This window comes from Amphiura filiformis, chromosome 15 (genome assembly GCF_039555335.1).
Source record: "Amphiura filiformis chromosome 15, Afil_fr2py, whole genome shotgun sequence".
NCBI lineage: Eukaryota > Metazoa > Echinodermata > Ophiuroidea > Amphilepidida > Amphiuridae > Amphiura > Amphiura filiformis.
In genome coordinates, this window is record NC_092642.1 from 2,515,256 (window position 1) to 2,632,010 (window position 116,755).

Genomic DNA, 116,755 nt, shown 5'->3' on the forward strand with positions numbered 1-116,755 from the left:
GTTCAAAGATTTATATATGTGCATGTTTGTTTGCATGTTGGTTTGTGTTGTGTGGGTTTGGGGTAGGTGTGTGTGGGGGTGTGGGGGTAGCTGTGGGGTGTGTATAGGGTTCGGGGTTGGGGTGTTTCACGTGTCTTGATATGTCACTCGGCTGAACTATATAAGTTCTATTAACAACATTTGTTTGGTAAGTTACCATTCATGTAATATTTTGAATATTTATATGTGCGGGTGAGATCAACCGCTGTTTGTCAGGAAAATAGTCTGAAAATGTAAAAAAAAGTTACTTTTCCACATGTAGCAGCGTGTGTAACAATATTAAGGGGTAGGGGAAATATAAACCATCATAACTCAACTTTAACTCATGATAATGAATTCATTTTGGAATGAAAATGTAGCTAATTGATTGTTCAAACGTTTTAGTATTATTTTAAAGCAAAGCAAACATTAATTGTCAGGTAGATAGACTTAAAATGTAAGAAAAGGTTAATTTTCCATGTATAACCATGTCAAATATGGTATTATTAAGGGTTAGGGGAAATAAAAACCGCCATAACTCAACCTTTACTCATAATAATGAATTCATTTTGGTATCAACATGTAGCTAATTTATTGTTCTAACTTTCCAGTATTATTTTTAACAGAAAAACCACCAGATAGACATAAAATGTGAGAAAATGTTAATTTTCCAATGTGTAATAGCGTAAAATATGACAATATTAAGGGGTAGGGGACGTACAGACCAATATAACTCGACGTTCATTTATTATAATTTATTCATTTTGGCATCAATATATAGCTATTTGGTTGTTGTAATCTTTTGAAGCAAAATAACCATTAGTTCTTTGTTGGATAGACATAAAATGTTAAACAATATAAATTTTTCATGTGTAGCAGCGTAAAATATGACAATATTAAGGTGTAGGGGACATTCAAATCACCAAAACTCAAGTTTTATTGATGAAAATTAATTCATTTTGGTAACAATAAGTAGCTAATTGATAGTTCTAACTTTCTAGTAATATTTTAAAAGCAATTAAACCGTTAGTTGTCAGGTAGATAGACATAAAATGTACGAAAATTTTGATATTCCATTTCTAACAGCGTAATATATGACAATATTAAGGGGTGTAGGGAACATACAGATCACCAAAACTCAAGTTTTACTGATGAAAATGAATTCATTTAGGGATTCAATCATGTTTCACCTTTGTTCATCACCGATTAACAACGATGCGTCCGCGTCGTCTGCGTGGTTTACTTCGCGAGGGCAGCTTTAGCTGGTATTATTTAAAAAGCAATTAAACCATTAGTTGTCAGGTAGATATACATAAAATACGAGAAAAATGTTATTATTCCCTGTCTAACAGCGTAAAATATGACAATATTAAGGGGTGTAGGGAACCTACAAATCTCCAAAACTCAAGTTTTAATGATGAAAATGAATTAATTTTGGTATCAGTATGTAGCTAATTGATAGTTCTAACTTTCTGGTATTATTTTAAAAGCAATTAAACCATTAGTTGTCAGGTAATAGATAGACATAAAATGTACGAAAATGTTAATATTCATTAACATCGTAAAATGTGACAATATTAAGGGTGTAGGGACATACAAATCACCCCTGATCGGGAGTCGCTTGTCTTGAATTAATTATTTCTGGCTTGCCATCCCCCTTACCCTCCCACAAGGCTCATAATTATGCACAGCCCCTAAGCAATGTCAACTCTCACGCATCACGCCAAGGTAAAATCATACGGATCGTCCAAAGAATAAAGTGAAAAAAATCTGAATATTAACATGTGGCATTGGACGGCGCGGTATCCGGTATTGCAATAGCAATTTTGTTTTAAAAAGTAGTTTAAGGGGGAGAAAAGATACATTTGGTTAAAAGGTTATAGGCCCACAACCACCTACTTAAACAATTTTTAGTCGGCCGAGAAGTTGACAGCCCTGCGCGCATGCAGACTTGGGTCACCATGATTGTGCCTAATAATAATTAATAAAGCGCTGCGAATCGATCACCCGACTACCGCGATACCGCTCTTTTTTTAGAAAGGACATTTAGGATCGTCAAATTGAATAATATATCTAGGTTAGTCCTTCAATCTTTTTAAAGCTAGGCCTACATCATATTACCTGGTTCCCCGGACTGGTTCTGTCATTATTCTCTTTCTTTAATTTAACCATCATCATTGATCATACGCGTCAAGTTAGCCTACAGGTGCGCCGGCCGGCGGTAGCTGCCGACAAGAAAGTCACGACGCGTCGGGCGGGCCACCGCATTCCGCTGTGCGCTCCCACAAAATATGACCGCCTCGGACCCCGATCGGATGGTACGAAAATTTTTGCCAATAAACTGTTTTGAAAGGATCGGTCCTTGTCAATATATCTGAGAATACTGCACACGTATTTTTATTATGCGTTTAAGTTATCAAAACCGCATCATACCGATCAACCATGCTTCCAAAGAGAATGACCGAGAATAGGTATAGAAAAACTATACGGTGACCGAGAATAGGAGTTTAGTGACCGAGAATAGGCATTGTCGTCAACTTTGACCTTTTGACCTTGTACTTCCAATACAAGTTCAATGGAAGATCTCATGCAGGGTATGTTAAACCGGATGTTATGGGGAATACACGTTCCCATATAGCTAACTTTTATAATTATTTACACAAGAAATAGAGCGGGTTGTTTCTTAAGTGACCGAGAATAGGCGTATTTTCCCTATTTCTCCATTTATGATCCTGCCCAAAAGTGTCTCCTTTTGACATGACACGTCACAAATAATCAAATTAAATTACTCAGGGACATCACACACAAAAGAAAGCCAAATTTAAGAATGTTGATTTTGTACCAATAAAATCATACCATATCACATCACGTCACATCATATATCATATCAAGGTAAAAACTAACAAAAAACAGTAAATATACAAATCATAACCCTTATATAGTAAGAGTTGAGTAGAAAATGGGATAAATGCATAGTTATACACATTATGATCATGTTATAATATCATATTTACAAAAATGTCATAAAAAGACAGCTGCTTGTAGTGAATAAAAACTTCATTGTAAAGGAAGTACAGTGTCGATTTAAAGATCAAATCCATCCTCAAGTAATGACACATGAGTATTAATGTTTCAAATAACATATGTTAATAAAAAAAATTTTTTCGATGTTTCTGTGTATGCCAATGAAGTAGAACCAAAGAGTACTAACTCAAACACCATGTTTGTGTGTCGCTCACAGAGGCCAAAATAGTGTACTCCAGTTATTTGGGGAACATGTGTGGCCAAGTGGATAAGGCACCCGACTCATAATCCATAGGTTGCGAGTTCGAGCCCAGCTTGTGTCAACGTGTTGTGTCCTTTGGAAGGCACTTTATCCTCATTGCCTACGTAGGGTGGGGTTGGGTTGGATGTTTGTATAGTTGTTTGTTTCAATGTTGCAATATTGGCGCTGATTAAGCTACAGCCTGCAAATTGCATTGTTCTGTTTAGGTGTGATTAATGTAAATTCTAGCAATTTGACCTGCGGGTCACCATTAGAGTTTGAAATAAACCTTAATAAATTTCCTAAATTTAATTTATAATTTATTTTGCTATGCCCCCGCAAACTCCGATTTAAAGTGTGTGGTCATTTGCGTTATATGTGTAACATGTTGTGAAAAAAACACACACTAAGCGCTATATGCGCAAACATTTGTAACATTCAATCTTCAAGACACCTAACATTGTGGCCAGGTGGTGGTCGCATTGCATTCTCTAAATTCAGTAAATTTTCATCGTTAACCGTGTAATTGAATGGGATTATTTTGAAATTTTAAAACGCTTGAAATATCACAAACAAATAGGCCTATGTTGATAAATAATATAAATACAAGCTAAAACCGTTGGGGTTCGATAATGAACCCCACAAAACTAACCGACTATATTGGAAAATGCCATACGGCCGGGCGGTTCACAAGTTGCCGGCTCGAACATGTCATCCGCCGCCTGATTGTGGCTTTAGCTGATAAATGCGGGTACATTTTATGCCCTCTCACACCCATGAGTGACAAACCAATGTGGGAGATTTACCATAGTGTTACACACAGGGCAATTTTGAGTTGGTACTCTTTGGGTATAACCTCTATGTTAGATTTACCATAGCGTTACACACAGGGCAATTTTGAGTTGGTACTCTTTGGGTATAACCTCTATGTTAGATTTACCATAGCGTTACACACAGGGCAATTTTGAGTTGGTACTCTTTGGGTATAACCTCTATGTTAGATTTACCATAGCATTACACACAGGGCAATTTTGAGTTGGTACTCTTTGGGTCTAATCTCTATGGTGGATTTACCATAGTGTTACTCACAGGGCAATTTTGAGTCGGTACTCTTTGAGTATAAATTCTTTGGTGTATGACTAAGTAATTGATATTGCACAAAATAAGCAAATTAATTTAATAAAACAAAATATGTAATATTTGTCTGCAATATTTCTACTTGAATTATGCCTAAATTGTATGTATTTGTAAACTGTATAAGTGGAAATTTTGTGGAACATTGGTTTTCATGCTTAACACAGCTTCCCTGAAAATAAAAACGTACAAATGTGTTCTTTTATATGTATATATGTAAGCAAACTCAAAAAAATTGTCCAACCGACACAACAGCAAAATGCACTGACATGGAACACCTTTCTGGACCAAAATTCACATCCCAACAGATTTCTTTTGTTGGGTTCCAATTATTCGCCTGTGAATGTGGTCCCGGAAGCAGTTCCGTGTCAGTGCATTTTACTGTTGTGTCAGTTGGACAACTGCTTGGTTACTGACATGTGTTTGGAGTAGAGTATTGAAGTTATCCTGCGTGTAATTTTTGTTCATGTACAGGCGAATAACTGGAACCCAACAAAAGAAATCTGTTGGGATGTGAATTTTGGTCCAGGAACGTGTTCCATGTCAGTGCATTTTGCTGTTGTGTCAGTTGGACAGCTGCTTGGTTACTGACATGTGTTTAGAGTAGAGTATTGAAGTAATCCTGTGTGCAATTTTTGTTCATTTTTATGGAGAGGATTTTAAGATATGACCTTGTCAAAAATTATAAGTTTCTTTTTGAGGCCAGTTTAGTTCAAATTTGGCAAAACACAAAAAATTACACATTATGAAAATTACCACTTTTCCAGTAATAAAGCTTATTTTTAGAAACAAGGGGTCCATTTCACTAAACTTTATGAAGTTTCGTAAGTCATAAGTTCCATTTCACTAAACTTACGAATGGTACCCTTCGTGTAGGGATTTACTCAGGGACACTTACGTCTAGTATAGGGCATTCGTAACTTTACAAACGGTTACTTGAATTACGAAGTTTAGTGAAATGGACCCCTGTACACTGAATATCTGAAAAGACTCAAACATTCATACATGGTCCTGCCTATACATACAGTAAGCCAAAGAATTAAGATACCAGTTATGTTCACCCACGTATATCCTAACAAAGACAAATATATCAAAATTAAAACAAGCAGCCAATACCTGTACTCCTCGGCTCTTATTTAATACCTTATTTGTTGAAATTAATAGAGAATTAAAGAAACAGTGATCTAAAACCTAAGGAAGAAACAAAATCAAAAGTTGCACATTTGTGCTCTAATTCAATGAAAGCACAATGCCAGTTTTAACGTGTTAATCAATGGAAGCATGGCGCTAGTTCTCTTGTTCGTGAACGCTTTGTGTACAAATCAATAGGGCATGCAATGGAGAAAACTACAACTTTTAAATTTGTATCTTCCTTGGGTTTTTGGATCGTTGTGTTTTTATTTCTCGAACGATTTCTACGAATGAGGTCTTAAATACATACCATCCTCCTTCAAATGTCATTAAAATGTGACAAACTAATGTTAAGTATTCATTATTTCCATCATCCGTGCTGTGCGGCGAGTGTACGCAAGCGTAAACACAGAAGTGATAAACAATCATGCCGATTAGCTGACTGGTCTTGACAACAAGGTGGATGATCCCTTGGTCATCAGCATGTTGAAGGTGAGGAGACCTCACCACTTCTATGCAATCGCCGATTACCAGCGCTTACCGGACCCAAGAAGTAATAAAAAATTTACTGTACAGCCAAGTTAAAAATTGGGAATTCAGACAATAAAGAATATAAGGATATGAACGGTAAATCAGCTACATTGTACAACTCAACAACAACTTTGGTGACATCACCCACATTTTGTTTGATACATATGTCATATTTACATAAAAGAAGAAACCAAAAGATGGATGAAGTCCTATAAACATAATTTTGTTTGTAGGACTTTTGTTAATCTTTTGGTTTGTTCCCTAAGCAGCACCACAATATAAATAACATTGCACTACAAACTGTACATTGTCTTACATTAGTATTTTAAAGCCATCATGTACAATCTTTTTTAAATAAATTTGGTTAATATTTTTACAAATCTGATATTTTGGCATATTTTTAATGTTTATACATGTACCAAGTTACACTTAATTTAATTGGATTCAGCCAAATTTGATGAGCTTGGAGAGAAAAAAGAATGTTAAATTATTAACTGAATTCAGATCATAAATCCTCCATAATAGTGCTCCATGTTAAACAACCACAATAGTAAATGGGTTTTCTTTCATTTTACCCCATTATTTTGGAAATAAACTTCCTGACCAGTTTTACTAATTATTTCATCCTTTTTGATAATTAAAGCATAATAAAATTTAAATTTGGCAGAAATTATATCTTATGGCTTTAAGGGGGTACTACACCCCTGGCCAATTTTGTGTCTATTTTTGCATTTTTCTCAAAAATTTTAGCACATTGGTGACAAGTAAGATATGTATATTATAGGGGCAATGACTACAACTACTGCACTGAAAATTTTATTTCAGCACAGACAACAGTTGTGGAGTTACAGTCAAAAATGAGGAAAACCAATATTTGATCAATAAATCAATAACTACTTGCCTTGAGTTGCTGAATTTTCAGTGCAGTAATTGTAGTCTTTGCCCGTATAATTTACATATCTTACCTGTCACCAATGCACTATAATTTTTGAGAAAAATGCAAAAATAGGCACAAAATTGGCCAGGGGTGTAGTACCCCTTAACTATTCCAATATTGTCACATGCACATCACAAGCAGCATAAGTTACAAAACACAAGGTAATACATAAGGATGGACATTACATGTGTGAGTATTAGAGGCTGGCCACCAAGTGGTACCATTTTGTCACGGCAACTACATCACAAGTGAAAATATCCTTTAAAATGTTTTAAAAGTAGGAAATTACATTTCTCTACTATCATCTTTTACTAAAAATAGAACATGCATATAATTATATTTAAGTCATAAATACTGTTCTTAATTTCTTGATAAAAAGTAACAATAAAAGTAAGTTACAAATGGTGAGAGGGCAATGTCGGGAACCCAGGTCACGCTATTGTTTGACGTAGGCTACATCAGTTTTAACGTATGTGTGTTCGTCAATACAGCTTTAGTCGACTCGACCTTCGCAACACAGTATGTGGAGTGACTGGAATCACACTGACGGCGGAGCAGAATACTAGCTGGTCAGACAGTTTAATTCTATCAAGCATATCATACCTGAACAATCACCGTCATTTGGTCAATTTACTACAGAATATATTGTATGCTCAAAATATAATTTAAAAATTGTAAACCTGTGAACTTATATATTTGTGTACTAAAGTATAACGACACGTGAATAACATCATGTATGAAACAAAATGGCCGCCTATTGTCTAGACCTAGGCTACATCTTCCGGTTTCGTCACATGATTTCAGTCACCTATTCCGACTATTCAATTATCCCTGGTGTATTTAAGTAAGAACTGTGCTACTGAGGAAACACCCCCACAGATCGATGATGTTCTATGAACAAAGTTTCGCTTTACATTTTTTTCATTTTACATTGATCAGACATCATCAATCTTTTGGGTTGTTCCCTAACTATCTTTGAATATAAAAGGCAAATACAAACATTTAATGTACTGTTCTCAAAGTTTTGATCAAAATGGTATGGAATTACAAAAGTACCTTGTTTGGAAAATTTCATATAAAAAGTAAGTCGCACGTGGTGATAGAATTCACATTATCTTAAATATAAGAAATCCTGAGGTCATTTAAGACATTGTTTAATTTAGACTGCATGTAGCGAAAACATGGCATCATGGAGGCTGTCCACATGATCCACCTCTATATAAAATTAGATCTCAATCTGAAGAAAGTCACTACTGTCTGCCTATCTCTGATCTACAAATCACTCATCAAATCATGGACTCGATTAGGCTCATCCTGTGAGTCATGTGACTCACTTTACCACTTTACTTTGCGATGAAGAAGTCCCATGAGGGAGGCAATAGTTTGTTGAGCGAATCACATCAAATTTACTCTCACCATACATATGGTTATGTCACTTCTGAATCCTGATGAAATACTGGAGCACCATATCACTATTATACCACTCTTGGCCAGTCCAAATCACTGAAAATTCAAAATGCATATTATTGAAAAGAGGCTTTTTCTTTTTAGCACCTGTTAATAACCACCACCATGCATTGTGACCATTAATAAATGAAAGCCCCTTGATAACGCCACTATAATACACTTGTTAGATCAAGGCCAAAACAACATTTAAAATACATATTTTTTCAATGATTATTTGAATACATACGTAATAGGTAAAATTAAGTACTACTAACACAATGAATGTACACATACAATTGCATACACATTGTGTAAAAAAGTAAATATCAGAAACATTTGGCAAAAACATTATGTTATGCGATTGCTTAAAGACAATGTGCTTCTTTCGTATTGCATATTTGGGGCCATGTGTTTCCTACGTTTGCCCTAAAATTTTGGGGAAAATTGAACATTAATTGTTATCAAAATGATAGCACCTCTGAAGGCAAAATACAAATTGGCAGGAAATAATGTATTGCATATCCCGTCTTACATTATTATCCATTTGTATTTATTACTCAATTGCAAATAAATAGCTTGTACTGGCAGATCTATTCCAAAATGATTAAGTAAGTTATTAATAAAGCCATTAAATGATACATAGCATGAAGTACAAGTCACTGAATATAATAACACTATTATTGGCAGAAATTAATGTATTGCATATCCCGTTTTACATTAATATCCATTTGTAGCACAGTTATTACCGTACTCAATTGCAAATAAATAGCATGGCAGATCTGTTCCAAAATGAATAAGTTATTAATAATGCCGTTGAATGATACATAGCATGAAGTAAAAGTTATTTATAATAACAATAATAAGTTAGTTGTTTCTACAGCTTACATATATACACAAATGACACTCAGATATATATAAATGGTTGTAAGAATCATTTACAGTGATCAAAATATAGATATTACATGTAGAAATTATTATAAATAGGCACTGAACTACAACACAGTATTTTACATGTACACTGTTAATTAGAGGTTAATATATGCAGCATATTTTACAATGGATAAGTTTGTTTTAGTTTTACCAATGAAAATATTATTTGTTTAAATGATTACAATGAGAGTAATTTTACCAACCAAAATCAAGATAATCGTACAAACAGCTCAATACTTTATTTCACCAAGAGTTTGGAAGTGACGTATGTATGTATTTTGCTGGTCGCAATAAATCCCTCAATAACATAATCACACAGAACATATTATTATGAAATCGGTAAATCAGGATTCAGGTTTTGGTAAATTCATGTTACTCATGCATTATTTTTTAATTCGAGAACAAGGAGCTACAAGCGATCAATGCTTTACCTATAGAGGGTAGCATATCAATTTTTTAACGGTTATCTACGTAGACTGTACTGTGATGCACCGTTAGCTAACCCTGTATGCCGCCATCTTTTGATTATTTATTATGCTGTTATCATCTGATCTCCATTAAAAATTTGAATCGTTGCCCTCTATTATGTAAACCATTGATCCCTTATTCTCGAAATAAAAAATAATGCATGCGTAACATGAACTTACCAAAAGCCGAATCCGGATTTGGCCTTCAGCAAAATTCATAACGATATGTACACATGAACCACATTCAAGTATTGACATCACTACCAACCACAGAATTAGAGAAGGAGAACCGGGACTCCCTATACCGGCATGTACAATCGCGCCGTCAGCTATGGGGAGAAAATTGGGGTATTTGGGTCCTTGCCGACGGTGCGCGGAGAAGAACGAAAACAATTCTGCGTTTCATCTGAAGCGTCTTGGTACTCGCGTGCAGGTCGCATCAAGTGCGCCCATAATCCATGTCGCGTTTGCATGACTACGAATGCCTCTAGCGCATTCCGAGGGAAACCGAATACCCCCAACTTTTGCTCCATGCCTGTATCAAGATGGCGGTCGAGTCCTGGTTCTCTGGTTTTAATTCTGTGCTACCAACTCAAAGTGAAACAAAGACTACATGTATGATTACTGGTCCTCAATTCATTTTTCTGAAAATATTCAGTGAACCATATTTGAATAATTATTGTTTTCAGAGACTTCTTGTATTAAGAAAACGTCTGCAGTTACTTTAAGCATGAAAATGTGACGCATCGTGGCAAGTCCCGGTAAAAGTCGCAATGTCCAATTTTCAGATATTGCTGAAAATGTGTTGATAGGGTCAAATCCTGGCCTTAGAGTTAGGGATTCAATCATGTTTCACCGTTGTTCATCACCGATTAACAACGATGCGACTGCATCGTCTGAGTGGTTGCCGGACGCGAGTTGTTAATCGGTGATGAGCAACGGTGAAACATGGTTGAATCCCTTTCAACAACGAAACAAGCTAAAGATGTCTAATTCACATGATTCTTTCATTCGGAATGTCCGTTTGTCATTGCCACTCAACCTTACAAGAAGATCGCGGTATTTCTCTGTCGATATCAGCAATAAAACTGAAGAATAAAGCGGTAATATTTAGCTGCTACCGCCAACATAAGAGAGTTTATGTTCATGTGTTTACACATATGTTCCAGGTATGACGAATTTTACGCGCTTATGCGTAACGCGTACGCGTAACCGTGCGTTCGCGTATATGCTACTGGACTGTGGATTCATCACGGATTAACAATGCTTGGCTCCTGTACAAAGGTATAGGAAGAGTTGTTGAATTGTTGTTATACTACAATTCCTGGATATTCTAATACTGTAGAATTCTATCTACAGGCATATATGTCAAAAGAGATCGAAGGCAGATACCCTCCACAAAAACATTACAATAGATTGGACTTACAATTATATATGTTTGTACAGCCTCCTGTATCAGTAATGTATTCTCTCAAGTTTTTGAAGGTGTCTGCCTTTTGTATCCTTCGTCAAAAGAAAACATCCTTTAGAGGCATATGTTTGTAGATACAATTCTACAGTATGTGCTCAGACACAAAATATTTTGAGGGCATATTAACATTGCTCAACTTTAAGATAGAAATCCCTTCTATTCCGAAGTCCAAGTGGATGATTTTGCACCAAATTAAAGAAGAGACCATGGTCTTTTCACGACTTTTGTCTGATCTTGCTATGATGAATCCCATACTGTGCTCACGCAAAATGTATTTTGTGTTTTCATCACAGGCCAATTTTCTTCTCAATTTAGATACTGGCACAGCTTTCAGAGACTGAATTCATGCAAAACATAACCAATACCAGATTAAAGATAAAATTAGGAAAGTCTTTCCTGAAAAATACTTGACTGTATTCTGCCTTACAACATACATACATTTTTTTCAAATCAGTAAAGCCCATCACCAAGGACCACAAATATTGTAGCACAACTTACAGTAATAATGCCCAGAGAAGGTATCTTACCAATCCCAGAATCCTTTGCAACATGATGCATCACCTCATTATAGCAAAGGACACTCTTATTACTTTGTACAAGTTCCCTTTGTTTTCATATTGAGAATACATTACTTAAACATGGCTCAATAGTCATGAAATAAACATATGTTGCAAGATCTGGATCCGGGGTACTCAAGTTTGGTTTTGGTAGGGACGTGCCGCTGAGATTTTGGAAGTAGACCCATAAATATACCAATTTTTCAAGAAATTTGGACCCATTGATATACCAAAAGTCAAAATTTTCGGCCGAATTTACCCAAAATTGTCTTAGTTTTTACAAATTTTCCCAAAATTTTGGGAAAATTTTGAACATTTTGGCTAGATTAAGGAAAAATTGGGCTGTTTTCCGAAAAAATTGAGAAAATTTTGAAAAAAGGACCCATTCATATACCAAAATAGGCTTTGAAAAAGGGGTCATTGATATACCAGAAGGCTGAAAATGCTACCCATGTTTATGTGCACGTCCCCTCGTATGGTCATTTGTACTGAGTACCCCCGGGATCTGGATGCGCTCTGTTCATTGACCAACGTTTTGTCTGTCGACCCATGTTGCACTAGATAGCAAATCAGTACAGGAAATTAAAATGGAAGAAATGCATTATGGGAAGTGTAAGATATCTCTGAATAATACCATCATGATAATTGGCTTCCCCATATGGGTTAGCACAGCCATTAATATTGGTGGGTATAATACCATCATGATAATTATAATTGAAGACCGAATTAAAAAGACTAGTTTGCGTATGATGTCCTGTCAACTAGACCAAAAATGCTGTACTGCGTAGGTCAGCGACCAATCACACCGCACCTTTGCCCTGATGTCAGACGCAAACTAGTCTTTTTTAATTCGGTCTTCAATTATAGCTTCCCCATATAGGTTAGTATGCACAGCCATTAATATTGGTGGGTATAATACCATCATCATAATTGGCTTCCCCATATGGGTTAGCACAGCCGTTAATATTGGTGGGTATAATACCATCATGATAATTAGCTTCCCCATACAGGTTAGTGCAGCCGTTAATTGGTGGGTATGTTACATGCATATTTGGCTATTACCCTCATGTATGCCTTCACAGATTTAGCCTAGTATCAAGAAAGGGAGTATACAGCTTATGAAATAAAACTGTATGAAGCTAATGAATTGAAATGATTAGTTTCATGTTACATTTTTTTCCGTGAAATATGAGGTCACGATTTCATTATTCATTATTTAGTAAAATTTCATTATTGTCAAAACTTTTATTTAACTATATTGTTGATGAAAGACCATCTCAAAATGGGTATTAATGCTTAGATCATCATTACAGACATTCTGCAACAAATTGAGAAAAAATTTAAATTTATTTTTATTAAAATGAAAAGAAATTTGCCATTTTTAAAATAGGCCAATTTGTGAAGGCTTACATGAAAGATAGACTTCATAGTATGTACAAAAATATATACTTTGTACATGGAAAGCATATTAAAGTTCCTTGCCCTCCTATTGCACCTGTACATTATTGTGTACCCCTGGTGAACTCTGGGTATACATCATATCCCATGTCAAGTCTTCTTTTTATCTTCATAAAATGCCCATCTACACAAAAGCCATATTATATCCATCTACGTAACAATATAATATCTAATAAGTATTATATTGTTACTTAGATGGATACAATATAGAATGCAGAAATTGTTTTAAAAATATCTATATGGCAGCTATTGCATATAGGACTTTCTGTCCCTAAAATGATCACTCAATTTAGTATAATTGCAATCAGACAATGCTCTTTTTTTCAACTCATAAGGTCATCTTTCAGTATTTTATTCAATTTGGTGAGCTAGTTGCTTTGAGGTATATCTCATTCATAAGGCCCAAAGTAGTTTTTATTGGCATGTCTGTTGCTAAAAATAATATAAGTTCCATAGATATAGCAAACATGTCAAATAACAATTAACATAAGTCCAAACATGAAATTTTTGGATTTAGAACAGTTATACAGATAGCTCCAATATAGTGCAATATTTTACGAGTTGAATTTGAACACAGAAGGAAGTTACAGCTACCAAATAATGCCCAGCACACCTCAGTGTTATCCCCATGCAGCTTGCAACAGAAAAGGCTACAGAAATTGAATCCCAGAACAGTGGTTAATTATAATGGACTTGAAATTTGCAAAGACTTGTCAATGATGCAGCTCACTGCAGCAGTTTTCCCTATATACCATATGCACTATTCCAGTGGGTTGCGTAATGTCATCATCACTCAAGAGCAGGGTTTTCTTTAAGCATTTTGTTATGTTGAAGGGGTGTAATCAATATTTTTGTACCCTTTCAATTGGAAACTTTTCCTCTCAAGTGGTATAACACAATGCTTTTTATTTTGGAAGACTTTTTTAACAATGTGTGTATCAATTTCACTGAATTGTTTACAAAATTTTCGCCTAGGGCACTCAAGAATCTTTTAAAAATTGTTAGGGGTAGAGACCAAATATTTCTTCTAGAATTTTTATTTTTCATTAGTAACTATTTAGCCCTATACTCCCTCTATCAATTTGTCTTTTTTGTGATTTTCAAATGATTCAATGCTTACATGAAGACAGACATATAATTAAACAGAAAATTAAAAAGACCAGTTTGCGTATGACGTCCTGTCAACCAGACCAAAAATGCTGTACTGTGCAGTTCAGCAACCAATCACGTCGCGCCTTTGCCCTGACGTCAGACGCAAACTAGTCATTTTACTTCAGTCTTCAATTATAGAACCCATCAACCCCAGCTGGAAATATCAGGTATTTCTATATCAAATCATAGAATATTTGAACATATACATTTTCCGGATTTTGTACACATTGGACTTTGCGCTTTGGATTTAAAGAGGTACGCAAAGAGCGTGAACGCGCATATATACATGCTATTTGTGTGTTAAATAAAACTCTGACCATGAGCTTGAAGACAGTGCATGAATTGTCACATTACAATGCAGACATTGGTGGTACAAATACACTCTAAGAATGTTGCATTATGGGATATAGGGGGAACGAGATCTATAAACTTCTTGTACAAGTCTTGAACATTAACCACTGTATAAAGAAGAAATATTTTCATGGTTTGATATGATCTATACTGAGTTCACCTGGTGGATGTCTGCTGATAATCTGACCTGGTCCATGAGTCACAGCACATGAGATACATTAATTTGACCACATAGAGTACACCACATAACCATGCTGAGCCAAGCCGCACCCAGAAAGGTGGCCATGTTCTGTTCAGAGATTCCAGCGTGGCTTCTTCTGGTCTGAAATCAACAAAATGGATGAATAGAATCAGAGAAGATGATAAAAGAGGAGGTCGCTCGCTGCCCACATCAAATAAATAATGTGTGCATCCGCCTATTGATGGAAATAATGATCTAATCCGATTGATCAACTAATACGATAAGTGGCTTTGCGAGTCACGACTGTCTAGCTCTAAACGGCGCATGCCCGGATATCAATTTGTTACGTCAGTTGACCGCGAAATATAATTTCTGTATTGTTTGGCATGACAGGCTGCTAAGGTTGACCCGAGATCCCTGTGAAATAGACCCTCATTTTGGATCCAAATAGCATTTTTGGACACGTTTGGACATAAAACGGGAGTATATGGAGAAACTGACACGAGTTTGAATTACTGATTACACTAGTTTTAAGTTTCCGTAAACTGCCGCAAATATTCAAATACTTATCATTTAAATTTCTTTTCCTTTGACCTTATATTAATTTTACTGGAAAATTAATTATGCTTGAATTTCCATAACTTAACAAAACTTTCGATTTTTTTAATGGGAGTCGCGATATATATCATGCTTTTTCACTCGTTTAAAAATCATGGTCACCCTGGTTAGTATTATTTTTCTTTAAAGAAATAAAGCATGATTTGACTGCGAAATTGGGAATTTAATGATGTACTTCCGTGTGTGGAATATTTTCTCCACTAAGAGAACTACCGAATCAGTCGAGCGTGTGTCGGATGAACAGATTACCACAAAGGAAGTTTCAAGTGGTATTTTAAGTACCCCAAACAAAGAAAAGTGAATGGAGGTTAACTGTGGGTAATCGGATTATATGTTCGAGCGATCTCCTCTTTTCTCATCTTCTCTGATAGAATGAGTCAATGAATGTGTGGAAATGTAAATGTGATTAACCCCCTGGACACTACTGGTCATCTAACAGCATTTCTGATTGGTTGATAACTCGAAATGCTCATTTCAACTGCCAATTATCACTAGGTTTTTAACTATTTACGGTCAAACTTGCATTTGCAGATGATCTTATTAATACCCTCCTTGATTGGTTCAAAATTTGACACAATTTTCATTTTGGCCAATCGGCAGGTAGTTCTCATGGGGTTAAGGAACAATCTTTCTCTCAAAACACTGTTGGATGAATCACAATGCCTGTTGGTCTGCTTGTATCAAATGATTCTCACAAAAGGCCCCGAAGGGCGTTCTCCCTGGTTGAAGGTATACGGGGATGTGCCACGGTTTTGGGGTACCTTTTCAGCAATTTTGGTATATCAATGGGTGGGTTTTCAGTGGAGACCAATGCGCCTAATTGGGCGCATTTGGGCAAAAGTGCCCAATTAGGGCAAATTTTGGTGCTTTTTGGGTGCTTTTTGGGTGTTTTTTGTGGAAAATTGGTATACTGATGGGTGGCAAAATCAGCAAAAAGTAGGTATAGAGAAAGTCAGCATCCAAAAGTCTGTGTGGCACATCCCCATAATTTTTTTTTCTTCAAGAACCCCCCCCACCCCGGGCAAAAGGCATTTGCCAGAATCACTTGATAATGCAGACTTTTAAATCTAAAAAACATAGATTTACATGAGAGTCTAGAGCCTAAACCTATCCTTAAAGTGGTGAAGTCTTCCTTACTTACCTATACCAGTTAGTGAGTGTCATCATGATGTAGAATGAAGCTAGCACAAATGTGAGATGAAAGAGTGAATAGTTATACACCGTCCCGTTTATCTCATTCCTGATAAGGCCCCAGCCTCGTCTTCGTACTTCAATATCCTCTACAGCAAGAAAACGATTGTGATCATTGTAAGTCTAAGGAAATCAATCCTGAATTATAGAGACATTTCTCAATGATTTGGGCTTAAATATTTTTTTTTTCAAATTTTGCTCTGGTGAAACCTTCACACATTTGCAACATTTTTTGAAAAGAAAATCATTTCTACATGTATCATTTCTTTCATTAAGAAACCCCCACATTCCACTGTGATCATAATTATACCTTTTTATTGTAGGATTTGCACCCGTATCATTTAGACTGTTTAAGTTTCAGGATAGGCTAACAGCTCAAGCTATATCACATACCTTAAAAACTCAATAGTTAGCACATGTGCTTAGGCACCAGAATCAAATTTGTTCGATCTTTTGTTCGACCGTCGATGCTGCTTCGATGCTTGTTATTAATGAACTAACAACAATGCTAAATTTATATTGGTCAATATCAATGCATACTATATATATTCATATTTTGTCACAATTAAAATAGTCAACTAATTGATTACATAATTACTAAGGATCGACCAAGCATCGATGGTCGATCGAAAGATCGAACTAATTTGTTTCTATTGCCTTACTATCGAGTGCTTTTGAAAATATGAAATTGTACCAAAGTCTGGGGCTTTACCAAATGAGCTATTGGGGTTGAGATACAAATTTGCAGGTCTACTTGTTCGTATATAAATATGTGTATCAATGATTTGCTCAAAACCCTTTACACTTTTGTGGATGGGGCACTTCATGTTTGCATGTTTTTAAAGCACCTGACAGTAAGCACATATGCTAACTATCGAGTTTATACGAGGTATCACTATACTATGAAAAAAGAAAGAACAGTTTACCAACCCAAGGGTTGGTAAACAGGATGCATAGCAACATTACCTACTCCACTTATATTATCAAGTGCAAACAGGAAGAAGGAAGGGCTGATATCATCTGGATCATAATAATTGTCACTTGTTATTTTCTACCAAAATATGATACGTGTGTTTGCTGCTTTCGTTTGATTTTATGGCTAAATAAGGATATCAAGCAAGTCATCATCTCCACAGAATCTGTGAACATTCCTGTGAATAATACTACCCTTTTACCACATTATTCATAATTAAACATCATCTTCTATATGCTTGACTGATTTTAGATGTTGCAGGTAATGCTGGATATTCCAATATGACCTTTAACATTTGGGTTGTGATTCATATCATATAGATGAATGAGTGACTCAAATCATAGACCCCACAGACATACCAAATGTGACCACATCAAGATATTGATATACATCAGGACATTGTCTAAATATCAAAACATATACATATATATGTGGCGTGTCATGTCAAAAGGAGACATACACTTTTGGGCAGGTTATCAATTTTGAGTTTTTTACATATCTTAAATATAGAGATATTTTGCTCCACAACGCCGTTTTCCCCAATGAAATTGAACATTCCTAAGCTAAGATATTGAGTTCGTAAGTTATGGTATTATAAAATTGGAAATTGAGACATCAGCCTTTAAAAATATTATTGACAATGTTGAGAGTAGGAATTACCTTGAAAAATGTCTCAAAAATACAAGATGCCAGTTATATTTCGGTCTGAAACTATCAGACAATATTTCAAACATTAATAACATCACAAATTCGCAACAAACTGTGAAAATTGTGAAAAAATCATCCCGAGCAGATTTTTGGCTATATCTCCATTTACGACCCTGCCCAAAAGTGTCTCCTTTTGACATGACACGTCACATATTTTGAAATGTTTGCACTGCTAACAAAGGTGTTTTATTTTGGTCTGAATGTGATCATTACAATGTGACATATTAAAAATTGGCTCAATATTATGTACATTTATTGATGGTCATTTAATAATAATAAGCATGAGAATTTATTATAATATCTGCCTCTAATTGGAGGGAACATTTTGGCGATAATGTTCTAATTTAACTTGATAAGGTCACATATTCATTCATCACTGAATCAATCAATCATCCATTTGTAATTCATACATTAATTCATTTCAATTCCATAACAGATACGGTGTAAGTGGTAATTTTTAAGAGGGTTTTATTTTTGTGAATTTCACAAATGGAGTTTCAACAAATATGTAATGTGTAGTAATGCAGAGGACTTACTCCCTATTCCAGAAAAATACAGCACTAATTGTTTTGAATTTTAAAAAAATATTATCTTGTTTTGCTAAATGAAATATAGCTAAATCCCAATTAATTAGTTTTAACTGGCAATAAAAGTCCAATTTAAATATTTGCATAATTTGAAGGAAAATTAACCAAAAACATGCTTTAGTCACAAATTATAAGACTGAAAGATTAGGATTTAGCTATGTTTCATTTGGCAAAACAGGATAATATTTTTTCAATCGAAAAAGAAACAGTGATGTATTTTTCTGGAATGGGGAGTAATCTTGGAGTGTAAGGGCACGATTGGGCAATTGCAAAAATAACAAAATCCTCTCTCACTCCAAACCATTAAAATTATTGTATGTGATTACCCATTTATAGAAGTCTTTTTGGCTCTCTTCTGATGTGATAATTTTACACTATTTTACAAAGAGCTTTCACACTGGCTGACCGATTGTGTAAAAAGAACTAGGTCATGTTGGCATCACGCAATACTACACAGATTGATCGACGAATGAGGTGCTGATGTAATGATGACAAGATTCAATTAGCCAATCAGAACCTGATTTCACTATTTATGTAAACTGTGCCAAATCGGGCAGTGTGAAAGGTCTTTGCAAATAGGAGTACTGATGAGCATTTTATCTATAGAAGTCTTATGATGGAATATAAAAGGTATCAATACCTTGGCTTTCTTCATCTTTAGATGCACAGCACCAAAATCCTGATTCCTGTAACAATAATGATGACAGTCTTATTAATTTACAAATACACAGTAGGTAGAGATTGTAATTTAACAACACATAAAGCAATTAACTGATTCTGATAGAGCAATCAATCTAAATGTCAAATTTATTACGTGTTACATGCTTGTGTGACCGCAAAAACATAGCATATGCACGTACAAAAGCTGCCATCAGCATTATTCCAGTGAGCCATTTGCCATTTTATATTAATTACTTATAAGGCAACAATAATAATTTTTAAAAACAGTTCTATGCAGGCCCAAGGACAGCAATTTACTGCTTGGGGATTTTTTTTTCATATGTAAACTTGTCTTCAAAAATCAAATGATTTTAACTGGAAAACTGTGAGTACTGATACATTTTTGGCACATTTTGTACAGATTTTGGTGATTTTAAAGGTCATCCGTGAAAAAAAAAAAAAAAAAAAAAACCAGGCCCTAAATTTACTTGAAAGGTCCGCCCTCCCATCTTTCAATGACTAACTTGTCACCAGCAACCAAATGAAAGGTTCAGATGTAAATTGCAAATATCCAATTGCTACCTTGTGCATTTATTGTTTGTATATTGTTATTTTATGTAAAGAGATATATTTGTAATAGCTAATTGTGGAGCACACCAACTGACCAAGTATAGTAAATATTGCATTTTTTTAAAAGCTGACACCCATTAAAACCAGGGATATGTACAAAAATGTATAATAACACTATCAATAACACTATTAATAAACATAAACACTCAGCAGCACATGGAAGGCATATTGCATTCAGCATCTAAACTCTTCAAATACAGTTTGCATTTGAGTGATTTGTACCACAAGAAGATTGAATTTTCTCTGTGGCAGCTATTAATTTCTAATTATGCCAAATAGTGTTTCACCCTAATTGGTATATTACTTCACTTCAGAGCATATAATATTTGCTATTTTATACTTCTCTTGTTACCACAGATCAGTACATAGTTTGCCTACTGAATATAATGTCATACAGTGTGTTTTAATTAGTATGGGGCAGCATTGATTTAATTCATTCAATTTATGCAGGACTGAATTCAAATCACAGCCCTGAGAAAACATTATGTACAATCGTTGAAACCATTTTTTATTCTATTCCAATTCCAATGCATCCAAATAGCATTTAATTAATTAGTTAATTTATTTCAATTTACTGCTTTTGGGGCATAAGGACACCCAAATAAGAATACTAATTTTAAGGGCTTGCATGAACAAGCTGGGATGGATAAGGACAGCAAGTGGTAAACACCCTACTCTTTCCGACACTGACTGTGATAGATATGTATGGGTATGACTCTATATACACAGGACCAACAGCTTTATATTCCCTCTGCAAACCAGAGTACTCTCATTGTTCGTTTTCCCAATTCTATTAATTAACCTTTGGATAGTAGAAATTAATCTACAGATGTTTTTAAAAAAATTAAGACTCTCTCAGTAAATAACCCAACAAATGAATCTGGGACCCCGTGCACCTCATGCGTACTCTAACCACCATGCTATGCTCTCCCATTGAGTTATGCCAGTTGAAATCCATATGCCCCCCACTGGATAAGACACAGCATTAATCTTCCACACAGGGAGTGTGTATTTCAAATGGAGTTACCTGAATGGGCGATTCCATTTGACATCTACACTCCCTGTGTACGGTCATGCTTTCTACAGGGAGTGTATGGATTTCAACTGGACTACCCCATTAACCTTTGAAATTGAGCTACAGCAGCTGGTGTGAAAGATTTATCAATCTGAAACTTACAGAATCATTTAAACCATGTTGCCGAAATCTCTTGTATGTTTTACAATTGCATTGATGATAAATTGTTGTCATGAATCGAGCATACTAATGAACCCTTGGTAACTATGAACCGCCCCTTTGCATTATAACAACTATAGAAGATGCCGTTTTTTTGGGTATAAAGCCATTTTTATGATGATTGCCAAAGGCACTTCACATATTAAAAGGAATGATTTATAGTAATTTGGTATCCTCAGTAAGCAATAATCACAAAAATACATACAAACCTCATCACAAGATGTATAGATACACAACCCTATAGTGTGTCTCGTCTCAAGGTGAGAGTAATGCAATGTGAGTATTTACAAATGGCAGTTTTGAATCCTGCATGCTAATAACCTACTCCTGCAGAGTGTATACATATGTATATATAGACAGTTTGTCCACATGCTAGTGATGCAATATGAACTTATAGCATTCTCAACTTGAGACAAGACACAGCAGAGGCAGAAGCCATAATGATATGTTATAATAAATATCTGAATAGCAAATTAACAATGACATCACTAGATTATATTCTCTACTAACATGCATTCATAGCAATATGATACATTGAAGCCCGGCGATCCCGACTTTTAGACCACCCGAGCTATATAAGGTACAAATTACAAATTTATCATATTAAGCTTTCGCAACAAGGTTAAACATGTTTTCAACTGTACAAACATACATTTTATTCCATCGAACAAGCTTTATTTTGTTCCAAAATTCATGTTTTTATAGCTATTTTTGACGTAAAAGAGCTGGTAACAAAACCGTGATGCCAGCTTCAAGTTTTCACAGAGCATAAGCGCTTGATGTACGCCGTTTTGACGGTAATTTACGCTAGCGTATCATGCATTTTCAAGCGCGTTTGACATCATTTTACTGTGTGATGCAATTCTGCATTTATTCAAGATGGCGAATTTCTCGAAAAACATGATATATTTTACCCCGTAATTTCCCTCATTACTCAAAGCCCTGCCCCCTTTCACAATATTTTAGCTTCTTGGATATCATCGGAAACATGGATTAGTAATATTAGGTAGGTCATTGCTTATTCAAAATAGGTAAAAAATCGTTTTTAGCTTGTTGGATATTTTTGCTTAATAGTTTAAAGCTTGACTCTTAGATGAAACTTTTAGTTTAAGATTGTTAGAATATTAAACCTTGATGAAATGGTAATATTTGAGCCCTATATATAGCGAGGGTGGTCTAAAAGTCAGGATCGCCAATAAACTTAAAACAAAATCTAACTCTACATCACTATAACTCACATAAATTTCATTGCTTGAACCAGTGCTCATAAATGCTTTAAAGGTGCCAAGGCTGTTTGAAAATAATTAGGAACAGAACAGAAAATAAAACAAAACAAAAGAAAACAAATGATATAACTAAACTGCATTGATGCATAACCAGCTAACCTTTGTTCAGTGATAAATAGGCAAAAATATTTGGCTTTTGTGAATGTTCCGATCAATAGTCTCAACAAATTAATTAAAGTGTGCATCATTCACACAATACACATTTGGCATAGCACTGCACCAAACAACCTGTATGCCATTTCACCAGGGGCGTAGCAAGAGCCTCGGAGGCCCATGGACAAGAAACAGAGCATGGCCCTTTTAGCAGGGCCGGATTTACCATTGGGACAGAGGGCCCCCAAAATTGCCCTGTGCATGTTCCTTTTAGCTCGACAACACCATGTTTTGGACCAAAATTATGGTAAAATTGCATATTGCGCGCTTCGTGCATATCATACTAGCCCTTTACATAGCAAAATTCACCTTCATTTTTGGCTAAAATTGTCTGAAATTGAAAATTTATTTCGCGCGCAAATGTCCAAGTAAAATCTGAACCAAATTATGCTTGTCTCCCTTTAATTTGCCATGCTTCTGCCACCACCGTTGATCTTATAGTAGGCCCCACATGCCTTCCTCACAATGAGTTTGGGGCCTCCAAATTTTGGCCTGGCCCAGGTAAGTTCGGCCCTGCCTTTTAGCATCTGTTTAATCAGCGCTTATTTCATTTTCTCTTTTGCTTAAGTCCCTGAACCCTCGGGGCCTATGGACTTCGTCCACCATGTCCCCCCGCTTGCTACGCCCCTGCATTTCACATCCAAATCACAATGATACAAGTTTTGCCAATTATGCACTGAACAATGTGTAGCACTAATGTTGCAAAGGTGCCACAGCTGTTTTGAAAATAATGGAAAAGAAAACAACTGGTAGAAATGCAAAATCATAGAAAATCATAAACTTAGGCACTGGACATTAACACAATTAACAAGATATGTCATGCAATCAATGAGTGTCCTATATATTGCCCCCTCCGCTTGATCACATATATAGGCAAAAAGAAACCTGTAATAAAAATATTGAATTAAAAAGTATACAACAAAATATAAGCCTATTACTCATAGAGGTACTATAGACATGGCTATATGGCTGCGGGCCGGAGTCACATGGAAGGTGTGTTTAAAGTCCTGTTGGTTATGACCCAGTTACAAAACTATGTGTCAAATTCAAAATCATCACTATAGCATGATATGATCCTGTCATCATCTGTGATGTGAACATTTTCATCAGTAGGCCAGATATAGCCAGATCATCTTGTAAAGTGCATTGAATTCCTATGTGAAAACAACTCATGACATGGAAGCAGAGTATAGAAATAATCCTTGTTATATAAGGTATGTATCATATGACATTTTGTAATTAGCAAGCTTGAGACCACAAAATGCTTTATTTTATGTTGAATTGTGCTTTTAACAAACATTTAGCAAAAATATATAGCAGGTTACACACTAATAGATGTACCATATGACATTTTGCAATTAGTGAGCTCATATGGGAGACCACATATGTTACAACGATGATCCATACTAATGTGTGGCTACCACTTCCACAACATAGGTGTAGATCCTGGGGGATGGGGATAAATCAACTCAATATTTTTCATAGGGGAATGGCCAATACACCCAATCATCCCCTCCCCCCCCCCACATTGACACCTGTATGTGGGTTTCTGACCAAATTAACCCCATATTTGGCCATTTTAACCTAAAGAGTGTCAATTTTTGAGTGCTTCGCACACATTTATTCAATTTATGCACCATTCATCAGTTTAGCTTCAATAGAGCAAGCACACATTTTTACCATCAACTTATTATGTCGCTCAAAAGGTGCTTGATTCACTATACTTCAAGAATTGTTTTCCAACCCATCCCCCCATATCCTACCCCCAAGTCAAAAAGAAATCAACTGTTCCACACTATTTGGAGAGCTATAATCAGGAAGTTGGCACCAGGCTGGGGTCTGTTTCTCAAAGAATTACTTGTGATCAATTATGACCCTATGTGAAACATACATATGCCCCAACGACAAAAAAATCCTTCACATGTGACTGTGGCTTAATTTTGCGTATGTGCCACATACAAACATGGGCTTTTCAGCTATCATTTAGGGCATTCCAATGAGAAAGCAAAATGGTTGACCTCTATATATATATAAATAAACAAATAACATGCATGACAATGAAACATAACTAAACAACGAGCTTGATATGATGATTGCAGCTGCAGGTCTTACTCTTGTTGAAGTGTCTTCTGATCTGGCTCGACTCATCTCCTTACGTCGTGCCCGGGATTGCATTCCTATCCAACCGCTATGATTAAGTTGCATGGAAGTAATGAGATGAACTTTTACGATGCAATATTATGCAAACACTAAATGGTTAGATGAAATAAGGCGAACTATTTTCCCGACGTACTGGCTATGGGCCTATCACCCTGAACCTGGAGGAGGGTGAGGGGTAATAGGCTTGTAGCCAGTACCAAACACAAGCCCCTAAGTAAATTGCTCACTAATCTGTAATTGCCCCCTTATGGTGAGATTAAGCAGCTTGTGTAATCTTTGGCACATTAATGTAATAAATTAATGTTCTAAAGCTAATTGTCAGTGGCGGTGCCACGGGGGGCATGAGGGGGCAAATGCCCCCAGTCAGAACTCTTGCCCCTCTGATTCCCTCCAGTAAAAACCCATAATTACGAAAATTTCACCTTTTTGCAGTAACTTTGCGCAATTGTTGATTTTACCCTCCCTGAAATTCACTTTGCCCCCTCAATGCCCCCCGGGAAAAAAATTCCAGGCGCCGCCACTGCTAATTGTTGCTTTGTGTGTCAAAAGGGACTGCTTGCCGTTTCCTTCTTCATTATGTATTATATAATTAGCCGCTGAGACACAATGAGAGAGTTATCCTGGGGGCTTAAGTTGAGATTGCCCGAGTGCCGACTGTGAACTCAGGTAGTGCAGTGGTAAGTCTCTGGACCGGTACCCAGCAACCGGGGTTCAATCCCTGCTGAGTTCTCTCTCAATAGTTTGCTCGAGCCCATTTAAATTAATGTGTAATACAAAAATGTAAACTATAATGTTACATTCATGGGATCTAAGAACCTCTTATTATAATATATGTCAGTCACAAAAAATGTTGGAGTTTGGCCTTTTTTTTCTTCTTCTAAAAATTGATTGAATATTTTGTTCCCAGTTAGGTAAACCTAACGGTTCAAGATTGACCTATGTTTCATCTGACATTTTAAGAAATTGCTGTCATCTTCTGACATAGAGAGTGGTTACCAAACTGTAACTTAATGCACTTTTTCATAAATAATAACTTACCATGCATAGAGAACCATAGCTAACAGAAGTAATGCTGCAATAATAGCATTAATTAATTCTCCATTGCCCCCTTCCATAAAGGAACTACTAAAGCTGATAGGTCCACAGATAGCTTTTGTCATGTTGGTTTGCTGGCTCATGGTCTGGTTAGCTAGTGGAACTGCATACATGTAGATAAAAAAATAATTATAACCACCTTTCATGATTCCAAGTGTGCTTTGCCAAATCCACAAACTTCTGTGGCCCCCAAATCACACACAAAACCATAGCACACTATTCACAATTTTTGTAGGCTGGTCAACTGACATGTTTAGAATGTCCTTGTTTTGACCCCATTATGTGACAAGTTCAAATGAAAGGAAATGAAACTTAGTACCTTTATTTTCACAAAACAGCACATTTTGTGAAAATGATAGGATCTGATAATTTGTCATTAGTTCTACACACAACTGAAACTAGCAGATAGGTTTGGGCCATTTTATGTGAATACTGTGTGGTTGCAAGCTCATTCCGATGTTATATAAGACTAGGCCACCTGTAGCTGTGAGAGCACTGGCAGCATGATAATGATACTGTTTGACTAATTTTACATTTATAAGCCCAATTGGGCCTACTTTAACATTTTACCCCATGTGACTTTTAACCTCTGGTGACCTCAGTTTGATCGGGTGACCTCGGTTTGATTTTTTTCAAGCTCCTGTGATATGGAGAATTACTTTCACCAAATTTGGGCAAAGTTTAAAATTTAGCACCTTGATAACCTCTAATCTCAGATGACCTCGATTCTCCTCATACGAAAGATTCCACCCACCAAGTTTAAGTCCAATCGAGCAAGATGACCTAGACCTTGGTTGACCTCGATTTGATTTTATTGTCAGAAATAAAGAAACTAGTTTGTGTGATGATCCTGTCATTCAAACTCCCCACAGCCTGCGATTGGTTTAATAGTAGCTCGCAAAAGGAAGCTTGATTCATCTGATGCCTTCATCAGAGCAAAGGAATCGCGGATGATGTCGGCAATTTAACAAGGCAAAAAGCATTGATGACATGGTGCCTTCAGCAAAGGAAGTTCCAAGACCTTTAACTTTTGAGATGGTTTGTATGTTTGAAGGTGAAAAACTAACCATAGGGCAAACTGTTTTCTACTGTGTTGACATTCATTAATTTCAGTCATCATGACAAATGGTAATCAAACCATTTCTGAGTTTGATTGACAGGTGATGTTAGGTGCGACTTTTATTATAAAAAGCTTCTACTTAAAATTCTATTTTCCCTCATATAAACTTACCAAATATGTCTGGTTCTACAAGCAAAGCTGCCCATGTAAGATACATAATATATGCAGATACTATAGAGGCCTGTAGAATACCACCTCGATTCTCTGGCACTGACAGGGAAAATGAGAAATAAAAATAGTCGTAGGTTAAATTATCTAGATAAAAATTTTTAAGCATGAGAATTGTGTGTAAAATAATAACATGTTCTCACATCTAGTGCATGAGATAATAGCCTAATGAATTAGAGGGGCAATGTATGTCATCACAATCACTATGCTAAGACATCAGAAATAGCTCACCTATATCAAAATATTTCTGCCTAGCCTTCATTGTGCTATTTACACAAAAATAAATTTTCCTATCCAGTTTGAATGCTCAAACTTGCATATCTCGATCACCATCTAAAGCTTTCAGCCTCAGACACTACTTCCAAATAAAAAAAAAAAGAAGTTATTCTGATTTTTCAAACAACAATGTGATAATAACCATGCCTACACTACCAGATCCTATTGTAGCTGCTGCACAGGTACACTGTGTCGCTAATGTCGACAAGGTACTTGGCTGGTACTGTGCAGAACCAGCGGAGTACCAGTATAGTACCAGTGTAGTACCAGTGCAGTACCACTGCTGGTGAGTCCTATGAAGAAGCAGCATTGGTATTGTGTGCAAAAAGTGTGAAGGTACAGTACCAGTCAGGTACCTTGGTAATGGTGTAAGGCAGCCATAATAAGAATTATATGATCCTAAATAATAATAATAATAATAATACTTTATTTACTACATAACACTACTTCATGAAATCTTTCTTTAAAAAGTTGAAATTTCTATAATATAAATACAATCCCAGTTAACTACCCAAAGGATTTTAATTACATTGTTTTTAAATGAAGTCATCCTCAGATAAAAATACTTATTTGGAAACAAATCAGTTCTGCAATTTTCTGGAATCAAAGTCCACCAGCTAAAAAATATCAAATAAATTTAATTTTGTAGTTGACAACATTTTAAACCTGTTATGAGAATATATCTTACCTTTTTGAAAACATGTCACGAATGTGAAGAATGTAATAATTACACATAAAAAGAAGCTAGCTCCTATGAAATAAATATTACGTAAACAATCCAAGGAAGCACCAAAGAGTCTTGCACATATCCATGTTAAACCACCGGCAACAAAATAGAAGAACAGAGTGAAAAATATCAATGCTGTTGAGAAAAAATGAAGCAAAATGAATTCCAATTAGTTAATAATTCTTGCATTTCATTGATATGTTTTCAGTGTAAAGGTCCCATATATAGCTCTTTAAACTTGCACTAACAGTGATACCCACTTTGGAGTCAAAATGGGCTATTCCAGAAAATAGACGCATGTAACAGTGCAGAATGTTGATACCTTTTGTAGGGTATTCTTGTTTGTTTTTTGCTATTTAAGAAATAGAAACACATCGTAATATTCCAGATAAACGGTCGAGTCATTCAGATCGATTTTATTAGGACAAAAGAATATTTGTTTATGAATAGGGAAGACGACTATAAAACCCAGGTGTGGGATAAATCTTTCTCTCACTCTCTCACTCAAACTCATGGGGCCAACACACATTCAGTTATCATTTGTATTTTGATGTTGTGAAGGAAGAATAAATAAATTCATCACCAAACCAATTCCAGTTGTTACCAGAACTTTTATTTAAACCAGTGGCCTACCACATCATTTTATTTATATTACGAAATCAACCTCGTTACAATGGTGGCAGCGGTGCAGAGCTCGAGATAGCGCCATGATAAGACTGTACCGTAGACAGCCATGTTTACAATGGTAGCAGCGGTGTAGAACTTGACAGCGCCAGAGAATTATCAATGGTTTGATACCCTGTGCTTTACAATTCATCGCAGTTTCCACAGGGACAACGAGGCATGGCATATTCACTCTGTATTCGACAATTTATACCAAACTAGGCGAATTTGCAGCTTCATACAGAGGCGGCGGATGTGATGTCAGATGTGATGTGATGTTTTCAGATGGCTTTGTGACTGTGATGTCAGATGAACGGAAATTTCGTGTTTTATATTCACTCGCTGAGCTGAACTGAGCGGAATTGACGGACAACTGAAGAAAGAAGATTGGTGTGAAAGCTGAACCAAGAAAAGTTTACGGAAAGCAGAAAAGGTTTTTATAATATGTAAACAAAAAATTATTTCTTCATTCAAAAATTCACTGAAGCTTCGGATATCGCAGAAATATCTTGTGAATTTTAATAATTCATATAGCGTGAAATAGAACATTTGCGAGGAAAATCACGCCATCAACATTTTGATATACACAGCGTCACGAGTATCATTTACAGAACATTTATGGAAAAATAAAAATCACACATTCGCAGTTCGGTCGTCGCGGATTTTCAAACAAAATGTTAATAAATGTGCCAAAAATCTTATGAAATGTAACCCATATTCTGATATGCATTGAAGTTTATGAAGATAACTCTGATATTTGTAATATTTATGGTATTTGTGAATTATTATGCAATGTTTTTATACAGGTGCAAGATGTTTACGATATATGCATTGATATTTAAAAAGAGTATATTGTCATTTATTATGTGCATTGAAGTTTAAAGTACATGTGTGAATATTGGTACATGACATTTTTGTGATGTGAATATGATACGCATTTGATATGTTTTGTGATATTTTATGAGACATCAAAATAATTACTGTCATGAGTGCAGACATATAAAATATTTTTGTATAACAGGTAGAATTCAATGTGATACATCCTTGATGTCAAGACATTTTTAAGGGCTCTATCGGATTTAATGTGATATACCGTTGGTATAGCACATTTTTGAAAATTGTTATTGTGAATTTATGTGATACATCGTTGATGTGGCACATTTTGAAAATTGTCATATTTTTATGTGATACATTGTTGATGTGACATGTTTTTAAACAAATGTCATATTTAAGGTGATAAATGGTAGATGTGACACATTTGTGAGAGATTTGTTGTATTTGTGTTTCATATGATGCATCGTTGATGTGATATGTTTAATAATTGTTTGCATGTGAATTTATGTGATACATCTCTGATGTAACACATTTTGATATTGTTAAATGATTGATTGAGTGCAGTTGTAATGATTATTGCAAAGTTAGTTTAAAACTGACACGGTTATTGACAAGATGAATTTTGTGTTGAATCAGTGTTGATATTGCATTGTATACATGTAATAATTTGATCATTTTGATGAAGTGTATAGAAGTCTATGAAAAATTACTCCGATATTTGTGATATGCCATGATATTTTGTAAAATAGATTCATTGTTTTAAAGTTCATTGTTAATGATACAAGTACATTGATATTTATTTAAAATACATGCATTGATAAGACGAGTATATTTTATCATTAGATATTTATTGTGAGTGAAGTTGGAAGTTTTGCTCATTTTTAAAGTACATTGAGGTTTTGAAAAATTGCTCTGATATTTGTGACGTGTTATGATATTTTGTTAAATGGATGCAGTGTTTTTAAGGTACACAAGTTTTGTTACATGTACATTGTTATTTATTGGAAATACATACATCGATAAGAAGAGTATTATTTTGTCATTTATCCGAAAATGTTACTTAATTTGATGAGTGGTTTTGATATAGTATTTTACTCATTTTGGTGAGTGGTTTTGTATGCAAGGTGTAGAGTTGAAGTTCTATGGCATTATTTTCGTGGTTCACTGAAAAATGTTTTTGCTGATATAGGTTCTATATTATGAATAGACTTTGTATTTGTATACCTTGATACAATAAAATTATGTTTTAGGCTTTCAAATAAATCATGTTGTAGAAGTTAAGTTGTATCCATGAGAATCAAATGTTTTAAAAATAAGTTTATGTATAAGAATAACTCAAGCTTATAGTCAAGCATAACTCAAGCGTATAGGGAAAACAAAACAAAAATATAGATGTTTTATTGTTCAATATTAATTATTTCATGTCTTTGACATAAAATGTATGCAGTAAATATAAAGAAATTATTTCATGTCTTTAACATGAAATGTAATAAAAATTATTCATGTCTCATTGACATAAAATGTTGTGTGCAAAAAAAAAATATATTAATGAATTTAATTATTGCAATTAATGAATTTAATTATTGCAATTTTCAAATGCAATTCAATATTAATAATGAACAATAAATTTTAAAACTAGGGATGTATGTATAATATGTGTTATAAAGTGCAATATAATTTATATGTAAATGTAACTGTGATATTGACTAACAAAAATATATGTAAAACAAAGGTTTAAAAGGAATTTAAAATGAACATTAATGTTTAAATGAAGTTGCATTAATATTTCGATATGCTAAAATTTCAATATTTTTTATATTTATTGATTTATCAAATTTTTCAATTTATTATTCAATCAATTTTCAATATTGAATTTGTCAATTTCTGATATTTCACATTTGTTTATAAAAACAAGATCACATTCAAATTGTGATTATTTTATGGACCGGTATAATTGTTGTACATGATCAGTGCGATTTTAAAGATTTCAAAAAGTTTTTGACTTTTATGCTTAGTATTTTATTGTCGATGTATTCAATTTATTAACATTGACAATATTGAAATCAAATTTATTTAATATTGCAATATTTTGAAATTATTATGTAATTGAAAGAAGTATTGGTATAGTACAACTCATTGTACGTTGGTACAAATCATTGTAACAAAGAAACAAATTTGAAAACTGTTTTAGATTGAAGATTGTTAGAATTGAAAATTGCTTTGTATAAGATTTAAACCTTATTATAAAAATGAATGTATTATTGTAACTAACTTTATTTTAATTGTATTTTAAATGTATTAAGTAGGAAAACAAAACTTTTCACTTAATGAAATTAAATCATTCAACAAAAATATAATTTTTAAAATATTTTACAGCATAATGCTTGTTACATACAACCCAATGTTATGCGAATGATGAGGGCATCATCTTGGAGGAAGGGGAGTTATGTAACAGTGCAGAATGTTGATACCTTTTGTAGGGTATTCTTGTTTGTTTTTTGCTATTTAAGAAATAGAAACACATCGTAATATTCCAGATAAACGGTCGAGTCATTCAGATCGATTTTATTAGGACAAAAGAATATTTGTTTATGAATAGGGAAGACGACTATAAAACCCAGGTGTGGGATAAATCTTTCTCTCACTCTCTCACTCAAACTCATGGGGCCAACACACATTCAGTTATCATTTGTATTTTGATGTTGTGAAGGAAGAATAAATAAATTCATCACCAAACCAATTCCAGTTGTTACCAGAACTTTTATTTAAACCAGTGGCCTACCGCAGCATCTTTATTTATATACACACCAAACAAACCTCGTTACACGCACACCCCCTATAGAGGAGTTCGGATATCTGGACTTTTTGTCCAGTCGTGACTGTTAGAAATCCAGACATTTAAAGAAGCAGAAAAATAGTTTAAAATCAGGAATCCTCAATATCAGAGCTCATTTTCAACATTTCCGTGATTTTCCTTCATTTGATTGGATTTCCAAGCTTTTTCCAGTAACATTGGCAACTGGAAATCCAGTCGTTTTCAGAAAGCAAACTTGGAAATCCGGACATTTCTTTGATTGAAAATTTACTCCTCTATAGGGGGTGTGCACCTATTTTCTGGAATAGCCCAATGTGAGGAATGTCTTAAAAGTGAAGGATACGTCATATATACTCTCATTACGTGATATATGAAAAACACAGGCAAAAGGAAGAAAACGGCAGTTGCATGTAAACTAAACCATGTGTATCGATGATTTGCTCAAAACCCTTTACACTTTTGTGGATGGGGCTCTTCATGTTTGCATGTTTTAAAAGCACTCGATAGTAAGAATATGCTAACTATCGAGTTTTTACGGTATTTTGATTCAACTTGATATGAATTTTTGCACATGTATAAACATCACTCCATCCTATTCCAATATAGATAGCCAGGGGCCGTTTAGGGTGCTTGATGGCATATTTTATCCCCCTTGGGGTTGAAGGTGTCTGGGAGTGTGGGGGGAGGGTGTATTTGATCATTACTTACCAATATACCAACATTTATTGTCACTCCGTGCTCTAGCAGACCTATATACAGATAGATATTAGGAAAAATGATTAATGACAGTCAGACAGGTATGCAAAGATTATTAACAATTGAATACCTGAGTGGAAGAAGGGCCCAACTCCATCAAAACTGTTTTTGAGATATTAAGAAAAAACTTAATATTTGGACAAGTTTTATAGACAGAATGCTTACATCTTCAGGGGACCTTTAATACATGAACATACAATATTACATACATTCGAAATTATATATGATGTTTCCATAGCAACGGTACAGGTCTTAGTACAAGCTGGAGTTGGGCCCTTTTTCCACTAATATACTGCAAGTGCCAGTTCCGTAAGCAGATGTGTTATAAATAGCTACAGAAATTTGATAATTATTCATTAATTGCACAAGTAGACGCATGTAATATGTTAGCAAGAAAGTTTATTGTAGTGAAAAGCATATTTCTATGGATGAACAAAATTCCTCTTTAACCCAATATTTGTGGAAGAAGGGCCCAACTCCATGGAGTTGGGCCTTTTTTCCATGAAAACCATGATTAAGTGTACGTGGAAGACTATTTAGAGAGTGGATTTTGGCTCATCTTTCACACACAAGGAAGAACAGTCTGCTGGAAATAAAATCCTGAGTCTTAACTCATTTTTGTAAAATAATTGGGAGTTGGGCCCTTCTTCCACTCAGGTATTCAATTGAATGAAGTGACAAACACCTCTGTTCCAGTCCCTCAGCCATGGTAACGTGTCTACTTCCATGTTATATAGGACACAGCATGGAATTGTGCATATGCCTAAATTGACACTCTCTGTTTATTCAATCAAACTTATGACTACTGTAGATAGCCAGTCCTAATAAACATCTCAAAAAAAGTAACTAATCCCTCTTAAATAATGGCCATTATTCAAAAATTGGCTATTGTATTACAAATCTGTAAAATGCGTTGGAAGTAGAATTTATTTCTGCGCATTTTGACACCTCATTTGATACGATAGCCCAGAAAACATTAAAACACCGGTCAATTTAATGTAGTGAGGTCCATATTTGAAAGTTGCACTTACATACAAATTTTTACAATACAAAAACACTCAGATATCTTTACACAGATTTCCTTCCATTACATTGAATACAAAATCAATACAATTTACTGCAACTTTCAAATCTTGGGTTACATTGATTTAAATGTACGCTGTGACATCAATATTTAGTCAATTGTTGCAAAATGTGCAGAAATAAATTCTGCTTCCAACACATTTTACAGATTTGTAATACAATCACCCGTTTTTGAATGATGGTCATTATTTAAGGGGGTTGGTTACTTTTTTTAGATGTTTATAAGGTTCGTTAGACCAATGAACTGTATCTCTTTTCCATGTAGGTGGTGTTCAGAAATCAACACAATGGTCAGGAAAGTGTACACATTATAACTATCTCTCTATTCTATAAACAGTTAATTGAAACAACCCAAACAATGTACTAAAACCAGTACAGAAACCAAGTGTTTGTCGGTATGCATTATATTATGCACAAATGAATCCTTGATATGGCTCAACAAGTAATATGCATTCATTAATCTATAAACGTATTAAAAGGGCATTTCGTGATCCACAGCATTATCCCCCCACTTTTCTCAGAAAATGTTGAGATTTTTATATCACTGGAAACCTCTGGCACACAATGTTTATATACAATAAATTTCTTGCAGATTAATTCACTTAGCAAAGATAATTTATCGTGAAATTTGAATTTGAAATTACAACGCATTGTCCTAATCGTGCATAACTCGCAAACGCAAAATCGGAATCGACTGAAATTTTTGGAAGAAGCTTTTTTCGTAGATATCTACTGAAAAATGTCATAAAAACAGGATGCTACATGTAGGATCACAAAATACTCCTTTAAGCTATTATTGTAATCACTTAGGAAGAAGATCTAATTAGGGTCAATACATGTATATATGGTATCAAAAGCTCACCTTCATTCCAAAAAGGAATATAATTAAGTAAAAGAATACTTTCAATACTAATAGTAGTAAAAATAACACAGGGCAGCCATTGGGATTTTGAGTCTTAACTCTTTGCCATATTTCAAAGTAGAAATATATCTTACCATTTTGAATTCCATGATGATGCAAAGTCTATTAGTAGCCACAGCTGCATAAATATAAAAAGAGCCGCTCCTGTGAATCCAATGTAGAGGGCGATATTCAATACGATAGGTTTCGCTGGAATGAACCACATTCCTATTACTAAGCCAATGAGAATGAGCACTTTGAATAACCAGATACTGAAAAATAAAATCAATTGATCAATTTATCATATATCAAATAAGCTTACATAGGGAAACATTAAACTTGTGTTACATGTGATATCAGTTTTTAATCACACATCATTTAAATCAATATTGTAACATTTGCTGAGGATGCCCTCAATATTGTTTAAAATTGTTTTTTACCTGATTGTAATGTACTTTAGTAAACTACCATAGCCTGCAAAAGTCAAGACTTTAGGTGCTCTAGAATATGCCATTTAATTATTATGATCAAATTAAGTATCAGAGGAACGTGTACGCGCGATGTTCAGAAAACTGTACGTACATGACATGCAGGAAAGTCATAGGACATCAAAAGTCATGCTTGACAGATCAGATTGGCAGTAATTCACAATTAGCAATTTTCTTTGTATTGCATCATATGTTTGGGCCAAAATTAAACAGGGACATATCTGACAGCCAAAACTAACATTTTGTGGAAAAAATACAATTTCTATTTCTATGAAAATGTTATAATACGAGTCTTCACGCCATACAAAACTGAAATTCACTTGTCTGAAAATTATATTAAAAGATAAACAATAGAGACCTGCACACTGAAACCAAATAAATGCCTTCCTTTGTTATTCAGACTCTAGGAAAAACAATCTACAGTATCATGACAAAACTCTGAACAATGAATCACATCACAGGAGACTGGTTTTGAATAACTAGAAAGGCGTAATTAAGCATCATGGGGTAAACAATCATAAACTTTCAAATAACAATGACTAAACTGGAAAGTAATGAACTCTTGTGATATTCTGTGAGAACACTTCCCCATACATGTCCATACAACACTAAATTATGAAGAATTGTTTTTTTTTTAAATTGATACAATATTAGGTATCCCTTCAATTTACTGCTTATCAATATTGGCTTTTGCTGGCTTTTGCCAAATTTATGTTATTTTTAAATAAAAATATCCTAATCCTTTAGCTTGACCTAACTGGAAATAAAAGCTACAATTTCATATATTCAAATAAATTTTTCAAAAACAACTCCCTCCTTCTTCACTTTTCTAAAAACATGAGGACATAATTTAATTTTATGTGGCCTAAGTTATAACCAATTTTTAAATAAAGACCACAGACTACTACAGACTATATGCAACCAGTCAAAGTCCCTGTGTTTTGTATGTGAATTCTCGCATATTCATGAGGGCTGATCGTTTGATTGTGACGTGTCTAACAATCACGCCAACATTGCGTGCATTCGTGTATGCAATAGAGCTCTGCGTGTCTTCGCGTTTATGCGAAAGGCCGTAAAAATATGTGGTACGTGCGTAGCAGTTTTGCCCATCGCATTTCATGGAACAATCGGTGGGTAGGTAGGGATTTTTTTTTTACTTTTAAAGCTGTAAATTGCGTTTGATAAAGGCCTTGGAACTTTTTTCCTTCTTTTTTTAAAATTTAGTTTAATTTTTGTGCATGTAAAAAAAGCAAAAAAAAGTTGGGGTCGGTCCTACTTTTATGCCAATCAAACAATTTTGGGTTATGCCAATCAAACAATTGTTTTTTTAGGCCTAATCGAAAGTTATGCCTTACCCATTGTGCAGACCTGCCATACATGCTTTGCTATTAGCTGTTCCTATAGTGAGTACTGTGAATATGAGAAAGAATGCAGCCATTGCAAAACATATTCTGTAGACTGCCACATAGCCGACTAACTTGCCACAGCTCTGACCAACAGAGAGGGTTATATTGCAGAACTCAACCACTTTGGGGTACTGTAAAGAATAAAAGAATATTAATTAGTGTCTGAAATAAGAAACAGGTTTATAAAGCGCCAAGCGGAAAAATAATCTCAAAATGATAATACTGATGAGCCTGATCCAGTTACCACTATACCAGGGAGTTATGCAACCTCTTCACTGATGTATAGAACCACTGTATGGAGTCATACAAAAGTAACATGTCTCTTTATTGATACACAAATGTACAAAAATACATCTTCATAATTTTCTTCTCTCTCCACATATCCATGCACATGTAAGATTCAAAAGATGAGTGGGCATTCCAGACAGACAGAACCAAACTGGCTGGCAGGCAGGGTTGCCAAAAGATTTCAGCACGAATCGCGGGTCAAATAATCGAAAAGTCACCCAATTTTTCTCTTTACCATTGGTTTCTATGGGGCAGGACCGCAGGAAACTATTGGAAGTTGAAAAGTTTTTTCTTAACCATTGGTTTCTATGGGACAGGAAATTGTCAAAAGTCACAGGGAAAATCTTCAAAAGTCGCCCAATTGGGCTACCAAATCGTGGGTTTGGCAACCCTGCTGGCAGGTTACTTTGCTCAGGGATCTACACGAAGGGATAAGCATCCTAGATTGCTGCCCTTATTCGGAATATGTATCCTAGGTCTAGACAATAGGCGGATTAGCGGCCATTTTGTCTTCGACATGATTTTATTCACGTGTCTAGTACACAAATATATAAGTTAACAGATTTACAATATTAAAATTATATTTTGAATATACAATATATTCTGTAGTAAATCGATCAAATGACAGTGATTGTTTAGGTATTATATGCTTGATAAAATTAAACTGTCTGACCAGCTAGTATTCTCCTCCGCCAGTGTGATTCCAGACACTCCACGTACCGTGTTGCGAAGGTGGAGGAGACTAAAGCTGTATTGACGAACACGCATGCGTTAAAAAATATGTCGAACAATAGCGTGACGTAGTTTCCGGCATTGTTCCTATGCACTTTCACCCTCCTGCTTTGCTTCACTGTCTGTCCAGTCTGGGTTAGAGAGTCCAGTAACTGGTCTGCTTGGGGCGGGTTATTGTTTGATTTCTATGGTCTGGAGTACGTATACCTCAGACCAGGTCCAGGTAAAATTTCATGGCCTCAATGCCAGCTAAGTTTTAAAAAGTGGTAGGGCATCTCGGAGTTGAAAATGGATATCGCAGGGTCAAGAAATTTTGATTGGAACAATTTACAATAAAGGCCAAAAAACTAAATGAAGAGGATGATCTGGAGTCAGGGCATTAGTCATCGGGGTTTTTCTCAAGGGCTTAGCCAGCTAGTTTTTGCCCACATGGCCTATACATTGTACACAAATCTTAAATTTACACACTCAGTTTTTTTGAATTTATACACACAAACCTTCAAATTCTGCCTAAGACCCTGTTTGTTCGGGTCACAGAATTAAAAATGCATGACCCGCTTGTCTTTAGTATGTACATATAAACTTCATGTAATTAGTAGAAACACTAGTTACCATAGTTACCATACCTGTGGAAGTTCATCTGCCACTGTTTGTGACACCATAGCACAACACAGCACAGCACCACATGTAAACAGTATGATATACAGCAATCTAGCGCTGGTAGATTCCTTTACTGGTGGTATACATGGTGTAGAGCATGGTGATCCACCACAGCAACAAGAGGCCTGACAAAGTGAAAAGAGTATTATCTTTCAGTGTTTATCAACAGATTCATAACATGACAGGGCCGTAGCAAGCGGGGCGGCCGGGGATGCCATGGCCGCCCCACTTTTATATCTCTATTTCAATTTGGGCATATATTTGTAAATTTGCCGCCCCACATTTGTGATGGCCGCCCCACAATTTTCAACCTTGCTACGGCCCTGTAACATGATTCCCACCACTGTGCGACTTGTAAGGAGGGACTATTAAAATACGTGTTTTGCCTGCAAATGATGTCAAAATGGGCCACTCTCTCCATCATAAAAGTATCTCCCAATGACAGGTTGTATCATGTATGCACATTTTTAGATTTTTTTCTTCCTTCCTCCTCTAGGAAATTTGGTTGAAGAAAAAATTTTAGAATAAGGGACCCACAGTAAAATTGTATAATTTGCATGATTCACTTATGAGTTGCAAATTAACTTCTGGTAGATCTCTCATGTATGGTTGGGACAGATTGATTCGGGGTCTCCCCTCTACACCTGCTCAGCAAGTACGAAAGGAGTCCATATGTAATTTTTTTTGTTCAAAGTCCCGGGGGGTCACTCCCATTGTGGCCTGAACAGAAAACTTCTTGTTATGTTTTTAATAATGTATATTTTGCTTCACTTTTTGAGTGTTTTATGATTGTAACGTAAGATGGTAGCGTAAGATTTTAGATTAAGATAGTATCATTAAGTCATTTCTTGTACAGCGCTTTGACCTGTTTGATAAGGCACTTAATAAGTGTCATTTTATTATTATTTTATTAACACCATCCGCGATAGTAAAAACACGTAAAAAGGGTAGTTTTTTTTTTTTTAGGCACGATACGCGCGTACTATCGTGTTTAGGGTGTCAAAAACATGAAAAATCGGAAAAAAGGGTATCAAAATTGCAATGGCTAATATACGCGGAAATGAAATTTAGGGTATGAAATTTGATGCAAGGAATAAAATCCCTGTTTAGGGTTTAAAAACAGGCGCGTGTTTACCTGTTTAGAGTATCGTTTTAGCCAAGGGTTAAATATCCTTGTTTAGGGTGCTTTTCAAAAGTTGATTATCGTGGATGATGTACAGGCCACAATGGGAGTGACCCCCTGGGTTCAAAGTGCCATTTTAATTCCCCATGTCTCTAGACTCAGACACTTCAATCGTTCAAACATTATTGTGCTTAAAATGTCTACAAGTACAACAGGACTCAGGGTGTTAGCCAGGATCCAAATTTTTTAGGGCCCAATATCGATCATGTGTCATGATCAATCACATGCAATTTGATTCAAAGGGAACATAGATCACCATCAAGCTTTTAATATTTACAATGTAGGAGATTCCATAAAAAATCCTAATCCATTCGAGGGATAAGCCGATCACGCTATTCAACGCGAGTCATCACTTGAATGGATTTAACGTATTCACTGAAACACGGTCTTAGATGTTTATCATCGTTAAATGCGACTCCACTACGCCGAGCGCACTAGCGCAACGACCAAAAGAGGACTTAATTATCCCCTTCAGGTCTATAACACTAATGCACTTTATACCTCCCGCTCCGTGACAATACCCCCCTCCTCGTAAGGCGCGTCCTCGCGCCTTACTTCCTCTAACTGGTTGTCCCTGATACAAGTAATACTCGGCCAGCCTGGTCGTCCTTGCTACAAGGAATATATAATATAATATAATATAATATATATATTATAGGCCTATTATATGACCACCTAACCCTTTCCGATGGATGGATCCCCCTGGAGTTAAGAAACATCAGGGACCACCCCTGCCACCATTTATGTATGGTCACAAACCCCTCATGGAAGTATCCTGCGCCTTCTCGAGCCACTTCTGGTCCTGCCGGGACTTGAACCACGATCTCGGGATTAAAAGGTGAGCACGCTAGCATATAGAGCAAAAGAGGACTTGCCCCTTCAGATCTATAACACTATAAACACACTTATATACCTCTGTGACAATATGATATAGTCTAATACCCCAGCAAAATCGGGCCGGAATTCCACAGAATAAATGCTCACTGGGCAATTTGCAGTGCGGCCGTAAGCGTGATGAGTTGCCTACTTTGCGGTAATTTTCAACAGTGTCCCCCACCATCAACTTCAGATTGCTGCCCTTGGACGGTATACGCTCAAAAGAATTCATGATTGAATTTGGCAAAACATTTTTTATGAATAGTACACGCTATGTAACAGCGCGCGTGATTGGTCGAGAGCCGGTGTCCCGGATGTGAGATCGCCGGGTGGGAAAATGCAAGGAAAATCATGTTTTTTAATAATGTTACTTGTAATTTTTTGTTATATTTTGATGAAATAAGAATCACAAAATGTTCTGGTGTGTATGAATGGGGTTCATTCATATATTTTCATGACTAAATGGTTGCTTAAGCCTTAGCGGCCCCTCGGGCTCTGGACCAATCACACGCGCTGTTTATAGCGTGTTAGTATGAACAACAGTTTAGCCATGAATATATGAATGAACCCCTAATTTTAGCCCGATGGCCTACGTTGCTCCTTCCTCACAGTAAGGAGAAGGACAGTGGAAATCATAGTGACGGAGGTGTGAGTACCTCGGGCTACCCTAATTTAATGTCATCATTTCACATCATGCCATAGGAACATGAGATTTGGAAGGGCCATGATATAAAATTAAATTGATATGAAATGATCAAATGAATCATTAACACTTTCCAAATTTATGTTTACAATGTCAATGATCATGATTTTAAGCTTACTTCATCATGTTCATCCATCAACAATATACAATACAATACTCAATAGCAACTCTTTTTTATAGTTACCTGCTCGGCACAGCAGCCTTTCATCTTGCTTCAAGTATTACCAGGTATCACACTAAACTCGTCTCAATAAAGGTTAAAAAAATATATTCTTGAAAGACAAATTTCCGGGAATTTTACTTCATCATCATGATCATCATGAATAATGATTTCGACACTCCTCATCTCTTTGATCAATTTCGCAGCTGATTGCTCATGATGGCTGTTGTTGTTGTTGTTTCATTATTCGAACTTCCTCCCTCTGAATATGTCGCAGAGCCTGGCAGAGCATAATTGCATTACGTTTAGTCGAAAGATTAGGTAGGGCGGTAGTGTACTAAATGCAATAACCAAATGTTGTGGAGGCGCTAGTTCAAGTGTGTTTGGGACATCAGAGGATGCTGGATGCACAACTATAGGCCTGCAAAAGAAAATAGAAATAGGCCCTATAGATAGATTTTATTTGGCAATTCAAAAAACATACAATAGGCCTACACCGGAACAAAATACATCACACAACATACAACATACAATGCCAAGGATAGCCCAAGAAAGCCCTAAAAAGGGTTTATTTCCATTGGGTATAAAAACGTGATAAAAATGTATTGCCCTTTTGGTGAAACAACCGCATAGGCCTACGATAAAACTGCATACTAAGGCCTGTAATAAAACAGATTCAAATCAAGATAAAAAGTGGCTTTTAACTGCCTTTTTGAACTGTGAATGAGTTGTGGATTGTTTAACATCAATTGGAAGTAAATTCCATTCCTGTAGGCCTACACCACTGTAAAAAAGAACTTAGCTTTTGGTACCAAAAAATTGTTGCACTGCCCCTGCCAAAGTAATTGTGAGTCGGAGAAAATTTCACAAAATGAGAATTTAGGTACTCTGGTGCAATATCATCGTAGATTTTAAAAACATGATTGAGTTTAAGTTGTTTAACCCTGTCTTCAACTTTCAACATATCCAACTTCTTAGTTGTTCAACACAATGTGGGACCTGGGCTCTAGCCTCAACAAAGAAAACAATACCATAGAGAATAAAAAAGTGAGTTTATTTGAGTTTCTACAAATCCAAAGAGTAAAAAGTGTTCAGTAATTTCCCCATTTTGGGTCCGATCTCAGCTGAGCGATTTAGACTTAAAAGTAGGCCTCTGATTATAAATTATGAGTGGCCGCCGAGACCGTTTTGGGTCCAAATCAGTGTAGGGTTGATGCAACTAAAGTTAAACTTACAAAAAGTCATCAAAATTTGAAGAAAAATAATGAAAAAACGGGGTCATTCGCGAGAGATTATCTGAAATTTCCCCAACATATTTGAAAAAAAAAAGGTGACTTTTGGTGACAGGAAAACAAAAAGGGGTCATTGGGTGCAGAGGGAGTTCAGTAAAACGAAAAAGGGGTCATTGGGTGAGAGGGAGTTGAATAATGAATAGGGGTCAATATGAGCTAATATGGCCACACATCCCCGACACTGATCCATTTCAGTGCGTCGGCGACTAAGCCTAGGCATATACCGATGAGGGTAAAATGGGGGGGCAAAACTTTTGTAGCAGATCAAAAGAGTGGCAAGCGAATTTTGGCACATTAACGGCGGGTCGCCTTTTAAAAACAACAGGCCTATAGACCATAAACAGGCCTTTTTTTTCATATTATGTTAGGGAAATGGGGCTGGGAGAATGTATGTATGGCGAAGAGTGGTGTGTAATATGGGGTTCGGGGTTAGTTTCGGTACCAGCCTGTTTGTGCTCCTCCGTCACTAAACAAACCTTTTAGTGACGGAGGAGCACAAACCGGCTGGTGCTCCTCCGTCACTAAACAAACCTTTTAGTGACGGAGGAGCACAAACCGGCTGGTACCGAGACTAGTTCGGGGTGAGACAGTATGAGAGCATGATTTTTGGCATTAGCGGTGAGAGCAAAATGTAAAAAATTTCGAATTTTCGTCTCAGGGCGCCACGGGGGGCATATGGGGCAATACTCCCATTCAGAACTCTTGCCGATCCCATATCCCATGTTGCCCCCCCTCCCCGAAAAAACCCAAAATTACGAAAATTTCCACTTTTGCACAAAATTTGTTGACTTTACCCCCACCCCGAAATTCACTATGTCCCCCCCAGGCGACCTGCCCCACCCCCCGAAAAATTAAGCGCCGCCACTGGTGACAGAACATGTGTTCGTAAACAAATTGGGTGAAAGGATCACGAAATACTAGTATTTGAATGTTTTAAAGGTTCAGTGCTTGTCAGTGGCACACTTTGTTCACGTTTATTGCGGGGTTCATTGTCATTTACGACGGAGCCCCTAGAACGTGTAGAAAGGAAATCACTGGATTCATTCTTCTCACTTGCCGAAGGCCGAAGAGGACGGTATATTGCTGCGCTCTGACTCAACCCAGCCACAACACATTGCCATGGATACGGGACAATTGGTGAAAGAAGGGGACGTTGGCTCTAGTGGAGGAGGAGAGGGACAGAATCCAAGACAAGATACTCATTTTCAGGTCAGCCTTTTTATAAAAGCTTATAAATACTATTTTGTCGTGCTTGTTTCTGAGTCCAATTGAAACTTTCCTGGATGGAGGGTTTCCCAATTCCCAGTATTTTGCATGCAAGCAGGTACGTGTCCTACAGTACAGAGCTACATAATAATATTCTAATAAAGTCTGCACAAAAAGTAACTCAGCTGTTATAAATTCGCCTATAAATTCAGAACTAATCATTGTTTTCACAATATTTCAACATAAAAAGAAGGATGGTTTATTTATGCGCATATTGATACCAAATTTGTCCAATTTTGTTCAATATTGACAATACAGCAGTGTTTTGAAAGAAAAATATCCCAATTTAAAAGTTGCAGTTATTTGTATTGATTTGAAGTAAGCGCGAAGATAATGGCGGGCTTTACGTGTTTACAGTGCTGGCATTATAACCATTGATCGCTGTAAACTGCAACTTTTAAATTCGGGTATTTTTCTGTAAAAGCACTACTGTGTTGTTAATATTGAACGACATTTGACGAATGGGGTATCAAAATGCGTGTAAATAAATCATCCTTCTCGCTATGTTGAAATATTATGAAAACAATTTAGTTCTGAATCTATAGGCGTATTTATAACAGCTGAGTTACTTTTTGTGCAGACTTTAGGATGACCATCCATGCTTCAGCTTTTTATCTTTTTTTCAAATGATTATTTTGAGGGTAAGGATGTTGACAGGGTGGTCGGGGTTGTCTGTAACAAGTTAGGGTGGGGGAGGGGGAATGCTGTGGTGTTTGCGGGTTTTGAAAAGTCGGGAGCCACAGGTCTCGATCGATTCCTCTGACTGTTAATTTTTGGCTCGCTTCGCCATATAAACCTGGTCCCAGCATTTACCCCAACTGACTGACAAAAGTGGGGCGGACTGTAGCCCCCAACCCTCCTTCTTTGTGCACGCCACTGGGGAATGTTGGGCGATGGGTAGCGAGGGGCTACAGTGTCAGAACTGGATGACTGTTTGTGGGGGGCACTGCACTGCCGGCCCCTCCCCACTTTTTCAATTGGGCAAATATTTTGAAAGTCCACTTCCACTGTACAAGTCCCCTTCCGTATATGCTACTGGAAAAAACCTTACCTGGCAGAGCTGCATGGAGTTAACCAAATAGTAACTTTACAAAGTGTTCCAATTCCCTTTATCTGGGGCTGTCAAATTCTTGTTTATTTGTGCTGCATTACAACTGATTAAAGTTGCTGATTGTTTCCACAAACAAATTGAAAAATTTGTTTTCTGGTATAGGTTGATATTTTCATGATTACTTCCACATTCTTGAAATATCATGTGAAAGATAAGCAGCTTTCATTAAGGGGGTACTACACCCCTGCCCAATTTTGTGCCTATTTTTGCATTTTTCTCAAAAATTATAGTGTATTGGTGACAAGTAATATTTATAGGGGCAATGACTACAACTATTGCACTGGAAATTTTATTTCAACACAGACAACAGTTGTGGAGTTACACTAGTCAAAAATGAGGGAAAACCAATATTTGATCAATAAATCAATAACTACTTGCCTTGAGTTGCTGAATTTTCAGTGCAGTAGTTGTAGTCCTTGCCCCTATAATATACATATCTTACTTGTCACCAATGCGTTATAATTTTTGAGATAAAATGCAAAAATATGCACAAAATAGGCCAGGGGTGTAGTACCCCCATAAGGTAACTCTAAAGGGGAATAAGTTTGTTTGAGGGTAAATGAAAAAGCATGATGTACCCGATGATCGCTGAGTATAGTCCCACCCCGCTTTTTGGGTGAACATTTTTCAAAATTGGGGGTGGGACTATACTCAATTTCAAAAAAAAAAAAAAATTTTTTTATTTATTCGTTTTGAGTGTCCCTGGACCTAGATAAATGCTAGGATCATTCATGGTTGACCTAAAAAAAAAAAAAAAAAAAAAAATTTCAAGATGTTTTGTTATTTTTAATACGAAAATTGATAATTTGTATTCATGTCATACTCTATTAATGATTTCAAAATGCATTGAATTTGAATGCATTTTGAAATCATTAATAGCGTATGGCATGAATACAAACTATCAATTTTCATATTGAAAATAACAAAACATCTTGAATTTTTTTTTTTTTTTTTTTTAGGTCAACCATGAATGATCCTAGCATTTAGGTCTAGGTCCTGGGACACTCCAAAGTCGAAAAAATAAATAACTTAAAAAAAAATTAATTTTTTTTTTTTTAATTTCTGAAATTTTCCAAAAGTTTGGGGGTGGGACTTTACTCGAAGGTGGGACTATACTCGCGTCAGTACGGTAATTAAATCGGTACAAATGTAGTACGGTAATTCATGCTAGTATTTGCACAGAAGTGAAGTAGGATATAAAATGTGGAAATCGTTGGAAGCAATGGTCAAATACAAACGTATAAACACATACAGAACATATTATTTGAGAAATTTTATTCATTTTTATCAAGTTGTAAAAGTGGAAATTTTTGCGAAATTAATTTTTTTGCGCTTTGCCAATTTTTAACTGTTTCCCTTGTTTTTAAATTTGCGATTCTAAGTTTCCTTACATTGACCTATACACACAAAAATATATTGGCGGGTTGTTATTTTCACGGCAGAAACTTGGAACACGAAAAGCGCAAAAATAAATGTAGCGCAATAATTTCCACTTTTACAGTAGTGCTCCTTGATCATATTGGTTGAGAAACTATGTTGGATAGAAATCTTTGATTGACCCTCTACAATTGGTTTAATATTGTGATTTGCAACTTGTGTTGTGTGTGTAAACAACAAAATGGGCTGTTCCATTGGAAATCCATACACCCCTTATTGAAGAAATCACCTTAGGCTCCAACACAGGAATCCGGGGTACTCAAGTTTGGTTTTGGTAGGGACGTGCGCTGAGAATTTGAAAGTGGACCCATAAATATACCAATTTTTCAAGAAATTTGGACCCATTGGGCCATTGATATACCAAAAGCAAAATTTTTCGGCCGAATTTAACCCAAATTGTCTTAGTTTTTACAAATTTTCCCAAAATTTTGGGAAAATTTTGAAAATTTTGGCTAGATTACGGAAAAATTGGGCTATTTTCCTAAAAAATTTTGAAAAAAGGACCCATTCATATACCAAAATAGGCTTTGAAAAGGGGTCATTGATATACCAAGAGGCTGAAAATGCTACCCATATTTGCGGCACGTCCCCGTATGGTCATTTGTACTGAGTCCCCCCCCCCCGGACAGGAATATTTCAAATGGAGTCATTACCCATTCAGGTAACCCAATTTGAAATTCACACTACAGGTGTGGAAGATAAAGGACATTAAGGGTGTATGGGTTTTAACTGGAATAGTCCAATAATCCTAAAAGTGGTGAACTAGTGTATGTTATAGTTTTGAGTTATTTTGAACAATTCTGATCATTTCAGCCTCTTCACATTTTAATGACAAGTTGAGGTACATATAATGTGCTTAAATCTAAGCTGCAAATTGCTTCTTATTGCTGTATGGGAATTTTGCTTGGTTTTAATATATAGTGCGCAAAAGAATTGAGGTACTATTTATGTTCATTCTATGTATATCCTAAACAAAACAAAAATATGTTGAAATGTATACAAGCAGCCTGGTTTAATGTATACAGTACGCAAAATAATTAAGGTACCAGTCATATGTTCATCCTATGTATATCCTAAACAAAAAAAATATGTTGAAATGTATACAAGCAGCCTGGTTTAATATATACAGTGCGCAGTACGTGCAAAATAATTAAGATATACCAGTTAAATTCATCCTATGTATATCCTAAAAAAAGAAAAATATGTCAAAATTTAAACAAGCAGCCAATACCTGTATACTTTAGCTTGGATTTAAGACCTCATTTATTGAAATGAGAATTAAAGAAACTGATCTAAATGTTAAGGAAGAAAGTCAAGAAACCAATCAAAAGTTGCACTTTTAACAATTGATTTTTATTCGGGTGCGCCGTCGGATATCACATTACCGGTGCAGCCGGTCAATGTGTGAAAACTACAGGACTGGTGCAGCCAGAATTTCACACAGTGACCAATTTCACACAGTGACTGGCTGCACCAGTACTGTATAGTTTTCACACATTGACCGGCTGCACCAGTGATATCCGACTGCGCACCCGAATAAAAATCAATTGTTATGGAATCCCGCTGTGAAAGCCTATCCACTTACTAGTTGCACTTTTGTCTATAATATCAATGAAAGCACAGTGGTTCACAGAAAGAATTCCTAAGTCAAGTGAATCATTTTGACTCTTTTTGTTGTGCCTGAAATATATATAGAGAGAGAGAGGGACTTTGTAGTGATCACTATGGTCTGTGGGGGCCGTGTGTATGTGATGGAAAAGCTTGGTCGATCCTTCATGTAATTATTTCGTGTAAGCTAATCCTAACTCTAACCCTAATCCTAACCCTAACCCTAATCCTAATCATAACCCTAATCCTAACCCTAATCCTAACCCTAATCCTAACCCTAATCCTAACCCTAACCTTAACCCTAACCCTAACCCTAATTTCGTGTAAAATTACATGAAGGAATAACCAAAAGCGGTTTTGTTTCATGAGTCATATGCAATCTGACCCATGCATGTCCTAAACTATATTATGTAAGTCAGAATAGAAGCTGACTTGGGTCAAATATGTAGTGACTCACATGCAACATTATTCACTGACTCAGTAGATGGTCCAAAACAGGTCAAGATTGACTTTTGACCCAGTTTGCAAATGAAATGAGTCAAATCCGAAATGATAGCGAGGCTGTTGCTAATTGTGATTTCTGCAATTGCGTTGACGATTGAAGACATGCAAATAGATTTTTTTTTCATTTTGAAATGCAGTAATTTAGAAGTTATCTAGTTCTTAGATCTGTATATGAAATAAGATAAATACATTTAGTTTGAACATGCTATTATAATCAATGGAAGCGTGGTGCTGGTTCTCTTGTTCGAGAATGCTTTGTAGAGCAATAGGGCATGAAATGGAGCAAACTGTTGCTTTTGAATGTGCATTTTCCTTGGGTTTTTGGATTGACATGTCTTTATTTCTTGAACAATTTTTACAAATGAGGTCTTAAATTTGACTGAGCAGCTGATTGGCTGCTGGTTCCAATGAAAAACATACAGGGTGTCTCAATAAAAATAGGCCCTATGGAAATTGGAGCATAACTTAAAATATCGGCAGTAAAATTAAAAAATTCTTAAAGATTCAAAAACCATGAAGTGTCTGCTTAACAATGGAGCAAAAATGATCCAAATCCGTTCACGCGTCACTGAGCTAATTAAATTTGTACAAACAGACACATTTTTGGACCATTCCAATGGGGTAATACACATAAACAGAAATGTGTAGTTTATTATAAAAGAAATAAAAGGAAACGCCAAGTGTTGCTGAGTATGAGTTCAAAATCAATATCAATCAATCTTCCAAAGAATGTTCTTCACACGTTTCTCTTTGGGTTAAGGGTTCGGATAGCAACGTTTGCGCCGTAATATTTGTGGGACCTGAGAGCACATCAGAAATATCGAATTGAATTCTGAATGCGAGGAATGTCCTTCTGATATCAAATATTTTTGTATTTTTTTTAAATTCGCGATATAACACACATTGTATTCAAATGATTCAAATTTGATATTTTTTTGTATTTTTGATATTTAACCATCCTCGAAGTAAACTTCATAAATCTAATGATATGTACACCTTTCATATTAAAGATATTGAGTTTTTCCCCAAAAGACCTATTTTTTGTGTGTTTTGGGGAAAAATCTTTATCTTCAATATGAAGAGTCAAAATTTCCATATGATAGACGGCTTTTTGTCCCAGTTACATACGCTTAAGTATACATACATATCATAAAAGGTATACAATTTACTTCGAGGACTGTTAAATTTAAAAAATATCAATTTTTAATCATTTGTCATAAAATGACATTAAATCGCGAATTTAAAAAGAAATTGATATCAGAAGGATATCCCTTGTTTTCGTTTTTGAAATGCAATTCGATATGTCTGATGTGCTCTCAGGTCCCACAAAAAATACGTGAAAATGACGCTGTTCATACATCTGTTAACCATAGAGTAGGGCTGAACTTTATATTGAAGTGGCTGAAATATTTGATTCAAAAGAAATTGGTTCCCTCAAAATGAAATGTCCAAGTGATAGTATTGATGGTGAAATAAACAAAAATTGATAAGCAACACCAATAACAGAAAAGAGGCATAGTTGCTGATCAGGCAAGTTATATCCTACATAGTAACACTGGGAGTTAAGGTTTTACACTATTTCAAACTATTGTGAGTTGGTAGTTCACATCATATTGCGAATGGTAGTGAGCTTTGGCAAAAATTTCATTGATATTACAGATATACTTTTATATGTCCTGTGGTTCTCGAGTTATGTTGTAAATAGGGATGAAACAACATCACTTTTGTAAAACGTACATAACTCATTAACAACAATAAATCAAGAAAGTTTTCAAAGTATGAAGTTTTGCAAAACATCAAGGTGTTTTTTTTTTCAATATATTGATTAATATAATGAAAATCGATCTTTTTGACTGTTTCGACCAACAATACTGTCAACCCTTAACTGCATTAATTTCTTCAATTCTAAACTACATGCAGCACATTCTTGTTAATGTGTATTGTCCCATTGGAAAGGTCCAAAAATGAGTCTATTTGTAGTTTCCCAATTATCTCAGTGACGCGTGAACGGATTTTGATGCTTTATGCACCAATCTATAGAAGACACTTCAATAATTTTGAATCTGCAAGAAACTTTTATTTTTACGGCGGATATTTTAAGTTACATTCCGTGATCCACAGGGCCTATTTTTATTGAGACACCCTGTACAAAGGACTACAGCTGGAGGGTGGAACACTGATGACCAATTTTCATCAGTGGTGCTGGTTGGTGGTTGCTCCCTCCCCTTCAAATATGTATGACTAAATTGCTAATTTAATGAAAATTAAGTTATTTTATCCACAAGGCCTATTCAGCAATTTGCTGATTTGAACAATTTGAAAAATCTCAAAAATCATTCAGTTTGTTGCACCTTCATTTAGTAGCCCACATTATAGCAGCATAGGTGTTCAAACATAGCCTGCTAGTGGTTAAGCCAAATAGGTGTATTTCAAAAATACCTATTGACAATTGTAATGACTTATCCCTCACATTTAATACAAAATTGTACTTTTTTACACTTTTGCTGGATCCCTAAATGGGCCATTAAGTGAAATTTAGTCTTGAAAAGGAGAATAAAAAGATACAAAACTGCAACTTTTGATTAATCTTCTTATTTTTAGACCCCATTTGTCTTCCATTTATTCACAGTAATATCTGAGAGGCATTTATGACTGGATCTGGTAATAAGCCGAAATAACTGGGTTTGAAAATGAATTTGAAAATAACTGCACTATTAGTATTACACAGCTTGTTGGGAATGTTGAGTGAAATTATTGAGTACATAAAGATCTAAATGTACTTTGCTAAATGGCAGATCAAGACTTGCACTTAACAGTGTTACCTCAATTGTCAGGCTAATGTGCATGCCATTACACAGTATCAGGTGCAGCAAATTGCTTTCAAGCTGTCTTGTCAATGACATAATGTTGAATCCAGGCAGTGTGTCTGAGTCCCGGGTCTGAGTTTAGACAAAAACATATACTTCATATGATTAAAATGATGTCATGACTCATGAGATTAGCTAACCTTTTTGAGTAATATCTGTGCGACCTTCCCCCCCCCCCCATTTTGGCTGTTTTTTGATACCTAAACAAGATACACACGTATCATGCCCAGCCGTGAAAAAAAGCCTTTTTCACTTGTACGCAGGTGATATAGAACTTGAAATACAAGTTTCCCAGCCCTGGGGATTCATGAAAGATCAAGCTTGCGGTACCAATATTGGCTGCTGGTTGATGGTCTGATGCATAGTCTGAAAACCCAGTAACTTACTTATGAACCCTATTCCGTATACCCCAACCCTGACCTTAAACTTCACCCTAACCTATACAATAAGCCCTAATCCTAACCATAACCCTGACTCTAATCCTAACTCTGACCCTATTAAATAAACTATAACCTAACCCCATCATATAACACTAATCCCAATGCTAACTCTAACCTTAACTATAAATGTACTTAAAATGCCCTAACCTCTTCAGACTACCATATTGCTTAGAGCTTGTGATATTTAACATCTACTGTATTTCATCAAATAACCCCCCCCCCCTCCCCCGGGGGCGTTACATTTTCCCAAAGGGGGGGGTTTATTCAATGTCAATTTTAGAACGATAATTCCCATTAAAATCATTAGGTAAACTTAAAACTCACGCTAAAATGACGAACTATGAACTAGAAACACTGACTTCTGGTTCACTTCCGGGTTTCCAATCCAGATTTTCGCCAATTATTGACGCTATTATCGACCATGTGGACAACTTGGTTAGCTTTATTCACAAGATAGCATGGAAATATCGGCCTTTTTGAAACATCTTGGTTGAAAAAAAAAGTGGTGGGGGGCGTTTATTTGAGGGGGGGCGACTATTTGACGAAATACGGTATCTGAGCCCAATTTTGTGAAATTGTGCAACCCAAAGCAACACTCCTACTCAGTACATAACTATCAATCCAATAAAACACATAAGTAGAACATGAGTTAAAAGCACCCAATTTGTTATTGTTTGTTCAACTTGTCAGAATGCACCTGACACAGTACAAACATCACATCAATTAGGCAATTCCACTTGAAAAACACACACCCCCTCCCTCAAGGAAGATTTGGAATTCAAATCACTTGGCCGGGGATGCCATGGCCGCCCCACTTTTTGAGAATTTTTTTATGTTTTTCTTTATATATTTATTTCAATATGGGCATATTAAATATTTGTATTTTGGCCGCCCCACATTTGTGATGGCCGCCCCACATTTGTGAGAGCCGCCCCACATTTTTCAACCTTGCTACCACCTTGATTCAAATCAACTTCAAACATTTAATATTCCGGATCCAACCATTTTCATCAACTCCAAACAAAATTATCAATTTCAGTCTAAAAGTTCAGCAATTTTCAATAGCCTGGAATTTAACCTCAAATTAGTTACAATTTCCAGCTGGGTCAAGTATGAGATGGTCGTAAAATCAACCACTGAGGGGTGTGTGGATTTTAATTGGAATAGCCAATTTCAACTTGAATCACTTCAAGACCTTGTTTGTTTACAGGTAGGCAAGTAGGAAGGACGGTGCACTATGTGTTTGAACTATTTTCATTTCCGAAAATAACAAGTTAGAGGGATATACAGTGATTTTGAAAAAGTAATTTTTTCCTGCTCCTTGCATATTATTTGTGTCTTGCATTGTCTTACACCCTGCTAGGTATATAATGCTACCTCATTCTTCATTCAACCAGTGGCACTTCCATGATTCAACATTTAACAATTTATGTTTTACAAAAATGTATTGTACTTGTTAAACTATTAAGGGGCCGTGCAATAAGCAATTATAACATGCAACACATACATACATAACACACCCCCACCCTCACCTGGGATGCTGGAATTTCTGATATTTAAAATTTCAGGCATTTTTACCTCATTTTTGACCATTTTCATCAAATCCCCCCTTAAAGTTGCCTTGACCCCCGCCCTCAAAAAAAGTTCTGGCTATGCCACAGAGAGGTCCCAGGATATGGAGAGAGGTTCTGCAGTATGTGCAAGTTGAGACTCCAATCAAGTCATTGGCTTGGTGACCAAACCCTGCCCAATGATGTCAGAGATATTTTGTAGGTGGATTCTGTGACAAGTTCACATTCTTCCCTGGTCCCTATAATCTACCATCTATCCACTGCTAACAGGTGTGCTCTAGAAAAAGAGGCAAATTTCAAATCAAAATATTTGACTATGTGACTCATTCCTTTACTCCTGCTGGGGTGCACTACAGAAATGGCTTCAGATGAGGGGGGCATGGGAGGGCAGTACCACATTATTCCTATTCCTGGGGGTGAACTCTGGATCATTTGCTGTGGTAAAGGAGGGGGGAGGGCTTGGAGGCCAACACACCCAAAAATATTGGTGGGCCCAAATACCCAAAGATTTCACCCCAATTGGTGGGGCCAAAATACCCAAAGATTTAAACCCCAGGGGGGTCACTCCCATTGTGGCCTGTACACCATCCGCGATAATGAAAACGCGTAAAAAGGGTAGTTTTTCGTGGGTAAGCACGATACGCGCGTAATGTGTTTAGGGTGTCAAAAACATGAAATATTGGAAAAAGGGTAGCAAAATTGCAATTGCTAATCTGCGGAAATGAAATTTAGGGTATGAAATTTGATGCAAGGAATAAAATCCCTGTTTAGGGTATTGTTTTAGCCAAAGGTTAAATCCTTGTTTAGGGTGCTTTTCAAAAGTTGATTATCGTGGATGGTGTACAGGCCACAATGGGAGTGACCCCGGATTTAAACATTAAGGTACTGTAATTTTAAAATTAAATTCATAATTTTAAAATTAAATTCATAATTTTATTATAGTAAAATCAGGCCCGTACACAGGATTTTTTTTGTGGGGTACAGATTTTGAAAAAGTGGAAAACTTTGGTCCTCTTTTTGACCAAAAAAGCACAAAACCTGATTTCTTTTGCGCCCAACGCTCGCAAATTGGGATTTTTAGGGACTTTTTTTATATTTTGGCAAATTCTAGTTCCAATTTATTTCTGCAATTTTTAGCTCATTATGCTTTTTCTAAACTGCAAAGTGAATTTTTATAAATTTTAAGGTGTTCTGCTTTAACAAATCCCTGATTATCCCTTTAAAGTTTGTGCAAATGTTAAACACTTAGGCTTGAATGCTCTGGCGGCTTGAATGTGTGTTGTAATTTAATTCCAAACAAACATTTTACTGATGGAATAGTCATTCTATTTCAAGTCATGTGGGCAATCATTTGATAGGTCTAGAACCTCAGAAAGCATGAGAAACTGAAACAGATAGCATATCAATATCAGTGTAAAGGGGAACTAGGTCTCAACTATTTAAGAAACATAAAAATCAGTAGGGTAGATTTCTTTTTGACATTGTGGGGGAAAATTTTCTGGAAGTATAGTTAATCCAGTACCTTATGGCGTCAGAATAAGTTTATGGTACCTTTTTGCCATTTTGAAGCTAAACTGTTGAAATATGGTACAAAAGTAGAATAAATTTGTGTGAAGTGCACAAAATTTTGCACTTCTGAGGCTAAAATGGCCAAATATGAGGTTAATTTGGTCAGAAACATATAGCCGTCAACATTGGGGGGATGATTGTATGGGTCATCCCCCCTGACAAAAATATGTCTGTCAAAAATAATTATTATTTATTCTTCATCAGATTCAGTACGAAACATTTAAAGCAAATTAAATTTACATGTGGATATACCTGTGTGGGTAGTGGTAGATAAATGATTAAGAGTTTAACTTCAACACTACACTATTTTTCACTCACCATAAATTAAATTTATTTTTTATAAAGTAACACCATTTAAAATGGGCCAAACTGTTGTTATTATTATTATTTACAACCAGTTTTAGGTAAATCATGGTATAAATATGTATAAAAATAACCCAAAGTTCACAGGTCAATGTTAACTTTCCCACATTGTCCCAGCAAGTGTTGTGATAAATCAGAATATTTTATATTTTATATCGAAATTTACAAGTAACAGGACAGTGAGATGACAGTGAAACTGGTGTGGGGAATTTCTCTGTGGGTGGGGATTTCCCACCGGGAATTTCCCTTTGAGATCTAATCTTCCAATAAGCCCACATACCATCTACTGAAGATCAGTGGCGGGGCAAAAGGGGGCACTTTTTAGGTTAAAATGGCAAAATGTAATGTCAATTTGGTCAGAAACACAAAAAAGTCTTAAATGTCGGGGTGGCCACCATCCCACAGGGGGGCAAGATTTTTCACAGGGGGGAAGCTTGCCCCCCCCCCCCCTTGGCTACGCCACTGCTGAAGATGCTAATCGGTGGCCTAGCTAGCTGTTTTCAGGGGGGGGGCAAGGTGACTTTCAAGGGGCAAAAATTTGATGAAAATAGTTTTAAAATGGTCAAAACAAATCTATAAAAATCCTGGAGGGAGGTGGAGAATAGTTAGCCCGAGGTACTCACACCTCTGTACTACGATTTCCACTGGCCTTCTTACTGTGAGGAATCGAAGGAGCAACGTAGGGCCATGATGTGTCGGGCTAGAGAATAGTCTATTGCTGAAGTTAAGAGGGATGTCATTTTCTTCGGCAGGGGCGTCAAGAATATGTCAGTGACCGGAGTACATTTTTTATGACCCCCCCCTTATCGCAGGCAATTATTTTTTACAACCCCCCTATCTTGGGTCGAAAAAGGCGAGGAGCGCACCAAAACTTTAGAGCGAAGAAAGTGTGCAGGGTGCGTTAATATTTGATCGTGTGAGTAAAGAAGGCGCACACGGAGCGCAAAAGTTTTGCATTATAAACAAAAGATTGTGCGCACATTTTGATTGTTAAATTAAAAGAATGCCCACGCAGCATTTTCAGTACTTTCACATACTGAGCACTTACGGCCTCGTATCCATAGGCTGTTCCCTTGTGGCGTGTGCCCTTGTTCCGTGTTTACTTTTTCCCATGTGACCTGCAACACAGACAACGAACCTTTGTTTTGCTTAGTGGCCGCTACGGTTCGTTGTCTGTGTGGCAGGTCACATGGGAAAAAGTAAACACGAACAAGGGCACACGCCACAAGGAACAGCCTATGGATACGAGGCCTTATGTTCTCTTTGCTGTCCAGCCACCCTGATATTTAAGATTTTAAGGCTTTTTTGTACTTTTTAGCCCAAATTTGAAAATTGTTGTCCTATTTTCCCCCTTGAAAGTTACCTCTGCCCCTCTCTCCCTCTCCCTTCTGAAAAAGTCATGGTAAGGTCACTGGGCAGCACAACTGCTTTAATTTTTTTTTTAGTTAGCAGACTAGCATGCATGGAGAAGTTTGTAAAGCAAAGTGAACATAAAGTGCTCAGTACTTGAAAAATTTTACCAAATCCCAACAAGCAACATGACCCACAGGACCTATACTAATTGAGATTTGAAGAAAAAGTTAATCCAATCTAATATAACAAAATAAACAAATTGTATTTAAAGTTGCGATTTCACATAAAATCTCAAATTGGATAAATCAATTTGCATAAATGAAATTGTAGATTAAATTATAATGACAATGGGGAAATCAAACAAATTCAGATGCAATTTAAGTATTCACTACAGCCTGGGAAAAGTGCAAGATTTTGAAAAAGATAATCCATTTTGTACTACTTTAGGCCAAAAAATAAAAGTTGTTTGCTTGTTTTCGTCTCGTCAGTCCAGACTCTGTAGAATGTTTTTTACAATTTTCCCTGAAAATCTTACAAACTTTTTGTCTGAAAAACTGAAGATATAACAGAAATGTTGTGAAATACCATTTCCTGCATGTTTCCCCTGTCCATTCATATCTGGCTGAGGGTTTCAATAGTTTGTATCATTCTCAGCGTCTACACATGTTGAACTTAAAAATGCAGTATTTTAAAGTCTGCTAGACATGTGATGTCAAATGAAGTAGGGTTTACTCTGAATTTGTCTTTGGTGTCAATTCTGTCGTTATTGAGTGTTTTACATACAAACAAGTACTTCATATTATACTTTAAAGATAGGCCTATAAGAAAAAAACACCTTTTCCCAACCGATGTCGACCAACCCAACTTCTGGACAAGCAAACAATTTATATTTTTTGGTCTTATCCAGGACTTGATCAAAATAGGCTTAAATCAAGATGTAATAATATTAAACAGTTTATAGAGTAAACAATTATTGTTCACATGCAATGGGCTATTCCAGTTGAAATCCATACACCCTATGGAAGACATGACCTTAATCTTCCACACAGGGTGTACAGATTGCAAATGGAATATAAATCCATTCAGGTTACAACCCCATTTGAAATTCACATTCCCTGTGCAGAAGATTAAGGTCATGTCTTCCACAGAGGGTATATGGATTTCAACTGGAATGCCTTTAGAGTGTATTTGTACAATAAATAAAATAAAATAAACAAAGGAACAACATCGATTCAAAAACCAAGTGATTTTTGTTCCTGATTTTATTTGGTGTTTTCTTGGCTTTTTGTGCTTTTCATTACGTCCTAAATTAGGGTTCATCTCACTTCTGCAGTTTTTCGGGGGGGGGGGGGGGGCCACGGGGGTGGGCATAGTGAATTTCAGGTGGGGCAAAATCAACCAATTTTGCTCAAAATTTCCCCCCAAAAGTGAAAAATTTCCTAATTTTGGGTTTTCACTGGGGGAAATGGGGGAAAAAGTTCTGACTGGGGGCATTCCCCCCCTCCCACGCCGCTACTGCACATCCGGTAGTGAAGTCAATACTTTTTTCATGATTGCACTGCAAGCGTGCTGACAACCACCCTTGTACGTGTGCGTATACACTGAGCACTTATTTTTCCACGCACAATTCGAAAATGAACAGTGAATTATGCACTACCAAACTTGAGGCAAACCTTTTTGGTCTGGTTGATAGGATGTCACAGTCTTTTTAATAATTCGGTCTTCATGCAATAATAGCATACTAGGCTACAAAGTTATAAACAATCCCCATTGTCTTAAATTTGATTTTATTTTGCTCCTATTTTTGATTGTACCTCATTTTCTACATAAAGCAGAAGTATTGTATTTCATACAAATAAATAAATACCCCATACATCATTCTATTTACCCACATAATCACAGTGTATTTTTAAAATCTGGTAATATATTATAGCCCAACTTGAAGCATATTAAAATTCTAGAATCCAGATTTTAAACTTGAAAAAATATATGTGGGAAGCAGGTCATCCAATATTTTATTTGAAAAAGTTAAGTGTATACTATTGCCATACATGGTAATCTCATAAATTTAGAGGTATAATGGTGTGTTAACTCATTCTGAGTTTCTTGTCACCCGCCGCATTTGAAATTCTTTGCCCTCATTTGAATTAATTAGTGCAATATATTTTGTTAAAAATAAAAAAATAAAAAGTTTGTTTGGAGTAAAAAAACATCTTGACTTTTTTTTTTTTTACTTGGAATGCAATCTGAATTCGCTTCATGTATGACAGCCACTGGAGCATTCCTCTTTACTTTATTGGGTAAATTTTTGGCATAAAAGACAACTGTATGTTTAGTTCTGCATTTTGGCTGATCATGAAACTTTGGAAATAATGAAAAGGTTTCCTTGCTTTTTTCTCAAAATAAGTGACAGAAAACTCAAAACAAGTGCAAATGGTATTCCCTTTTGAGAGTGAAAAATTCATTCTCTGAAAGAGTGAAAAGAATGAAAATCACTCCTAAAAGAGTGAAACCACTCCTAAATGATATCTTTTATGATAAGGGCCGGGGGAGGGCACTCGGTATAATACTTCTTAGCATCTGCGTGAAAGTAAGAAAAGTTTGGGGTGGTTTTGAAAAGCAAAACGCAGATCTATGATAAGGCTCTCAAGAAGAAGGGGTGTTTTTTTAAGGACAATCCTCACCTAGGGTAGTTTTTAAATTACCCAATTCAATACCATTAGTGTATTTCGGGACAAAAAAATGGTTTCCGAGTGATTTTACAAACCAGATTTGTTTAAAAATCTGAGCCAAATTATATCAGCACCAGGAATAGCCGATCATCATCATTCATCACATCATCTTTTGAGTATAAAGCCCCTTATAAACTCTTTAGAAGTACATTGAAAGGCTACATTATTTTAGGAGTGGTTTTCACTCTTTTGGAAATAATGTTCACTCTTTTGGAGTGATTTTTGCTCTTCTCACTCTTTTGGAGAGTGAATTTTTTACATTAAACGAGATAGATAAAAATGCAAGAACTGTTTTTATTTCATCATGCATGAATCGCATGATATTCCGTCAAAACATTTTCGGCACATAAAACTATTTATACTGTTGATATTAGTAAATGGATCAAACAGGTATGCAGATAACAATTTCAAAATCAGCACATTTCCAAACACAAAAACTACCTGTCTATGTAACTACCAGAATCCCCATGCAAGCCATTAACATGTCTCAATCTTTATTATAGTGGGGAAGGGGGACTTGTTATGGGAATAACACAAGGAAGGGGTCACTAAAAGGTTTGTTATTTTATGACCACACTTACCTCCAATTTCCACATAAAGTTGGCCTTAAACATTGTTGGAAAATTGTGGAAATTTGTGTGTGGTTCTTTTTTTCACATCTTAACCAATACTTTGTCTTAACCACAACCGGAATATTCACAAATATTAACCACAACCTTTGTTTTGCTACACTTTATCTGAAACATGCTCATAATGAGGACATAGTCCATTAACCCTAATACATATTATACATTCATAGAATGACCTTTGATATTTTGGGTACAAGATCTCATACTCCAAAGTTTGAGGTCAGAGGTTAGGCAGTGACTGCTAATAGAGATCAACGTGCTTTGCCATGGGTATGAGAGAATTTTTGCTTATGTATTACAAGACCCACTAGACCTGTTCAACTGAAATTGCACATGCAGGATTTAGGCCTGTGTAGGTTATTGTAAAATTTGACAAAGATCATTAAAATATCTAAATTTGTAAAATAATACACCTTTGTTTACATCATTTATATAAATTTTTCAAAAGAAAACTTTTAAGAGAAATTTTTCACCGTAGACCAAAGAATTCTAGAAGGGTTCATTGACCAGACTGCAATGGTTGAATGCAGCAAGACACAAATATGATAGCATCACATATGGGTGATATTACATCAGGGTTGTAGCCTACCAGTATTTTGTGAGCAGACTCTATTTCCTATTTGGAATGACAGGTGCATTTTAACACCTGTGACAAGAGAGCAAGGTGTGCATTTGATAAACTAATCATATTTTATCACAAAATCATGTTTTATTTGTTGAAAAAGGGCCCTGTGTCAACTGTCAAGTGTTATATATCCAAGCAAGGATAATACAACTGTTTTAGTATTCATATAAGATGGTATTTCCTATACAAATCAGACCTGTTGGAACTGTTGTGGCAGATGCAGCCATGGCCACACCACCCCCACTTTTCAGCCTAAAAAAAGTTTAAAAAAATAAAAAATAAACAAATTGAGTTTTGCAGTTTAGTTCTTTTGACAGCTATTATGTTACAAACAAGGGAAGAGGCCTACGCATCACACACTGGAACATGGAAACATTCAAACATTACCAACTAGCGCACGAGATCAAATTAATGATGCTTAATCGTATTCTTAATATATCAATATACAGGGGAAAGAAGAATTACGCATCGCACACTAGCACAATTAAACATGAATTTACAAATGGAAACATTACAGTTAATGTTTACATTCATTTTCAAAAGTGCTTGGGCTTTTTGTCCCCCTTACACCCCCATGAGGGGCATTGCCCCTTCAAACCCCGCTGGGGGCTTCACCCCAGACTACCCAGACCACCACAGTAACCGGCCAAATAACCTCTCTAGTTTTTCTCAAAATTGGGGTCTTTAGCAATATATCAATATCACACCCTTCTTGGCCCACCTTTTGTTATTTTATAATCACATGATACCCTTCTTGGCCTCGCTTTCATTATATATAAATTTATATCGATTTCTCCCCAGGCCCCATCAACAGCAGTAAAGTGCCACTTAGGGACTGTTCACAAACACTTGTGCTGGGGCTGATGCAAAAAGGGGGCCCAGGACAGGTCTATAGCAAAAACAACATCATATCATTGGCAAGCAAACATGATGAGGACAATGAAAGTGACTCCTTTTTGAGAAAATAAGGCGTTTAAAATTGATATTCCGCAAAAACCAACTTAAGCGGTGAGTTCCTTCGAACGAGACAGATTTGGCCTAGAAAAGCGGTGACGTCATGAAATGAGATGTGCCCGCTGTGAGAAAAGGGACTATAAACGCTCTCAATGGACAGAATGTATACTGTTGTTGTTCACAGAAAAAAATTCCAAATTACAAATTTCATGGGTTTTAAACATATGGATAAAATCAGCCGCTTTTTTTTTTTATATATTAGACAATTGTGATATCACAATTCATATGTATATCAATATCATGAGATATATAAGGCCTAAAAATAAATACATAATTTGAGCTTAGAATTTCATCTGATACTAGCATATAAACCGTGTTAAGTCCACAAAATCATGTATCTGAATTCACTGTATATAGTTTCAGTTGGATGAAATATTACAAAGCAAACACATAGTAACAATTACTGTGTGGGCTTTGTTCCCGAAAGAGAACAATACTGTGCATATTGTTATGCAGCATTGTTATGGTGAGTGATAGTACAACTCATTGTTGCTAATGTCAAACTTGTCAAAGTGATTGTGATTGTATGATGAGAGCACGATAAAGTGCCCGCTTCATTTACCTACGTCATCAGTCAAATGGGGGGGAGAACACGTACACTTCAAACGGGGGAAGAACACGTACAAGGCTGAATTTTACCCACACAATTTCTCCTTTTTCAGGAGAAATACACACAAAAAAATTGCACAAAGTTATTTGGAAAAAGTTATGCAGGTATTTTAGTTGTGCCCTGTTCATATTTCCACTAAATAGCCGATATCTATCTATTATTTATGACGTTACGAAGCAATCATCATATGGAATTAAGGATTTGTGGCCTAATCCCATTCTCTCTTTGGCGGTAGTTTTAAATATAGTTAATGTGGTGTGAGGTCCATGTCATTTGAAATGCTTGCAGAGATCAAACTGGTTGTGGTACAGAAAAGACGGCTCCTCAATTTACTGTAGGCCTACAGTAGCGTGGATTTCTTTCAAAAACTTACTGGCAAACCGGCAGCTATGTTGAGACGCAAAGAAGATTCATTAGACGATAGTGTATAAGGTAAAGAAGTTTGACGAGCACGGAACTGTCAGGAATCGGCAGAGTGAAGCTTCAGGTGCTCGTAAGACTGTAAGAACTAGAGCGAACATTGCAGCTGTCCGGCAAGCTTTAAGGCGTGACCCCAACAGTAGTTGTCGTCGTCGAAATGCTGTGCCAAACATCCCACGTTCTTCATTTAATCATATCGTGCCATTTTTCAAAGGTATGGGAGTCGTTTTTCATCGATTTTACATTATTGCATGGCACGCCAAAACAAATAAAGGTAGCGTGCTGAAATTAACAGAATAAGTAGGAGACATGTCCAACATTATAATGCTGGTATCAAAAATAGATACACTGCCCGTCTTCTATTTTTAGTTATTTTTGCAAACACGGTACAAATCATTCTGGGACACCCTGTATAAACACCCAATATTGTTTAAAACATTAAAAAAAAAAAAAACTTGGCCAATGTTTTGGACCCCTTCAGCGGAAAAATTCACAATTGAAAGAGTCCAAAAAAATTGAAAATACCCCTACAGCAAAATGCTTAAGGGCTGGGGTATGAACGTTTGGACAGTATTTATTTTGGGACATTAGAGTACATCAGACATATCGAATTGCATTCTGAATACGAAGAATGTCCTTCTGATATCAAATAATTTTGATTTTTGAAATTAGCAATTTAATACACATTTTATGGCAAATCATTAAAATTGATATTTTTGATATTTAACAGTACTCAAGTAAACTTTATAAGTCTGATGATTTATACTTAAAGTGTATGTAGGTGGGATAAAAAGCCGACGATCAATTGAAAATTTTGACCTTTCGTATTGAATATATGGATTTTTTACCAAAAACACCAAAAAAAATTAGGTCTTTTTGGGAAAAAATCCATATCTTCAATATGAAAGGTCAAAATTTTCAATTGACCGTCGGCTTTTCCTCCCAGCTACATACACTTTAAGAATATATCATTAGATTTATATAATTTACTTCGAGGACTGTTATATATAAAAATTTGAAAAATATCCAATTTTTATAATTTGTCATAAAATTTGTATTATATTGTGATTTTTAAAAAATGAAAATTATTTGATATCAGAAAGACATGTTTCGTTTTCAGAATTCAATTCGATAGGTCTGAGGTGCTCTCGTGTCCCACAAAAAATACTGTCGAAACGCAATAAACGCTCATTCTAGATCCCTTAAAGAAAACCCTGCTGGTAAGCAGCCTTATAGTGTGTATGGGGGTGCAATGCTTTCATCTCAGTTTTAATCATTTTATTTTTAATGACACTTTACTCTTTGCCTTCACCATTTTATCCCTGAAATTTCGGGGGAATTTTCCCATTGGCCCCTGGTTACGCAACTGGTTTTGCCTACAAGTACAATTCATCAAATTGTATTTTTGTTAATATCATTTTTGGAACAAGCATGTGTGCTAGGATGTGTACATACTTGTTACATACTTCAATACTTGTATAGTATTATGCAGGGATGTGAGAGTTCCTCTTTTCAGCTGATTTCCTCTTTTTTTTTGCCAAAATTTATGTGTTTTTCTTTTATTTTCAGCCCATATTTGGTGTTTTTACCCTGATTTTACGCTGTTTTTAGTGATTTTCCTTGTTTTTGCTCTGTGGCCTCTCACACCCATGATTATGGTATAACTTATTTTTGTGTGGAATTGTCAATTGCAGAAAACCATGATTTCATTTCACATTTTGGGAGTCCCTACCTTAAACTGTTTTGCCTATGTTAAATGGGTTGCTAATGTACACACTAACACGGTGGTCTGAAATGAGATACTTGAATGAAAACTCGCAAAGCTTTTTGCTGAATATTTGTACACATTTCAGCTGTCTGGAATAGATAAATTTACTTGTAAGAGGGTGAAAAGGTTTACCATTGCAATGGTGTATTTACAGAGCAAATATTTAGTTCACATTGGTTCAGATTTGTAGGTAGACCTACTGCATCTATTATAGTGGTGGCACCCGGGGGGGGGGGGATCACTCACATAAATGGTCTGTACGCATGCGTGACCAAAAAAACAAGTAAAAAGGGGTGGTTTTTTTAGGCAAGGCAAGTTACGTGCGTGACGCGTTTAGGGTCTAAAAACAGTGATTTTTAAGAATAAGGGTAGTTTTCTGAAACTGGACACTTGTTTAGGGTACCTTTTCAAGTTTTTGGTAAATTATGAGTCCAAAAAGGGTACATTTGTTGTATTTTCACCAGCCAAAAACTCATTAGGGGGTAAATTCTACACTAAATTACCTTATTAAGGGGCTAAATTTGCTGGTAGGGTAAAACTCGTTTAGGGGGTATTTGAAAAAAATTTGGTCACGCATGCGTACACTGTCATATTTGAGTGCCCCCCCCGGAGGTGGCACCACATGGGTCAAGATGGCTTGTCCTTCCCAGTTGCCCCAAGTAAAAGCTGAAAATATATGCATAATTTGTTTATTTTTGCCCCCCCCCCAAATTCACTATTTCCCCAGTTGATTTCAGTTTGGGTTCGGATGTACAGCTCTCTCTCCAAAATCTTGACTCAAATATACCAACTTTGACGAAAGAGATTTGAAATTATTTATGTTCAAAATTAAGGTACATTTGCCTGAAAACTACACCCCAAATCTGATGCACATCCTCGTTCCCACCTTTCTACTATAAGGGCACAGGGGCTTCAAGCAGCCACAAGCCTATATTCTATTTTTACTATATTTGTAGACTCACTATATTTCCCTATAATGTTACAAAATGTCCTACAAGGCGACGAAAAAAGACCTGGATTTTGAACAAATTGGGAAACAAATTTTTCCTGTACAAATGAATGCCGACCCAAATTTCAGAAATTTCAGGAACAATTTTTTTTTTTTTTTTTTTCAAGTTGCAAATTATTTACAGATTTTGGTGATTTTTTGGGTCATTTCCAAAAAAAAAAGTCGACCGACCGACCCTACTTGAAAGGTCCGTCCGACCGTAGAATAGGGTTTCTTTTTTTCGTCACCTAATTCCTTTTTTTTATGCCTTCACCGCGAGGCATACTGTTTTTGCAATGTCCGAGCTTCCGTGCTTCTGTCCGTCCGGATGCTGTATCTCGGGCATGGATAGGCGGATTGACTTCAGATTTTCAGGATAGGTGGGTCATGGTCAAAAACTTGGCATGAAACTTGGTGGATACAGTCAACATTTAGAGCCAAATTTTTAGAAGGTCATTTCAGGGTCATCCGGGGTCACCCAAGGGTCATCTAAGGTCAAATTACTAAATATTGTCTTATGGGCATGAAACTTGGTGGGTACAGTCAACATTTAGAGTCAATTTTTTGGAAGGTCATTTTGGGGTCATCCGGGGTCTAGTGATATTCTTAAAGTGTATTTAGAGTCAATTTTTTGGAAGGTCATTTTGGGGTCATCCGGGGTCTAGTGATATATTCTTAAAGTGTATGTAGCTGGGAGGAAAAGCTGACGATCAATTGAAAATTTTGACCTTTCATATTGAAGATATGGATTTTTTTCCCAAAAAGACCTATTTTTTGTGTTTTGGGGAAAAAAATCCATATCTTCAATACGAAAGGTCAAAATGTTCAATTGATTTTCAGATTTTCGTCCCACCTACATACACTTTAAGTACATATCATCAGATTCATAAAGTTTAATATCAAAAATATCAGTTTTTAATCATTTGCCATAAAATGTGTATTACATTGCGAATTTCAAAAAATTAAAATTATTTGCTATCAGAAGCACATTCTTCGTATTCAGAATGCAATTCGATATGTCTGATGCGCTCTCAAGTCCAACAAAAATACTGTCCAAACCAAATTTACCCAACCAAATGATATGAAAATTTTGTTGGCATCTATGTATAGCCCTATTAGGTCTAAAACACATCAGTACAGTTCAGATGGAACTGGTTTCTGAATGTCCCCATCCATCAGCAAGATTGTGTGAGCAAAACAGGTATGAGATATAGACCTACATTTTTGGCAAACCTGAAATAGTTTGAGCCCATTTTATTCCAATTAGATGACAGGCTTTGTGTATAGAGGGATCTTCACTTTTCATCAGTTCCATTTTAGTTTCAACATGTGGAACTTTTGAGTGGAGAGGATAGACCTGGACCATTTAAAGGGGTAGGCCTACTTTTGAGCAGAGGCTGCACCCTGCATGGATGTTATAAAAACTATTCAAGGGGTCTTTTTAGGTGAGAGGTTCTGGTATTTGGAGCCACACAGAGGGCAAATTGTCCTTTTTTATGTCACAGATTTAGAAAAAAAAGAGGGTTCTTGGCTGATCTGTTTGTTGTACCCTTACAAGAAAATTAAAATAACCCCAACATGAATATACATCATTATATTAAACCCCAACATTGTTCTTTCTGGACTTTAGAGAACCAATTTCAGGCAATGGTTCTTTCTGACATGTGAAGAAAAAGTGCCATAACTTTGTAATTATTCACTCAAAGTATACATTTTTAGAAAGGCAAGACATCAATGAATCTTATTATAAATACAGATTTGGTGAAAACACAACAATTGTGAAGAAAATAAGAAAAATGCACATTTTTGGCAATTTTTCTCGGTACATCATAATAAAAAAACATTCTTTCCAAAAATATTTGGTTTTTTTTCTTAATCTTGAGGGTCCATTCCAATTTTTTTTTTTTTTTTTTTTTTGATATTGGGCTTTTTTTGTTGTTGTTGAGATATTGACCATTTAAGGCATCAAAATGAACTTTTTAAAATTCACAAATGCCTATTTGCACAAAATGATGCCTAAAATTGGAAATAGACCAAATTATAAAAAAATAAGTCTTGAGTCGATCATGTTTTTTATGATGAACATAATTGCTTACCTATAGATGCTGTATTTATTGAGTTATCATTAGGCAAAATAAAAAACATGTTTCACGTCCCCTCCCGCTTCCTTTTTTGAGCTTTCCTCAAATATATTTTTATTTTTTGAAATGATTCAGTTAAAAAAAAAAAAAAAATATGTCTAGGAAGTTGGAATGCTTTCTATAGCCTTGTTAAGATGCAAGAAACATTTTAGGAAGGTTTTTTGATCATTGGAGGGAGTGTAACTCTCAGAACAACAAATAAAAAAGGGCCTCCTTCTTTTTCCAGGCATTATTGTATGCGCTAAAACAGCTCTAAGTATGGGTATTACACCAATTTTGCGATAGAAAATAAAAAGCCCCCTCCTCCTCCTTTTTTTTTTTAACCCGGACGTGAAACATGTTTTATTTTTTACTTGGCCTTACCTAAATCGTCATTTTGTGAGTGTAGTTCATTCATGAAATTTTCATTCATGATGCAGATATTTTTTCTTCCTATAGGCCCATGCGCATATTTTGGGGGGGCTTTGGGGGCGCAACCTGAAAAAGTACAAAAACTGTTGAAAAAATGGTACTATACATAAAAATGTGTTGCTTTTAGGGCGCTAGCACTTAAAATCCTTTTTCTTTTTTTTTTTTTTTGCTCTTCACTTTTTCAAACCACCAAAAATCTTTTTGGTCAATCTTTTCGGGCTGTTGGGGAAGGGGTGGCAAAATTGAATTTTCTTCAGCCCCCGGGGTAGGAGCGGCCACGGTACGCCACTGAGGCCTAAAGGAAGTGTGTACCAATTCACAAAAATAACTTGTGGCAGAAGCATAGGTTCTTTCAAAAATGCAAAATTTTAATGCCGCAAAAATATCATGGTTTTAAGTGGCTATTCAAGTTGCTAGTTTGCAGGTGATATACAAGGAAGGTAAATCTCTGAAGACGTTGGTATTTTCATGATTTTATTAGGAGGCTGATTTTTATGCCACCCTCAATTTCCACAAACAATCATTCATCGCTACAACTTTGGTTTTAAAATACCAAAGTCTATGTATAGAACAAGCAGAAATAATTCACATAGTTCAACTAAATCCTTAACATGAATTAGTGGCTTGCTACAGCAATTAGCCCCGTTGCCCCTGTGATTCCTGAAACATGGAAAAAAAACTTCTGGCAGCCAGTTTTTGTGATGTAAGTGTGGGGGAGAGCTGTAACTAGGCGAGTTAAAAAAAGGCGAGTTAAAGAAAAGCGAGTTAAAAAGACGAGTTACCCCCCACAGAAATGGGTTTTTTGTCAATTACCCCCCCACGAAGTAAGATAAAGGCGGGTTACGACAAAGCCATCAAGTCGCATTGGCGAGTTAAACTCACCGATAGGACTTGCCGTAAAAACCTTAACTCTCCGGAGGAAATTGTTGTATTCTCAGCAGGGGTCACTTTTTAATCTCTGCATTTAACTCGCCATTCTATCTCGCTTTCATCTAACTCGCCCATTCTTAACTCGCCATTTACCTGTCTCCTAAGTGTGGTTGGGAAGTGTTTCAATCTTGGAAGGGTGAGCGAAACAGGTGGACCACTGAACCTGATTGCAGAGTAGAAAATTGATTGGTCAATATAGCAAATCTCTACTCTGCATAATTCTAACAAATTGATACTATTCTAGGCCTATTATGAAGACTTATTACATGTATTTGGGGGCAATAAGTGACTTCAGCGAATTCAGTATACACAAACAACTATTTACATGCAAGTTTGAAGGAATGTTATTCATTTTGCTTGCAACTCAGACTGCTTGCCACTTGTGGATATTTTCGTTTATAAACTGTTATCAGCAGGTTGTTTAGCATGCCTGAATTTTGGGTAAGTATCATCAGCATGATATAAAGTGAGATCATCAGCATGGCCTTGAGGGGCAGTGGCTTGCACAAAGGGGGTCGGAGACCATGCCCCCACTCACCTACAGTACTGGTAAATCTGTGTAAATGCACCCATTTGGGGAAAATTTGTAGTTTACCTGTTATGGCGAGTCAGTGAAGCAAGCTGAAAATTTGTGAACAGTCAGGGGAATCAAGTACCGTGCCCCCCCCCCTTTTGAAAACCAGCAGACGCCACTGATGAGGGGGAGGGGGCAAGTGATTTTATGGAGGGTTGGCAAAAATCTATAAATAACCCTCTCCACACGGTGCCAACTGCAGACGACAAGTTCCAAATTTTCTTCGGAAATTTTCTTTGTTCATTTGCATGACTTTGGTATCAGCATAATTTAACATCTGTACCAGGTGGTGAACGCTGTGCATTCTCTAAATTCAGTAAATTTCCTTTGTCAGCCGTGTAATTGAATGGGATTATTTTGAAATTTTAAAACACTTATATCGATCACAAATATCACAAACAAGTAGGCCTATGTTAATAAATAATATAAATACAAGCTAAACCCGTTGGGGTTCGATAATGAACCCACAAATCTAACCTTCAAATTAATTAAATACAGTAAAATTTTGATTATTACTGGGTGAGAGTTTTAAATTCGCCGTGTTGGTTAGGCTCCGATCACTCAGTGTGCAAATTGAATGGCGCGTACCAGTGATCACGGCAGCTGCGAAATTCAGACCCAATTTACTTCCGTGTTCCGATTGTGTGGAAAGTGCCACACGGCAGTTTTGCCGTCTCTCTACCATGCCACCCACCGGCCACCGCCTGATCTGTACAAATATGCTCAGGATTGCTTCACTGGTGTTTGAGATACTAGTAGTTCTTAATATTTTGAGAAATATCTCAAAACTTGCGATTTTTTGTTGAAGCCTAGCCTGTGATCAGCATGCCAAGCATTAGTAATGTGGTTTAAAAGTGGCCGTGAGCTCCAACAAAGCTTATTTATAATATGATTGTCTTGCCCATTTAGCTCTATTTGTCTTCAAGACAATGAAGCTTTGTAATAACTTGTGGTTTGTATCACTTCCTGCAATTGTTGTTCACTTCATTCATATGTTGTGAGGGCCAAACACTTATTTGTACAATACAACCTAACTCGACCACATAATTTCAAAATTATTTTTTTGTTTGTCTATTGTTTTGCAGAAGTCTACCGGTAATTGTATTGGTGCAACAGTGTCATTCCACAATGTATGTTGCCAGGTCAAAATCAAGAAAAAAACCAACAAACTTATTCTACATAATGTAAGGTAAGATAACTGCTTAACCCCTGAGCACTACCTGCCAATCTAACATTACATCTGATTGGTCAATAACATGATATCTTCACTTTAGTCACCAATCAGAATGGAGCTTTGCAAATAATTCACCCCAATTTTTTTGCATGATGAAATTATTCTAACAATGTTGCTGATTGGTCCGATTGATAATGAAAAATTCTTTTTGGCCAATCGGCAGGTACCGGTAGTTCTCATGGGGGTTAAGGGATCAGATATCAACCTTTGCACAGTGTATTTGTGGGACCTGAGAGCAAATTTCAAAAAATCCAAATTATTTGATATCATCAGGACATAATACTCATATTGGGAATTCAATTTGATGTGTCAGATGTACTCTCATGTCCTACAAAAAATAGTGTGCAAACGTTGCTATCTGATCCCTTAACTCATTCTCAAAAATTGGCCAGGATTTTCTAAATTTGGGACGGGAGGTGACTTTCATGAGTGGCATGATTTGGCAAAAATTTAGTAAAATGCCCTAAAATTCTTAAAATCATGGTGGCCAGCATGTGAGGGAAGGTGGGCAGTGGTATAGGAAAAGAAGGGGAATGGAAAAAGGAAAAAGTGCCCAAAACTACCTGGTGTATCTTCTGTGTTTCTCATTTTACACCAAATTGAGGGGGCCAAGGCAACTTTCAAGGGGAGCACAAAAAATGATGGGCTAAAAAGTACAAAAAGGGTAGACTATAATTAAAGACAGAGATAAAAACAATTTATCGCGTCTGATGTCACTGTCAATTACGATCCTTGATTGGTTTACACAGGTTAATCAGCGCGTAAAAGGAAGACTGATCTATCTGGTGCTGATCGGAGAAAAGGAATAGCAGCAAATGGCGAAAAATTACGTACTTTTACAAAAAAAAAAGCAGCTTTTCTAGGCATTGTGGATATGGTGCCTTTGCCAAAGAAAGTTTCCTACTATAAAGACCTAACGTTTGAGATGGTTTGCATGTCGAAAGGTGCATAATTAACAATAAGGCGCCCGGTTATAAATCCGCGTTCAGCAAGTCATCATCACGACACTTGTAAACAAACCGTGCTCGAATTTGATTGACAGATGACGTCAGATGCGATAAATTATTTTTATCTCTGTCTTTAATTATAATTCCAATCAGCCGTCTACACTTCGCATGTAGGCCTACTGTGTTATGCTGCATAGTGATGACTGATTATCTTACAGTCCATATCGTGACGGACTTCTGAAAACTATATGCAATGCGACTTTGGTTGTGCGCCGTGGCGCGATTGACTAGAGGCGCCCATGTACCGCGTCGCTGTACTGCGCCGCTGTGACAAGATTGCGCTCTGAAGTTCTAAAAACAACATACTCGGTCAAAATGTCAATTTGGACACAACTGTGCATGCTCTATGCCACAGGAATCCTGTTGCAAAATCCATCACTTTTTTTCCATGTAGTTTTCTCAGTCTTCAATCCAGACGGTTGACGACTGAGGGCAGCAGTCTAACAAAAAGGGTACATAAATCTAAATATAATGGCGGCCAACATTCAACATGAGGGGAAAGAGGGGGGCAAGACTTCTCACAAGGGAAAGCTGCCTCCTTTGCCTCCCCTTGACTACGCTAATTGACCTGCTATGTTTATCAAACTGTTGGTATAATTAATATACATGTATTATTATTATTATTATTATTTTCATTTTTCTCACAGTGGAATATTTAGCCCAGGAATGAATGCTATCTTAGGGCCAACAGGGAGTGGCAAATCAACGTAAGTCAAGTACTTTTCATTATTACACTGTAAAAACCTGTGTCTTTAAAAGCTTTGGGCCCGGGGGTCACTCCCATTGTGGCCTGTATACCATCCCCGATAATAAAAACGCGTAAAAAGGGTAGTTTTTCGTGGGTAGGATCGTGTTTAGGGTGTCAAAAACATGAAAAATTGGAAAGAAGGGTAGCAAACCCAAAATTGCAATGTGCTAATACGCGGTATCGTTTTAGCCAAGGGTTAAATCCTTGTTTAGGTGCTTTTCAAAAGTTGATTATCGCGTTTGGTGTACAGGCCACAGTGGGAGTGACCCCCCGGGCAGTGTATTTTAGTCTATGGGGTTTTAGAAGGGGCCCACAGACTCTTTATGACATGAAAAGTTAAAGTGGTAAAATTTGGGGGTCCTAGATACCTAAAATGTAGGTAGCAGCAGGATAGCTCCAATCTGGAGACATGTCTGATACCAGATGCTTTTGCTAAAAGACACATTTTGAAATTGATAATACTGCAAAAAATTCAAATTCCATAAGTTTTTTGTTATCTTTTTGTGCTGTCACTGTTCTGTCTGTTATGTTTGTAAGCATAACATTTATTTAAGACACATTTTGAAATTAATAATACTGCAAAAAATTCAAATTCCATAAGTTTTTTGTCATCTTTTCCAGTGCTGTCACTGTTCTGTCTGTTATGTTTGTAAGCATAACAGTAGTTTAAATCTCTCTCTATCATAGATTATGACACCTGTGTCTCATATTATGTCATTTTGTAGACTGGTCATGAACCTATCAGCATTACTGATGTCTCAGATTCATATATCTTTGTTAAGTGGCAATATATCAAATATATTCAGTCAATTAAGTATCATTTAAATAAAACATTTGAAATAAAAGGTAGAATTTTAAAGCATCACCAGGCTGCATGGGTGTCAGACTGTTTGCTTGATTTCATTCTCTAAAGTCCTAAGATTAAAAAGTTATCATGTATCTATTAGAATGTGATGAGGGACAAATCAAGTTTAGAGTAAAAATTCTTAAATCTAGCAGATTAAAATTGAACTAATCTGAATTAGATTATTATTTCTTCATTTTATAATAGATTGAAATTCAAATCCAAAAGATTGACTTTTTAAATCTTAGAATGGATTGATCTTGGATTAAAATAGACACTAATCCAAATTAACCCAAAGCCAAAGAAAGAATGTTTTGCAGTAAATTTCAAAACATGTTTTTGAATGTTATTAAAATGTTTACATAGTCCAATATTTAAAATATTTAAACGTTTCTGGCAACCTTTTCTAAACTTTTACAAATGTTTTCAAAAACATTTTGTATTTGCTGGGTTGTTTGGTATTTATACTTGAAAAGTGTCAAAAAATTGACATCAGAAAAAGTGACAACTTATGAGCATGCTTTTACAAGTTATTATACTCACTGCTTGGTGGGTATGAACCCATCAAAATGTTATCAGATAGAGCATACCCGGTTTGACAAATGGAGGAATGTATGTGATTTTGACCCACATTGATAAGTTTCTGATGAGCAAACCTGTCGGATATCACAAACAAATGAAAGAGTTCAGATTCAGACATATCCCAATGCTGCCATGTGTACTTTGTGCTAAGAAATAAAGGTTCTAAAGTTGTCCTCTCAGCATAACCCTTAGAGGTTCTCTAACGAACCAAATGGTTCCAAAACCATCAAAAATAATAGCTCCAAAATGTGATTTTTGGTTCTTTAGAGAACCTTTGGGGTTCTCCAAAATCAAAGAACCTTTTTAGAGGTTCAAGAGGGAGGGTTCTCCTGAGAGGAAAAAAAAGGTTCTATCTTTATTTCTTAGACTAAAGTGTAGGCCTATATTGTTATTTTGTACAATGAGATACGTTGTAATTGAATACATGAATACAAAACCCACCCAAGTCCATGGGAAGTGATTTTGAGAGAAAAACCTGTGTATCATTTTAATTCCTTAAGTTAGATTTACCTGGTCAATATGGTAAGTTTTACGTGCAAATGAGTGGATTAAACTGTATATAGTATGACGATCAGCATTTCAGGGACTTTGTAGGGTTCATTTTAAATTTTGGACTTGGGTGGTTTTTTGAATCATTATACAAAGACAACAATGTTGGAATGAGATTACCACTAGTAAGATAATACAAAATAAAGCACATGGGTATGTATAATGTTGATAAGCATTCTGCCATGTAATATAAACCACACACATTCCTTTATTAAACCCATTTCACGGACTCAAATCACGGAATTGGGTGGTTCTTTCATACATGCTATTTTTCACATGCTCAATAGACACAGATGATGAATTTGAGTTGTTCTTTCATACATATGACAGGCCTATGAATAGCAACAATTTCCTATGCTTAACTCAATTTGGCCAACGTATGGACTTGGGTGGGTTTTGTATTCATATATTCAATTGCTAATCAGGGGGTGCTATATACCATTTCTCACCATGATGTGGCAGTGACGTCAACACGTTGAAGCAGCTGCTTCACTTGTGGATCTATGTGGTATCTATAAATGTATGCCGTGCGTGTGTACACCAGCGGTTTGAGCGAACGCTAGTGATTTGAGGCTGCGCCCAATGAAATGCGCTCTGAAGCCACTGCCACATCGGTGAAAAATGATAAAGTGTCTCATCTCAAGTTGAGAGTAACACCATAGCAGTGGCAGATTCGAATCAGTGTGTTTACATTGTTGTGTCGCCAGTGTACGGAAAATCACCTTTCCACTATGTGTGAGTGTAATATGCCCTGCATGCCCTGCAAGATTAGGTTATTGTGTGATTCAAATCTGCCGCTGAGAAATCCAACATGGCATTACTCTCAATGATGAGGGTACTATTAGAAGCAATATACAAATAAAACAAACACTATCAATAACAAGAGGCTACAAGGCAGCCATGTCGTATCATCACAGCCATGTCGTATATCACATTTTTCAAATAACAAAATTGACTAATTATGCACGGTTATACATTACTGTTAGAGTGAGATTGATTATGGAGTGCCAAATTGCATGATAACTATGATCAGTTATCTGCTATGTCAATTTGAGCTACTTTCATGTGACACTAATGTGACCATTACTTAAAATAACTTGGATAAGGGAAACTAGGGTGGTGAAGCAAGGTGCGGCCATCAAGGTCTGGTAACTTGGAGAAGGGAAACCAGGGTGGTGAAGCAAGGTGCGCCATCAAGGTCTGGTACATGATAATATGAAGAGAAGGGAAACCAGGGGGGTGAAGCAAGGTGCGGCCATCAAGGTCTGGTAACTTGGAGAAGGGAAACCAGGGGGGTGAAGCAAGGTGTGGCCATCAAGGTCTGGTAACTTGGAGACGGGAAACCAGAGTGGTGAAGCAAGGTGCGGCCATCAAGGTCTGGTAACTTGGAGAAGGGAAACCAGGGGGGTGAAGCAAGGTGCGGCCATCAAGGTCTGGTACATGATAATATGAAGAGAAGGGAAACCAGGGGGGTGAAGCAAGGTGCGGCCATCAAGGTCTGGTACATGATAATATGAAGCTCTATGATGAAAGAAAACAAAACATATTACTCAAATTATTTGGTTTTTGGACTTTTTTTCGACAGGATATGTAACTCAAGCTGCCGAGCGGCCCTAACCCATTTCTGAGGGTGATTTTGCCAAAAATAGGGATCTTTAAGAATTTTATGCAAAGATAAGTTTTACATTTTTTTTTAAATTAGACTTGTGTCTGAGGCCATTTTTCATTTAAAAAAAATTAGCCTGTGTCCAAGGATTTTGGCAAAAATCTACCCAATGACCCTGTGTGATTTGGGCTGACTCTAAAACCTTTCTAAGGACTTGCATCAGTAAAAATACCTTCTTTGAGCTGATTTTTCAAGGCATGGAGTTTTAATACTTTAGAAAATACTATTTTTAATAAATTTTGTTAATACTTTGCCAATATTTGCTCCATTTCAGACTATTAGACATACTTGCTAGAAGGAGAAGCCCACTCAATGTGTCAGGTGCTATCCTTGTTGATGGAAAACAACCTACAAATGTCAAAGCTATATCAGGATATGTTGTACAGGTAGGTCACAATTCCAATATGGTTAATCAGTTTAGAAAGTTACGTCTGTTAATAAGCTACTCTGCAATTTCAGATGTCATTATTTTAACTGTCAATCATATTTCCGTTATGCTTTTATGATCAAAAAGATATGAAAAGTAAAATAGAGGAGGACAATCAAACTAAAAAACTTGAAATTTATGGTTATATCAAGGTCTGCAGAAAATTTCAGGAAATCGTAATGAAAATTTACCCCCGTGTAAAACCAGGGGCGGCCAAAACGAAGAGGCAACGGAAGAAGGGGAGGCAAAAAGAATAGAAGGGGCCGGGAGAAGGGGCAGCAAAAAGAATTAGTAATGAAAAAGGGGCGGAAAAATTTGAAAAAGTATAAAAAATTGTGGAAAAATGGTACTATACATCAATGAAAATGTGCTGCTTTTAGGGTGCTAGCACCTATCATTATCTATGCCCGTGCAACGGGGCATAGATATTGTATTTGTTGTGTTTATCTATGCCCGTGTTAACGGGCATAGATATTGTATTTGTTGTGTTTAGTCTTCTCCTTCGTCTTCGCCTTCTTCTCCTTCTCCTTAAGACCACTTCTTTGCACTCCTCTAGCTCAAGAACTAAAGTAGCCTCGGGGCCCATACTTGGTATAATGATGGCCCATGACCCCTAAAATTTCCTAGGGTACCCCGACCCCAGAGGTCAAAGGTCATGGGCTACAGGGGGCAATATGTGTAAAATTTCAAACAGCTCTAGCTCAAGAACTATAGCGCCCTCAGGGTTCATACTTAGTATAATGATGGCCCATGATCCCTAGAAGTAACTTATGGTAGCCTTGACCCCAGGAGTCAAAGGTCACAGGCTACAGGGGGCAATATGTGTAAATTTTTAAAACCGCTTTAGCTCAAGAACTATAGCGCCCTCAGCGTTCAAACTTAGTACAATGATGACCCATGACCCTTAGATATTTTCTGCAGTAACATCGACCCCAGAGGTCAAAAGTCATGGGCTACAGGGAGCAATATGTGTAAGATTTCAAACATCTCCAGCTTAAGAACTACAGCGCCCTCAGGGTTCATACTTGGTACAATGATGGCCCATAACCCTAGATGTATTCTGTGGTAGCCGCAACCCCAGAGGTCAAAGTTCAAAGGCTTTAAACTGCAAATTAGGTACGAACTATTAACACAGTGTAGCGCAATAGGCCGCATTTTGTTAGCTACCTGTATTTGCAATGATAACGGCCTGAATCGTACGTCAAGGAAACTGATCACTTGACAAAAACTCCCTTAAAAGGGAATGTGTAGGCATTTTGATTTTGGTTCCTTGGACCACCTCAATAAGCTTCAATAGGTTGTCATGATGGGACAAGGAGTGTGGTTGGTTAAGGGGTGGGGTATAAGAGAGAGTGTGGTCAAGTCTGGTGGTGTTTTAGAGAGAGTGCGTGTATAGTGGAGTATAAGAGAGAGTTAAGGCTTGGTGGGGTATTAGAGAGAGTATGGGTCAGCCTGGTGGTGTTTTAGAGCGAGTGAGTGTCTGGTGGAGTATAAGAGAGAGTGAGGGTCTGGTGGGGTATTAGAGAGAGTGAGGGCCAGTCGGGTGGTGTTTTAGAGAGAGTGATGGTCTGATGGAGTATAAGAGAGAGTGAGGGCTGGTGGGGTATTAGAGAGAGTGTGGGCCAGTCTGGTGGTGTTTTAGAGCGAGTGAGTGTCTGGTGGAGTATAAGAGAGCGTGAGGGTCTGGTGTGGGGTATTAGAGAGAGTGTGGTCCAGTCTGGTGGTGTTTTAGAGAGATTGATGGTCTGATGGGATATAAGAGAGAGTGAAGGCTTGGTAGGGTATAAGAGAGAGTGTGGGCCAGTCTGGTGGTGTTTTAGAGAGAGTGAGTGTATAGTGGAGTATAAGAGAGAGTGAAGGCTTGGTGGGGTATTAGAGAGAGTATGGGTCAGCCTGGTGGTGTTTTAGAGCGAGTGAGCTTCTGGTGGAGTATAAGAGAGAGTGAGTGTCTGGTGGGGTATAAGAGAGAGTGTGGTCCAGTCTGGTGGTGTTTTAGAGAGAGAGTTATGAGCATTAGGGCCTACATGTATATCAAATGAAAGTTTAAAACAAGGGGTTTCACATGGTGCTCACCAAGTTTTCGCTTGTGAATAGGGGAAGGGGGTTAGGTGTGGTCATCACGGGCATAGATATTCGTGTTTGGTCAAACACAACTGTGGTTTCTAGTTAGTCTTCTCCTTCGTCTTCGCCTTCTTCTCCTTCTCCTTAAGACCACTTCTTTGCACTCCTCTAGCTCAAGAACTAAAGTAGCCTCGGGGCCCATACTTGGTATAATGATGGCCCATGACCCCTAAACATTTCCTAGGGTACCCCCGACCCCAGAGGTCAAAGGTCATGGGCTACAGGTGGCAATATGTGTAAAATTTCAAACAGCTCTAGCTCAAGAACTATAGCGGCCTCAGGGTTCGTACTTAGTATAATGATGACCCATGAGCCCTAAATGTAACCTATGGTAGCCACGACCCCAGAGGTCAAAGGTCAGAGGCTACAGGGAGCAATATGTGTAAACTTTTAAAACAGCTTTAGCTCAAGAACTATAGCGCCCTCAGGGTTCATACTTGGTACAACGATGGCCCATGACCCTTAGATAATTTTTCCAGTAACATTGACCCCAGAGGTCAAAGGTCATGGGCTACAGGGGGCAATATATGTAAAATTTCAAACAGCTCTAGCTCAGGAACTACAGCGCCCTCAGAGTTCATACTTGGTACAATGATGACCCATGACCTTAGAAGTATTCTAAGTTAGCCGCATCCCCAGAGGTCAAAGTCTAAAGGCTTTAAAAAGCAAACTAGGTACGACATATTAACACAGTGTAGCGCAATAGGTAGTATTTTGTTAGGTACCTGTGTTTGCAATGATAAAGGTTTGAATCGTACGTCAAGGAAACTCATCACTTGACAAAAACTCCCTGAAAAGGGAATGTGTAGGCATTTTGATTTTTGGTTCCTTGGACCACCTCAACAGGTTGTCATGATGGGACAAGGGGTGTGGTTGGTTAAGGGGTGGGGTATTAGAGAGAGTGTGGTCCAGCCTGGTGGTGTTTTAGAGAGAGCGAGGGTCTGATGGGGTATAAGAGAGAGTGAATGCTTGGTAGGGTATTAGAGAGAGTGTGGGCCAGTCTGGTGGTGTTTTAGAGAGAGTGAGTGTATAGTGAGTATAAGAGAGAGTGAAGGCTTGGTGGGGTATTAGAGAGAGTATGGCCCAGTCTTGTGGTGTTTCAGAGAGAGTGATGGTCTGGTGGAGTATAAGAGAGAGTGAGGGTCTGGTGGGGTATAAGAGAGAGAGTGTGGTCCAGTCTGGTGGTGTTTTAGAGAGAGTGATGGTCTGATGGGGGTATAAAAGAGAGTGAAGGGTTGGTAGGGTATTAGAGAGCGTGTGGGCCAGTCCAGTGTTATGAGCATTACATGTATATCAAATGAAAGCTTAAAACAAGTGCTTTCACATGGTGCCCACCAAGTTTTCGTTTGTGAATAGGGAAGGGGGTTAGGTGTGGTCACGGGCATAGATATTCGTGTTTGGTAAAACACATTACTGTGGCATCTAGTGAATCTTTCTTTTTTTTCTCTTCACTTTTTCAAACCACCGAAAAAAAAATTGGGTCAACCTTTTCGGGCTGTTGAGGAAAGGGCGGCAAAATTGAATTTTCTTCAGCCCCCGCGGTAGGTAAGCCACTGTAATCTCCTTTGTTTTTCAGTAAAATTTTTACAATTAACACCAAGTGGCATCTCTGGTCTGGTACATGATAGTATGAAGCTATATGAAACAAAGCAAAACATTGTTATTCAAATTATTTGGGGGGGAGCACAACTTGTAAATGTACCGACGGAAATATTTTTTGCTGACGGAAGTTGTGATTTGTTGACCCAAAAAATTTTTGCATGGTTTGAAAAAGTGAAGAACAAAAAAACAAGGATAATAGGCGGTAACAACATAAAAACACAAAATTTTTCATTATTTTTTTTACATATCTCCCCTTTTTTCTGTCACCCTGGGTAAAAAATAGTCTATTCTTAACCCAATTTTTTTTCACCAAGGCCTTCAGTCTACCGACTGCCTTACATAAACCGACGGCCATGACGAGCAGGGGCACCTGCCCCCCCACTGGCTATGCCACTGATTTGGATTAATTTTTCAACAGGATATCCAACTTAAGCTGTTGAACCCTTAACAATTCTAAGCATAATTTTGCCATAAAAATAGGGAGGGGACTCTCAGAATTGGAAACTTTTCAATAAAGGCCTCATTGACGCCATTTTGTGGACCATTTTGACACTAGTGCTGTTATCATTGCTGAAAACAAAAAGTGTATACAGGTGTCCAAAACAAGCCAAAACTGATACTCCATATATGCAGGGGGTGTCTGAATTGGAAACTTTGTAAAACTAAAGGTCTCATTAAGCCATTTTGTGGACCATTTTGACACTATTGTTGAAAACAAAAAGTGTATACGGGTGTTCAAAACAGAAGTTAAAACAAACACTTCTTTATCCATATGTAGGGGGTGTCTGAAATGGAATCTTTTTCAAAATAAAGGCCTGCATTGAAGCCATTTCGAAGACCATTTTGGCACTATTGTTAGAACAAAAAGTGTATATGGGTGTCCAAAACAGGAGCCAAAACGGACACTTCTTTATCCATATGCAGGGGGTATCTGAATTGGAAACTTGTTGATGTGATTGTTTATTTGCATGTTTGTTTGTGATTTTTTTAAATAGTTTAGTTTAGTTTAAATCTTTATTAACGTCACACTCTCACATAGAGACCAGCCAATTCTGGCTTATGAGTGACAAAACAATAATATACAATATAAAAATATAGCACATAAATAATACATATAAATAGCACATAATAATACATGTAAATATAGTCAAGGTTTTTAAAAACAATAACATGCATATACATTTAAAAAAAATAAACACAAGGCAATGTTAGCTGAAACCTCATCAAACGCCCATCATGCTTTTAGGCCTAGATCAAAAGAACAAAATAAATGCTAGAAGCCGCAAATGCGCAACATGGCAGAAGCAAGCATGATGTTGACGTGTACATGAGGAGACAGCTAAATAATAATTACAAATAATTACAAATAATTACAAATATAAGGCATATGTGACATGATCAAGGGGAATGAGTCACATGTCGACCTGGTCAAAAATGAGTTTTACACATGTTTCTAAACAGGACACGAAGTTATGTCAATTTATCAATCACTGAAAACAATATAAAACAAAAGAATTATAACACTTTCTTTGCTAATATCTCAAACTCATATTAGCGACATCCGACTCATTCCCTTGATCATGTCACATATGCGTTTCAAATATTTTGCAATGTGCAATACATGGTTCTTTGTCCTCCCAGAAATGTTGAGTGATGGAAAATGTTTCACATTAATAATAACATGATTCTTCTATCAGTGGCGTAGCCAGTGGGGGGCCGGTGCCCCCCTGCTCATGATGGCCGTCGGTTCATGAGAGGGCGTCGGTAGATGGAAGGTGTTGGTGAAAAATAATTTGGGTGATCAATGGACTAATATTTTACTTTGCTAATGCATGATGATGAATGAAAGAATGGAAAATTGTATAAAAAATGTTTAACAATTGAATTAGGCTATACATAAAATTAGTTGTTTTTTGGTTACTAGCGCCTGATATCCTTTTTTTTTTTTTTTTTTTTTGCTCTTCACTTGTTCAAACCATTGACAACTAATTTGGGGCAACCATTCACAACTTCGGTCAGCAAAAATATTTCTGTCGGTACATTTACAAGATGTGCCCCCTCAGTTCCAAAATCCTGGATACGCCACTGACTTCTATTATATTTTTATATCTTGCAGGATGACATTGTCATGGGTACATTAACTGTGCGAGAGAACTTGGCCTTCTCAGCAGCCATACGCCTTCCCAGTAGTGTGACTAGGAAGGAGAAATGTCAGAGGGTAGAAGATGTGATTGCAGAGTTAGGCTTGATTGAGTGTGCAGATACAAAGGTTAGTAGAGATTTTAAACTGTTTAATTCAACCACATGGGAAGAGGAAACCAGGACAGCCGAGCACACTGTACTTACAGTATGTCCAGTACCTCCTGGGAGATACTGAAGGGATGCTGCAGCCAAACACAATTGTTTCGCTTGCCCAAGATTGCAATAGTTGGAGAAAGCTCCGCTGCCGACTGATGATGATGATGAATTCAGTATTTGTTTGTTTACTTAGCTAAGTAGAGATTATAGGGATTGTTTTATATTTTGTTTGTTTGTATGTTTGCTTGTTTATTACTGACCACTATTTGTAGTGATTTGACGATAAATGTACAAAGCACTGCTCAAGCATTATTATCAAATCATAAAATCTGTAAACATTCATCCCAGAAAAAAAAAAAAATTAACAATTTTGAAAAGAGCATTATTTTAAAATGTTGGCCCAAAATATTTGCAACCATTGTCTTAAAATATTGACAAAAGATTTACTTTCAAAATGTTTTACACTAACAAATTATATGTTTTTTGTTTATGATCTTTTTATAACCCGACATTTATAAATGTTTTAAAAATATTGTTAAAACATTATGTGTGTAGCTGGGATTTGTTTTCCTTTTTAGGTCGGGACCAGCATCATTAAAGGCATCTCTGGAGGAGAGAGAAAGAGGACTAATATTGGGATGGAACTAATCATCCAGCCTAGGATCTTATTCCTTGACGAACCATCATCAGGTGTGGATGCAAGCACTGCAAAAAATGTCATGAGTCTTCTTAAGAGGTAAATAAGATTTTGCACAATCCATGCATAAATATTTTCTGGATTCCAGTTTTTTTAACAACCTCTTTTTTTTTCCACTTTTTTTTAATCTCGCTCTGACTACTAAAAAATTAAATCGAAAAATAAGAAGGAATGTCAGCTTTGTGCGATTTGGAGAAAACAATGATACAATCTATTGCTGTTACTCCCTCTGTATTTCCTATACCTTGTGTGATAGCATCACAAATTTCCAAGGGAGTAATGCAACTGAATGGGCTCGGTAGTAGGATACCCTCAAGTTTCATACTTTGCAATGAATTTCCCCTGGTTATACTGCCAGCCAAATTTTTAAAGCAATTTTAATCTTTTAGGTTATCTGAGCGAGGGCGTACCATCATATTCTCCATCCACCAGCCACGCTTTGCCATATATCGTCTGTTTGACACATTAATGTTGCTATCTAAGGGTGAGGCAGTATATCATGGACCTGCTGATGAAACGTTGGACTACTTTGATTCAATTGGTGAGTGGGTCATTGAAAATGTTGTGAACAAACAAACACATGTGCACACAAACAAATCAAAAATAACTAAAGATAACATTTTCACTTTTGTATAATATTAAACATTGCTTGAATCATAAGTCCCTAGTATTATCTACATTTAAGGAGGCACACAGGATCACTAATTATCCATTATTATTCACCTCATAACTCGAAAACTATTTATGTAAAGTATATAAAAGTATACATTTTTTGAAAGGAAATGAGCTCATAAATTCATTTAAAATGTCAGTTTTGGGTCAAAAAGTACAATTTTTGAGAAAATCCAAAAAAACGGCTTTTTTGACCAAAAATTTTTGGTCCGCCATAAAAAAAATATTTGAAAATCAAAAACTGTAAAACATGAATTTTATTAATTTAGACAAATAAATCTAGAAAGTGTTTTTTTATTTTTTCAAAATTTTGCTTAGTTTTTAAAATATAGGCAAAAAATCAGTAAAAACGTGTGACCCGTGTTCAAATTTTTGAATCATGGGTGATAAAAAAAGTTCTAGGCCCTAATTTAAAAAATGAAAAACACTATCTAGATTTTTGCCATATCTAGACGTTTGAATTAAAAACTTACCTCAGTGATGCTTCATTTAGACGCTATGGCGGACCAAAAATGGTTGAAAGTAGTCAAAAGTGAACTTGCCGAAAATCGCGATTTAGAAAAATACAGCGAATTTTAGGTCAATTTTTGAGATTATTCCATAAATATATAATCCGGTGACTTGTGACGTTTGGTCAAGTTAGAAAATGAGAAAGGGCGTCCAACTGCAGCAGATTGGCATTTTTTTTGGTGATTTAGAAGGTAAAATATACAATATGACAAAATTATCCGTGCACATTCGGCAGATGTTTATCCACATGGAGTAGCCATTTTATTTACTTCAGTCTTGATTCCATGGTGCAGCAGAGCGTCCGGCAAAGGCTGAGGCGTGGGCGGCGCTTGAGGAGCGACTGGGCGCATGGACAGACAGACAGGTTACGCGAATAAGTTGCACAGTGCAGGGTCGTGTTGCCGCGAACGAAACCAAGATTATTTAAGCACAATTTTGTCCTGTTCCGTATAAAAAAAAAAAGATCATGCTCTGTATTAAAATTTATGGACATCAGAACATTAAAAGTAGCATAGAATAACTGACAAGCAATTATTTTAGCAGATAATCAGGAAGTTTTATGAAATGAAGAATAAATTGAGACATAATCATGATAATTGCGATTTCTGTTTTGTCCTAATTTTCATAATTTTGCTTTAAAAATGCAATGTTTTTAATTTTTCGTTTTTTGTGATTTTCTTTTTTTCTTTTTTTTTTTTTTTTGGTGTTGACAAATATTGCATTTTTATGTTCATTGTCCTTTTCTGAACCATAAACATGATGTTGTTACTACTGTTGCTTTTTCTTGAGAGGCACCACCGCTGCCCGTCCGCGCCAAAGATAGGGGCCTAGGCAATTTAACGCCCGTTATAGCTAGGCCTATACCTACATCACAGGAATCCCAAGTAAAATTTTAAAAGATTCTGATGTGTCGCATTACTCAATATTCCGTTTTTGTTATTGTAATTGTTTGTTGTTATCATATTTTATTTTTAAACTTTTTACGGAATATCAAACACGTACAAAAGCCACAATAAAGTTATAAAATATTTTGTAACGAATAAAAAGTGAATAAAATACAACAACAAAAATTTAAAAAAGTGTGTCTGTTGTTGTTTGCAATCAAATAAACGTGTAAAAAGTGGGGGTAAAAGTTGTAATATGTCTTGAATAAACTTCTTGTAAAACGGAAAAAAAGTAGGCCTATATATATGTTAAACGGGCAAAACACGGAGAGGTCACAAGAAAACTGAAAAACAGGGAAATTGACATAGCCTAACAAAACCGAATTTCAAAAGTAGAAAACGGAACACTTATGGCTTTAAATTAAATTGTGGTTTATGCAGTAGGCCTACCGTATATAGGCATCCTGCTATAAAGAGCGTTTTAAAACACTGCATGAAAACCTTATACCTTTTAAAGTATACAGAAAACATTGTAAACGTGAAAGTTGAAAGCCAGACAAACATTGCAAATAAAAAGTCATTCGGCCAAAACATTCGCAAAAAGTGTTGTAAAACCAAAAGCCTTTATCGCAATCATGGCATATGGTAGACCTAATAGGCCTACTATGAAAAAAACACGAATTTGCGTTTTCGATTATATTTCTCGTTTGCAATAAAAAACAAAACAAAAACAAACAAAAGATTTACTATTATGTTCATATAAAAAAAAACACTTTATACCACTATATCAGCACTTTTTTTGGCGAAATTTATCGAGTAGGCCTACTGATTCTGGGACGGCACGGTGGTGGTCTGTCGGCCCGAGTTTCGCAATGCAATGGTGCAAGCTTTACCTACCTTGAAGAGATCAATACCGTGACGATAAGCGGTACATGTAGTGATCGCGATTGGCGACTCAAGCGCCTCAATCAGCAATCACCTCGCCCATCCAGTTTACCATGTGTGCGTGTCTTTGCTAGCTATGCCGCAGTATGCTAAGCGTTACGAGAACGCGATCTATTGCGGAAAACAATGATTTATTTGCTTTTGCATATTGAAAAATTTTTAATGAAAAAGGGTCTTTAAAATAGCTTTTCTTATGGTTCAAATTTTAAGATTTCTTTAAAATCTATTAATGACAAGATAAAATACGGTTTGAAGATGACATTAGTGATGAAAACTCAATTTTGGCGGTGTCAGGACGTTTCGCCCCACACCAGTACATACCACTACCAGTTCGCCCCAATACACGTACATACCACGACCAGTTCGCCTCAATACACGTACATACCACGACATGTTCGCCTCAATTGACTCACTGTGTAAACTGTAAAGTGCTGTGAGTGCAGTGCATGCGGTCGTATGGTCAATCAATACAACTTCCAATTGTTTGCATTTATATTCATGTATTATGGAATAATCAATACGACCTATTCATATAATCATAATTAATATTATAGTAAAAATTATAGTATTATTATTATTTTCTTATGATAACAATAAAAAATAACTATCATTATTATTAATAGTACTAGTATAATATTAATCATATCTTAATTAGGCCCTATTATAAAATTATTGAATCACTTTACATTGTGTTGTTTAATTTGTTTATTTACTGTAGGCCTATATCTTTGTAAACAAATTTGACGGTGTTCTATGAATTTTATGCCATTAAAATGTATTTATGTATTTTATGAATTTGTCATGTTTTACAATCCATTGTTTGTAACTAATACAATTTGTATTTTCAGTAGACAGTATGCAGTCAACTGTGCAGTGCTGTTTTTAAATAAACGTTGAGTATTTGTAACAATTTGGCTGGTGCTATAAACGTGTAATGCTATGAATTTCTTTAGAAACCCATGTGATTCAGCCCCGAGATTCAGTTGAGCTGACTATGTTTATGTTATGAAAACATTTTATTTTTGATCATGTACTTTTCCATCCATATGGGTTTTTTTATACTTACCTATTTTATCGAGTATGTTTTTACTACCCTGAGAATTATTGGCCGTTTTTTGAAATTGTGACGTAGGCCTATATCGGGAGGCAAAAAAAAAAAAAAAAGTTGGGATTTTGTTTGCAAAACTGGTTAAAGTCCAGTAATCCATTACTACGCTTTCGGTCCAATTTTAATTTGGTTATCCTTTGCCACCATATTATTAGTAACGCGCTCCTTTACTCTCGTGTCCTTCTTTTTTTTTCACGCAAAAGGCAAATTTTTTGCTCCCAAGACCCGGGCCAAGACCATTTTGTGGGAAAAATCCCATTATGTTCAGATCTGCAGGCAGCCAAAAGATTTAATGGTGTCTTGCAGTGCATGCAGCATGCGCCTGAACGTAGGCCTACATACATTATTATATCATCATGCATGGTACTGTATACTTTTAATGTAGGGAGGGGATTTTGACGCCATACTAAACGCTTAACAATAACACCCTCCACACCCCGCCCACCCACACGCACTCCCACATAAAGTTCACCTTCGCTCAGCAGTATAAACATTGAGCGGAAATGGAAAATGTTACTTTTATGCGCATAAAATTATTTCCCATTTAATTCTTTTACAACATAATATAGGCTAAAGCCATTATTTCTCCGTGTTACAAAATTCTGTGTTACAAATTGGACAATTTCCGTGATTTTCCATTTTCCAATATAAAGCACTGAAAAGTGAAAACAAACATGTTGTATAAGTGTATTTTGTATTACCCTTTACTGTAGTAGGCCTAGAATTAATGCTAAAATGGATTGTTTAATGGTTTTGATTACTGCCAAATAATCACCTTTCTTTGTTTTATTTTGCAAATCAACACAACAGTTAGACATTTTACTCAGTTTTTTACTATTTTGTGGCATTTTCAAATTTCCGTGGGCAAACCCCGAATTCCGGTATTTTTCCGTTTTTCCGTAACACGGAGAAATCGTGGCTTTAATATAGGCCTAATACAATGTTTCACACGAGATGAGAGATACTCAATTTAGTTATTCTCTGAGAACAAACAAAATGTCCAAGCTTACATTGAACTCGCCAAATTCATTATTTTTTAAGATATTGGACCTACCATGGGTAAAAAAATCCAGTTAATGGAACAATTTTGTGTAACGTGTTTATTGATAGGGGCTTTGATTCGATATAATTTGAAGCGTTATTTTCCCTGTTCACGCGTGCAAGTATAGGTCGTCTCTATATCAAACACCTATATTTGGAAGATACAGGTTGTTCGTGTTTATGCATGATATCATTTAAACTTCATATAACTCATTATTTTTCCTGTTCACACGCGTACCGTCTACTATAGTCTATATATCTACCTCGAGTCACCGGCACTAGCTTTGAAGTTCAGCGTGTTCTGCATTAGCTTAGCGTTACTTATAATCAACATCGAACAATAGAAGTCAAGTGTTTTAATGTTAGCTGTAAATATAGTCTCGCGGAGAATCTGTTATTAGTCTTCTTTATCAGTCTTTTTTTTTAAACTTGCTGGTCACGGCTACATCGTGACTCTAATAAACAAGTATGCTTGACAGTGTGTTTTTAGAGAGCAAAGTCCCGGGTAAAGTTCTGCTTAAAATTCAAAGTCCATAGTCGGATTTTCGGGTTTGCTATCTATAAACTGGTAGATTCCAAAATCAGAATTGTTCAGTATTAAAGTGAGCCATTATAATTATGCAAGATAGTGTTGCATTCAATTATTTTCATTGTCACTAATCATCTGATATTTTTAACTCTTTATGACCATTTTACTATTGAATACTTTAATTTTAATAAACATCAGTATAATTTTGAGTTCAACGAAATGGGTTCATCTTGAATAATAATAACATATTTTTAATAAAATTCGACTATGGCATAGTCTAAAGAGCTTTTAAAATCCCGATAAATTCTGTGTTGAATACTAGCATTTCCATCAATGCAACATATTACATAGCCTATATATAATAACGTTAACATTAGAATGTATATTTGATAATGACTATTATCAGCCCGGGGGGGGGGTTCTTCGAAAAATTTTGTACGGGGGTGTGCCACGCAGACTTTCGGATGCTGACTTTCTCTATACCTACCGGTTTTGCTACCCAAGTATACCAATTTAAGAAAAAGCACCCAAATTTGCCATAATTGGGCGCTTTAAGTGCACACTTTCAAAATGCGCCCAATTGGGCGCATTGGTCTCCACTGAAAACCCACCCATCGATATACCAAAATCGCTGAAAAGGTACCCCAAAACCGTGGCAAATCCCCGTATACCTTCAACCAGGAAGAACCCCGGATTATCAGTAACAACCGGAGGGGGCCTTAAATCAAATTTAAATAATCAAATTTAAATAATAAGTAATGTGCACACCGCCTTCCAAATCTAGGTATATCAAACACCCAGATTTGGAAGTTAAACCTATACTGAAGTGGTCCTTTGTTACCAAAAATAAATAGATCTTTGAATTGGTGAATTGGCGCAGTATGGTACCTTTGTTGTCTGTGTCGTCCATATTTTAGTATGAATTCAATAAAATAAGTAACCACTTTCGATGAACAATTATTACGGGTATACTCAACTGACAAATTACATTGATTAACAGTTTGAGCAAGTTTGAATGGGATGAAACTGAGTTCGTCTTATGCAGAATGAGATCAAACAAGAAAACTAAATGTAAAAAAAACAGGGACATATATCCCACCTATCCCTTTGAGCAAGAGGATTTATAAATCATGATAGCCCAGGAAGAATTAATCCCTTTCTCTTTACTGGTAAATGGTCCCAATAGAAACACGCCTATTGACAGGCAAGTTGCAGAAATTAAGAAAAACAAAATGAATCATAATAACTGTCAATCACAATTATCAAAATTGTAAAAATACATTTATATTAGAGAAGTATGTCCTTTATAAATGAATCTGATATAAAATACAAAATTATATAATCAAAATAATAGTATTTTAATTAAAGATATATTTTTATTAATTTAGATTTATATCTTTGATTAACCAGTTTTGCAAACAAAATAATTGGATTTTTTCTTCTTGCGCACTGCCTCCCACGCCTTCGTCATAAACACAAAACACGGCCCGTAATTCTCGGGTCTTAATCAAATTGAGAGCAGACTACTTGACCCGGGACTTGTCAAGCAATCGATCGTACATCAGTGTGTAAAGCACGCGGACGCTGGGCCCGGGACTTGTCAAGCAAGGTACGCCGTGTTCTAGTACTTTTATGCGTTTGGTGCACGGAACCGTTGATTGAACACATATCACACCCGGCGTTTTCGTGCAAGTGGCAGCAAATAATCCGCCGCTAAAGCTCGGGGCAAAAAGTCAGTGCACAGGACTGAACTCACAAAATATCTCAAAGCTGCTGCTGGCGTTTGTTTTGCTAGTTGTGCTCATTTGTCTGTCTTGAAAAATTTGTCAAATATTTTCAGTATTAATAGTTTCATTATTTAGTAATGAGTCGGTAAAATAAAAATACACAAAACTCGCAAGAGTTTTTTTTTTTTTTTTTATTTTTTTATATAATGTTTTGTTTTGCCATATTATGTAAATTATTACATAGCCATACTGGCGATAAGTAATTTACATGTTTAACACTACTTATTATATCATACAAAATATGAAGTTAACATGATTTGTAAAATGAGATAAATCCTTTGTGAAAGCATAATATTGTTATGTAAAATAAAGTAGGGCCTACACGAGGATTTAATATTATATAAAAAATACATAATCAAGGCCTAAATTTCAGACATAGGCCTACACATGTATTAAATTAATTATTGTTAATGAAAATATAAGCTAATAATTATGACATCAAAAGTTTATTTTGCAACACGGGCGTATCATCGTGCATTATGGTTTTGTTGATCGACCAATCTTCAGTCCGTCAGCAATCAGCATACCATTTGCTTTAAATACTATAATATACACGCCGGGCTTCAAGCAATCGACCAGGAAACAGTCAACAACAGCCCCAATACCCGCGGTATAAAATGGGGACGAAAGTGCACGGGAGTGTAGTGTAATTGAATTGGCGTGTAACGGAAGTGGAGAGGTTCAAGTGGCCTGTTTCCGGCACAGCATTAGATTTCCGTGGTTGAAAATTAGCGAGAAAAGCACTAAAAAGCGCGTTTCACAGCCAGAAATTGCGTATTCTATTTGAGCTTACAATCATGCTACAATGATCTCCGTGACGGAACGGTTATGATTGATCGTATTGATTGGCATTGGTCGCATGCACACTTCGCAACGTTACACAGTGAGTCAATTGGGGCGAACTGGTCGTGGTATGTATTGTGTATTGGGTGAACCTTTTTGGGGCGAATGTGTTTTGGGGTGAGACGTCTCGCATTCATTTTGGCCATGTAACACTTCAGTGATCCTGTGTGCATCCTTAAGGAAATAACCCAACTAGCCAACTAGGAATCATCCGTTTCTCAGCTTGGGGACAAAAGAGTTTTCTGTTTTGTGAGAAAATTAATTCGTAAATATTTATATAGAATCTCTGTTGTCCCTATACTCATGATACTGAGAAATGGACAATTCCAAGTCGATTCCATGAGCTATAGCTTTTTCCATTTGACCAATAGGAATTGTTGTGCCAAGAGCGTTTGTCAGGGCAAAATGCACATTTTATAAATGCACAATTGGACTCCAATCGCATAAGACAACAAAATCACTAGGGGCGGATCCACAGAGGAAAAAAACTCGGCGTACGCCCCCTTCTAATCCACTGAAACATAGAACATTTAGCTAAGATCAAGAAAAATCATGCCAAATCAGCCCAATCAGTCAATTCTAGCCTCGTCGGTACCCCCTAATTGACAATCCTGGACATGGTTTGTATTATGACTTGGTGATGTGGCAAATGCACATCTTACACTCTCAGAACATTGGTTAAAAAATTTTAACCAACTTGGTTAAAAATTTTAACCAACTTGGTTAAAATTTTAACCAACTTGGTTAAAATTTTAACCAACCATGTATTTACAGGTGAACCTGGGTTGGTTAACAATATAACCACAGGTTGGTTAAAAACATTGACCAACTACTGGTTAACATTACGGTAACCAACCAGTTGGGCAAAGCATGTTGGGCAAAATGGGCAAAATATAACCAATAGTTGGTTAAACACTATGAATGGGAAGTTCATTTCATTGTTCATATTTTAACCAATTGGAGACATTTGAAGGTAGGAAATTATATTATAAACATTTTATCGGGTATAACATTTAGTTTAAGTGTGCGCGAGGCCAGACTGTGAGCAAGACTTACGATGCTTTATCGACGACAGCTACCACCACAACTGGTAAGCTTAATTTCCTACCTTCAAATGTCTCCAACAGATCTTGAAGACCCTGATCCATAGCTTTGTAGCAAGCCACTCATATCGGTCATCTTGTTTTCTGAAATGCATTTTTGCTCAACACAATGACCAATCACAGTTCGCAAAGGAACACCATGTGACCATGGTTGGGCAAAACCATACTTTGCCCAACTTTATTGGCGGGAAAAGGATGTTTTTTACCAAGGTTGGTTAACTTTTAACCAACATTGTGTAAATACCATATTGACAGGTTTGACCAACCATGTATTAAACTGTATTTTGCCCAACTACAAGAATCTTAACCATTGTTGGGCATTTTTAACCAACTGTTTTCTGCCCATTCATTTTTTATCCAATGTTCTGAGAGTGTGTCATAAACAACAAAGGGACACAACAACTTGTTTTGAAAAAGTAATATATTTTATGAAAAAAATTGAAAATTCTTTGCCCATTTTACATACACAGGTTTCCACTGTGAAGAACATAATAACCCACCAGACTTCTTCCTGGATATAATAGATGAGAATTCACATCTGCAGAATTATGCATACAGCAATCATGGTAAGTGCAGAACAATATTATTATATCCGTCACTCAGTCATACATAAATTCTAGATAGTTCATTTGATTGTTGTTTAACAATATATTTACCATCCATAGACACTGTTGATAGTTTTCATCATCCCAACAACTTTCATGCCACAAAACATTTTGTCTTATTGTTGATAGTTTTTATATAAATTTTATTTTCTGTTATATTCAGCAATACAGTTGACAGATGATATTGAAAATGGTAATCATAGCAACAACATCTCTATGAATAATCTGACACCAACATCCAAAACTAATGGTACAACCATCACTGGCAATTCAACTTCACATTTATCATCAAACCAGAAGTCACTGGTAGAACATTTCAGAAATTCCAACTATTACAAAACCTTGAAGAAGAACAGTGAAAATATACTATGTACAGATTCCAAGAGGGAAAGTGAGGCATCACAAGTGTCAGAATATACAGGCAATAGGGGGTATCCCACATCATTTCCTGTTCAAGTAAGTAGAAGATTTAACTTGAAACTAATTGTAAAAATGTTCTGCTTAGATAAACTGATTTTAAGTTAATATCAGGGCATTTGTACTGCCCTTTTCATTTGTTTTTGTTCAGAGACATATCAAAAAGGTCACAGTTCATTCACGATGCACTTGTCGGCAGCTACATGTGTCTCATTTCACATAATAGCTAGAAATAAACACCAGACTCATCTCAAGTAGAGGTCACTTCAAATCATTCCCAGGTCACATGGTTTAGGAATATGTTCTCTGTATTCCTAAATCAAGTGACTTCGGTATGATTTGAGGTGACCACTTGAGATGAGTCTGGTATTTATTCCTAGCTATTAATTATGTAAAATGAGACACATGTAGCAGCCGACAAGTGCATCGTTTTGATATGGATGTACACATATAAGAATTGATGAAGTGTCTATCTGCTGCTGATATCAGTGAGGATGAAGAAACTGCTGATATTGGAATTATTGATAGAGAGTCTGTCTACTGCTGATATCTGTATTGATGAAGTAACTGCTGAAAGAAGAATTGATGAAGTGTCTATCTACTGCTGATATCAGTGTTGATGAAGTAACTGCTGATATCAGAATTGATGAAGTGTCTATCTACTGATGATATCAGTGTTGATGAAGTAACTGCTAATAACAGTATCGATGAAGTGTCTATCTGCTGCTGATATCTGTATTGATGAAGTAACTGTTGAAAGAAGAATTGATGAAGTGTCTATCTACTGCTGATGTCAGTGTTGATGAAGTAACTGCTGATATCAGAATTTATGAAGTGTCTATGATACTGCTGATATCAGAATTGACATGGTCTCTCTAACTGCTGACCGGGCTGCTGACATAAGTGTTGATGAAATAACCTCTGCAAATTGATTGCCAGAAGGTTGATCTGGAGTTGTGTTAGATAAAATTGTGGAAAGAGAAAATTACAATTTCTGGCATTCCTTCTTATTTCTTTAATCATTATGACAGTATATTACTGTGCAGGTTTTTTACTCATAATGTAACTGATTCTTACATACTTTTAACCTGACAGTTGTTCTATGTATCCAGACGAGCATTTCTGAATTTTGGAAGAAATCCGGTCACAATTTTCTTCATGGTAAGTCACATATATTGGATGCTTTTAAATAAAAAGGTGTGTGATACCTAACAAAAACAAAACCTTTCAAAAAAGGTTAGAAAAAGTTGCCAAAAATGGTTAAATGTTGAGTTATATAAAACATTTTAGTGACATTCAAAAACATTTTGAAAACTTAAAAGGGCATTTCAGTAATCCACAGCATCATCCCCCACTTTTCTCAAAAAAAGTTGAGATTTTTATATCACTGGAAACCTCTGGCTACATAACGTTTATGTACAAAAAATGTCTTGCAGATTAATTCACTTGGCAAAGATGTTGTGAAATTTGAATTTCGTTCTGGTATACCAGAACGAAATTACATCACATTGTCTATGGAGCAGTGTAATACACATAATCATGCATAACTCGCAAACGCAAAATCGGAATCAAGTGAAAATTTGGGAATAAGCTTTTTTCGTGGATAACTACTGACAAATGTCATAAAAAGAGGATGCCAGGATCACGAAATACTCCTTTAACATAACATAATGTTATTTAAGTGATGACAAAACATTTTGCAATGTTTGCAACAAATATTTTACAATAACATTTAGAAAACATTTAAAAAGATTGTTGTAGTGTTTTTTGTTCCTTCAATGCCCTCAACATTTCATGTCCTTTTTAGCTTTAATTATATATCCCAACCTTTAATGTTATTAAAACATTTCAACCAAAACCAATCATATGTTTTGCTAGCTGTTTTGCTAGCTATGTTGTGCTAACATATTGCATTCTCATTTCATGATTTAAAGCAATGCTCTAACATTTCCAGAAAAAAATAGATTTTAATTTTTCCCACAAAATATTAGTTTTCACTATCTGAACAAATGAGTTAAAACACAGGAAATCGCCATTTCATTCTAGTCAATGCCTATATCAGTCCATCGATCGCTAATGATATCGATTGTCTTAATGTCTTATGAGCATCTTGTAGATTCACTTTTGCAATAAGATATTTCAGCCATATGCCTTGATTTTTGCAGGGCATATTAGCTCAAAATATACATTAGGCCAAAAAAAATAATGGTTTGTCTCAAAGCTCACGAGTGGTTTGAAAACAAATGCGAAATGCATTTTTTTTTTTTCATGGTATTTGGAGAAAAAAATCTGAATTTTGCCAAATTTTTCTGGAAAAACTATAAAAAAATATTTTTATTGAAATAAAAAAAAATTCCGCATTTCTTTTTTTCCAAATCTCACAATTTTAAAAATGCGCGTGCAAGCTTTGAGACAAACTTTTTTTTTGCCTTACACTGATGTAAAAAATCAAAATAATTGAGGGTATCCACTTCAGTATTAATAGCTTGTTTTTGTTGACACCTGTTTTGTTTTTTCAGCCATTGAATGCCCTCATCTTAGCCTTGCTAATTGGAGCAATATATTGGCAGCAAGATTTGTCTCTCTCTTCTGGTATTCAAAACAGGTATAAAAAAACCATTTCCATGAAAATTAGTATTATGCTTTAAAAAGATGTATGTGATTTGCAAAAGCATAATAATAAAAACAAACTAACGTGTATAAGATCTAATTATCGCCTCTCCCCTAAGAAGTACCTCCATAAGAATTTTTACAAGAAACAATTGTCAATACACTGGTTTGCCTCAAGTTTGGAAGTTTGGTATAACGTAGGTGCGTATTTCACTGGGTGCAATGTCAAATCGTGCATGTAAAGTTGATTGCGTAGTACTTGCACAATGTATAAGGGCGGTTTGTCACTTGAAGTGCAACTTTGAAAAAGCATGATGTCACTACCAAACTTGAGGTGAACCAATGAATAAGCAAGGCCTTGCCAATGCACCTGTGCAACTCTGAATAACATTAACAGTTAAATCTGCTGGCGTAGGATAATGATTTTGACTTCATAATGCACTGTAATTGTTATGTGAGTATATGAAAAATTCCAATTTTGACTTGTGTTTTCGCATTTTGATAAGTGCCCCCTGAAAGTGACTGACTTAAATTACTTCAAATTTGGTAATAGAATAATTAACATTCACATGTGTGACATGACATGATCAAGGGGAATGAGTCACATGTCGACCCTGGTCAAAAATGAGTTTTACATATGTTAATAAAAAAAGAGTACATTCTTTCAGAAACAGAAAACCCCATATTGATACGACTTTTCTTTACAAAGTTATGTCAATTTATCAATCGCTGAAAACAATACAAAGAATTTTAACACTTTCTTTACCAATATCTCAAAATCAATATTAGCGACGTCCGACTCATTTCTCTTGATCGTGTCACATGTGTTTTTGTGCATGTGCATTTGCAGTGCTACTTATGTTTAAGTTCTCAAAGTTTGTGCAATTTTCAAAACATGAAATGAATTTTCTATTTATAATTCAAATCCTGTTAGTCATAAATTAAATGAAACCAAAAATACCTATAATTATGATTGGTATTTTTTATACATTGAGAATATGAACTTGAATTTTTAATCTTATGTCTCAATTATTAGAGCTGGTGCATTTTTGTTCATCGTTCTCAACATGATCTTTGGCAATCTTGGTGCAGTGGATATATTTCTGTCTGAACGCACTATATACAGGTGGGTATGTGGTAATCCATAAAGAAAGTTTCTTTAGATAGGCTTATGGCATATATATATATATGTGTATATTGTAAATACTGGTATTTGCAGTAGATAGCTACTTCATCATTACTGATATTAGCAGATGACTACATCAATATAGAGGTTGTGCATATGATGTATCATACTGTAAATATGGTGGACTTTTCTCAAATGCATTCAACAAAAGCATGATTGCAATCTACCGCGACAGTTTCCCTGAACCAAAACAAGCATATTTAAAGCACAGTACTTTAAATATGCTTTCTAAACAACATTCCAAAGTGCGACATTTGGAACGACGATAAAGTACCTTTAAAGTACAAATAAAGCACAATGACCAGAAAAGTACATTTAAAAGCATACTGAAAAAGCACATTTAAAGTACTGTACTTTAATTGTACTTTATACCAAACAAGCATATTTAAAGTACTGTGTTTTAAATATGCTTTCTAAACAACATTCCAAAGTGCGACATTTGGAACGACGATAAAGTACCTTTAAAGTACAAATAAAGCACAATGACCAGAAAAGTACATTTAAAGCATACTGAAAAAAGCACATTTAAAGTACTGTACTTTAATTGTACTTTATACCAAACAAGCATATTTAAAGTACTGTGCTTTAATTATACTTTACACGAAAACAAGTATATTTAAAGCACTGTGCTTTAAATGTGCTTTCTAAACAACATTCCTATGTGCAACATTTGGAACGACAATTAAGTACCTTTAAAGTACAAATAAAGCACAATGACTAGAAAAGTACATTTAAAGCATACTGAAAAAAAGCATTTTTAAAGTACTGTGCTTCGAGGTTCCATACCATATACCAGTAAGCTTATAATTATAAGCTTACCACATATGGAGCTTATCAAAGTATTGGTAACACAAGTATGTTCACATGCAAGCATACATTACCAGTAACCATCTCCTGTAATCAAGCCTGTATTTGTAAGTCCATTAAGTCCTTCATTTTATATAAATATGAACAGTTTTATACATCCATTGCAATATGCAACCTTAGCACAATATGGCCGTTGGTATTTTTCAAATCTAGAAGGATAGTCATGTGACTTGTATATGTAAACATCACATGACCATGATGGCCACATTAAAGTACATTTAAAGTACACTGAAAAGCACATTTTAAGTACTGTTACATTGCTGACAATACCTGGGAAAACCAATCCAGGTAAAGTATACATAAAGTACTGATAAAGTATATTTAAAGTACACACTGATGTTCAAAATTTGGTTAAGTCCAAAATAAGCACAATTAAAGTATACTCACTGACACTGGGAAAAAAAGTAAGTCCAAATAAAGTATAGTTTAAAAAGCACAAAAAATTTCCCATATTTATCAAAATATTCATAAAGTATAATTAAAGTCATATAAAGCACATTTAAAGTACCTTTAAAGTACACAGTTTTTCCAGGATATGAAAAATAAGCACATTTAAAGTACACTTTATATGTACTAATTAACAGAAAGTACAGTTAAAGTACCCATAAAGTACAGTTAAAGTGCCCATAAAGTACAGATAAAGTACATTTCTAATGTGCTTTATTTGGTCCAGGGTTGTCTCACACACATAACAAATGCACTACGATCAAATAGGTTGATGACAACATTTGATTGAATGGGCTGCATTAACCCATGATTACGTGAAGGATACCGGTTCAAATCCTTTGTTTGGAGCCAATCGATAAAAGCATGCAGGGCCTCTATTGATATCAGCAGTATAGCTATTTCATTGATATCTGCAGTAGAAAGCCAGTTCATCAATACTGATATGATATCAGCAGTACATGACTACTTCATCAACACTGATATCAGCAGTAGACAACTACTTAATCGGTACTGATTTGAGCAGTAGATAGCTATGCCATCATTACTGATACCGGTAGTAGAATGAATACTTTATCAATGCTGATATCAGCATTTTATAGCTACTTCATCAATATTCATCAACAGTAGATAGTTAAAAGTACTTCATCGATATTGATATCGGCTGTTAATGACTACTTCATCAATACAGTTATCAGCAGTAGATGACTTTTAAGTCATCTACTGCATTCTTAATGAGTCTTACAGTATTAAAATACTGCTATTAGTAATAGGTAGCTACTTCATCAATACCGATATCAGCAGTAGATGACTACTTCCAAAATACTGTTATGAGTTGTAGGTAGCTACTTCATCAATACTGATATCAGCAGTAGATGAATACTTCATAAATGTTGATAATACTTAATAGCAGTTAGTTCATGAACACTGACATCAGCAGTAGATAGACACTTCATCAAATGTGATATCAGCAATTACTTCATAAATGCCAATAATACTTAATAGCAGTTAGTTCATGAACACTGATAACAGCAGTAGATAAAACAACATCATCATTTGATAGTTATAATTCTAACAATTTTGAAGTCATCGAATTTGACAAACCATATTGCTCTTCTCTTTTCAGACATGAAGCGTCAGGAGGATATTACAGGCCCTCGGCGTATTTCATTGCCAAAGTATTCTGTGATCTCATTCCATTCAGACTTATCCCTACATTGATGTTCTCTGCTGTGTCTTACTGGATGATAGGTAAGCAGGTGTTTTTTGGTTTTTTTTTTTTGCAGGGAGCTTTTTGGGAAATAAGGGGTTCTGAAAGATGCTTAAAATTTTACAATCTTGTTTTTTGAAATTTTTCATTCTGGGAGAAACTGGATGGAAACCTAGGGGAAGGTTACTCACATATATAAGGTATGTGTGTTGCTCTAATGGGTACCTTTTTTGCAAGAAATCCCTAAACATGGGTCCTGATTTGAGAATTGAGGGGAAAAAATCCCTAAACATGGGTCCCGATTTGAAAAATAAAATGGTCAAAACCATCAAATTAGCCATTTATTAGGCAAAAAAATCTCTAAATATGGGTAGGGGTTTCAGAGTTCCAGCAGCACACCTCTGTCAAAATGTAATTTGAAAAACCCCACCCCGGATGGAAGCTCAACTCCGGCAGCCAGCATCCGCAGGGGGGGATAGAGTGAGCACAACATCTTTGCCCCCCCCTTGGCTACACCACTGTTTAGACTACTTGCACTTGTAGGCAGGGAATAATGCCAATTTTGGCAATTTGTCTTCATAATTTTACAGGTTTCAAGAATGATGTAGATAGTTTCTTCATCTATGTACTGACAGTCTCCATCACATCTGTATGTGCCTGTTGCTATGCATTCTTAATGAGTCTTACAGTTGCTACATATTCAGTGGTTATCCTGTTGGTTTCATTTACCTTTCTTATCATGTTGGTGAGTCTTGGGGAAACGATGCATTTTTTTCATTTTAAGGCTGAGGAATATCATTCAAAGTTCAAACATTGTTCTCTCATAGGGCATAGTGTGTAAATAGATACACTAGTGATGTTAGTGCTTTTACATGATTGTACTGCAAACATGCTGACAAATCGCCCTCGTACACTTGTGTATGCGCTCTGCAGTCCAGCATTAAGCTACAATCATGGCCATAATTGTTCGAGCACTTTAACATGGGTACTTCAAGTATGCCCCCATTCCCCCAATCACTGTTTTTGGTTGTTTTTTTGGTCATGTACCCTAGAATCATCCAACATTGATTGGTGGGGCAGGGGGAGGGTTGTAGTAGTAGGAAATGGTTCAGACTTTACGTCACAGAAAATGAAACTTTAGTATGTCAAGTATATCAGAAATACGGTCTCAAACTGTCCTACTTTGACACAAGTGTTCGAACTATTTATGTCCGGGATTGTAGCTTGCATGATTCAATACTGCGGCCAGTGAAATACACACATACGTCGCTACCAAAGTTGAAATGAATCACACTATTGTCGGTATTAGGGTGGAGTCCAGCTTGTTGGAGTCTGAGTCATGCCAGTGACCAGCAGAGAATAAGTCTGAGACAAAAATTAGAATTCAAAGAACTTCCCCGTCATGACCCTGCACCCCTTGACCTATATCTTGTAAGGTCTGAATTTTATGTGCATACTAAAAAAGCTATAGCTGCCATTTGCATTATTACAATGAACAAAGTTTATTCCATAATTTCCTATTAATAAAAAAATACATGAAAAACAGTGGCTTTTTTGGACGGGAAGCAAACTATGATGCAATTTTTTCAGTTTTGTCGTCGAGCAATGATTAAAGGAGGAAATAGGAAAAGTGATCCCGCCCGGGAATTGAACCCAGGACCTCTGGTTTACGAGACCAGGGCTTTAACCACTTGGCCACAGGAGCTTCATGATTAGGCAGACTGGGAATTTAACCTATAGCAGTCACTTAACCCTACCTCCTTCGTGCAAGTCACTTTTCCTATTTCTTCCTTTAATCATTGCTCGACGGCGAAACTGAAAAAAATTGCATCGTAGTTTCAAAAAAATACAAATGGACCGAATAAATATCAAAGAATTAGCCTAGCACAGAAATATTCTTTTTATATATTTTTTAAAAATCACAATAATGAATTCAAATGCAAGAATGAATTTAAAATGCAGGCAGGAAACTATGAATCAACTTACCGGAGGAATTCATTGTTTGTGCAAACAAACAGTTTTATTAACAATTCATAACCTCAGCGTATCACGCCATATGTGCGTCCCAATCAAATTGGTTGTTAGATGGTACACGCACACCGGCGCGGAGGTTATTGATATCCATCAATGACCTCCACGTATGCTTACGCGGTACAATGACTTTCGCGTGTGCGTATCTGTTGCGCCGGAACACTTCACTTGCACGCAACTACCATATTTGCACATGGCGTGATTGCGCAGTGTTGTAATTGGTAAGTCCGTTTTAGCCTGTTCGACTTTTTGAAGGGCGAAATATAAGTTTCGATAAAAATTGTGTATTTCAACAAATTTCGGAGAATAAAATCTTGAGATTTGGTTGAGTGATGAGTTCAAAATGACGGTTATGAATTCGGTTAATAACTTTGCATCGTTATATGTTGGGCATTGTGAAAAATCTAAACATTTTGCTTTGGACCTCGGATATTCCTCGGTTCCAAAGGCAAAATGTTTAGATTTTTCACAATGCCCTCCAAATAACTAATGCGCAGTTAGTAACCTATATTTAGATTTCTTCTATTCATGTTTAATTTCAGGTATTCAGTGGGTTACTAGTGAACATAGCATCATTACCAATCTGGTTGAGATGGGTTCAACATCTTAGTATTATGAGATATAGTCTCAATGTAAGTACAAAATAAGCATGATTTTGTGATGATGACGATGAGATGAACATGGTGATTTTTAATGATAACTAGGCGGTTACCCGTATTTCGCGGTTCTCGGCTGTCGCGATTACCTGGCTGATGGCGACTGTACCCACCAAGTTTGACCTCAGATGACCCCTTGTGACCTCAAAATGCCCTTCCAAAATTTGGCTCTAAATGTTGACTGTACCCACCACGTTTCATGCCCATACGACAGTTTTAGTAATTTGACCTTGATGACCCCAAAATGACCGTCAAAAATTTGACTCTAAAAGTTGACTGTACCCACCAAGTTTCATGCCCATACGACTTTTTTTACTATTTTGACCTCAGATGAACCCGGATGACCCCAAAGTGACCGTCCAAAAATTTGACTCTAAAAGTTGACTGTACCCACCAAGTTTCATGCCCATATGACAGTTTTTACTAATTTGACCTCAGATGACCCCTGGATGACCTCGGGTGATCTTGGCCCACTTACCGAAACAAACTTGTTCTGTCTGAGGTCCAGATGCACCTACCCACCAAGTTGCATGCGCATATGACAGTTTTTACTAATTTGACCCCTAGATCACCTCTGGTGACCTTGACCCACAAACCAATACAAACTTGTTATGTCCCGGGTCAAGACGCACCCACCCATCAAGTTTGAGGAACGTGCGACCCCCAGTCTCTGAGAAAAACAGTTTTTACTAATTTGACCCCTGGATGACCTCGGGTGACCTTGACCCACTAACCAATACAAACTTGTTCTGTCTGGGGTCAAGCTGCACCCACCCACCAAGTTTGAGGAACGTGACCCCTAGTCTCCGAGAAAATAGGCGGACAGACAGACAGACAGACAGAGGCACAGAGTCACAGACTACCAGTATTATTATATAGATGATGATGGTGATAGTGATGATGATCACAGTACTGATGAAGTAACTGCTGATATCAGTATTGAAGTGTTTATCAACTGCTGAAAGAAGAATTGATGAAGTAGTCGTCTACTGCTGATAACAGTGTTGATGAAGTAACTGCTGATACTAGAATTGATTAATTGTCTATCTACTACTGATATCAGTGCTGATGAAGTAACTGCTGATAGCAGAGTTGATGAAGTAGACATCTAGGGGGCCTACTGCTGATATCAGTGCTGATGAAGTAACTGTTGATATCAGAATGTATGTATGAAGTGTATATCTACTGCTGATATTAGTGTTGATGAAGTAACTGCTGGTATCAGAATTGATGAAACAGTCATCTACTGCTGATAACAGTGTTGATGAAATAACTGCTGATACTAGAATTGATGAATTGTCTATCTACTGCTGATACCAGTGTTGATGAAGTAACTGCTAATAGCAGAGTTGATGAAGTAGACATCTACTGCTGATATCAGTGTTGATGAAGTAACTGCTGATAGCAGAGTTGATGAAGTAGTCATCTACTGCTGATATCAGCGTTGATGAAGTAACTGCTGATACTAGAATTGATGAAGTGTGTATCTACTGCTGATATCAGTGTTAATGAAGTAACTGCTGATATCAGTATTGAAGTGTTTATCAATTGCTGATATCAGAATTAATGAAGTACAGTCCAACCTCTTTTATCCGGCCATGATGGGACCAAGCATTGTCCGGATAAGTGAAAAATCCGGATAAGTGAATTACATGTAATTCTGTATTGAAAGTTCCAAGGACTGAAATTGTGACAACAAAAGATTGGGCTAATATGGGATAATAGCACTAAAAGATGGCTTTAGAGTACTTTATGCAACATAGATATGCCATTCTAAGCATGGGACTAAGGTGTTGAATCATCAAAAACACATTTTCCTGTGAAGATTTCACAGCCGGATAACAGAGAGATCCATATAAAAGAGGTCCGGATAAGAGAGGTTGGACTGTAGTCGTCAACTGCTGATGAAGTAACTGCTGATACTAGAATTGATGAATTGTCTATCTACTGCTGATTTTAGTGTTGATAAAGTAACTGCTGGTATCAGAATTGATGAAACAGTCATTTACTGCTGATATCAGCATTGATGAAGTAACTGCTGATACAAGAATTGATGAAGTGTCTATCTACTGCTGATATCAGTGCTGATGAAGTAACTGCTGATATCAGAATTGACGAAACAGTCATCAACTGCTGATAACAGTGTTGATGAAGTAACTGCTAATACTAGAATTGATGAAGTGTGTATCTACTGCTGATATTAGTGTTGATGAAGTAACTACTGGTATCAGAATTGATGACACAGTCATCTACTGCTAATATCTGTATTGAGGAAGTAACTGCTGATATCAGAATTGATGAAGTAGTCATCTACTGCTGATATCAGTGTTGATGGAGTAACTGCTGATATAAGAATTGATGAAGTGGTCATCTACTGCTGATGTATTAGAACTGATGAAGTGTCTATCTTCTGCTGATATCAGTATGAAATAGCCACTGATTTTATTTTGTAAAGAGGAGGGTAAGAAAAAGCAGAGGAAAAGAATGAGAAAGAGATAGAAGAGAAGGAGGAAGCAGAGAGGAGGAAGTAGAGACAAAAAAGAAGCAAAACAACTAATTTGATGTGTTTTCCCTCAAATACAGGCACTTTACTCAAATGAATTGACAGGCTTGGTATTTTGTGGTGTCAGGAATAATGTTACATTATGGTGAGTAAAGTGTAAAGGTAATGTTATTTGTATAGCTGTTATATTTACAGTTAAATGCACATGTAAAAACGCCTGGTGGTATAACCAAATCATTTCATTGCGGTTCTGGAGTGCAGCAAGGTTCTTTGCTTTCTCCGTTCCTTTTAATCTTTTTTCAATAACTTAGGTACTACACCCCTCGATAATGTGTGTCTATTTTTGCATTTTTCTCAAAACTAATAACACACTGGTAACAAAAGTTATGTATATTAAAGGGCAAGGAATACAATTACTATACTGGAATTTCAGTGACCAAAGACAGGCGGTTCATTATTTATGATAAGAAATAAGGTACCGCTAGGATGTACCTCGCTTCCTATCATATATACTGAACCGCTTGTCTTGAGTCACTGAAATTTCAGTGTAGTAATTGGATTCCTTGCCCCAATAATATACATAACTTTTGTTACCAGTGTGTTATTAGTTTTGAGAAAATACAAAAATAGTCATAATTTACCACAGGGTGTAGTACCCCTTAAGCCAGCGGCTCAATTCTCTTGATATCCAAGAAATGAAAATTGGTGAAAGTTACATCAGTCACCTATTATATGCTGATGACCTCGCATTAATCAGCGATACTGTTTTTGGTCTACAACGCCAATTTAACATCCTTACTGATTATTGTATAATGCATGGGGCCTTTCTGTAAATATTGACAAAACTAATATTATTGTCTTCCGTCGTGGTGGTCCGTTGAAACGGTTTGAGAAATGGCATTACTTGGGTATCCCAATTGAAGTTGTTAACTCCTTCAAATATCTGGGTGTTACTTTCAGTTCTTCGGGATCCTGGTATAAATCTCATGAAAATCTCAGTACTCAAGCTAAGAAAGCACTTTTTAGTTTCAAACATATTGCCAACAAATTTGGCCAACTTCCTCCGGATATTATGTGTAAAATATTTGATACAAAAATTGCACCCATTTTGTTTTATGGATGCGAACTATGGGTCACAAATGAATCCATCATGATTGAGAGAGTTCATTTAAGATTTTGTAGATACCTCCTTAGTATACCCAAAACTGCCTCTAGCGATGCTGTTAGAGGTGAATTGGGGAGACGTCCTTTGTGATTCAAACTATGTTACGAGTGATTAAATACTGGCTACATATTCTTGATTTAAACCATGATAGAAAATTATATCAGTGTTACAAGTTTCAATATAACAAAGCCGAACGTGGCCTGGATTGCTGGGCTCTCGATGTAAAAAATCTTCTGTTTTCCTTTGGTTTTGGTCATGTTTGGCTTACACAAGGTGTTACTAACAATAATTTGTTTCTGTCCCATTTTAAACAACGTTCTGTAGATATGGATCTTCAGCGTTTTTCAAGCTCTGTGGGTTCCAATTCCAAATTAAATTATTACTCTGTTTCCAAACAAGAGATTACTTGTGAAAAATACTTGTACGTTATTGAAAATTTTATTTTGAGAATCCTTCTGTCAAAATTAAGACTTGGCATGTTGAATTTAGAAATTGAGGTGGGTAGGTACGGAGGTGTACCTCGAGAAGAAAGGTTTTGCAAAGTTTGCAACTCTGGTTTAGTTGAAGATGAGTTTCATTTTGTACTTGTATGTAATTTATTTGTTATGGAGCGACAACGCTTCATTCCCCAATATTTTTATCAAAATCCTACCACTTTTAAATATTGTATACTAATGCAAACTACAAATAAGTATATTTTAAATAATTTGGGAACATTTTTGTTACTCACATGTAAGAAAAGAGATAAATGTTTAAGCGAATTATAATAATTTATTTCCTGTTATTATCAATGTATTTTGGGGCCGGTGGCCTATATATACTGTAAATAAATTTCCTCTTTTGAGGAACGAATTGTGAAATTGTACCATTTTATCATATTAATTGTAATTTGTGATATGATCTGTGAAAACCTTTTACATGGTGACAATTTTAATTTTGCAGTTTTGTAGACAAAAACCATGGAAATTTAGAACTGTTTTCATTTTGTACATGTGACTGTGACACCAAAGGTTATGAGCAAAGAAGGATTGAAAAAAATAAAGGAATAGTAAAGAGTTTAAGCCTTTAGAATTTTTATGAACCAAAATAGGATAATTCAACATTTGAAGGGTTTTCACAATCACGCCACATTTGTCCAAACACATCATGTGAGCGTCAGTGGCGGCGCCGGAATTTATTTGGGGGGGCATTAGGGGGAAAAGTGAATTTCAGGGGGCAACAATCAACAAATTTTTCAGGGGGGCAAGAGTTCTGACTTAGGGGGAATATGCCCCCGTGGCACCGCCACCAGTGTTTACTCTCTCTGGAAATTGGGTGCGCCAAATGAAACATTTTCTTCCCAAATTGGCCCAATTTTGGCTCAGTAATTCCCCAAATTGACTAATTGTAATACAGCATTACAAATTTGTGTGGGCCAAAAATAATTTTCACTGGGCCAAAATTGAGACATACGGCCTCTGAGTAAACACTGACCGCCACTGGTGAGCGTACTGTATAGAAATAATTTGCTGTTTGTGTCGTGAATACAGTAAAGTAATTACAGCATTATGTGAGGTTATGCATACAATTTTTCCATGATATATACTGTTACTGGTCCTGTAGATAAACATACACACTTTACCTCGACTTTAAATATTTTGGCCAAAAGTCAATTTAGAGCTTTTGGTAGCAAATAACTGAGATATCAAATTGGAGCTAACAAGTGCAGCATGACCATAATAATAATAATAATTATATAATATTGAATGGCTTTGAGTGTGATACAAGAATATATTGCACGAGATAGAAAAATATTGCACGAGTCGAAGACGAGTGCAATATTTTTCTATCGAGTCCAATATATTCTTGTATCACAAGAAAATAAGCCATTCAATATTATTATTATTATTTATATCAGGCTTTTGCTATGCGGTAAAATGAAAATTTAAGCTTACCTAGCCATCGGGTTTAACCAATGTGTATTGCAATGTAAGCTTACCTTTTGACCTTCTTGTTTTCTGCTCTTTACTCTCCTAAGACAATTTCGGAATAATTATATATAGGTTTATTTGTAGATGTGGATTATATTTCCCTAGGTTATCATCATCCAGAATTGCCGCGAATTACGTTTGTGATTTTACTTGTTTATACAGTACGAAATCTCCTGTGAGCCGTTAATACGATATCTGTATTGTATTGTTGTGCTGTTGTATCATGACTCGTGTTGGTGCCGTCACGCGTACGCGATACACGTACAATATTCAAGAAATATTGTATTGCATCCGGGTATTTTGAAAATATTGTACAATATACAGTTTTATTGTATCGCTCAAAAGCCTGATATAAATAATAATAATATTTATTTGCCGATCAAATTGTCATAACATGGACAGGTTTAGATTATGATGGGTTGTGTATAAGTAGGGAGTTTCCTTTTTGTTTATAATGAATAGTCATAAGCAGGGTTACTTTAATGTACAAATTTTACAATTTCACACACTTTTTGTACCCCTTCAAATGCAAAGTGAAAAGTTCCAAATCCATAATCTTGAAATTGTACGCATTCATATATTCATTTGATATATAGAAAAACCCGATATTTTCTTCTGGTAGTAATACGAAAATACACCCTTCTTATTTTGAGAATGAACCATGGCTGTAACAAGTCAATAGTAATAAATAGTATTTACTAGCAAAAAGTATTGGTCTGTGAAAAATTCACAATTGAAAAGGTACAAAATAAAATGGATTCTTAAACACTTGACAACATTCCCGCAATCTTATTGGTTCTTACCCGTGTGATTTGACACGATATCACACGGGTCAGCGTGTGTGCATCAACGCGATACGCGTACTTGCTATTTGAACCAATCGGAGGCGCATAGCAACAACAAGACTGATCGATTTTAAGCCCTAGGTATAATTCCTTGCAAAATGTGGGATTTAATTTGATAAAAATTTGTAATACTTATGATATTTTTATTTGAATTGAAGTGTTTAAGAATGAGAATAAAGGTATTGTTTTTAGCTGCTGTCGTGCATCTATCGTCTCATATAACACGGGCGAGATCATTATTTTTGGCGTAAAACTTACTTAAATTTTACTTAAAATAATGATGTCGCCCGTGTTATATGAGACGATAGATGCACTCCAGCGGCTAAAAACCATACCTTTATCCTCTAAATATACCACTTTTGCGAAATGCTTAAAGAAAACCCTGATCACAAGTTACAGAAAATTGAAGATTTGATTTGTATTTTGTTCTCAAAAATAAGCTTTCAATGTGAGAATTATTTATACATATTCGTGTCTGCATTTGTTTCTTGCTTGCAGTGAAAGTGGCGAGGCCTATATGGAAGAACAGGGCATTGACTACAGCTTTTGGGGTCTATGGCAAAACCTACTAGCTCTACTGTGCATAACCATGGGACTATTGATAATAACATACATACAACTGAGGAGAAGTACTCATTAGAACTCATGGGATTGAAATGTGTCAAATGGTTTAATCTTATTATTGTTAGATCCATCTTAATTTAATACCGGTAGTTCGTCTTAAAGCCCTTCAAAAGTTAAATACCTAATGCAGAATGTGTTTTTTAGGGTTTTTTTCACTTTGATTTTTGTTATCTGTGGGACGAGCTTTTTTCACAAGAATAGACCACCTTTCATCTCTCAAGGCAAGGAGGTTTCACTGTGGTCAAGATGAAGAATTTTATTGAGACTAATGATTTAGGCTATTTTGATGTCTGCAGCATGACGATGTCACACATGTGTGTGGTGGATTTGAAAAAAATAAATAAAACAGCCAAAAAAAACTAAATCCAGCTGAAATAACGCGCAAAAAACAAGCGATTTTACTAATGTGCGCGGCCGCGGGGGCTTTATTAAGATGGCCTTATTAATGTCATAATGTTACTGTGTTTTAAGTAAAAGGTGTCATACCCTTTGTATACCTTTTATAATTCTAACCGAACATTTAAATGTGTTCTGGCAATCTTTTCTAACCTTTAGCTTATGTTTTTTCAAAAACGTTTTGTGTTTGCTGGGATGTGACTTAATCTGATCCAATCAGGCCAGAGTTGGCAATAATGAAATTGATAGGCAAAAATAGAGAGCAAAAAATAAGAAAATGGACATAAAAAGTTGATACTTTGCAACAAAGTAAACTGAGCTCAAAAAGAAACTTATAATTTTTCACATCTTGTGAATCACAGGGTCATATCTTAAAATCCTCTCCATCAAAATGAACCAAAATTGCATACCGGATTACTTCAATACTCTACTCTAAACACATGTTAGTAACCAAGCAGGTGTCCAACTGACACAACAGCAAAATGCATTGATACGGAACAGCTCCCTGGACCCCTTTTACAGCCCAATATTCGGCACCCAGCACAAGAAATCTGTAAGAATGCATACAAGATCCTCGCATAGATGATAAAAAGGTGCTGCGTTCTGCTTTTCACGCACTCTCTTCCAGAAACAGGTCTTGTTCCTTACTATTCCACTTACTCTTTGGGAATTATCACCTGTGCAAGAATCTTGTAATCATTCTCGTAATTTCTTGTGCTGGGTGGCAATTATTGGACTGTGAATGTAGTCTAGGAAGCTATTCTATGTCAGTACATTTTGCTGTTGTGTCAGTTGAATAACTGTTTGGTTACTGACATGTGTTTAGAGTAGAGTGAAGTAAACATGTGCGTAATTTTGGTTCATTTTGATGGACAGGATTTTTAGATATAACCTTGTTAAAAATTAAAAGTTTCTTTTTGAGCTCAGTTTAGTTTTGACTTTGGTGTGAGTGGATCAGATTGTGTCACATGTATTGATTATTGTAGAATTAAAGAAGAATTTTGTGATCCTAGCATCCTCTTTTTATGACATTTTTCAGAAGATATTCACGAAAATAGCTTATTCCCAAAATTTCAGTTGATTCCGATTTTGCGTCCCCGGGGGGGGTACTCAGTACAAATGACCATACGGGGACGTGCCGCAAATATGGGTAGCATTTTCAGCCTCTTGGTATATCAATGACCCCTTTTTCAAAGCCTATTTAGGTATATGAATGGGTCCTTTTTTCAAAATTTTCTCAATTTTTTTGGAAAATGGTCCAATTTTTCCTTAATGTAGCCAAAGTTTTCCCAAAATTTTGGGTTAAATTTGGCCGAAAATTTTGACTTTTGGTATATCAATGGGTCCAAATTTCTCGAAAAATTGGTATATTTATGGGTCCACTTTCAAATTCTCAGCGCACGTCCCTACCAAAACCAAACTTGAGTACCCCGGGTTTTATGCGTTTGCGAGTTATGCATGATTATGTGTATTACACTGCTCCATAGGCCACCGTTGTAATTTCGTTCTAGTATACCAGAACGAAATTCATAATTGACGATGTTTTTGCTAAACGAATTAATCTGCAAGAAATTTTTGGTACATAAACATTATGTAGCCAGAGGTTTGCAGTGGAATAAAAATCTCAACTTTTTTTTGAGAAAAATGGGGGAATGAGGCTGTGGATCACGAAATGCCCTTTTAATACAACAAAAACATACCTATTTTACTTAGCAGGTAAATTGATCAAATATCTTACACATCTCACCAGTAATCTAGTCTCATGGAAGAACTGCCATTGTACATTAAAGGACTATTTTGTGATTCTAGCATTTTTTTATGGCATGTTTGAGGAGATACCCACGAAAAAAGTTTATTCCCAAAATTTCAATAGATTTCTATTTTGCATTTTATGCATGATTATGTGTATTACCCAGTAAACACAAAAATGTTTTTAAATGTTATAAATGTGTTATAAACACATTTTGGTTTCGGTCAAAATGTTTTAATAACATTTAAAGGAGGATGTTGTGATCCCGGTTGTGATCCTAGCATCCTCTTTTTATGACATTTTTTCAGTAGATATCCATGAAAAAAGCTTATTCCCATATTTTCAGTGGATTCCGATTTTGCGTTTGCGAGTTATGCATGATTATGTGTATTATCTGCTCCATATAGGCCTGTTGTAATACCAGAACGAAATTCAAATTTTACGATATTTTTGTTGTGGGGGGATGAGGCTGTGGATCACGAAATGCCCTTTTAAATGGCAGGTTATATAAAGGTCATGAAAACATTTTTAGAACCCTTTAGGCCTAGGCCCTTTATAAAAACACTACAAAAACATTTTTTAAATGTTGTCAAAATGTTATTGCAAAATACTTTTGAGTAAACATTTTGCAAAATATCTTGTCAACACTTAATAACATTGTGTTGGAATGTTTTGCATTAAGTTTGCAAAAATGTTTTCTGAGTGTTATTAAAACATGTTATACTCTTTATAACCAGACATTTAAATGTTTTCTGTAAAATGATTTGGATTTGCTGTGAGTTGCTTCATAGGCCACTGTGTTGAAAACATTTATTTTCATTTTAATGTTTCATGTGTATATATCATATCAAAACAAAAAACTGTACAGCAAATTATTATGTATATCAGAATTGAAAGTGTATTTAATAAAGTTGAGTTTATAATGAGGTTATTCTATAAAGAACACATCACTGTAATATCAAGCATATAAGGCCAAGTAAAATAAATAACATGTATATCGTCCCCGCCCTCACCGATTTTTGGAGATTTTCAAATATTTTTCTTATTTGCTCCCTTACTTTGTTTCTAAAATTGTTGCAATGAAAAGACATGAGTTCTTGGTTATCATTACAAACACTCTCTTCAAGCTTTGGCTTTGGGGAAATAACAAAAATATTAGGGACTCCCTGTTTTTATGATGTATTGAAAAACACTTTTGGGAAAATCCGGACGATAAACATGTTATTTTTTTTTTGCTTAATATCAAGCATATAATACACTTGTTCTAATAGTAAATGCAAATAGAATATTAACAAAAAACTATGTGACAAGACAAAATACAAATGGGAAACCCTGAGATGATGGGTTCCAATCCTAGGCAGGCAGGCCAGGTATGAGATGATGGGTTCCAATCCTAGGCAGGCAGGCCAGGTATGTTTTTCTATCATTTTGTTTATTAACAAATTAATTACTTTTCGTCCTTTTGATCTGTTTTTCCCAAATTGCATCAGTGGTATGGGGGTGTGTATGTATATAGAACTATGGAAGAGGCCTAGCATAATACACTGGAACATAGAAACATTCAAACATTACAAACTAGCGCACAATATCAAATTAACGATGCTTAATTGTTATTCTTATTATCAATTGGGGAAAGAAGAATCATGCATTGCACACTAATACAAATGATAAACCAGAGAAAAAACTCCGGACATACCTACCTGTGCTGGGACTTGAACCCCAGACTGCTCATAAGTACCAGACTAGAGTCTTGTTTGAGGGACAGTTTGCTCAGTGGTTAGAGCGCTCGCCCGGCAAGCGAGCGGTCTGGGTTCAAGTCCCCATACAGGCAGGTATGTCCAAAATTTTTTCTCTGGGTGTATCTGCATATACATGTTGTGTTTCCATTTGTAATTTCATGTTTAATTTTGCTAGTATGCGATGGGTGATTCTTCTTTCCCCTGTATATTTATGTATGTACATCAAAGCATACTTCATATTGAAGTGCTCTTACCCCACACCCCCCCCCCTCCTAAAAGAGATTTGTACTGCCCTATTCGGCCAACCCAAAATCTGAAAAAATAAGGGTCACATTATTTTCTTTTGATTTTAAAATTCACAAAATGTTCATGCCAGTTTGTTATTCATACTGCACAATTCTGATAAAAAAACAAGCCTGACCAACCATATAAATCATTGTTTACCATTGTATTTTGTGGTGAACTTGCATATTTTAATATTGCTTGTGGCGAAATATTTAAACCAAAAAGAAAGAAAAGTGAGCAGACCCTGACTTTGGAGCTTTAAGGGCAATAGAAATCTTTTAGGCCTTACTTACAGGGGTGGTGCAATAATTATGTGTACCCCGGGTGATGAATTCTCAAAATGGTCTGCTGCCAAAATCACTCGCCCCCCCTTTAGCCGTGCCAAAAAATCTTTGCCCCATCCCTTTTGACGTGCCAAAAAAAACCTTTGCCCCCCTTTTGATGTGCCAAAAAATCTTTGCCCCCCCCCCTTACACATGCAAGATTTTGGGGAACCTGAATTTAAAACCTTAAATTGTCTTATCATATAACGCAAGGCAGCAAGCAGGAAATTTTGAAGATTTGAACGTGTTCCATGGTGTAGTTTTAAGGGGTGGTGCAATAATTATGTGTACCCCTGGGGTGGTGAATTCTCAAAATGATCTGCTGCCAAAATCACTCGCACCCCCCCTTTGGCCGTGCCAAAAATCTTTGCCCCTCCCCTTTTGACGTGCCAAAAGACCTTCCCCCCTTTGATGTGCCAAAAATATTTGCCCCCCCCCCTTACACATGCAAGATTTTGGGAACATGAATTTAAAACCTTAAATTGTCTTATCATATAACGTGAGCGCAGCGAGCAGGAAATTTTGCAGATTTGAACGTGTTCCATGGTGTAGTTTTCCTACACCATTTTAGGGCGTAATATAGAAACGGTGCCCAAAATATCTGTGCCAAAAATCGCTTGCCCCCCCCCTTTCGACCTGCCAAAAATGCTTCTCCCCCCCTTTTGGCCTGCCAAAAATCTTTGTCCCCCCTATAACACACCCCCGGGGGAACACATAACTATTGCACCACCACTTAGGGGTCTTTTGCTATTGACTGTCACCTATATGCAGGTCACAAAGTCGTTCATGCCCTTTGAGTATGGGGGGGGGGGCAAATTGTCCAAAACAAAAGCTTCGGAGAAATGATTCCCTTATTGAGAAATATTGAGTTTTAATCTTTCAATTTAGAGGATATGAAGGGGAGAGTTAAAGAGCCTGATCATGTATGACTGGTGCAGTTGTATAAGCGGTGAATAAAATACATGAAAATGAAAATCCTCATATCTTGTTATTATTTATTGTAATGCGTAATTGATTTGCCAAGTTTCTGACATAATTTGAGTAACGTTTGGGCAATTTCACGTCATGGACATTATAAGTTCTAGCAACGTCTTGCGGTCTTTTCATAAGCAATGACATATGTACCTTTAACCCGAAAGCCCTACATGGTGGGGTAAGAGGCATGGGCCCAAGTCAGAACTCTTAACCCCCAGTAAAAGCCCCAAATTACGAAATGTTTTAATTTTGGGAAAAATGCAAAATTGGTTCATTTTGCCCCCCCCCCCCAAAAAAAATCTTCCTGGCGTTGCCACTGTACATGCTCAATTTTTGGAAATGGAAATGAACGAAGGAAGGAATAAAGAGAGATAATGAACAAAGAAGTTGTTTGATTTGTTGTCAGGATTCGACCCCTAGACCTCTCGCTTGCCATTTCAATATCGATCGGCAGCCACGGGTGTTTCGCTGGCCCGTGCATATCACTTATAGGGTGGTAATCATGATGCGTAGTGGATTGATCTCTTTCATCTCATACTACATTTGACATGATATGATCATGCATGATAGC

General features: G+C 36.2%; 2 protein-coding genes across 4 annotated transcripts; one reads left to right on the forward strand and one right to left on the reverse strand.

Annotated features, from left to right (window-relative positions):
- Positions 1 to 7,403: 7,403 nt before the first annotated feature.
- LOC140171144 (serine incorporator 5-like) lies at positions 7,404 to 42,438 on the reverse strand. Of its 3 annotated transcripts, none has more exons than XM_072194328.1 (13): positions 42,188 to 42,438; positions 39,208 to 39,366; positions 37,511 to 37,692; positions 35,763 to 35,939; positions 33,636 to 33,676; positions 28,577 to 28,750; positions 27,556 to 27,654; positions 26,268 to 26,427; positions 22,869 to 22,920; positions 19,747 to 19,792; positions 16,789 to 16,927; positions 15,009 to 15,170; positions 7,404 to 8,519 (listed from the first exon to the last, which is right to left on the reverse strand). In XM_072194328.1, the coding sequence occupies exons 1-13, from the start codon at positions 42,209 to 42,211 to the stop codon at positions 8,492 to 8,494; spliced, it is 1,443 nt and encodes a 480-aa protein (XP_072050429.1). In that variant the 5' UTR covers positions 42,212 to 42,438; the 3' UTR covers positions 7,404 to 8,491. The 3 variants fall into 3 exon arrangements, with proteins under 3 accessions (XP_072050429.1, XP_072050430.1, XP_072050428.1); XM_072194329.1 differs by lacking the exon at positions 22,869 to 22,920 and adding an exon at positions 25,182 to 25,257 and having other exon boundaries at positions 15,036 to 15,170; XM_072194327.1 differs by lacking the exon at positions 22,869 to 22,920 and adding an exon at positions 25,182 to 25,257.
- A 2,007-nt stretch (positions 42,439 to 44,445) lies between these two features.
- On the forward strand, positions 44,446 to 110,818 carry LOC140172059 (broad substrate specificity ATP-binding cassette transporter ABCG2-like). The gene is made up of 17 exons (XM_072195407.1): positions 44,446 to 44,664; positions 71,472 to 71,575; positions 73,275 to 73,334; positions 77,291 to 77,402; positions 83,283 to 83,435; positions 84,043 to 84,200; positions 84,551 to 84,702; positions 94,054 to 94,149; positions 94,352 to 94,644; positions 95,701 to 95,766; positions 97,125 to 97,210; positions 98,252 to 98,341; positions 100,839 to 100,963; positions 101,513 to 101,667; positions 103,496 to 103,585; positions 106,193 to 106,257; positions 110,591 to 110,818. Exons 1-17 carry the CDS (start codon positions 44,575 to 44,577, stop codon positions 110,730 to 110,732), a joined length of 2,037 nt encoding a protein of 678 aa, XP_072051508.1. The 5' UTR covers positions 44,446 to 44,574; the 3' UTR covers positions 110,733 to 110,818.
- Positions 110,819 to 116,755: the final 5,937 nt, after the last annotated feature.

Bases quoted from the DNA above. Each gene is read 5' to 3' on its own strand.
- LOC140171144 (XM_072194327.1), bottom strand. From the start codon at position 42,211: ATGAAAGGCTGCTGTGCCGAGCAG. The intron at 25,258-26,267 runs GTAAGTTATTAT...ACTTAATCATAG, and splicing joins GCTATGGTTCTCTATGCATG to CGGTTGGATAGGAATGCAAT. The intron at 19,793-25,181 runs GTAAGACCTGCA...TTATTGTTACAG, and splicing joins CAGAAGACACTTCAACAAGA to GAATCAGGATTTTGGTGCTG.
- LOC140172059 (XM_072195407.1), top strand. From the start codon at position 44,575: ATGGATACGGGACAATTGGTGAAAGAAGGGGACGTTGGCTCTAGTGGA. The intron at 77,403-83,282 runs GTAGGTCACAAT...TATATCTTGCAG, and splicing joins TATCAGGATATGTTGTACAG to GATGACATTGTCATGGGTAC. The intron at 97,211-98,251 runs GTATAAAAAAAC...CTCAATTATTAG, and splicing joins TCTTCTGGTATTCAAAACAG to AGCTGGTGCATTTTTGTTCA.